The following is a 136,460-nucleotide window of genomic DNA, read 5'->3' on the forward strand; positions in this document are numbered from 1 at the left end:
GTTATAGTCTGTTATAGACTGGGCCTGTTATAGTCTGTTATAGACTGGGCCAGTTATAGTCTGTTATAGACTGGGCCAGTTATAGACTGGCCCTGTTATAGTCTGTTATAGACTGGGCCTGTTATAGTCTGTTATAGACGGGGCCTGTTATAGTCTGTTATAGACGGGGCCTGTTATAGTCCGTTATAGTCTGGGCCTGTTATAGTCCGTTATAGACTGGGCCTGTTATAGTCCGTTATAGACTGGGCCTGTTATAGTCCGTTATAGTCTGGGCCTGTTATAGTCCGTTATAGTCTGGGCCTGTTATAGTCCGTTATAGTCTGGGCCTGTTATAGTCCGTTATAGACTGGGCATGCTATAGTCTGTTATAGACAGGGCCTGCTATAGTCTGTTACAGACTGGGCCTGCTATAGTCTGTTACAGACTGGGCCTGCTATAGTCTGTTACAGACTGGGCCTGCTATAGTCTGTTACAGACTGGGCCTGCTATAGTCTGTTATAGACTGGGCCTGCTATAGTCTCTTATAGACTGGGCCTGCTATAGTCTGTTATAGACTGGGCCTGTTATAGTCTGTTATAGACTGGGACTGTTATAGTCTGTTATAGACTGGGCCTGTTATAGTCTGTTATAGACTGGGCCTGTTATAGTCTGTTATAGACTGGGCCTGTAATAGTCTGTTATAGACTGGGCCTGTTATAGTCTGTTACAGACTGGGCCTGTTATAGTCTGTTACAGACTGGGCCTGTTATAGTCTGTTATAGACTGGGCCTGTTATAGTCTGTTATAGACGGGGCCTGTTATAGACGGGGCCTGTTATAGTCTGTTATAGACTGGGACTGTTATAGTCTGTTATAGACTGGGACTGTTATAGTCTGTTATAGACTGGGCCTGTTATAGTATGTTATAGACTGTTATAGACTGGGCCTGTTATAGTCTGTTATAGACGGGGCCTGTTATAGTCTGTTATAGACTGGGCCTGCTATAGTCTGTTATAGTCTGGGCCTGTTATAGTCTGTTATAGACTGGGCCTGTTATAGACTGGGCCTGTTATAGTCTGTTATAGACTGTTATAGACTGGGCCTGTTATAGACTGGGCCTGTTATAGTCTGTTATAGACTGGGCCTGTTATAGTCTGTTATAGACTGGGCCTGTTATAGTCTGTTATAGACTGGGCCTGTTATAGTCTGTTATAGACTGTTATAGACTGGGCCTGTTATAGTCTGTTATAGACGGGGCCTGTTATAGTCTGTTATAGACTGGGCCTGCTATAGTCTGTTATAGTCTGGGCCTGTTATAGTCTGTTATAGACTGGGCCTGTTATAGACTGGGCCTGTTATAGTCTGTTATAGACTGTTATAGACTGGGCCTGTTATAGACTGGGCCTGTTATAGTCTGTTATAGACTGGGCCTGTTATAGTCTGTTATAGACTGGGCCTGTTATAGTCTGTTATAGACTGGGCCTGTTATAGTCTGTTATAGACGGGGCCTGTTATAGTCTGTTATAGACTGGGCCTGTTATAGTCTGTTATAGACTGGGCCTGTTATAGTCTGTTATAGACGGGGCCTGTTATAGTCTGTTATAGACTGGGCCTGTTATAGTCTGTTATAGACTGGGCCTGTTATAGTCTGTTATAGACTGGGCCTGTTATAGTCTGTTACAGACTGGGCCTGTTATAGTCTGTTATAGACTGGGCCTGTTATAGTCTGTTATAGACGGGGCCTGTTATAGACGGGGCCTGTTATAGTCTGTTATAGACGGGGCCTGCTATAGTCCGTTATAGTCTGGGCCTGTTATAGTCCGTTATAGTCTGGGCCTGCTATAGTCCGTTATAGACTGGGCCTGCTATAGTCTGTTACAGACTGGGCCTGCTATAGTCCGTTACAGACTGGGCCTGCTATAGTCTGTTACAGACTGGGCCTGCTATAGTCTGTTACAGACTGGGCCTGCTATAGTCTGTAACAGACTGGGCCTGCTATAGTCTGTTATAGACTGGGCCTGCTATATCTGTTATAGACTGGGCCTGTTATAGTCTGTTATAGACTGGGCCTGTTATAGTCTGTTATAGTCTGGGCCTGTTATAGTCTGTTATAGTCTGGGCCTGTTATAGACTGTTATAGACTGGGCCTGTTATAGACTGTTATAGACTGGGCCTGTTATAGTCTGTTATAGATTGGGCCAGTTATAGTCTGTTATAGACTGGGCCTGTTATATCTGTTATAGACTCGGCCTGTTATAGTCTGTTATAGACTGGGCCTGTTATAGTCTGTTATAGACTGGGCCTGTTATAGACTGTTATAGACTGGGCATGCTAAAGTCCGTTATAGACTGGGCCGGCTATAGTCTGTTACAGACTGGGCCTGCTATAGTCTGTTACAGACTGGGCCTGCTATAGTCTGTTACAGACTGGGCCTGCTATAGTCTGTTACAGACTGGGCCTGCTATAGTCTGTTACAGACTGGGCCTGCTATAGTCTGTTACAGACTGGGCCTGCTATAGTCTGTTATAGACTGGGCCTGTTATAGTCTGTTATAGACTGGGCCTGTTATAGTCTGTTATAGACTGGGCCTGTTATAGTCTGTTACAGACTGGGCCTGTTATAGTCTGTTATAGACTGGGCCTGTTATAGTCTGTTATAGACGGGGCCTGTTATAGACGGGGCCTGTTATAGTCTGTTATAGACGGGGCCTGCTATAGTCTGTTATAGTCTGGGCCTGTTATAGTCTGTTATAGAATGGGCCTGTTATAGTCTGTTATAGTCTGGGCCTGTTATAGTCTGTTATAGACTGGGCCTGTTATAGACTGTTATAGACTGGGCCTGTTATAGTCTGTTATAGACTGTTATAGACTGGGCCTGTTATAGTCTGTTATAGTCTGGGCCTGTTATAGTCTGTTATAGTCTGGGCCTGCTATAGTCTGTTATAGTCGGGGCCTGCTATAGTCTGTTATAGACGGGGCCTGCTATAGTCTGTTATAGACTGGGCCTGCTATAGTCTGTTATAGACTGGGCCTGTTATAGTCTGTTATAGACTGGGCCTGTTATAGACTGTTATAGACTGGGCATGCTAAAGTCCGTTATAGACTGGGCCGGCTATAGTCTGTTACAGACTGGGCCTGCTATAGTCTGTTACAGACTGGGCCTGCTATAGTCTGTTACAGACTGGGCCTGCTATAGTCTGTTACAGACTGGGCCTGCTATAGTCTGTTACAGACTGGGCCTGCTATAGTCTGTTATAGACTGGGCCTGCTATATCTGTTATAGACTGGGCCTGCTATAGTCTGTTATAGACTGGGCCTGTTATAGTCTGTTACAGACTGGGCCTGTTATAGTCTGTTATAGACTGGGCCTGTTATAGTCTGTTATAGACGGGGCCTGTTATAGACGGGGCCTGTTATAGTCTGTTATAGACGGGGCCTGCTATAGTCTGTTATAGTCTGGGCCTGTTATAGTCTGTTATAGAATGGGCCTGTTATAGTCTGTTATAGTCTGGGTCTGTTATAGTCTGTTATAGACTGGGCCTGTTATAGACTGTTATAGACTGGGCCTGTTATAGTCTGTTATAGACTGTTATAGACTGGGCCTGTTATAGTCTGTTATAGTCTGGGCCTGTTATAGTCTGTTATAGTCTGGGCCTGCTATAGTCTGTTATATTCTGGGCCTGCTATAGTCTGTTATAGTCTGGGCCTGCTATAGTCTGTTATAGACGGGGCCTGCTATAGTCTGTTATAGACTGGGCCTGCTATAGTCTGTTATAGACTGGGCCTGCTATAGTCTGTTATAGACTGGGACTGTTATAGTCTGTTATAGACTGGGACTGTTATAGTCTGTTATAGACTGGGCCTGTTATAGTCTGTTATAGACGGGGCCTGTTATAGTCTGTTATAGACTGGGCCTGTTATAGTCTGTTATAGACTGGGCCTGTTATAGTCTGTTATAGACGGGGCCTGTTATAGTCTGTTATAGACTGGGCCTGTTATAGTCTGTTATAGACTGGGCCTGTTATAGTCTGTTATAGACTGGGCCTGTTATAGTCTGTTACAGACTGGGCCTGTTATAGTCTGTTATAGACTGGGCCTGTTATAGTCTGTTATAGACGGGGCCTGTTATAGACGGGGCCTGTTATAGTCTGTTATAGACGGGGCCTGCTATAGTCCGTTATAGTCTGGGCCTGTTATAGTCCGTTATAGTCTGGGCCTGCTATAGTCCGTTATAGACTGGGCCTGCTATAGTCTGTTACAGACTGGGCCTGCTATAGTCCGTTACAGACTGGGCCTGCTATAGTCTGTTACAGACTGGGCCTGCTATAGTCTGTTACAGACTGGGCCTGCTATAGTCTGTAACAGACTGGGCCTGCTATAGTCTGTTATAGACTGGGCCTGCTATATCTGTTATAGACTGGGCCTGTTATAGTCTGTTATAGACTGGGCCTGTTATAGTCTGTTATAGTCTGGGCCTGTTATAGTCTGTTATAGTCTGGGCCTGTTATAGTCTGTTATAGACTGGGCCTGTTATAGACTGTTATAGACTGGGCCTGTTATAGTCTGTTATAGATTGGGCCAGTTATAGTCTGTTATAGACTGGGCCTGTTATATCTGTTATAGACTCGGCCTGTTATAGTCTGTTATAGACTGGGCCTGTTATAGTCTGTTATAGACTGGGCCTGTTATAGACTGTTATAGACTGGGCATGCTAAAGTCCGTTATAGACTGGGCCGGCTATAGTCTGTTACAGACTGGGCCTGCTATAGTCTGTTACAGACTGGGCCTGCTATAGTCTGTTACAGACTGGGCCTGCTATAGTCTGTTACAGACTGGGCCTGCTATAGTCTGTTACAGACTGGGCCTGCTATAGTCTGTTATAGACTGGGCCTGTTATAGTCTGTTATAGACTGGGCCTGTTATAGTCTGTTATAGACTGGGCCTGTTATAGTCTGTTACAGACTGGGCCTGTTATAGTCTGTTATAGACTGGGCCTGTTATAGTCTGTTATAGACGGGGCCTGTTATAGACGGGGCCTGTTATAGTCTGTTATAGACGGGGCCTGCTATAGTCTGTTATAGTCTGGGCCTGTTATAGTCTGTTATAGAATGGGCCTGTTATAGTCTGTTATAGTCTGGGCCTGTTATAGTCTGTTATAGACTGGGCCTGTTATAGACTGTTATAGACTGGGCCTGTTATAGTCTGTTATAGACTGTTATAGACTGGGCCTGTTATAGTCTGTTATAGTCTGGGCCTGTTATAGTCTGTTATAGTCTGGGCCTGCTATAGTCTGTTATAGTCTGGGCCTGCTATAGTCTGTTATAGACGGGGCCTGCTATAGTCTGTTATAGACTGGGCCTGCTATAGTCTGTTATAGACTGGGCCTGTTATAGTCTGTTATAGACTGGGCCTGTTATAGACTGTTATAGACTGGGCATGCTAAAGTCCGTTATAGACTGGGCCGGCTATAGTCTGTTACAGACTGGGCCTGCTATAGTCTGTTACAGACTGGGCCTGCTATAGTCTGTTACAGACTGGGCCTGCTATAGTCTGTTACAGACTGGGCCTGCTATAGTCTGTTACAGACTGGGCCTGCTATAGTCTGTTATAGACTGGGCCTGCTATATCTGTTATAGACTGGGCCTGCTATAGTCTGTTATAGACTGGGCCTGTTATAGTCTGTTACAGACTGGGCCTGTTATAGTCTGTTATAGACTGGGCCTGTTATAGTCTGTTATAGACGGGGCCTGTTATAGACGGGGCCTGTTATAGTCTGTTATAGACGGGGCCTGCTATAGTCTGTTATAGTCTGGGCCTGTTATAGTCTGTTATAGAATGGGCCTGTTATAGTCTGTTATAGTCTGGGTCTGTTATAGTCTGTTATAGACTGGGCCTGTTATAGACTGTTATAGACTGGGCCTGTTATAGTCTGTTATAGACTGTTATAGACTGGGCCTGTTATAGTCTGTTATAGTCTGGGCCTGTTATAGTCTGTTATAGTCTGGGCCTGCTATAGTCTGTTATATTCTGGGCCTGCTATAGTCTGTTATAGTCTGGGCCTGCTATAGTCTGTTATAGACGGGGCCTGCTATAGTCTGTTATAGACTGGGCCTGCTATAGTCTGTTATAGACTGGGCCTGCTATAGTCTGTTATAGACTGGGACTGTTATAGTCTGTTATAGACTGGGACTGTTATAGTCTGTTATAGACTGGGCCTGTTATAGTCTGTTATAGACTGGGCCTGTTATAGTCTGTTATAGACTGTTATAGACTGGGCCTGTTATAGTCTGTTATAGACTGGGCCTGTTATAGTCTGGGCCTGTTATAGTCTGTTATAGACTGGGCCTGTTATAGTCTGTTATAGACTGGGCCTGTTATAGTCTGTTATAGACTGGGCCTGTTATAGTCTGGGCCTGTTATAGTCTGTTATAGACTGGGCCTGTTATAGTCTGGGCCTGTTATAGTCTGTTATAGACTGGGCCTGTTATAGTCTGTTATAGTCTGGGCCTGTTATAGACTGGGCCTGTTATAGTCTGATATAGTCTGGGCCTGTTATAGTCTGGGCCTGTTATAGTCTGTTATAGTCTGGGCCTGTTATAGTCTGTTATAGACGTGGCCTGTTATAGTCTGTTATAGACGTGGCCTGTTATAGTCTGTTATAGACTGGGCCTGTTATAGTCTGTTATAGACTGGGCCTGTTATAGTCTGTTATAGACTGGGCCTGTTATAGTCTGTTATAGACTGGGCCTGTTATAGTCTGTTATAGACTGGGCCTGTTATAGACTGGGCCTGTTATAGTCTGTTACAGACTGGGCCTGCTATAGTCTGTTAAAAACTGGGCCTGCTATAGTCTGTTATAGACTGGGCCTGTTATAGTCTGTTATAGACTGGGCCTGTTATAGTCTGTTATAGACTGGGCCTGTTATAGTCTGTTACAGACTGGGCCTGTTATAGTCTGTTATAGACTGGGCCTGTTATAGTCTGTTATAGACGGGGCCTGTTATAGAAGGGGCCTGTTATAGTCTGTTATAGACGGGGCCTGCTATAGTCTGTTATAGTCTGGGCCTGTTATAGTCTGTTATAGAATGGGCCTGTTATAGTCTGTTATAGTCTGGGCCTGTTATAGTCTGTTATAGACTGGGCCTGTTATAGACTGTTATAGACTGGGCCTGTTATAGTCTGTTATAGACTGTTATAGACTGGGCCTGTTATAGTCTGTTATAGTCTGGGCCTGTTATAGTCTGTTATAGTCTGGGCCTGCTATAGTCTGTTATAGTCTGGGCCTGCTATAGTCTGTTATAGACGGGGCCTGCTATAGTCTGTTATAGACTGGGCCTGCTATAGTCTGTTATAGACTGGGCCTGTTATAGTCTGTTATAGACTGGGCCTGTTATAGACTGTTATAGACTGGGCATGCTAAAGTCCGTTATAGACTGGGCCGGCTATAGTCCGTTACAGACTGGGCCTGCTATAGTCTGTTACAGACTGGGCCTGCTATAGTCTGTTACAGACTGGGCCTGCTATAGTCTGTTACAGACTGGGCCTGCTATAGTCTGTTACAGACTGGGCCTGCTATAGTCTGTTACAGACTGGGCCTGCTATAGTCTGTTATAGACTGGGCCTGCTATATCTGTTATAGACTGGGCCTGTTATAGTCTGTTATAGACTGGGCCTGTTATAGTCTGTTACAGACTGGGCCTGTTATAGTCTGTTATAGACTGGGCCTGTTATAGTCTGTTATAGACGGGGCCTGTTATAGACGGGGCCTGTTATAGTCTGTTATAGACGGGGCCTGCTATAGTCTGTTATAGTCTGGGCCTGTTATAGTCTGTTATAGAATGGGCCTGTTATAGTCTGTTATAGTCTGGGCCTGTTATAGTCTGTTATAGACTGGGCCTGTTATAGACTGTTATAGACTGGGCCTGTTATAGTCTGTTATAGACTGTTATAGACTGGGCCTGTTATAGTCTGTTATAGTCTGGGCCTGTTATAGTCTGTTATAGTCTGGGCCTGCTATAGTCTGTTATATTCTGGGCCTGCTATAGTCTGTTATAGTCTGGGCCTGCTATAGTCTGTTATAGACGGGGCCTGCTATAGTCTGTTATAGACTGGGCCTGCTATAGTCTGTTATAGACTGGGCCTGCTATAGTCTGTTATAGACTGGGACTGTTATAGTCTGTTATAGACTGGGACTGTTATAGTCTGTTATAGACTGGGCCTGTTATAGTCTGTTATAGACTGGGCCTGTTATAGTCTGTTATAGACTGTTATAGACTGGGCCTGTTATAGTCTGTTATAGACTGGGCCTGTTATAGTCTGGGCCTGTTATAGTCTGTTATAGACTGGGCCTGTTATAGTCTGTTATAGACTGGGCCTGTTATAGTCTGTTATAGACTGGGCCTGTTATAGTCTGGGCCTGTTATAGTCTGTTATAGACTGGGCCTGTTATAGTCTGTTATAGTCTGGGCCTGTTATAGACTGGGCCTGTTATAGTCTGATATAGTCTGGGCCTGTTATAGTCTGGGCCTGTTATAGTCTGTTATAGACTGGGCCTGTTATAGTCTGTTATAGTCTGGGCCTGTTATAGTCTGTTATAGACGTGGCCTGTTATAGTCTGTTATAGACGTGGCCTGTTATAGTCTGTTATAGACTGGGCCTGTTATAGTCTGTTATAGACTGGGCCTGTTATAGTCTGTTATAGACTGGGCCTGTTATAGACTGGGCCTGTTATAGTCTGTTATAGACTGGGCCTGTTATAGTCTGTTATAGACTGGGCCTGTTATAGTCTGTTATAGACTGGGCCTGTTATAGTCTGTTATAGACTGGGCCTGTTATAGTCTGTTATAGACTCGGCCTGTTATAGTCTGTTATAGACTGGGCCTGTTATAGTCTGTTATAGACTGGGCCTGTTATAGTCTGTTATAGACTGGGCCTGTTATAGTCTGTTATAGTCTGTTATAGTCTGGGCCTGTTATAGTCTGTTATAGACTGGGCCTGTTATAGTCTGTTATAGACTCGGCCTGTTATAGTCTGTTATAGACTGGGCCTGTTATAGTCTGTTATAGACTGGGCCTGTTATAGTCTGTTATAGACTGGGCCTGTTATAGTCTGTTATAGTCTGTTATAGTCTGGGCCTGTTATAGTCTGTTATAGACTTGGCCTGTTATAGTCTGTTATAGACTGGGCCTGCTATAGTCTGTTATAGACTGGGCCTGTTATAGTCTGTTATAGTCTGGGCCTGTTATAGTCTGTTGTAGACGTGGCCTGTTATAGTCTGTTATAGACTGGGCCTGTTATAGTCTGTTATAGACTGGGCCTGTTATAGTCTGTTATAGACTGGGCCTGTTATAGACTGGGCCTGTTATAGTCTGTTATAGACTGGGCCTGTTATAGTCTGTTATAGTCTGTTATAGTCTGGGCCTGTTATAGTCTGTTATAGACTTGGCCTGTTATAGTCTGTTATAGACTGGGCCAGTTATAGACTGGGCCTGTTATAGTCTGTTATAGACTGGGCCTGTTATAGTCTGTTATAGACTGGGCCTGTTATAGTCTGTTATAGACTGGGCCTGTTATAGTCTGTTATAGACGTGGCCTGTTATAGTCTGTTATAGACTGGGCCTGTTATAGTCTGTTATAGACTGGGCCTGTTATAGTCTGTTATAGACTGGGCCTGTTATAGTCTGTTATAGACTGGGCCTGTTATAGACTGGGCCTGTTATAGTCTGTTATAGACTGGGCCTGTTATAGTCTGTTATAGACTGGGCCTGTTATAGTCTGTTATAGACGGGGCCTGTTATAGTCTGTTATAGACGGGGCCTGTTATAGTCTGTTATAGACTGGGCCTGTTATAGTCTGTTATAGACTGGGCCTGTTATAGTCTGTTATAGACTGGGCCTGTTATAGTCTGTTATAGACTGGGCCAGTTATAGTCTGTTATAGACTGGGCCAGTTATAGACTGGCCCTGTTATAGTCTGTTATAGACTGGGCCTGTTATAGTCTGTTATAGACGGGGCCTGTTATAGTCTGTTATAGACGGGGCCTGTTATAGTCCGTTATAGTCTGGGCCTGTTATAGTCCGTTATAGACTGGGCCTGTTATAGTCCGTTATAGACTGGGCCTGTTATAGTCCGTTATAGTCTGGGCCTGTTATAGTCCGTTATAGTCTGGGCCTGTTATAGTCCGTTATAGTCTGGGCCTGTTATAGTCCGTTATAGACTGGGCATGCTATAGTCTGTTATAGACAGGGCCTGCTATAGTCTGTTACAGACTGGGCCTGCTATAGTCTGTTACAGACTGGGCCTGCTATAGTCTGTTACAGACTGGGCCTGCTATAGTCTGTTACAGACTGGGCCTGCTATAGTCTGTTATAGACTGGGCCTGCTATAGTCTGTTATAGACTGGGCCTGCTATAGTCTGTTATAGACTGGGCCTGTTATAGTCTGTTATAGACTGGGACTGTTATAGTCTGTTATAGACTGGGCCTGTTATAGTCTGTTATAGACTGGGCCTGTTATAGTCTGTTATAGACTGGGCCTGTAATAGTCTGTTATAGACTGGGCCTGTTATAGTCTGTTATAGTCTGGGCCTGTTATAGTCTGTTACAGACTGGGCCTGTTATAGTCTGTTATAGACTGGGCCTGTTATAGTCTGTTATAGACGGGGCCTGTTATAGACGGGGCCTGTTATAGTCTGTTATAGACTGGGACTGTTATAGTCTGTTATAGACTGGGACTGTTATAGTCTGTTATAGACTGGGCCTGTTATAGTATGTTATAGACTGTTATAGACTGGGCCTGTTATAGTCTGTTATAGACGGGGCCTGTTATAGTCTGTTATAGACTGGGCCTGCTATAGTCTGTTATAGTCTGGGCCTGTTATAGTCTGTTATAGACTGGGCCTGTTATAGACTGGGCCTGTTATAGTCTGTTATAGACTGTTATAGACTGGGCCTGTTATAGACTGGGCCTGTTATAGTCTGTTATAGACTGGGCCTGTTATAGTCTGTTATAGACTGGGCCTGTTATAGTCTGTTATAGACTGGGCCTGTTATAGTCTGTTATAGACTGGGCCTGTTATAGTCTGTTATAGACTGGGCCTGTTATAGTCTGTTATAGACTGTTATAGTCTGTTATAGTCCGTTATAGTCTGGGCCTGTTATAGTCCGTTATAGTCTGGGCATGCTATAGTCCGTTATAGACTGGGCCTGCTATAGCCTGTTACAGACTGGGCCTGCTATAGTCTGTTACAGACTGGGCCTGCTATAGTCTGTTACAGACTGGGCCTGGTATAGTCTGTTACAGACTGGGCCTGCTATAGTCTGTTACAGACTGGGCCTGCTATAGTCTGTTATAGACTGGGCCTGTTATAGACTGGGCCTGCTATAGTCTGTTATAGACTGGGCCTGTTATAGACTGGGCCAGTTATAGACTGGGCCTGTTATAGTCTGTTATAGACTGGGCCTTTTATAGTTTGTTATAGACTGGGCCTGTTATAGTCTGTTATAGTCTGTTATAGTCTGGGCCTGTTATAGTCTGTTATAGACTTGGCCTGTTATAGTCTGTTATAGACTGGGCCTGCTATAGTCTGTTATAGACTGGGCCTGCTATAGTCTGTTATAGACTGGGCCTGTTATAGACTGGGCCTGTTATAGTCTGTTATAGACTGGGCCTGTTATAGACTGGGCCTGTTATAGTCTGGGCCTGTTATAGTCTGTTATAGACTGGGCCTGTTATAGTCTGGGCCTGTTTTAGTCTGTTATAGAGTGGGCCTGTTATAGTCTGTTATAGTCTGGGCCTGTTATAGACTGGGCCTGTTATAGTCTGTTACAGTCTGGGCCTGTTATAGACTGGGCCTGTTATAGTCTGTTATAGACTGGGCCTGTTATAGACTGGGCCTGTTATAGTCTGTTATAGACTGGGCCTGTTATAGTCTGTTATAGACTGGGCCTGTTATAGTCTGTTATAGACTGGGCCTGTTATAGTCTGTTATAGACTGGGCCTGTTATAGTCTGTTATAGACTGGGCCTGTTATAGTCTGTTATAGACTGGGCCTGTTATAGTCTGTTATAGACTGGGCCTGTTATAGTCTGTTATAGACTGGGCCTGTTATAGACTGGGCCTGTTATAGTCTGTTATAGACTGGGCCTGCTATAGTCTGTTATAGACTGGGCCTGCTATAGTCTGTTATAGACTGGGCCTGTTATAGTCTGTTATAGTCTGGGCCTGTTATAGTCTGTTATAGACTGGGCCTGTTATAGTCTGTTATAGACTGGGCCTGTTATAGTCTGTTATAGACTGGGCCTGTTATAGACTGGGCCTGTTATAGTCTGTTATAGACGGGGCCTGTTATAGTCTGTTATAGACGGGGCCTGTTATAGTCTGTTATAGACTGGCCCTGTTATAGTCTGTTATAGACTGGGCCTGTTATAGTCTGTTATAGACTGGGCCTGTTATAGTCTGTTATAGACTGGGCCAGTTATAGACTGGCCCTGTTATAGTCTGTTATAGACTGGGCCTGTTATAGTCTGTTATAGACTGGGCCTGTTATAGTCTGTTATAGTCTGTTATAGTCTGGGCCTGTCATAGTCTGTTATAGACTTGGCCTGTTATAGTCTGTTATAGACTGGGCCTGTTATAGTCTGTTATAGAGTGGGCCTGTTATAGTCTGTTATAGTCTGGGCCTGTTATAGACTGGGCCTGTTATAGTCTGTTATAGACTGGGCCTGTTATAGACTGGGCCTGTTATAGTCTGTTATAGACTGGGCCTGTTATAGTCTGTTATAGACTGGGCCTGTTATAGTCTGTTATAGACTGGGCCTGTTATAGTCTGTTATAGACTGGGCCTGTTATAGTCTGTTATAGACTGGGCCTGTTATAGACTGGGCCTGTTATAGTCTGTTATAGACTGGGCCTGTTATAGTCTGTTATAGACTGGGCCTGTTATAGTCTGTTATAGACTGGGCCTGTTATAGTCTGTTATAGACTGGGCCTGTTATAGTCTGTTATAGACTGGGCCTGTTATAGACTGGGCCTGTTATAGTCTGTTATAGACTGGGCCTGTTATAGTCTGTTATAGACTGGGCCTGTTATAGTCTGTTATAGACTGGGCCTGCTATAGTCTGTTATAGACTGGGCCTGTTATAGTCTGTTATAGTCTGGGCCTGTTATAGTCTGTTGTAGACGTGGCCTGTTATAGTCTGTTATAGACTGGGCCTGTTATAGTCTGTTATAGACTGGGCCTGTTATAGTCTGTTATAGACTGGGCCTGTTATAGACTGGGCCTGTTATAGTCTGTTATAGACGGGGCCTGTTATAGTCTGTTATAGACGGGGCCTGTTATAGTCTGTTATAGACTGGGCCTGTTATAGTCTGTTATAGACTGGCCCTGTTATAGTCTGTTATAGACTGGGCCTGTTATAGTCTGTTATAGACTGGGCCAGTTATAGACTGGCCCTGTTATAGTCTGTTATAGACTGGGCCTGTTATAGTCTGTTATAGACTGGGCCTGTTATAGTCTGTTATAGTCTGTTATAGTCTGGGCCTGTTATAGTCTGTTATAGACTGGGCCTGTTATAGTCTGTTATAGACTGGGCCTGCTATAGTCTGTTATAGACTGGGCCTGCTATAGTCTGTTATAGACTGGGCCTGCTATAGTCTGTTATAGACTGGGCCTGCTATAGACTGGGCCAGTTATAGACTGGGCCTGTTATAGTCTGTTATAGACTGGGCCTGTTATAGTCTGTTATAGACTGGGCCTGTTATAGTCTGTTATAGTCTGTTATAGTCTGGGCCTGTTATAGTCTGTTATAGACTGGGCCTGTTATAGTCTGTTATAGACTGGGCCTGCTATAGTCTGTTATAGACTGGGCCTGCTATAGTCTGTTATAGACTGGGCCTGTTATAGTCTGTTATAGTCTGTTATAGACTGGGCCTGTTATAGTCTGGGCCTGTTATAGTCTGTTATAGACTGGGCCTGTTATAGCCTGTTATAGACTGGGCCTGTTATAGTCTGTTATAGACTGGGCCTGTTATAGTCTGTTATAGACTGGGCCTGTTATAGACTGGGCCTGTTATAGTCTGTTATAGACTGGGCCTGTTATAGTCTGTTATAGACTGGGCCTGTTATAGTCTGTTATAGACTGGGCCTGTTATAGCCTGTTATAGACTGGGCCTGTTATAGTCTGTTATAGACTGGGCCTGTTATAGTCTGTTATAGACGGGGCCTGTTATAGACTGGGCCTGTTATAGTCTGTTATAGACTGGGCCTGTTATAGTCTGTTATAGTCTGGGCCTGTTATAGACTGGGCCTGTTATAGCCTGTTATAGACTGGGCCTGTTATAGCCTGTTATAGACTGGGCCTGTTATAGCCTGTTATAGACTGGGCCTGTTATAGCCTGTTATAGACGGGGCCTGTTATAGACTGGGCCTGTTATAGTCTGTTATAGTCTGTTATAGACTGGGCCTGTTATAGTCTGTTATAGACTGGGCCTGTTATAGCCTGTTATAGACTGGGCCTGTTATAGCCTGTTATAGACTGGGCCTGTTATAGCCTGTTATAGACTGGGCCTGTTATAGCCTGTTATAGACTGGGCCTGTTATAGCCTGTTATAGACTGGGCCTGTTATAGATCTGGGCCTGTTATAGTCTGTTATAGACTGGGCCTGTTATAGCCTGTTATAGACTGGGCCTGTTATAGCCTGTTATAGACTGGGCCTGTTATAGACTGGGCCTGTTATAGACTGGGCCTGTTATAGCCTGTTATAGACTGGGCCTGTTATAGCCTGTTATAGACTGGGCCTGTTATAGCCTGTTATAGACTGGGCCTGTTATAGCCTGTTATAGACTGGGCCTGTTATAGACTGGGCCTGTTATAGTCTGTTATAGTCTGGGCCTGTTATAGTCTGTTATAGACTGGGCCTGTTATAGTCTGTTATAGACTGGGCCTGTTATAGTCTGTTATAGACTGGGCCTGTTATAGTCTGTTATAGACTGGGGCCTGTTATAGTCTGGGCCTGTTATAGTCTGTTATAGACTGGGCCTGTTATAGCCTGTTATAGACTGGGCCTGTTATAGTCTGTTATAGACTGTTATAGTCTGGGCCTGTTATAGTCTGTTATAGACTGGGCCTGTTATAGCCTGTTATAGACTGGGCCTGTTATAGCCTGTTATAGACTGGGCCTGTTATAGCCTGTTATAGACTGGGCCTGTTATAGCCTGTTATAGACTGGGCCTGTTATAGCCTGTTATAGACTGGGCCTGTTATAGCCTGTTATAGACGGGCCTGTTATAGCCGTTATAGACTGGGCCTGTTATAGCCTGTTATAGACTGGGCCTGTTATAGCCTGTTATAGACTGGGCCTGTTATAGCCTGTTATAGACTGGGCCTGTTATAGCCTGTTATAGACTGGGCCTGTTATAGCCTGTTATAGACTGGGCCTGTTATAGCCTGTTATACGACTGGGCCTGTTATAGCCTGTTATAGTCTGGGCCTGTTATAGTCTGTTATAGACTGGGCCTGTTATAGTCTGTTATAGACTGGGCCTGTTATAGCCTGTTATAGACTGGGCCTGTTATAGTCTGTTATAGACTGGGCCTGTTATAGTCTGTTATAGACTGGGCCTGTTATAGCCTGTTATAGTCTGGGCCTGTTATAGCCTGTTATAGACTGGGCCTGTTATAGTCTGTTATAGTCTGGGCCTGTTATAGTCTGTTATAGACTGGGCCTGTTATAGTCTGTTATAGACTGGGCCTGTTATAGTCTGTTATAGTCTGGGCCTGTTATAGCCTGTTATAGTCTGGGCCTGTTATAGTCTGTTATAGTCTGGGCCTGTTATAGCCTGTTATAGACTGGGCCTGTTATAGTCTGTTATAGTCTGGGCCTGTTATAGCCTGTTATAGACTGGGCCTGTTATAGTCTGTTATAGTCTGGGCCTGTTATAGTCTGTTATAGACTGGGCCTGTTATAGTCTGTTATAGTCTGGGCCTGTTATAGTCTGTTATAGACTGGGCCTGTTATAGTCTGTTATAGTCTGTTATAGACTGGGCCTGTTATAGTCTGTTATAGTCTGGGCCTGTTATAGACTGTTATAGCCTGTTATAGTCTGTTATAGTCTGTTATAGACTGGGCCTGTTATAGTCTGTTATAGACTGGGCCTGTTATAGCCTGTTATAGCTCTGTTATAGTCTGGGCCTGTTATAGCCTGTTATAGACTGGGCCTGTTATAGTCTGTTATAGACTGGGCCTGTTATAGCCTGTTATAGACTGGGCTGTTATAGCCTGTTATAGCTGTTATAGACTGGGCCTGTTATAGTCTGTTATAGACTGGGCCTGTTATAGTCTGTTATAGACTGGGCCTGTTATACGGGCCTGTTATAGCCTGTTATAGACTGGGCCTGTTATAGACTGGGCCTGTTATAGCCTGTTATAGACTGGGCCTGTTATAGCCTGTTATAGGCCTGTTATAGACTGGGCCTGTTATAGACTGGGCCTGTTATAGCCTGTTATAGACTGGGCCTGTTATAGACTGGGCCTGTTATAGACTGGGCCTGTTATAGACTGGGCCTGTTATAGACTGGGCCTGTTATAGCCTGTTATAGACTGGGCCTGTTATAGACTGGGCCTGTTATAGACTGGGCCTGTTATAGACTGTTATAGACTGGGCCTGTTATAGCCTGTTATAGACTGGGCCTGTTATAGACTGTTATAGCCTGTTATAGACTGGGCCTGTTATAGCCTGTTATAGACTGGGCCTGTTATAGCCTGTTATAGACTGGGCCTGTTATAGCCTGTTATAGACTGGGCCTGTTATAGCCTGTTATAGTCTGTTATAGCCTGTTATAGCCTGTTATAGTGTTGATGTGTTTTGTATTTGGTAGCGGTTTGGTTGCTACTGTGTAATATTGTTCTTTATTTTGACGTTCTGCAGAACGTCATGTTTGCCTCAATTTGGACCAATTGGTTTAAATATCCACCTACACTATGTTCACCAGAGTGCAGTTGTAGATAAAACCTTCATGTTGTTGTACTCTATTTGGCCCTAACAGTTAGGCTTACACACTAATGCCAGATAAACACAATGAAAGAAAAAACTGTATGTAGCCTATAGATATGCAAACTAGTAAGACATTTATGGATTTTTTGATGCAATGTTTTCCCTTTATTCAACCCGCACGCCACCCACCCGCCCTTCATCCACACAATATTTCATGGCCCTGAACCCCCCCGCCCACAGTGTCCGCAGGGACTGCAGTCAACCAGTACATCACTCCCACTGTGTGCAGAGCAATACTGCCCCCTGCAGGTCACTGCAGGTAGCATCACACACACACACAATCTCTGAGGAGACAAATGAGTATTACCTGAAAGCCAGCTCAAACACAGAGCCACCACTGTCGTTGCACACTGCCAGCGTAGGGTCATCAGTGAACTGAGAGAGAGAGAGAGGGACAACAGAGGAGCTCAATAGAGACCATCTGAGCAGAAGACACATTTCCATTCAAGTTGACTTTTACTGCCAGACTACCTTGACATGTAAGACGGCGGTGCCGGGTGGGTGAGCGTCCGTAATGCTTCGCAGAAGCTTCCCATTGGCCAGATCCCACATGGTGATATGTCCCTTGGCGAAGCCACAGAGCAGGCGGGTGCAGTGGTGGTTGATGCTGAGGGCGGAGACGGCTCCATACTCCGCCCCTGTCGCCGTGCTTCCCAAGCACAAACGGAGAGCCTGGTTCAGATCTGAAATAAACCGCATTACCCATCAGGCAACACACTGTGGAGCCAAGCACTATGGGAGAGGCCACTCTTAACTCTTGTACTGTCATAGAACAACAGCAGTGACACTGGGACAGTCAGTCTTTAGAAAACATATGGAGATTTGTCAAAACACATTTTCTGCTTACAGCATAAATCAAACCAAAAACACGCTCCACACAGTAGTGAATGACAACCACACTAAATACAACAACACATGTCTGAACCAGCCAGATGAATGACAACCACACTAAATACAACAACACATGTCTGAACCAGCCGGATGAATGACAACCACACTAAATACAACAACACATGTCTGAACCAGCCAGATGAATGACAACCACACTAAATACAACAACACATGTCTGAACCAACCGGATGAATGACAACCACACTAAATACAACAACACATGTCTGAACCAGCCAGATGAATGACAACCACACTAAATACAACAACACATGTCTGAACCAGCCGGATGAATGACAACCACACTAAATACAACAACACATGTCTGAACCAGCCAGATGAATGACAACCACACTAAATACAACAACACATGTCTGAACCAACCGGATGAATGACAACCACACTAAATACAACAACACATGTCTGAACCAACCGGATGAATGACAACCACACTAAATACAACAACACATGTCTGAACCAGCCAGATGAATGACAACCACACTAAATACAACAACACAGGTCTGAACCAACCGGATGAATGACAACCACACTAAATACAACAACACATGTCTGAACCAGCCGGATGAATGACAACCACACTAAATACAACAACACATGTCTGAACCAGCCGGATGAATGACAACCACACTAAATACAACAACACATGTCTGAACCAGCCAGATGAATGACAACCACACTAAATACAACAACACATGTCTGAACCAGCCAGATGAATGACAACCACACTAAATACAACAACACATGTCTGAACCAACCGGATGAATGACAACCACACTAAATACAACAACACATGTCTGAACCAGCCGGATGAATGACAACCACACTAAATACAACAACACATGTCTGAACCAGCCGGATGAATGACAACCACACTAAATACAACAACACATGTCTGAACCAGCCGGATGAATGACAACCACACTAAATACAACAACACATGTCTGAACCAGCCGGATGAATGACAACCACACTAAATACAACAACACATGTCTGAACCAGCCAGATGAATGACAACCACACTAAATACAACAACACATGTCTGAACCAACCGGATGAATGACAACCACACTAAATACAACAACACATGTCTGAACCAGCCGGATGAATGACAACCACACTAAATACAACAACACATGTCTGAACCAGCCAGATGAATGACAACCACACTAAATACAACAACACATGTCTGAACCAGCCGGATGAATGACAACCACACTAAATACAACAACACATGTCTGAACCAACCGGATGAATGACAACCACACTAAATACAACAACACATGTCTGAACCAACCGGATGAATGACACACAGACAAACAACCTTATTCAAAAACCAGTTGGAGAAATTAAATAGCATGTGCAGACAATATGTTAACATGCTGATGTTGAGACCAATGTGTACAATATGACTGTACAGAGAGACCAATGTCTACAATATGACTGTACAGAGAGACGGCAATGTCTACAATATGACTGTACAGAGTAGAGGTCGACCGATTATGATTTTTCAACGCTGATACCGATACTGGTTATTGGAGGACCAAAAAAAGCCGATACCGATTAATCGGCCGATTTTTTTATTTGTAATAATGATAATTACAACATCACTGAATGAACACTTATTTTAACTTAATATAATACATAAATACTATCAATTTAGCCTCAAATAAATAATGAAACATGTTCAATTTGGTTTAAATAATGCAAAAACAAAGTGTTGGAGAAGAAAGTAAAAGTGCAATATGTGCCATGTAAAAAAGCTAACGTTTAAGTTCCTTGTTCAGAACATGAGAACATATGAAAGCTGGTGGTTCCTTTTAACATGAGTCTTCAATATTCCCAGGTAAGAAGTTTTAGGTTGTAGTTATTATAGGAATTATAGGACTTTTTCTCTCTATACGATTTGTATTTCATATACCTTTGACTATTGGATGTTCTTACACTGGCAATACTAAAGTGCCTGTAACAGTATAGCTTCCGTCCCTCTCCTCGCTCCTACCTGGGCTCGAACCAGGAACACATCGACAACAGCCACCCTCGAAGCAGCGTTACCCACGTAGAGGAAGGGGAACAACTACTCCAAGTCTCAGAGCGAGTGACGTTTGAAACGCTATTAGCGCGCACACGGCTAACTAGCTAGCCATTTCACATCGGTTACACCAGCCTAATCTCGGGAGTTGACAGGCTTGAAGTCATAAACAGCGCAATGCTTGAAGCACAGCAAAGAGCTGCTGGCAAAACGCACGAAAGTGCTGTTTGAATGAATGCTTACGAGCATGCTGGTGCCTACCACCGCTCAGTCAGACTGCTCTATCAAATCATAGACTTAATTATAACATAATAACACACAGGAATACGAGCCTTAGGTCATTAATATGGTCAAATCTGGAAACAATAATTTCGAAAACAAAACGTTTATTTTTTCTGTGAAATACGGAACCGTTCCGTATTTTATCTAACAGGTCTAAATATTGCTGTTACATTGCACAACCTTCAATGGTATGTCATAATTATGTACAATTCTGGCAAATTAATTACAGCCTTTGTTAGGAATAAATGGACTTCACACAGTTCGCAACGAGCCAGGCGGCCCAAACAGCTGTATATACCCTGACTGCTTGTACGGAACGCAAGAGAAGTGACACAACTCCCCTAGTTATAAGAAATTCATGTTAGCAGGCAATATTAACTAAATATGCAGGTTTAAAAATATATACGTGTGTATTGATTTTAAAGAAAGGCATTGATGTTTATGGTTAGGTACATTGGTGCAACGACAGTGCTTTTTTCGCGAATGCGCTTGTTTAATCATCACCCGTTTGTCGAAGTAGGCTGTGATTCAATGAGAAATGAACAGGCACCACATCGATTATATGCAATGCAGGACAAGCTAGTTAAACTAGTAATATCATCATCCATGTGTAGTTAACTAGTGATTATGTTAAGATTTATCTTATAAAAAACGATCACTTTAATACTAGCTAGCAACTTACCTTGGCTTCTTGCTGCCCTCGCGTAACAGGTAGTCAGCCTGCCACGCAGGCTCCTCGTGGAGTGCAATGTAAGGCAGGTGGTTAGAGCGTTGGACTAGTAACCGGAAGGTTGCAAAAACGAATCCCCGAGGTGACAAGGTAAAAATCTGTTGTTCTGCCCCTGAACAAGGCAGTTAACCCCCGTTCCTAGGCCGTCATTGAAAATAAGAATGTGTTCTTAATCTGACTTGCCTATTTAAAACAACGTGTAAAAAATAAATAAAATTTGTATAAAATTTTAGTTCGTTTTTTTTTTAATCGGCATCCAAAAATACAGATTACCGATTGTTATGAAAACTTGAAATCGGCCCTAATTAATCGGCCATTCCGATTAATCGGTCGACCTCTAGTACAGGGAGACAGAGAGCACAATGTTTACAATATGACTGTACAGAGAGACAGAGAAAGAGAGAGAGACAGAGACAGAGACAGACAGAGAGAGAGAGACAGAGAGAGAGAGACAGAGAGAGAGACAGAGAGAGAAAGACAGACAGAGAGAGAAAGACAGAGAGAACTATTGGCGGAATGTACCTTTTCCTGTCCATTCAGAGTTAGCCCAGACAGACAGAGAGAAAACAACCAACTAAATATATAACAATCTTCAGTTGAATTCATAGTTCACACAACCTCAACTTAGTTAGTTACTACCTTGTCCTTAACCATGCATTGCACTGGATCATGTCAATGACTATATGACTGTAGTACTAATCACTGATATGTTAAGGACTTACCAAACACTAGAGCCAGGCCATGAGACGTTCCCACTACGATCACACCGGAGACAGTCTAGAAACAGAGAGAAGATATTTAACTATAGAACAGGACCAGTCTAGAAACAGAGAGAACAGGACCAGTCTAGAAACAGAGAGAACAGGACCAGTCTAGAAACAGAGAGAACAGGACCAGTCTAGAAACAGAGAGAACAGGACCAGTCTAGAAACAGAGAGAACAGGACCAGTCTAGAAACAGAGAGAACAGGACCAGTCTAGAAACAGAGAGAACAGGACCAGTCTAGAAACAGAGAGAACAGGACCAGTCTAGAAACAGAGAGAACAGGACCAGTCTAGAAACAGAGAGAAGACATTTAACTAGAGAACAGTCTAGAAAGGGTGAAAGCAGCACTGCAGTATAGTATGTGATAATGATACTTACTACTGCAGTTGGCAGTCCAGCATCTACTTTGTCCTGAAGAACAAGGAAGGAAAAAGTACATTTCAGTGATGCATGACAAAATGTACAAATTGAAAGCTGTGTTTGTGGTGTTGGTTGTGCGTGGTGGTGTTGGTTGTGCGTGGTGGTGTTGGTTGTGCGTGTTGGTTGTGCGTGTTGGTTGTGCGTGGTGGTGTTGGTTGTGCGTGGTGGTGTTGGTTGTGCGTGGTGGTGTTGGTTGTGCGTGGTGGGTGTTGGTTGTGCGTGGTGGTGTTGGTTGTGCGTGGTGGTGTTGGTTGTGCGTGGTGGTGTTGGTTGTGCGTGGTGGTGTTGGTTGTGCGTGGTGGTGTTGGTTGTGCGTGGTGGTGTTGGTTGTGCGTGGTGGTGTTGGTTGTGCGTACTGTTGGTTGTGTATGTGTGTGGTGTTGTGTTGTGTTGGTTGTGCGTGGTGGTGTTGGTTGTGCGTGTGTTGGTTGTGCGTGGTGGTGTTGGTTGTGCGTGGTGGTTGTGCGTGGTGGTGTTGGTTGTGCGTGGTGGTTGTGCGTGGTGGTGTTGGTTGTGCGTGGTGGTGTTGGTTGTGCGTGGTGGTGTTGGTTGTGCGTGGTGGTGTTGGTTGTGCGTGGTGGTTGTGCGTGGTGGTTGTGCGTGGTGGTTGTGCGTGGTGGTGTTGGTTGTGCGTGGTGGTGTTGGTTGTGCGTGGTGGTGTTGGTTGTGCGTGGTGGTGTTGGTTGTGCGTGGTGGTGTTGGTTGTGCGTGGTGGTGTTGGTTGTGCGTGGTGGTGGTTGTGTTGTGTGTGGTGTTGTGTTGTGTTGGTTGTGCGTGGTGGTGTTGGTTGTGCGTGGTGGTGTTGGTTGTGCGTGGTGGTTGTGCGTGGTGGTGTTGCGTGGTGGTGTTGGTTGTGCGTGGTGGTGTTGGTTGTGCGTGGTGGTGTTGGTTGTGCGTGTTGGTTGTGCGTGTTGGTTGTGCGTGGTGGTGTTGGTTGTGCGTGGTGGTGTTGGTTGTGCGTGCTGTTGGTTGTGTATGTGTGTGGTGTTGTGTTGGTTGTGCGTGGTGGTGTTGGTTGTGCGTGTTGGTTGTGCGTGGTGGTGTTGGTTGTGCGTGGTGGTGTTGGTTGTGCGTGGTGGTGTTGGTTGTGCGTGGTGGTGTTGGTTGTGCGTGGTGGTGTTGGTTGTGCGTGGTGGTGTTGGTTGTGCGTGGTGGTGTTGGTTGTGCGTGGTGGTGTTGGTTGTGCGTGGTGGTGTTGGTTGTGCGTGGTGGTGTTGGTTGTGCGTGGTGGTGTTGGTTGTGCGTACTGTTGGTTGTGTATGTGTGTGGTGTTGTGTTGTGTTGGTTGTGCGTGGTGGTGTTGGTTGTGCGTGGTGGTGTTGGTTGTGCGTGGTGGTGTTGGTTGTGCGTGGTGGTGTTGGTTGTGCGTGGTGGTGTTGGTTGTGCGTGTTGGTTGTGCGTGTTGGTTGTGCGTGGTGGTGTTGGTTGTGCGTACTGTTGGTTGGTATGTGTGTGGTGTTGTGTTGTGCGTGGTGGTGTTGGTTGTGCGTGGTGGTGTTGGTTGTGCGTGGTGGTGTTGGTTGTGCGTGTGGTGTTGGTTGTGCGTGGTGGTGTTGGTTGTGCGTGGTGGTGTTGGTTGTGCGTGGTGGTGTTGGTTGTGCGTGGTGGTGTTGGTTGTGCGTGGTGGTGTTGGTTGTGCGTGGTGGTTGGTTGTGTATGTGTGTGGTGTTGTGTTGGTTGTGCGTGGTGGTGTTGGTTGTGCGTGTTGGTTGTGCGTGGTGGTGTTGGTTGTGCGTGTTGGTTGTGCGTGGTGGTGTTGGTTGTGCGTGTGGTTGTGCGTGGTGGTGTTGGTTGTGCGTGGTGGTGTTGGTTGTGTGTGGTGTTGTGTTGGTTGTGCTGTGGTGTTGTGTTGTGTTGGTTGTGCGTGGTGGTGTTGGTTGTGCGTGGTGGTGTTGGTTGTGCGTGGTGGTGTTGGTTGTGCGTGTTGGTTGTGCGTGGTGGTGTTGGTTGTGCGTGGTGGTGTTGGTTGTGCGTGGTGGTGTTGGTTGTGCGTGGTGGTGTTGGTTGTGCGTGGTGGTGTTGGTTGTGCGTGTTGGTTGTGCGTGTTGGTTGTGCGTGGTGGTTGTGCGTGGTGGTGTTGGTTGTGCGTGGTGGTGTTGGTTGTGCGTGGTGGTGTTGGTTGTGCGTGGTGGTGTTGGTTGTGCGTGGTGGTGTTGGTTGTGCGTGGTGGTGTTGGTTGTGCGTGGTGGTTGTGCGTGTTGGTTGTGCGTGGTGGTGGTGGTTGTGCGTGGTGGTGTTGGTTGTGCGTGGTGGTGTTGGTTGTGCGTGGTGGTGTTGGTTGTGCGTGTTGGTTGTGCGTGGTGGTGTTGGTTGTGCGTGGTGGTGTTGGTTGTGCGTGGTGGTGTTGGTTGTGCGTGGTGGTTGTGCGTGTTGGTTGTGCGTGGTGGTGTTGGTTGTGCGTGGTGGTGTTGGTTGTGCGTACTGTTGGTTGTGTAGTGTGTGGTGTTGTGTTGTGTTGGTTGTGCGTGGTGGTGTTGGTTGTGCGTGTTGGTTGTGCGTGTGTGGTGTTGGTTGTGCGTGGTGGTGTTGGTTGTGCGTGGTGGTGTTGGTTGTGCGTGGTGGTGTTGGTTGTGCGTGGTGGTGTTGGTTGTGCGTGGTGGTGTTGGTTGTGCGTGGTGGTGTTGGTTGTGCGTGGTGGTGTTGGTTGTGCGTACTGTTGGTTGTGTTGTGTGTGGTGTTGTGTTGTGTTGGTTGTGCGTGGTGGTGTTGGTTGTGCGTGGTGGTGTGGTTGTGCGTGGTGGTTGTGCGTGGTGGTGTTGGTTGTGCGTGTTGGTTGTGCGTGGTGGTGTTGGTTGTGCGTGGTGGTGTTGGTTGTGCGTGGTGGTGTTGGTTGTGCGTGGTGGTGTTGGTTGTGCGTGGTGGTGTTGGTTGTGCGTGGTGGTGTTGGTTGTGCGTGTTGGTTGTGCGTGTTGGTTGTGCGTGGTGGTTGTGCGTGGTGGTGTTGGTTGTGCGTGGTGGTGTTGGTTGTGCGTGGTGGTGTTGGTTGTGCGTGGTGGTGTTGGTTGTGCGTGGTGGTGTTGGTTGTGCGTGGTGGTGTTGGTTGTGCGTGGTGGTTGTGCGTGTTGGTTGTGCGTGTTGGTTGTGCGTGTTGGTTGTGCGTGGTGGTGTTGGTTGTGCGTGGTGGTGTTGGTTGTGCGTGGTGGTGTTGGTTGTGCGTGGTGGTTGTGCGTGGTGGTGTTGGTTGTGCGTGGTGGTGTTGGTTGTGCGTGGTGGTGTTGGTTGTGCGTACTGTTGGTTGTGTATGTGTGTGGTGTTGTGTTGGTTGTGCGTGGTGGTGTTGGTTGTGCGTGTTGGTTGTGCGTGGTGGTGTTGGTTGTGCGTGTTGGTTGTGCGTGGTGGTGTTGGTTGTGCGTGGTGGTGTTGGTTGTGCGTGGTGGTGTTGGTTGTGCGTGGTGGTGTTGGTTGTGCGTGGTGGTGTTGGTTGTGCGTGGTGGTGTTGGTTGTGCGTGGTGGTGTTGGTTGTGCGTACTGTTGGTTGTGTATGTGTGTGGTGTTGTGTTGTGTGTGGTGGTTGTGCGTGGTGGTGTTGGTTGTGCGTGGTGGTGTGTGGTGTGTGTCGTGGTGGTTGTGCGTGGTGGTGTTGGTTGTGCGTGGTGGTTGTGCGTGGTGGTGTTGGTTGTGCGTGGTGGTGTTGGTTGTGCGTGGTGGTGTTGGTTGTGCGTGGTGGTGTTGGTTGTGCGTGGTGGTGTTGGTTGTGCGTGGTGGTGTTGGTTGTGCGTGGTGGTGTTGGTTGTGCGTGTTGGTTGTGCGTGGTGGTGTTGGTTGTGCGTGGTGGTTGTGCGTGGTGGTGTTGGTTGTGCGTGGTGGTGTTGGTTGTGCGTGGTGGTGTTGTGTTGTGCGTGGTGGTGTTGTGTTGTGCGTGGTGGTGTTGGTTGTGCGTGGTGGTGTTGGTTGTGCGTGGTGGTGTTGGTTGTGCGTGGTGGTGTTGGTTGTGCGTGGTGGTGTTGGTTGTGCGTGGTGGTGTTGTGTTGTGCGTGGTGGTGTTGGTTGTGCGTGGTGGTGTTGGTTGTGCGTACTGTTGGTTGTGTATGTGTGTGGTGTTGTGTTGGTTGTGCGTGGTGGTGGTGTGCGTGTGTGCGTGTTGGTTGTGCGTGGTGGTGTTGGTTGTGCGTGGTGGTGTTGGTTGTGCGTGGTGGTGTTGGTTGTGCGTGGTGGTGTTGGTTGTGCGTGGTGGTGTTGGTTGTGCGTGGTGGTGTTGGTTGTGCGTGGTGGTGTTGGTTGTGCGTGGTGGTGTTGGTTGTGCGTGTTGGTTGTGCTGTGTGTGGTGTTGGTTGTGCGTGGTGGTGTTGGTTGTGCGTGGTGGTGTTGGTTGTGCGTGGTGTTGGTTGTGTTGTGCGTGGTGGTGTTGGTTGTGCGTGGTGGTGTTGGTGTGGTGTGTGTTGGTTGTGCGTGGTGGTGTTGGTTGTGCGTGTTGGTTGTGCGTGGTGGTGTTGGTTGTGCGTGGTGGTGTTGGTTGTGCGTGGTGGTGTTGGTTGTGCGTGGTGGTGTTGGTTGTGCGTGGTGGTGTTGGTTGTGCGTGGTGGTGTTGGTTGTGCGTGGTGGTGTTGGTTGTGCGTGGTGGTGTTGGTTGTGCGTGGTGGTGTTGGTTGTGCGTGGTGGTGTTGGTTGTGCGTGGTGGTGTTGGTTGTGCGTGGTGGTGTTGGTTGTGCGTGGTGGTGTTGGTTGTGCGTGGTGGTGTTGGTTGTGCGTCTGGTGGTTGGTTGTGTGTGGTGTTGGTTGTGCGTGGTGGTGTTGGTTGTGCGTGGTGGTGTTGGTTGTGCGTGGTGGTGTTGGTTGTGCGTGGTGGTGTTGGTTGTGCGTGGTGGTGTTGGTTGTGCGTGGTGGTGTTGGTTGTGCGTGGTGGTGTTGGTTGTGCGTGTTGGTTGTGCGTGTTGGTTGTGCGTGTTGGTTGTGCGTGGTGGTTGTGCGTGGTGGTGTTGGTTGTGCGTGGTGGTGTTGGTTGTGCGTACTGTTGGTTGGTTGTGTGTGGTGTGTGTTGGTTGTGCGTGGTGGTGTTGGTTGTGCGTGTTGGTTGTGCGTGGTGGTGTTGGTTGTGCGTGGTGGTGTTGGTTGTGCGTGGTGGTGTTGGTTGTGCGTGGTGGTGTTGGTTGTGCGTGGTGGTGTTGGTTGTGCGTGGTGGTGTTGGTTGTGCGTGGTGGTGTTGGTTGTGCGTGTTGGTTGTGCGTGTTGGTTGTGCGTGGTGGTGTTGGTTGTGCGTGGTGGTGTTGGTTGTGCGTGGTGGTGTTGGTTGTGCGTGGTGGTGTTGGTTGTGCGTGGTGGTGTTGGTTGTGCGTGTGGTGTGTTGTGTGTGTGGTGTTGGTTGTGTTGGTGTGTTGGTTGTGCGTGGTGGTGTTGGTTGTGCGTGTTGGTGTGTTGTGTGTGTGGTGTGTGTGTGTTGGTTGTGTCTGTGTGTGGTGTTGTGTTGTGTTGCTTGTGTGTGTGTGGTTGGTTGTGTGCGTGGTGTTGTGTTGGTTGGTGTGGTGTGTGTGTGTTGGTTGTGCGTGGTGGTGTTGGTTGTGCGTGGTGGTGTTGGTTGTGCGTGGTGGTGTTGGTTGTGCGTGTGGTGTTGGTTGTGCGTGTTGGTTGTGCGTGGTGGTGTTGGTTGTGCGTGGTGGTGTTGGTTGTGCGTGGTGGTGTTGGTTGTGCGTGGTGGTGTTGGTTGTGCGTGGTGGTGTTGGTTGTGCGTGGTGGTGTTGGTTGTGCGTGGTGGTGTTGGTTGTGCGTGGTGGTGTTGGTTGTGCGTGGTGGTGTTGGTTGTGCGTGTGTGGTTGTGCGTGGTGGTGTTGGTTGTGCGTGGTGGTGTTGGTTGTGCGTGGTGGTGTTGGTTGTGCGTGTTGGTTGTGCGTGGTGGTGTTGGTTGTGCGTGGTGGTGTTGGTTGTGCGTGGTGGTGTTGGTTGTGCGTGGTGGTGTTGGTTGTGCGTGGTGGTTGTGCGTGGTGGTGTTGGTTGTGCGTGGTGGTGTTGGTTGTGCGTACTGTTGGTTGTGTATGTGTGTGGTGTTGTGTTGGTTGTGCGTGGTGGTGTTGGTTGTGCGTGTTGGTTGTGCGTGGTGGTGTTGGTTGTGCGTGGTGGTGTTGGTTGTGCGTGGTGGTGTTGGTTGTGCGTGGTGGTGTTGGTTGTGCGTGGTGGTGTTGGTTGTGCGTGGTGGTGTTGGTTGTGCGTGGTGGTGTTGGTTGTGCGTGGTGGTGTTGGTTGTGCGTGGTGGTGTTGGTTGTGCGTGGTGGTGTTGGTTGTGCGTGGTGGTGTTGGTTGTGCGTGGTGGTGTTGGTTGTGCGTGGTGGTGTTGGTTGTGCGTGGTGGTGTTGGTTGTGCGTGTTGGTTGTGCGTGTTGGTTGTGCGTGGTGGTGTTGGTTGTGCGTGCTGTTGGTTGTGTGTGGTGGTGTTGGTTGTGCGTGGTGGTGTTGGTTGTGCGTGGTGGTGTTGGTTGTGCGTGGTGGTGTTGGTTGTGCGTGGTGGTGTTGGTTGTGCGTGGTGGTGTTGGTTGTGCGTGTTGGTTGTGCGTGTGGTGTGGTGTTGGTTGTGCGTGGTGGTTGTGCGTGGTGGTGTTGGTTGTGCGTGGTGGTGTTGGTTGTGCGTGGTGGTGTTGGTTGTGCGTGGTGGTGTTGGTTGTGCGTGGTGGTGTTGGTTGTGCGTGGTGGTGTTGGTTGTGCGTGGTGGTGTTGGTTGTGCGTGGTGGGTTGGTGGGTGTGGTGTGGTTGTGCGTGGTGGTGTTGGTTGTGCGTGGTGGTGTTGGTTGTGCGTGGTGGTGTTGGTTGTGCGTGGTGGTGTTGGTTGTGCGTGGTGGTGTTGGTTGTGCGTGGTGGTGTTGGTTGTGCGTGGTGGTGTTGGTTGTGCGTGGTGGTGTTGGTTGTGCGTACTGTTGGTTGTGTATGTGTGTGGTGTTGTGTTGTGTTGGTTGTGCGTGGTGGTGTTGGTTGTGCGTACTGTTGGTTGTGTATGTGTGTGGTGTTGTGTTGTGTTGGTTGTGCGTACTGTTGGTTGTGTATGTGTGTGGTGTTGTGTTGTGTTGGTTGTGCGTACTGTTGGTTGTGTATGTGTGTGGTGTTGTGTTGTGTTGGTTGTGCGTGGTGGTGTTGGTTGTGCGTGGTGGTGTTGGTTGTGCGTGGTGGTGTTGGTTGTGCGTGGTGGTGTGGTGTTGGTTGTGCGTGGTGGTGTTGGTTGTGCGTGGTGGTGTTGGTTGTGCGTGGTGGTGTTGGTTGTGCGTGGTGGTGTTGGTTGTGCGTGGTGGTGTTGGTTGTGCGTGGTGGTGTTGGTTGTGCGTGGTGGTGTTGGTTGTGCGTGGTGGTGTTGGTGTTGTTGGTTGTGCGTGGTGGTGTTGGTTGTGCGTGGTGGTTGTGCGTGGTGGTGTTGGTTGTGCGTGGTGGTGTTGGTTGTGCGTGGTGGTGTTGGTTGTGCGTGGTGGTGTTGGTTGTGCGTGGTGGTGTTGGTTGTGCGTGGTGGTGTTGGTTGTGCGTGGTGGTTGTGCGTGGTGGTGTTGGTTGTGCGTGGTGGTGTTGTGTTGTGCGTGGTGGTGTTGGTTGTGCGTGGTGGTGTTGGTTGTGCGTGGTGGTGTTGGTTGTGCGTGGTGGTGTTGGTTGTGCGTACTGTTGGTTGTGTATGTGTGTGGTGTTGTGTTGTGTTGGTTGTGTGTGGTGTTGGTTGTGTATGTGTGTGTGGTGTTGTGTTGTGTTGGTTGTGTATGTGTGTGTGGTGTTGTGTTGTGTTGGTTGTGTGTGGTGTTGTGTTGTGTTGGTTGTGTGTGGTGTTGTGTTGTGTTGGTTGTGTGTGGTGTTGGTTGTGTATGTGTGTGTGGTGTTGTGTTGTGTCGGTTGTGTATGTGTGTGTGGTGTTGGTTGTGTTGGTTGTGTGTGGTGTTGTGTTGTGTTGGTTGTGTGTGGTGTTGTGTTGTGTTGTGTTGTGTTGGTTGTGTGTGGTGTTGGTTGGTGTGCGTACTGTTGGTTGTGTATGTGTGTGTGGTGTTGTGTTGGTTGTGTGTGGTGTTGGTTGTGTATGTGTGTGAGGTGTTGTGTTGTGTTGGTTGTGTGTGGTGTTGGTTGTGTGTGTGTGTTACTCACAGCGGCTGAGACTATCTGAGCAGAGATGCCTTTCAGGATGCTGTGTCGGAGCACAGAGCCATGGACTGTAGTGCTGAGCTCCACTGTCTTCCGCTTCCTACACACACACACACACACACACACACACACACACACACACACACACACACACACACACACACACACACACACACACACACACACACACACACACACACACACACACACACACACACACACACACACACACACACACACACACACACACACACACACACACACACACACACACACACACACAGTTAGGTTTGAATCTCAGTTGTGACGACAAATGTCAGAGTGAACTGTACCTGTAATGCATAATGTAACCTGCTGAATACAGCACATCACAGAAGGGTCTCACAACATGCCCATTAGGAGTTAGGTTAAGGTTACATTTAGTGTTAGGGAAAAAATGATTTTGGATTGGGAATCAATTCTTTGGTCCCCACAAGGATAGCAATACAAAACTGTGTGTGTGTGTGTGTGTGTACACATTTTACCATACTTGTGAGTACCAGAAGTCCTCACAATAATAGTAAACCAACTAAAATTCAGAGAAGTGAGGACATTTTGCCGGTCCTCACTTGTAAAAAGGCTATTTTAGGCTTAGGTATAAGGTTAGGCTTAGGTATAAGGTTAGGCTTAAGTATAAGGTTAGGCTTAGGTATAAGGTTAGGCTTAGGGAAAATTATATTTTCAATGGGAATCAATTGTTGGTTCCCAAAAAGTCCTCACAAGTATAGTAAGACATAGCTGAGAGTGTGTGTGTGTGTGTGTTGGCTACCGTTTGAGGTGTGTGCGGTCTCCGCTGTCGGAGCTGGCCAATGAGGAGGTCTCACAGGAGTGGGCATCGATGTTCTCTGTGTTCAGCAGACACGTGTCCTCCAGGATGAAGGGCTCCTCCTCATCCTCAGGCTAAAACAGGAGACGGAAGAATCACAACTGTTAGCCCAGATATGATGTAGGGCTGGCTACCCCGCTGTGTTGACTTCCTAACAGAACATTGTGTTGTTCTGTAAGAAGTCAGGGAGCTAGAAGCTGTCAGATTCCTGCAGCATGTGAAACAGAATAGGTATAGTTACTGAAAGATGAGAGTTACCTCATTCAGGATGCTCTCCAGGGTAGGCGGGGTGTCAACTTGGGGAATGTCAAACTCTTTATCATCGATCTGAGGAGAATAGATAAGGTATGCAATATGTGTTCAGCACAATGAAGTCTATCTCGCCATAGACATCTCATTATATTACTATTCTACCTAAGTCTATGGTTCTAGCGATCTTTAATGGGAGCAGAGACATGGCAGTGCTAGGCTAAAGGACAACAAAGTTACCCACTAGCAAGCTATACATTTGACAACCAGTAAAATAATACTAATGCTAGCTACAACTTGCACAAACAAACTCTCATATTTAGTGCATCTATCCCCCAAAAAATGCTAGGTTTAGCTATCTAATCGCTACCACCTCCACCAAGTCTATCAAGAAAACCAGAAACTGTTGAGAAACAGCCATAAGCGCGACAGTCCCACTCACCGTATCTATTTCCATTAAATTGAGCTGGGATGACGCAGAAACCAAACTGCGTGTATCTGGTGATCCTGACATTGTAACAGGTCAAATATATTCATGTAGATACACAGCGAAACAATAGCTACATTATTAGCTAGCTAGCGGTATCACATCTCTTCGATTCTACTCTTCCTTGTTGTACCGGAAGAACGGTGTGTCACGTGCTACGTCACGACTGAAGGGGTGTATTCAGTGTTCGGAACGTTTGGCAAGGTTCGGACGCATTTTGTCTTGAGCGAAAAATACCAACAAAAAGTGTGGATTTTGTATAATAGTTCACACTCTTTTAGAGTGAAATGAATGAGTTCAGTATTGCCAGCTAGCTTCCCATCTCTATTTCCCAGAAATGTTTCACTCTCTCTGGTATTCCAGGAGTCCTCGGCCAGTATTCATAATCTCAGATCTAGGATCAGGTCAAAACTGATCCTCGACCAGCACTCCGAATCTGAAACCATTTAGGAATATGGGCTCTTTGGAAGAGGTTGATGTGCGGTGGAGGGATGAAGATTCTGTGAAATGTAATTGTAGCTTTTAACCAGCAGGGGGAGTCCAAAACACAGCCTACTTCGGCCTACTAACTACAACATGGTGTTGAAATGATCAAGAGTAGCTAAATGCTGCCTCCTTGTGTCCTATTTCAGAAATACAGGCGAAAGTGATGAGTGTGACCAATCTTTTGAGTGTGATCCCAAATAAAAGTCTGTGGTTTGAACAAGATTTTCCTAGATAAAAAACATCTTATCATCTTGAAAGGTTTAGAAGTAGACAGCAAAGTAATGACATACTCATTGTTGTTGACAGAGTTGGGGAGTAACTGATTACAAAAAAACTGTAACTGTAATCAGTTACGTAACCAGCTAAAATATTGTAATGAGATTACAGATACTGTTTTCTCAAGGTCATTAAATTCAGCATTGAAAAAAGGAGCAAGTTTAAGTTTGTTCCACCTGAGTGAGTCTGGCAAGTGATGACACACCAAATGATGACCACCAATCAGAGACCACTATGATGACACACCAAATGATGACCACCAATCAGAGACCACTATGATGACACACCAAATGATGACCACCAATCAGAGACCACTATGATGACACACCAAATGATGACCACCAATCAGAGACCACTATGATGACATACCAAATGCGTTTGATGGATCTTTTTAGTCTTCTTCTAATGGTGAAATGAATCCAAAAGTATCTGAAAGTAATCAGATTACATTACTGAGTTTGGGTAATCCAAAAGTTACATGACTAATTACAGTGTTGGATAGGTGACTAGTAACTGTAATAAATTACATGTAGAAAGTAACCTACACAACCCTGGTTGTTGATTCCTGTGTCTTATCCACTGATGAAGGTCTGACGACCGAATGCTCAGCCTAAATAAATAGAAAGTTGTGCATTGATCCTGAGTGTGCGGAGACTCCTTTTCATTTAAATGTGTCTTTTGCGCAAATCAATGACAGGCCCCTGCTAATAATGTTGTGTTTGACTCTAAATGTCTACAACAACTACATATAAGCCTAACCTTATGTATTTCCAAAACACTGATTTCCCGAAAATCGTTTTGGTAGGGAAACCAAAAATGCAAGTAAGCGTTTCATTGGATGGTGTATACCATGTGTATCCTGTACAGATGACTCATAAAACTTGGAATTGAAAGGCTTTACTTGAAACATCTAATGAGGCTGTCACAGAGGTCAGTCAGACACATAGATACAACAGCAGATTTGGTCTGGTAGGCCGAAGCTATACTGGTACATCTCTGTTCCTCACAATCCTGGATGCAGGCTGGATTTTACGCTTTACTTTCACAGATCCAGCTTTAAGCTTCTTGTTCTTGCTGCTTTTCTCAGTCTTTTGCACATCGGGCACAGACTCAGGATTCCGAACTGACTCTATGGGATGCTTTGGATCCATCACACACCTTGAGGTGTATATCTGTCTGGACAGGCTCTGTTTCGATAAACTGTGTGTCTGTGTCTGCATCGACTTCTGTCTGGACAGTTCTGGTGGTGAGAGCAGAACACTGATCTTGCTGGACCCCAGGATCGGCTGTTCGAAGCACCAGCCACAGCACCAGCTGAATATGACAGCTAGAGTCAGGGTGATGACGATGGTGCAGAAGATGAATACTACGAGAAAGCCACCAATGCTCCACATGTCGTGGAAGCCCTCATCGGACAGCTTGGAGAAGAGCCTCTCATAGAGGTAGGACCAGTCCTTGGAGATGTTTCTTGCCATGGCTGCCATCTTGGCTCTGGCTCCAGTGTCTTCATTCACCTGTACGGTCATTGAGGTCAATGTCAATTCTCTAATAACCATAGCAATGTGGAAGATACCATTCTGTAAAACATAAATGACACTTACCTCTTGATCACCAGCTATTACTCTGATAGTATAGGAGAACTGTGTTCTTCTCTATGTGTGAAGCTTCTGGACTACTACATCATTGATGTCCATTTCAGATCCACTTTATCTGTATTCATTCAGAAATAAGAAGATATAGTTGCACGGACATGTAATCTTTGAATGAACAGTATTTCTTTATCATTTCCATCCAGAAAACGAATAATAGTTTCCATCATAACAAAGTTAAGTGCCACTGTCAGTGCCAATGAACAAACTGGCCAGAGGCCCCCAGCTAGCTAGCTTGTTAGCTATTACTGTCAAGTTGCAATAATTGAGCCATGACGAAGTGTGTTAACTTAGGGAACTTTCATTATCATAAAATTCCTTCGTGAAAGCGTTACTTCAACTTACCAAAATTGTTAGTAGGACGTTGGCAAACTATATGGCTTTTATTTGAACGGGAGGATCACTGGTCCAGTCGGAAATTCTTGGTAACCATGGTAACATCGTCATCAACGTTTGCCACGTGTTACATTAATTAGTTGCAAGCCAAGCGCCTAGGAATTCTGTACAGAGCATGTATCTTTTTCCTAATATTAGCTAGCCTACTTTACAACTATTCGTTGAGTTACTTTATAATATGCATGAGGAATTTCGAGATGGTAGACCTACAGGCTTGTGGTAGATATATAGAGGAGAGCAAGTGAAATAGTTTTCTAACTAACTGAAAAGTTATCCAATATTTATTTGCTCTAGCCTAAGCTCATATTCAGTTGCCTCAAGGAAAAGGAGTAGATGAAAACTTAGTACTGTAATTATGGTTACTACATAAACAATTATAATGCTTTTCACAAGTGAAGAGGCCTGATCACTGTATCATTCATGTGCTCTTTTTCTACCAATCCTGGTCATTAGGCCCTGGCTGCAAGCTAGTGTTTCATGCTAGGCGCTGTGATACCAGCCACACTAATTGGCAGAGATGGAATTCCTCAGGGGCCTGATTCATCTCCTAGTTCCCAGCACGGAGAGGGGCTTATGTAGGGGTCATACAGACGAGTGCTGTGTGCACACACGCACAGATGCGCTCACACACAGAGGCAGGCACACAGACACGCACACACACACACACACACAGGCAAAATGCTACTGTACTACTGTTGTCTTATACTGCATCAATTTCCTTCACATAGGCCTCTAAGTACAGTACAGTATAGTCTGGGTAATCTAGGATATTGTGCCTGCCAGCCTGTCACTTCTCTAGACTTAAGCCCCACTGTAAGACAAGACATCAGACAGAAAACAGCAGTCTCTCTAGCAGTGTAAGCTTTACTGAGAGGATGTACAGTGTGTGTGTGTGTGTGTGTGTGTGTGTGTGTGTGTGTGTGTGTGTGTGTGTGTGTGTGTGTGTGTGTGTGTGTGTGTGTGTGTGTGTGTGTGTGTGTGTGTGTGTGTGTGTGTGTGTGTGTGTGTGTGTGTGTTTGTTTTAGCTGGGGATCTACAGGAAATATGGGATAATCCCCTTTTTAAGATAACTTTCTTTGAGAATGTGATGTGTTTCTTTCTCTAAAGCCCCAATTGTACCACAGTATCCTCAGAAATATACACATGAACCACGCATCAGTGGGGGAGAGAGAGAGAGATTCAGCATTCAGCACCACAGACAGCTCAGAGAGAGAAAGTGAGATGACACATTAGTCAGACATTGATAAAAATGACATTGTTTACAAACAATGGAGTAAAACAAGCTTATATTTTGGGTTCCAATGGGGTACGACAGTTGAACTACGCTCAATTAAAAGTCAATGGGTATATAATATATAATTAATTTAGAAGTCTAAAAATGTAGGTACCAATCACAGATTTCCCCTTTAAAAGTCCTTGTTTTTATTATCATAAAGATGGAGATACTGACAGGCTACATTCCAGTAGGTGAGGGACACTCATATTCCATCACAGGGCAGGATGTCACACTGACAGTAGCCTACACCCTGAGGTCAGATTGTGTGATGTAACAATGACTTATGTAATATGACAGATAACATTAACAATGAATGCCATGACCCTCACACCTCACTGGCCATTGCAAGCAGTGTCAAACAGTATTGATAAAGAATCATAATTGCTCTGCATAGTCGAGAGAGAGAGTGAGAGAGTGAGAGAGAAGAGAGAGAAAGAGAGAGATGAGAGAGAAATCGAGACAGAGAGAAAGAGAGAGACAGTGAGAGAGAGAGTGAGAGAGAAGAGAGAGAGAGATTAGAGAGAGAAATCGAGACAGAGAGAGAGAGAAACAAAGAGAGAGTGAGAGAGAGAGATGAGAGAACACGGGCGATTAAGAGAAGTTTCTTCAACAGTGTAAATTGTTTGGGGGTTAATGTTAGTGGTGGTGGGAAGTCCTACAACAGTGTAAATTGTTTGGGGGTTAATGCTAGTGGAAGTCCTACAACAGTGTAAATTGTTTGGGGGTTAATTCTAGTGGTGGTGGGAAGTCCTACAACAGTGTAAATTGTTTGGGGGTTAATGCTAGTGGTGGTGGAAGTCCTACAACAGTGTAAATTGTTTGGGGGTTAATTCTAGTGGTGGTGGGAAGTCCTACAACAGTGTAAATTGTTTGGGGGTTAATGCTAGTGGTAAGTCCTACAACAGTGTAAATTGTTTGGGGGTTAATGCTAGTGGTGGTGGGAAGTCCTACAACAGTGTAAATTGTTTGGGGGTTAATGCTAGTGGTAAGTCCTACAACAGTGTAAATTGTTTGGGGGTTAATGCTAGTGGAAGTCCTACAACAGTGTAAATTGTTTGGGGGTTAATGCTAGTGGAAGTCCTACAACAGTGTAAATTGTTTGGGGGTTAATGCTAGTGGAAGTCCTACAACAGTGTAAATTGTTTGGGGGTTAATGCCTAGTAGAAGTCCTACAACAGTGTAAATTGTTTGGGGGTTAATGCTAGTGGTGGTGGGAAGTCCTACAACAGTGTAAATTGTTTGGGGGTTAATGCTAGTGGAAGTCCTACAACAGTGTAAATTGTTTGGGGGTTAATGCTAGTGGTAAGTCCTACAACAGTGTAAATTGTTTGGGGGTTAATGCTAGTGGAAGTCCTACAACAGTGTAAATTGTTTGGGGGTTAATGCTAGTGGAAGTCCTACAACAGTGTAAATTGTTTGGGGGTTAATGCTAGTGGAAGTCCTACAACAGTATAAATTGTTTGGGGGTTAATGCTAGTGGAAGTCCTACAACAGTGTAAATTGTTTGAGGGTTAATGCTAGTGGAAGTCCTACAACAGTGTAAATTGTTTGGGGGTTAATGCTAGTGGTGGTGGGAAGTCCTACAACAGTGTAAATTGTTTGGGGGTTAATGCTAGTGGAAGTCCTACAACAGTGTAAATTGTTTGGGGGTTAATGCTAGTGGAAGTCCTACAACAGTGTGACATATTTCCCTGGGCCTGGGGGAAACTGCAGCAGTGAGTGGGCCACTCCTCTGATTGCATCCCAAATGGCACCTTTTCCTTATATAGCTCATAGGGCTCTGGTCAAAAGTAGTGCACTATGTAGGGAATTAGGGTGTCATTTGGGCCACACTCACTCAGACTGGCTCACTTGTCTCTTCAGACGCATGTTGAAGAGAGAGGAAATGGAGAGAATTCAGCTCACTCTTCTTGTATCTGGATTTGTGTGTGTGTGTGTGTGTGTGTGTGTGTGTGTGTGTGTGTGTGTGTGTGTGTGTGTGTGTGTGTGTGGTGTGTGTGTGTGTGTGTGTGTGTGTGTGTGTGTGTGTGTGTGTGTGTGTGTGTGTGTGCTGTAGCTTACTGCCAGGGTTCAGCAGGTTCAGGGAAGGCTGTAGTGTGGCACTAGGCAGACCAGAATATATAAATACCTATTGTATAGGGGGTAGTCTACTGTGCATTATTCAACAGCCACAGCCCATATAGCATCATAAGGCACCTCCAATTTAGACCTATATGTCAACTTTTTTATTTATTTAAGCAGCTTGTTTGCTAAATGTGAACAGCCAACGTTCCCCAATCAATTATTATTTTTTAGATATATAATTTTAGTTGTTGGACATAAAAGACTGTAAAATCACCAGAAAATCATCTCAAAGTATTTTTTATTTATTTATGAAATCTGTTCCCAAGTCTTCCCACGCGTAAATAGAGGGATGTGTGATCGTATCCCAATGTAATCAAGGTTTGACATGATTCTGTTTTTGTCAAATACTTTTTCTGTTTGTGATTCCTGCTGAATCTATTATTTCATCTCATTCATCCCAGATGTTATCTTGCTGCTATCCGAGATGAGACGAGCCAGCCCATGCTCGCCCCCTTCCTTGCATCACGCTGGTGTTCCAGACGGGCCCGCGCCTGGGAGCTGTCCCATCCTTAATGGTGCTGAACCCGCGGCGAGAAGAGAACCATCGAGTCGAACGGATTTCAAAAGCACAGAGACAACGGCCACATCAACCACCTCTCTCCGGTTTCGCTGCTCCTGTCGACCCAAAGACATGACACCAACGTTTCGGGGTGAATTAAAGCACTGTTATGTCGTTAAAATATGTGGATTACCCGCTTGTAAAGAGGATGCTCCGTGTGAGAGAAAATGACGGTAGGAGGCTAGGCTCAGTGGAAGCGAAGCCCAGGGCATGTTCGTGACATCCCTAAATTATCTTCTAGGCTTTTGTTGTGGGAATAGCCTCAACCTTATCAGACAGACCGTTGAATTGACAGGCGACGAACGCAAACTACCGTGGAAACTATATTAGACTGCAGCCGAGGACATAACCTTTCTAGCATCCATCAGGATGAGTATAGAGAAAGGATGATTTAAACAGGGCTCGACTGGTCAACGGGTGGGGGGTGGCGGTTATACCAAGGAGCAGTGGCCACATAGCGAATGTTATTACAACATGTAACGGGACATTGTTGGTAGAAGGCCCGTAAAGAAACAAAGCTGTTGGATTAATGGAACATGATAGGATCGATAAAGGGCAACGGGAGAGCAGGCTAGACAAGAATGAAAAGATCGCAATACTATAGTCTTGTTCCCAGGATCCGGTTTGTGATGCCATTGGAATGAAATGGGAAGATGCTCAGCTATGTGCCTGCCCATTTTATCTAAGGTATATGAGACATGTAAGTCTATTTGTTTGATATATAGTCAGGGTTTTCCTGTAACCTGAGCAATTACTTAGTTACAGGCATAAGCGAGCTCCAAGGCTAGTGCACGATAGGGTTATCTGACAAGGCTGAGAAATGATGTGGGGTGGTGCGCGCACACCAACTCATTCGATTTATTCTGGCTGATTCGATTTTAGAATTCAGAGCTAAATTGAAAATAGCTGTTGAGAGAAAGAATGTCATTCAGCCCAACTGGAAAAGTCACAACAGAGAAAACTCCTCTTTCGGATCATCCTCAACGAAATAACAGTAAGCGTTTCCTTTTCTCTTCCTGTGCTCTGCACATTTCTGAATATGAATCTCCACCTGTATGCTCATATAGAAACAGACACATGTTGTTGTCTCTCGGGGCGGTTGTATGGTGCTGGGGATTGTTGAGCCGGAGACCGACGCTGCTCCGCCGCCAGGGCATGTCCAAAGGCCGCTGTTGCGTTTTGTTCAGTGACCTGAAGGTTTTCTTACTCAGACCGCCGGTCCCGGCTCCGCCACCGGCGATTATCCCCATGAACGGACAATACACGGACAGCAATGGGTCCGGCACCGGCATTGATGTTGCCGCCGACAACAGCAACTCTGCAGCGAGTGCACCTCCACCAGAGGCGGATGGTTATGCTGCCCCTGGCCCGCCGACAGGAGAGCCTCATTCTGCCGGGACAAACGAGCCTAAAGCGACAGAGGAATGGCAGCATGCTACGGGACAGACTGGACCCCTGGACTATGGCAGCTCCGAGGAGGACTGCTCCAAAGCGAAGTGTGAGGAGAGATTCTCCCTGAACAGTCGCACAGACAGTGGTGTTAGGACTCCCCAGTGCAGGATATGTTTCCAAGGTCCAGAACAGGTGAGTGGCCTTACAGGTAGTCAATAGATGATAGACATATAGGTAGACCTATAGTCAGACATTGACTGTATATGACTAATTGTTGCTAACAAGGATGTTTTTCAAAGTGTTTCAAAAACAATGGAGCTGTCCATGGAGCTGAAGGGCTGAGAAATTCTCTCTCTCTCTCTCTCTGTCTCTCTTTCTTTCTCCCTCCCTCTCAACACTGTGCATGTTGTGGATCCCAAGCACGCAGGAGCAATTATATGCTTGAGAACAGAAATAATGATTTTCTAACTTACTCACTTCCCATGGCCATGTAAAAGGTAGGAGTACTAGAATTCACAGAGGAAGCCCTGTCTTGGACAGAAGAGATAGGAACAGAACATGACAGAGGAAGCCCTGTCTTGGACAGAAGAGATAGGAACAGAACATGACAGAGGAAGCCCTGTCTCAGACAGAAGAGATAGGAACAGAACATGACAGAGGAAGCCCTGTCTTGGACAGAAGAGATAGGAACAGAACATGACAGAGGAAGCCCTGTCTTGGACAGAAGAGATAGGAACAGAACATGACAGAGGAAGCCCTGTCTTAGACAGAAGAGATAGGAACAGAACATGACAGAGGAAGCCCTGTCTCAGACAGAAGAGATAGGAACAGAACATGACAGAGGAAGCCCTGTCTTAGACAGAAGAGATAGGAACAGAACATGACAGAGGAAGCCCTGTCTTAGACAGAAGAGATAGGAACAGAACATGACAGAGGAAGCCCTGTCTTGGACAGAAGAGATAGGAACAGAACATGACAGAGCAAGCCCTGTCTCAGACAGAAGAGATACAGAAGAGATAGGAACAGAACATGACAGAGCAAGCCCTGTCTCAGACAGAAGAGATAGGAACAGAACATGACAGAGCAAGCCCTGTCTCAGACAGAAGAGATAGGAACAGAACATGACAGAGCAAGCCCTGTCTCAGACAGAAGAGATAGGAACAGAACATGACAGGGGAAGAGCAGGGGAGGTAGTGGATTCAGGAGGAGGATTGGGAGGAGGAGCAGGAAGAGGAGGGGGAGGAGGGGGAGGAGGGGGAGGAGCAGGAAGAGGAGGGGGAGGAGGGGGAGGAGCAGGAGGAGGAGGAGCAGGAAGAGGAGGGGGAGGAGTAGGAGGAGGAGCCGGAGGAGGGGGAGGCGCCTCCTCCTGCGCCTCCCCCTCCTGCTCCTCCTCCTTTAATTTGTGGCCTAGTCCTGTGCATCAACTAGCCCAGGGGTATTCAACCCAGGGTCCGTGGTATTGCAGGGGGTCCGTGAAAATATATTTAAAAAAAAAGGGGATTTACATTAACTATTTAATCGTTTGCATGAATATTAAACAAGATAAACCCCTTTTGAATGACATACCTACAGTAGAAAAGATGAGAATATAATATAATATAATGATGTCAAATTTATTTCTCAACTCATAATACTGAGCAAATGACATTCACTGAAGTATCAACCAATGGTCGCACTCCCCTGCTCAGACTTTGCATGCATCAACCAATGGCTGCGTGTCACGTCATCGACAGTGCTGTAGGGCACATGATTGCTGTAACATATGATGCGATTAGCTGATAGTTAAATATCTATCCAGGCGGTGTAAGAGCCGACATGCGTCTGCACCGCCTGGGCAGAGCAATGCGCCATAAGCTTTGAAAAAGCACTGTGAGCCGCTGGCTGCTGGTCAACTTTCTTGACAGATTTTGACCAACACATGGCTCACCTTTGTTTAACCAGCGAAACAGCTGCTATTGGCTATTAGTGTTTCGAGTGACCTGTCTAGCTAACAGGTCATGTTAGAGTTCCACTTCCTCTTCCTGTTATAATGTGGGAGGTCAAAATAATATAAAACCATCTACCAAATCTATTCATTTAAAAATGTTGATGACTTAACCTTCACCTGATGATAAGACAAGACGTGAACAGCTTTTTATGCTAATATACGATGGGGGTGCTGGGTCACCGGTTTGCCTGGGCGGGGGTCCCTGGGTCACCGGTTTGCCTGGGCGGGGGTCCCTGGGTCACCGGTTTGCCTGGGCGGGGGTCCCTGGGTCACCGGTTTGCCTGGGCGGGGGTCCATGGTTCACCAGTTTGCCTGGGCGGGGGTCCCTGGGTCACCTGTATGCCTGGGCGGGGGTCCATGATTCACCGGTTTGCCTGGGCGGGGGTCCCTGGGTCACCCGTATGCCTGGGCGGGAGTCCCTGGGTCACCTGTATGCCTGGGCGGGGGTCCCTGGGTCACCTGTATGCCTGGGCGGGGGTCCTTGGGTCACCTGTATGCCTGGGCGGGGGTCCTTGGGTAACAAAAAGTTGAAGACCCCTGAATTTGCCCCATCTTCACCCAGTCTCTTTCAGTGGTGAAGGCAAATCCTCATGGTCTGTCCCTGTGTTGACATTTAGGGAGACTCTAGTCTAGTGTCTGGTGATGCCCCCTGGAGAACACTGGAGAGCATCTCTCTCTCTGCTCTAAATGACATCACATTATGTAACACTACTGCCTGGAGTGGTAGTTGCAGTCAGCCTGTCTCTGGGTGGCAGGCTACTGAAAGCTTTTTGGCTCTGAGGATAAATTAATATGTGTCCCAAATGGCACCCTAGTTCCTATCTAGTGCACTACTTTAGACCAGGGTCCGAGTCCCTATCTAGTGCACTACTTTAGACCAGGGCCCATAAGGTGGCCTCTAGGGTGCCATTTGAGCTGCATCCTCAGTATAAAGAGAGTCTGTGTTAAAGCTTTGGCTCAGTCTGGGAGCAGGAGGAGGAAATAAAACACATTCAGGAGAACCAGTGTTGTTAATGCTGCCTGATGCTGCCTGTCAATCTGAAAGGTCCCCTATTCATTCATACTCTCTCTCTCTCTCCCCCACCTCTCTCCTCCCCCTCTCTCCCCCACCTCTCTCTCTCTCTCCCACTTCTCTCCTCCCCCACCCCTCTCTCTCTCCCCCACCTCTCTCTCTCTCTCAGCCTAGTGTAATATGTAAACCCTGTTTGACACTTATTGAATGTACTCTGCTACTCTGCTACTCTGACTCCTGTCACAGACAGTACAGGACAGTTGGTTCCCAGGGCGGTTTAGGTTGAATTAGGTTGGATAACCAACGTACCAGTTCAGACCTCTTTTAAACCCATGTTGTTGTAGCCTAACTACCAGACAGCAGGCTGCACTGGGTACACATCCATTTATCTGCCAGCCAGGGACAGCTTTTCTATGTCTTTATTGTGTAGTATCCACCTGTTTGTATTACATAGATGGTGTGACATTGAGTGTAGATAATTGCCTGTCTCTCTCTGAAGAAAGGAACAGGAGAGATGTCATTATAGATGTTTGGCTTTAGAAAAGTGCTCTTCTGGGTGTTTGTGTTAACAACTGAAACATGAAAGCAAGAGAATGACCTTCTTGAAAGGCTGTTTCCTCTCTCTCTGTGTCTCTCTGTGTCTCTCTCTCTCTGTGTCTCTCTCTCTCTCTCTCTGTGTCTCTCTCTCTCTGTGTCTCTCTGTGTCTCTCTCTCTCTGTGTCTCTCTGTGTCTCTCTCTCTCTCTGTGTGTCTCTCTCTCTGTGTCTCTCTGTGTCTCTCTGTGTCTCTCTCTCTCTGTGTGTCTCTCTCTCTGTCTCTCTGTGTCTCTCTGTGTCTCTCTCTCTCTGTGTCTCTCTCTCTCTGTGTCTCTCTCTCTCTGTGTCTCTCTCTCTTTGTGTCTCTCTCTCTCTCTGTGTCTCTCTCTCTGCGTCTCTCTCTCTCTGTCTCTCTCTCTCTCTCTCTGTGTCTCTCTCTCTCTGTGTCTCTCTCTGTGTCTCTCTCTCTGTGTCTCTCTCTCTGTGTCTCTCTGTGTCTCTCTCTCTGTGTCTCTCTGTGTCTCTCTCTCTCTGTGTCTCTCTCTCTCTGTGTCTCTCTGTGTCTCTCTCTCTCTGTGTCTCTCTCTCTCTGTGTCTCTCTCTCTCTGTGTCTCTCTCTCTTTGTGTCTCTCTCTCTCTCTGTGTCTCTCTCTCTCTGTGTCTCTCTCTCTCTGTGTCTCTCTCTCTCTCTGTGTCTCTCTCTCTCTGTGTCTCTCTCTGTGTCTCTCTCTCTGTGTCTCTCTCTCTGTGTCTCTCTCTCTGTGTGTCTCTCTCTGTGTCTCTCTCTGTGTCTCTCTCTCTGTGTCTCTCTCTCTGTGTCTCTCTCTCTGTGTCTCTCTCTGTGTCTCTCTCTCTGTGTCTCTCTCTCTCTGTGTCTCTCTCTCTGTGTCTCTCTCTGTGTCTCTCTCTGTGTCTCTCTCTCTGTGTCTCTCTCTCTGTGTCTCTCTCTCTGTGTCTCTCTCTGTGTCTCTCTCTGTGTCTCTCTCTGTGTCTCTCTCTCTGTGTCTCTCTCTCTGTGTCTCTCTCTCTGTGTGTGTGTCTCTCTGTGTCTCTCTCTGTGTGTGTCTCTCTCTGTGTGTGTGTGTCTCTCTGTGTCTCTCTCTGTGTCTCTCTCTGTGTGTGTGTCTCTCTCTGTGTGTGTGTCTCTCTCTGTCTCTCTCTGTGTCTCTCTCTCTGTGTCTCTCTGTGTGTGTGTGTGTGTCTCTCTCTGTGTCTCTCTGTGTGTCTCTCTGTGTGTGTGTCTCTCTCTGTGTGTGTGTGTCTCTCTGTGTGTCTCTCTCTGTGTGTGTGTCTCTCTCTGTGTGTGTGTCTCTCTCTGTCTCTCTCTGTCTCTCTCTCTCTCTGTGTCTCTCTCTCTCTCTGTGTCTCTCTCTCTCTGTGTGTCTCTCTCTGTGTGTGTGTCTCTCTCTGTCTCTCTCTGTGTCTCTCTCTCTGTGTCTCTCTGTGTGTGTGTGTGTGTGTGTGTGTGTGTGTGTGTGTGTGTGTGTGTGTGTGTGTGTGTGTGTGTGTCTCTCTCTGTGTCTCTCTCTGTGTCTCTCTCTAATAAAAGTGGTTGCATGGTTCTTAGGAAAAATAACATTTGAGCCTGGATACGGTATGCCTGGCAGATTCAAGGCATCATCACTGCTGGATTCATCTGACCAGAGCACTAACCAGAGAGGATGTGGCCTGGTCATGATACCATGGTAGCTGTGAGATGTCTGGAACCAGAGAGGATGTGGCCTGGTCATGATACCATGGTAGCTGTGAGATGTCTGGAACCAGAGAGGATGTGGCCTGGTCATGATACCATGGTAGCTGTGAGATGTCTGGAACCAGAGAGGATGTGGCCTGGTCATGATACCATGGTAGCTGTGAGATGTCTGGAACCAGAGAGGATGTGGCCTGGTCATGATACCATGGTACCTGTGAGATGTCTGGAACCAGAGAGGATGTGGCCTGGTCATGATACCATGGTACCTGTGAGATGTCTGGAACCAGAGAGGATGTGGCCTGGTCATGATACCATGGTAGCTGTGAGATGTCTGGAACCAGAGAGGATGTGGCCTGGTCATGATACCATGGTAGCTGTGAGATGTCTGGAACCAGAGAGGATGTGGCCTGGTCATGATACCATGGTACCTGTGAGATGTCTGTAACCAGAGAGGATGTGGCCTGGTCATGATACCATGGTAGCTGTGAGATGTCTGGAACCAGAGAGGATGTGGCCTGGTCATGATACCATGGTAGCTGTGAGATGTCTGGAACCAGAGAGGATGTGGCCTGGTCATGATACCATGGTACCTGTGAGATGTCTGGAACCAGAGAGGATGTGGCCTGGTCATGATACCATGGTAGCTGTGAGATGTCTGGAACCAGAATAAATACATTATATTGGTAATACTGATGATAAAAATACGCTTTTTAATGAGTGTCACACACTAATGTGTCATCTCACTTTCTCTCACTGAGCTGATAAATCTCTATCACTCTCTGAGAGGATTATAAATGACAAGTTCACGGTAGAACGCACTGATGTGAGAATCACACACGCTCACACACACGCACTACACACACAAACTTTCACACATAACAAGATAAGAGTGTTAAGGATTCATCTCTGAGGAGGTCTCTGTTGAAAGCAGAAACCACAGAGCTGTCTATGTGTCTGGAGGAAACACGCTGTAGAATCCACACTCTGACAGATACACAGAGTCAGTGAGGACATGTAGGTGCAGAGCTGAAGGGCACGTTACTGGTAACTCTAGAGACAAGGCTTCAGATCCACTGTTCTCCAGAGCTGTGGGTGCATAGGACATGTAGAGAGAATGTGGGCTTGGTCCAAAATGGCTCCCTATTCCCTACATTTTGCACTACTCCTGCTCTGGCTAAAAGTGATGCACCATATAGAGAATAGGGTGCCAGATTAACCCTGTGGCAGCACCAATTATGTATATAAACCCTGGATTGCTGATGCTATGTATTGGCCAATGAGAGGCTTTGAAGCCATGTGTCGGCCATATTGGTACTCCCCATAGGAATGAATGGAATTCTACAGTATTTCAATGAAATGTTTCAAGGACAAAATTACATGTATTTAAGTATTTTTTGTTTTAGTGTGGACAGTAACATTAGTAATGTAAAAAATATATACTTTAAGGAAAATGTTTTTATATAAAAAAAAATTGTTTAGCTTACATAATAACATTTAAAAGTATGCATTAAGGTGTCTGTAATAGAATAAACGTGGCAAAAACCAAAACAAATGTAGACATTAATAAATGCATTTCTTTAGCTTCCAAAATATTTTTGACACCGGTGTAGGAGTGTCAAGATGGAGGGGCGATGGCTTCAACACAGCGCCCCCTATCAGTCATCCAGCGTATATATAAATCATTGGTCAGCACCCTGGCCGACACTCAGCTGGCTCACTGTAAGACAAACCAATAGCAGCATTTTCCTTTGTGTCCCACAGGGGGAGCTGCTGAGCCCGTGTCGCTGCAGTGGGTCGGTCCGCTGTACCCATGAGCCCTGCCTCATCAAGTGGATCAGTGAGAGGGGCTCCTGGAGCTGTGAGCTCTGCTACTACAAGTACCACGTGGTAGCCATCAGCACCAATAACCCACTCCAGGTAGGGACAGCTGTGATGGGACTCACCAGCTCTTGGACTTGAGTGAAGGGGGAGGGTTTTAGGGGATGAAGAGGAGAGCTCTAACTGGGTGCATATCACACAGCACTGCAGAGAGAGAGAGGGGTTAATACTAGTGTATAGTGTGTATGAATAGTATGGGATGATGATGTACTCTCTCTCTCTCCCCCCAGTGGCAGGCCATCTCTCTGACCGTGATAGAGAAGGTCCAGATCGCTGCGGCCGTGCTGGGCAGCCTGTTCCTCATGTCCTCTATCTCCTGGCTGGTGTGGTCCTCCCTCAGCCCCTCGGCCAAGTGGCAGCGCCAGGACCTGCTCTTCCAGATCTGCTACGCCATGTACGGATTCATGGACCTCGTCTGCATCGGTGAGGCCGGCACACAGAGGAACTCCTCCTACTCTTCTTCTTCTTCTTTCTTCCTTGATTGATTTATTGGGGGGGAAAAGATACACAACCCAGGGGATAACACGATAAAGCAATTCTACTTGTTTGCAACGTAGTCCCCTATGGAATACACCTCCCTCCTCCCCTCTTCCTGTCCTCCATTCCCTCTTCTCCAATCAGGACACTTGAGGAGGGACATATGACTCCACAGACAGAGCTCTGGAGGACTCCCTGTGTGATCTATGAACATTACCAACGCATGTTGGATTCAGGATGTATTCATGTGTAACTGACAACCTCCCCCTCTTCTTCTCTCGTTCAAGCGCTGATCGTCCATGAAGGCCCCTCAGTGTTCAGGATCTTTAACCGCTGGCAGGCAGTGAACCAGCAGTGGAAGGTGCTCAACTACGACAAGATCAAAGACACTGAGGACCACCACAGATCCAGGCTCACGCCCAGGCACTTGGCCCTGCCCAACCCCAGGACGAGTGCTCCTCCCGGGGCAGAGCCGGGGGATGACTTGGTCTCCCCCTCCACCTCCTCCCTCATGGCCGCGGTGGCCGCCTCCGCACCTGGCTACACCGTGGCCACGACCACAACCGCCAGCCTGACGACGGTGACGACACAAGACTCAATGTCGGAGCAGAGCAACGGGGGGCCACCATCCCTGCCGGACCACCACTGTGCATACAACATCCTCCACCTGCTCACCCAGCACCTCTGGACAACGCAGCAGGGGCCCCGGCCCACTCAAGTCCAACCCCAGCCTCCACAGCCCAGCAACAGTAGCCGGGAGCTGGTCATGAGAGTCACTACGGTCTGAGGCTTCAACTGAGGCCTAACTTTGTTACGTTACAACAACGAGAGAGACAGACATGAGAGAGAGAGAGAGAGGTGTGTGGCCTCGTTTTGGGAGTTTGAATGGAGGACTGGAAGATGTTACTGCTGCTTCACAGAGATTTACATGAAGTTACTCAATGCTGCCTGGGACAGAAAGATGAAGGAGCGAGAGGGAGAGTGTGGGTGAGGGGGGGAGAGGATGAACAGGGGGTGAGGATGGAGAGGCGGAGGGCAGAGAGAGAGAGAGAGATTTGCCAGTTTCCTGTGTTTTGACAGCCTTGATGTAATAAAAGGAGATTTCCAGATCTGTGTGTTGTGGTCTGATGTAGCAGGAAGGATGTGTGAGGCAGAGCCATTTCTCTCCATATATAGGACTCTGCTTGGAGGGGGCTGTGATAGATGGCACTGATCTGATGTGATCTACTGTCTAGCCTGGAGCAACACTCCTGTCAGGAAGCTGCAGTCCTCAGTCAGGATAAATAGACCTTTCTAATTACTATGATGACAGGCAGGAGCACAGTTCAGTACAGTGACAGTCCCTAACACTAATACCTTCTTCCATTAGCTGTTCACAATGACAATTCAGTCTACATCCCAAATGGCACCCTATTCCCTACATGGTGCACTACTTTTGACCAGAACCCGATGGGACCTGGTCAAATCTAGTGGACTGTACAGGGAACAGGTTACTATTTGGGATGCAGCCTGAGATGAAGTTTCAATACAAAACACAAGCAGTCTCCTTCTGAAGAGCTTGAATAGTACGCCACTGACCCGAGGTTAGTTTGGAGTAGCCTAAAGTATGTGGTAACGCATTAACCGTTGAATTATTCATATTGGAATATGATTCCTTCCTGTCAACTATGAGACATGGCAGAGGCATCACAGACAGCTTTACGTCTTCCCAGAGTAATTTATATACAGCTTTACGTCTCCCCAGAGTAATTTATATACAGCTTTACGTCTCCCCAGAGTAATTTATATACAGCTTTACGTCTCCCCAGAGTAATTTATATACAGCTTTACGTCTCCCCAGAGTAATTTATATATAGCTTTACGTCTCCCCAGAGTAATTTATATACAGCTTTACGTCTCCCCAGAGTAATTTATATACAGCTTTACGTCTCCCCAGAGTAATTTATATACAGCTTTACGTCTCCCCAGAGTAATTTATATACAGCTTTACGTCTCCCCAGAGTAATTTATATATAGCTTTACGTCTCTCCCAGAGTAATTTATATACAGCTTTACGTCTCCCCAGAGTAATTTATATACAGCTTTACGTCTCCCCAGAGTAATTTATATACAGCTTTACGTCTCCCAGAGTAATTTATATACAGCTTTACGTCTCCCCAGAGTAATTTATATACAGCTTTACGTCTCCCCAGAGTAATTTATATACAGCTTTACGTCTCCCCAGAGTAATTTATATACAGCTTTACGTCTCCCCAGAGTAATTTATATATAGCTTTACGTCTCCCCAGAGTAATTTATATACAGCTTTACGTCTTCCCAGAGTAATTTATATACAGCTTTACGTCTCCCCAGAGTAATTTATATACAGCTTTACGTCTCCCCAGAGTAATTTATATACAGCTTTACGTCTCCCCAGAGTAATTTATATACAGCTTTACGTCTCCCCAGAGTAATTTATATACAGCTTTACGTCTCCCAGAGTAATTTATATACAGCTTTACGTCTCCCCAGAGTAATTTATATACAGCTTTACGTCTCCCCAGAGTAATTTATATACAGCTTTACGTCTCCCCAGAGTAATTTATATACAGCTTTACGTCTCCCCAGAGTAATTTATATACAGCTTTACGTCTCCCCAGAGTAATTTATATACAGCTTTACGTCTCCCCAGAGTAATTTATATACAGCTTTACGTCTCCCCAGAGTAATTTATATACAGCTTTACGTCTCCCCAGAGTAATTTATATACAGCTTTACGTCTCCCCAGAGTAATTTATATACAGCTTTACGTCTCCCCAGAGTAATTTATATACAGCTTTACGTCTCCCCAGAGTAATTTATATATAGCTTTACGTCTCCCCAGAGTAATTTATATACAGCTTTACGTCTCCCCAGAGTAATTTATATACAGCTTTACGTCTCCCCAGAGTAATTTATATACAGCTTTACGTCTCCCCAGAGTAATTTATATATAGCTTTACGTCTCCCCAGAGTAATTTATATATAGCTTTACGTCTCCCCAGAGTAATTTATATACAGCTTTACGTCTCCCCAGAGTAATTTATATACAGCGTTACGTCTTCCCAGAGTAATTTATATACAGCTTTACGTCTCCCCAGAGTAATTTATATACAGCTTTACGTCTCCCCAGAGTAATTTATATATAGCTTTACGTCTCCCCAGAGTAATTTATATATAGCTTTACGTCTCCCCAGAGTAATTTATATATAGCTTTACGTCTCCCCAGAGTAATTTATATATAGCTTTACGTCTCCCCAGAGTAATTTATATATAGCTTTACGTCTCCCCAGAGTAATTTATATACAGCTTTATGTCTCCCCAGAGTAATTTATATATAGCTTTACATCTCCCCAGAGTAATTTATATATAGCTTTACGTCTCCCCAGAGTAATTTATATATAGCTTTACGTCTCCCCAGAGTAATTTATATACAGCTTTACGTCTCCCCAGAGTAATTTATATACAGCTTTACGTCTCCCCAGAGTAATTTATATACAGCTTTACGTCTCCCCAGAGTAATTTATATACAGCTTTACGTCTCCCCAGAGTAATTTATATATAGCTTTACGTCTCCCCAGAGTAATTTATATATAGCTTTACGTCTCCCCAGAGTAATTTATATACAGCTTTACGTCTCCCCAGAGTAATTTATATACAGCTTTACGTCTCCCCAGAGTAATTTATATACAGCTTTACGTCTTCCCAGAGTAATTTATATATAGCTTTACGTCTCCCCAGAGTAATTTATATACAGCTTTACGTCTTCCCAGAGTAATTTATATACAGCTTTACGTCTCCCCAGAGTAATTTATATACAGCTTTACATCTTCCCAGCATAAGAAACACAAAGGTTAAATCATGATGTGTCTCTAGTAGAACACAGTGAGCCGGTTGAAATGGATTTAACTCAAAACCTGTCTCTTCTGTCAGGTCCATCCATCTTAGTACAGGTTGAAATGGATTTAACTCAAAACCTGTCTCTTCTGTCAGGTCCATCCATCTTAGTACAGGTTGAAATGGATTTAACTCAAAACCTGTCTCTTCTGTCAGGTCCATCCATCTTAGTACAGGTTGGCATCTCTATGAGAAGTGAATCCATATGATCTTTGATAACACCACCGATGGCAGTAAAAGGGTTTCATGTGTGACATGGACTGCAGCAAGTAGCCTGAGTGAAAACTGAAGAGCAGCAGAGGGTGTTGTTTGAGTGAAAACTGAAGAGCAGCAGAGGGTGTTGTTTGAGTGAAAACTGAAGAGCAGCAGAGGGTGTTGTTTGAGTGAAAACTGAAGAGCAGCAGAGGGTGTTGTTTGAGTGAAAACTGAAGAGCAGCAGAGGGTGTTGTTTGAGTGAAAACTGAAGAGCAGCAGAGGGTGTTGTTTGAGTGAAAACTGAAGAGCAGCAGAGGGTGTTGTTTGAGTGAAAACTGAAGAGCAGCAGAGGGTGTTGTTTGAGTGAAAACTGAAGAGCAGCAGAGGGTGTTGTTTGAGTGAAAACTGAAGAGTCCCTACAGTACGTCCAGCCCCTCTACCAGTCCCTACAGTATTTAAAGAGTAACTTTCAAGACAAAAAACAGGATGTTTTAGGCTTAGTTATAGTGAAACACGTCAATCCTGGTCTTCATTTTGACAGTTTGTTGCAAAAGTGATATATTCAGGTGTTTTAGTATTAAATCTAGCTCCTTGTCCCTAGTGGTTCAACCCTACCTTTGAATTGGTGATGTAGAGGCCCCCCTACGTCATCAAAGGGAGGGGTTCAGTATGAAATCCACTCCCTTCTAGATGCAGGTTGTGGAGTGTGCCAATATATTTAGCATGATGCTTCCTTGAACACTGACGTTACACAACATACAAAAGGCAGTAAAGGCACATACCCGCATATGACCAAATTCAACATTTTATCTTACCGTTTCATACACATCAATCTGGTTTACCAAGAAAAAATAACAATTATACGTGTATACAGTTGAAGTCAGAAGTTTACACACACTGAGGTTGGAGTCATTAAAACTAGTTTTTCAACCACTACACACATTTCTTATTAACCAACTATAGTTTTGGCAAGTCTGTTAGGACATCTGCATTGTGCATGACACAAGTAATTTTTCCAACAATTGTTTACAGACAGATTATTTCACTTACAATTCACTGTATCACAATTCCAGTGGGTCAGAAGTTTACATACACTAAATTGACTGTGCCTTTAAACAGCTTGGAAAATTCCACAAAATGATGTCATGGCCAAGACCTCAGAAAAAAAAATTGTAGACCTCCACAAGTCTGGTTCATCTTTGGGACCAATTTCCAAACACCTGAAGGTACCACGTTCATCTGTACAAACAATAGTACGCAAGTACAAACACCATGGGACCACACAGCCGTCATACCGCTCAGGAAGGAGACGCGTTCTGTCTCCTAGAGATGAACGTACTTTGGTGCGAAAAGTGCAAATCAATCCTAGAACTACAGCAAAGGACCTTGTAAAGATGCTGGAGGAAACAGGTACAAAAATATTTATTTCCACAGTAAAACGAGTCCTATATTGACATAACCTGAAAGGCCGCTCAGGAAGGAAGAAGCCACTGCTCCAAAACCTGCATAAAAAAGCCAGACTACGGTTTGCAACTGCACATGGGGACAAAGATTGTACTTTTCGGAGAAATGTCCTCTGGTCTGATCAAACAAAAATAGAACTGTTTGGCCATAATGAGCATTGTTATGTTTGGAGGAAAAAGGGGGAGGCTTGCAAGCCGAAGAACACCATCCCAACCGTGAAGCACGGGGCTGGCAGCATCATGTTGTGGGGGTGTTTTGCTGCAGGAGGGACTGGTGCAATTCACAAAATGGATGGCATCATGAGGGAGGAAAATTATGTGGATATATTGAAGCAACATCTTCAGACATCAGTCAGGAAGTTAAAGCTTGGTTGCAAATGGGTCTTCCAAATGGACAATGACCCCAAGCAAACTTCCAAAGTTGTGGCAAAATGGCTTAAGGACAACAAAGTCAAGGTATTGGAGTGGCCATCACAAAGCCCTGACCTCAATCCAATAGAAAATTTGTGGGCAGAACTGAAAAAGCTTGTGCGAGCAAGGAGGCCTACAAACCTGACTCAGTTACACCAGCTCTGTCAGGAGGAATGGGCCAAAATTCACCCAACTTATTGTGGGAAGCTTGTGGACGGCTACCTGAAGCGTTTGACCCAAGTTAAACAATTTAAAGGCAATGCTACCAAATACTAATTAAGTGTATGTAAACTTCTGACCCACTGGGAATGTGATGAAAGAAATAAAAGCTGAAATAAATAATTCTCTCTACTATTATTCTGACATCTCACATTCTTAAAATAAATTGGTGATCCTAACTGACCTAAAACAGGGAATTTTTACTAGGATTAAATGTCAAGAATTGTGAAAAACTGAGTTATAATGTATTTGGCTAAGGTGTATGTAAACTTCCCACTTGAACTGTATTCGTAGCTACATCCATCGTAACAAGAAATAGATGACAGTGGTCATGTTAACTTGACTGATTGGTGGTGCAGTCTGCTACAGTCGGCTCATAGTTTAATGGTTGGGAGTTCTAATCCCAACTGGGGAAGATCGATTTATTCTTCAAATCCTTTATTTCCTATATTCATCACGTGACCACACACACACTTCTAATTCTGAAAAGTGAAAGCATAGCTGTGAGAGGGGTCGCCCTGGTAGTAGTTGTAGGTTTTCATACAGTACCCAAGACCAGTCTGTGAGTTCATTTGACCATTGGAAAAAGAGATACTGCGTAAATACTGCAATGAGGTTTGGATTGAGTTGAGCCCCTTCATTTACAAGGTGATGATTTCTCTTTCCTCCCAACACAATACCGCAGTAAATATGAGTCCACGTTTCAAATATTCCCCCCCCATAAGGGATTCTAACTTACACTGCAAGTGGCAATAGATGTCAGGAAGTCAGCACATAACAACTGTGAGCTAACTTTCCAGAGCCGTATTTGCTCGCGATGCACATCATTTTATTATCAGAGCGTGCCAGTGGACTTCTGGTAAGTATACTTCAGTGAGAGAGTGTTGGGATGAGGTACAACTACATTTACCCACCCCCAAAATGAATATTTATGAGCAAGTCCCCCCATCCACTTCTCACCTGAATGCATGTTTTTCTTTACAATGTCAAGGGGTTGGACAAAGGCTGAAATTGGGGTTGAGAGATATCCTTTAAAAAGGCAAACACAACTCCAGCCAAGGGAGTAGTGTTATACTTATAACCAGGTTTCTACACTCTGATACACAAGTGTTTCATTACAGTGAAATGTGAGGCGCTAGCCTGGTCCCAGATGTCCTGGCAAGATGGCACAAACAGATCTGAGACCAGGCTAGTGAGGAAGTACATTACACATGATTAGTGGCATGTTGCTAAGTGATATATACAGTATTCATCATATTTAACAGGACAATCCTCCTTTCAGAGGCTGAAGGCACTAAAACAGGTCCACAGCGTCCATCTTGTTTTTTAGTTTTTGTGTGGAAAATTCCTAGAACGAGTGAATCCCAGAAGCCAATACTGGAGAGAGTAGCCTACTAGTACCACAGGAAGACCAAAACACCAGAACAAAACAACAAGGACAGACTGGGGAACCGTCCATCTAGTCTACTAGTATCCTGTTCATTCCTTTGTCCCAGAATTCCTTCAACCTGACTTGGAAGCCAATCCCTGGCGAGCGAGGTCAGAGGTGGGAGGGCAGAGGGCAGAGGTTAGAGGTCGTAGGTTAGATCCTACTCTAGTTGGACCAGAAGGTCTCCCTCTCCAACCGTCTCTCCTGCTTTACAGTGGACACTCTTCACCTGGGAGGGAACAACAGAAAGGTCAGTTGTCGTAGAAACTAGCCGTCTGACTGGTGATGTGTAGAAAAAAGTAATTCAGTGTGTGTGGTAATGTAGTAATGTGTGTGATAATGTAGTAGTGTGTGGTAATGTAGCGGTGTGTGTAGTAATGAGTAGTAATGTAGTAGTGTGTGTAGTAATGTAGTAGTGTGTGTAGTAATGTAGTAGTGTGTGTAGTAATGTAGTAGTGTGTGTAGTAATGTAGTAGTGTGTGTGGTAATGTAGTAGTGTGTGTAGTAATGTAGTAGTGTGTGTGTAGTAATGTAGAAGTGTGTGTGATAATGTAGTACTGTGTAATAATGTAGTGGTGTGTGTGGTAATGTAGTAGAGTGTGTAGTAATGTAGTAGTGTGTGTAGTAATGTAGTGTGTGTGGTAATGTAGTAGTGTGTAGTATATTTAGTGGTGTGTGTGTGGTAATGTAGTAGTGTGTGTGTAGTAGTGTGTGTAGTAATGTAGTAGTGTGTAGTAATGTAGTGGTGTGTGTAGTAGTGTGTGTGTAGTAATGTAGTAGTATGTGTGATAATGTAGTAGTGTGTAGTAATGTAGTGGTGTGTGTGGTAATGTAGTAGTGTGTGTGTGTAGTAGTGTGTGTGGTAATGTAGTAGTGTGTAGTGTGTGTGGTAATGTAGTAGATTGTAGTAATGTAGTAGTGTGTAGTAATGTAGTGGTGTGTGAGATAATGTAGTAGTGTGTAGTAATGTAGTGGTGTGTGTGGTAATGTAGTAGTATGTAGTAATGTAGTGGTGTGTGTGATAATGTAGTAGTGTGTAGTAATGTAGTGGTGTGTGTGGTAATGTAGTAGTGTGTGTGTAGTAGTGTGTGTAGTAATGTAGTAGTGTGTAGTAATGTAGTGGTGTGTGTTTAGTAGTGTGTGTGTAGTAATGTAGTAGTGTGTGTGATAATGTAGTAGTGTAGTGGTGTGTGTGGTAATGTAGTAGTGTGCGTGTAGTAGTGTGTGTGGTAATGTAGTATAGTGTGTAGTAATGTAGTAGTGTGTAGTAATGAAGTGGTGTGTGTGATAATGTAGTAGTGTGTAGTAATGTAGTGGTGTGTGTGGTAATGTAGTAGTGTGTAGTAATGTAGTAGTGTGTGTAGTAATGTAGTAGTGTGTGTAGTAATGTAGTAGTGTGTGGTAATGTAGTAGTGTGTAGTAATGTAGTAGTGTGTAGTAATGTAGTAGTGTGTAGTAATGTAGTGTGTGTGGTAATGTAGTAGTGTGTGGTAATGTAGTGTGTGTGGTAATGTAGTAGTTTGTAGTAATGTAGTAGTGTGTAGTAATGTAGTAGTGTGTGTGGTAATGTAGTAGTGTGTAGTAATGTAGTAGTGTGTAGTAATGTAGTAGTGTGTAGTAATGTAGTGGTGTGTGTGGTTAATGTAGTAGTGTGTAGTAATGTAGTGGTGTGTAGTAATGTAGTAGTGTGTAGTGATGTAGTGGTGTGTAGTATGTAGTAGTGTGTAGTAATGTAGTGGTTGTGTAGTAATGTAATAGTGTGTAGTAATGTAGTAGTGTGTAGTAATGTAGTAGTGTGTAGTAATGTAGTAGTGTGTAGTAATGTAGTAGTGTGTAGTAATGTAGTAGTGTGTAGTAATGTAATAGTGTGTAGTAATGTAGTAGTGTGGTGGTAATGTAGTGTGTGTGGTAATGTAGTAGTGTGTAGTAATGTAGTAGTGTGTAGTAATGTAGTAGTGTGTAGTAATGTAGTAGTGTGTAGTAATGTAGTAGTGTGTAGTAATGTAGTAGTGTGTAGTAATGTAGTAGTGTGTAGTAATGTAGTGTGTGTGGTAATGTAGTAGTGTGTAGTAATGTAGTAGTGTGTAGTAATGTAGTAGTGTGTAGTAATGTAGTAGTGTGTAGTAATGTAGTAGTGTGTAGTAATGTAGTAGTGTGTGGTAATGTAGTGTGTGTGGTAATGTAGTAATGTGTAGTAATGTAGTAGTGTGTAGTAATGTAGTAGTGTGTAGTAATGTAGTGTGTGTGGTAATGTAGTAGTGTGTAGTAATGTAGTAGTGTGTAGTAATGTAGTAGTGTGTAGTAATGTAGTAGTGTGTGGAGTAGAGGGTGGTAGTAGTGTGTGTGGTAATGTAGTAGTGTGTGGTAATGTAGTAGTGTGTAGTAATGTAGTGTGTGTGGTAATGTAGTGGTGTGTTTTATTGTTTTTATCCTTATTTAACCAGGGAAGTTCACTGAGAACACTGTAATTTACAGCAACAACCTGGGGAATAGTTACATGGGAGAGGAGGGCTGTGTAATGTAGTGTGTGTGTGGTAATGTGTTGTAGTGGAGGTTAGTGTAATGGGTGTGTGTTCATTGGTCTTACCTTGGCAGCTTTAGCAGCAATCAAGCTGTTCTGCATCTTCATGGCCTCAATCACACAGATCTCCTGGCCTTCAGCCACCTGGGGAACAACAACAACAGATCATTACAGCATACAATAATGTAGTCTATAGCAGGCATGACTCACGACAGACAGACAGACGTATGTATCAGACAGACAGACAGACAGACAGACAGACAGACAGACAGACAGACAGACAGACAGACAGACAGACAGACAGACAGACAGACAGACAGACACATTAACTGGCGCCAGATGCCACATGCAATATTGATAAACCAGCATTCCATCTCCATCATTGAGTGCTGATTCACAAGGTTAAATCATTGATGGATGAGGTGGTGAAACTAGTATCCAGCAACAACATGTATGTAACAACTAGTATCCAGCAACAACATGTATGTAACAACTAATGTCCAGCAACAACATGTATGTAACAACTAATGTCCAGCAACAACATGTAACAATTAATGTCCAGCAACAACATGTATGTAAAAACTAATGTCCAGCAACAACATGTATGTAACAACTAATGTCCAGCAACAACATGTATGTAACAACTAGTATCCAGCAACAACATGTATGTAACAACTAATGTCCAGCAACAACATGTATGTAACAACTAATGTCCAGCAACAACATGTATGTAAAAACTAATGTCCAGCAACAACATGTATGTAACAACTAATGTCCAGCAACAACATGTATGTAACAACTAATGTCCAGCAACAACATGTAACAACTAATGTCCAGCAACAACATGTATGTAACAACTAATGTCCAGCAACAACATGTAACAACTAATGTCCAGCAACAACATGCATGTAACAACTAATGTCCAGCAACAACATGCATGTAACAACTAATGTCCAGCAACAACATGCATGTAACAACTAATGTCCAGCAACAACATGTATGTAACAACTAATGTCCAGCAACAACATGTATGTAACAACTAATGTCCAGCAACAACATGTATGTAACAACTAATGTCCAGCAACAACATGTATGTAACAACTAATGTCCAGCAACAACATGTATGTAACAACTAATGTCCAGCAACAACATGTATGTAACAACTAATGTCCAGCAACAACATGTATGTAACAACTAATGTCCAGCAACAACATGTATGTAACATGCAACATGTCCTTACCACATTATCTCCAGGCATGACGCTACTGCTCTGTTCAGGATGCTCTATGTACCAGGCATGACGCTACTGCTCTGTTCAGGATGCTCTATGTACCAGGCATGACGCTACTGCTCTGTTCAGGATGCTCTATGTACCAGGCATGACGCTACTGCTCTGTTCAGGAGCTGCTCTATGTACCAGGCATGACGCTACTGCTCTGTTCAGGATGCTCTATGTACCAGGCATGACGCTACTGCTCTGTTCAGGATGCTCTATGTACCAGGCATGACGCTACTGCTCTGTTCAGGATGCTCTATGTACCAGGCATGACGCTACTGCTCTGTTCAGGATGCTCTATCGTACCAGGCATGACTGCTACTGCTCTGTTCAGGATGCTCTATGTACCAGGCATGACGCTACTGCTCTGTTCAGGATGCTCTATCGTACCAGGCATGACGTCTACTGCTCTGTTCAGGATGCTCTATGTACCAGGCATGACGCTACTGCTCTGTTCAGGATGCTCTATGTACCAGGCATGACTGCTACTGCTCTGTTCAGGATGCTCTATGTACCAGGCATGATGCTACTGCTCTGTTCAGGATGCTCTATGTACCAGGCATGATGCTACTGCTCTGTTCAGGATGCTCTATGTACCAGGCATGATGCTACTGCTCTGTTCAGGATGCTCTATGTACCAGGCATGATGCTACTGCTCTGTTCAGGATGCTCTATGTACCAGGCATGACGCTACTGCTCTGTTCAGGATGCTCTATGTACCAGGCATGATGCTACTGCTCTGTTCAGGATGCTCTATGTACCAGGCATGATGCTACTGCTCTGTTCAGGATGCTCTATGTACCAGGCATGATGCTACTGCTCTGTTCAGGATGCTCTATGTACCAGGCATGATGCTACTGCTCTGTTCAGGATGCTCTATGTACCAGGCATGATGCTACTGCTCTGTTCAGGATGCTCTATGTACCAGGCATGATGCTACTGCTCTGTTCAGGATGCTCTATGTACCAGGCATGACGCTACTGCTCTGTTCAGGATGCTCTATGTACCAGTGTCTCGGATCTATGTGGATTCTCTGTAACATGTCTGTTCTTACCACGTCTCCAGGTTTGACAGACACGGCGACCACGGAGCCAGGCATGGGAGAACGCAGGATGCTGCTGGTGTCTTCTGGAACCTTCTCAGGCATGTGAGCGCTCAGCGTGGATACCAGCTGACTGAGAACACGGACCTTAAACTGAACACACAAGAGACGGAGGTCAGGGGTCAAATCACAGTTATCAATTCATTACATATACAAGTCCACAAAGTAGACCCGTGTTGTAAAACTAATGAAAGAAAAATAAAGATGAACAACACATTTATTATTCTGAAACTCCTATTCTGTTGATGCTGTTCTCCTTGGGTCCACCGGGTGGCAGCACCCAACATCATTCGTGTCAGTCTATATCCCCGTCCCTGGCTGAGTGAATCAATACTACAGCTACTACTGCATTACAGCCAGTGGGTTCATTCATCAGGCTGTTTCATGCCAATCCTTTAATTAGCTCATTAGGCTCATTTATGTCTTACACATAGCTAACACTGAGTGGCTGGTTTCTCCCTCGTTAAGAGTTGAAACTTCATGAAGCAGCAGGCCTAATAAATATAACAGCCAACGGTCGCTTGGCGCCGGGCAACAAGGTGAGACCGGAGAGTGAGATGAGGAGGGAGGGAGAGGTACAATACATATCTGCTGGTAGATATCTGTTGTGTGGTGCAATTCAATGAGCAGCTGGATACTGAAGTTGGATAACAGCTGGATAACAAAATACCTTCCTAACTCAGTCCTTTTATACTGAACAACAATATAAATGTAACATGTCCCATGTTTCAGAAGCTGAAATAAAAGATCCCAGAACTGTTGCCAGTGTTCATTTCTTTACCATAAGCCGCCTCCAACGTCATTTTAGAGAACTTGGCAGTACATTGTACATTTTTTACTTTTGAGTAATTTAGCAGATGGTGTTATCCAGAGCGACTTACAGTGAGTGCATACATTTCCATAGTTTTTTTCTCCGTTCTGATTCTCCGTGAGAATGGAACCCACAACCCTGGGGTTGCAAGCATCATGCTCTACCTACTGAGACACAAGGATCTGTACACAATTCCTGGAAGCTGAAAATGTCCCAGGATTGTCCTGGCTTAACACTGGTCCAGGCTAGGGGGGGCATTGTCCTGGCTTAACACTGGTCCAGGCTAGGGGGGCATTGTCCTGGCTTAACACTGGTCCAGGCTAGGGGGGCATTGTCCTGGCTTAACACTGGTCTAGGCTAGGGGGAGCATTGTCCTGGCTTAACACTGGTCCAGGCTAGGGGGGCATTGTCCTGGCTTAACACTGGTCTAGGCTAGGGGGAGCATTGTCCTGGCTTAACACTGGTCTAGGCTAGGGGGGCATTGTCCTGGCTTAACACTGGTCTAGGCTAGGGGGAGCATTGTCCTGGCTTAACACTGGTCTAGGCTAGGGGGAGCATTGTCCTGGCTTAACACTGGTCCAGGCTAGGGGGGCATTGTCCTGGCTTAACACTGGTCCAGGCTAGGGGGAGCATTGTCCTGGCTTAACCCTGGTCCAGGCTAGGGGGAGCATTGTCCTGGCTTAACACTGGTCCAGGCTAGAGGGATCATTGTCCTGGCTTAACCCTGGTCCAGGCTAGAGGGATCATTGTCCTGGCTTAACACTGGTCCAGGCTAGAGGGATCATTGTCCTGGCTTAACCCTGGTCCAGGCTAGAGGGATCATTGTCCTGGCTTAACCCTGGTCCAGGCTAGGGGAGCATTGTCCTGGCTTAACCCTGGTCCAGGCTAGGGGAGCATTGTCCTGGCTTAACCCTGGTCCAGGCTAGAGGGATCATTGTCCTGGCTTAACCCTGGTCCAGGCTAGGGGAGCATTGTCCTGGCTTAACCCTGGTCCAGGCTAGAGGGATCATTGTCCTGGCTTAACCCTGGTCCAGGCTAGGGGGATCATTGTCCTGGCTTAACCCTGGTCCAGGCTAGAGGGATCATTGTCCTGGCTTAACCCTGGTCCAGGCTAGGGGGATCATTGTCCTGGCTTAACACTGGTCTAGGCTAGGGGGAGCATTGTCCTGGCTTAACACTGGTCCAGGCTAGAGGGATCATTGTCCTGGCTTAACACTGGTCCAGGCTAGGGGGAGCATTGTCCTGGCTTAACACTGGTCCAGGCTAGGGGGGGCATTGTCCTGGCTTAACACTGGTCTAGGCTAGAGGGATCATTGTCCTGGCTTAACCCTGGTCCAGGCTAGGGGGAGCATTGTCCTGGCTTAACCCTGGTCCAGGCTAGAGGGATCATTGTCCTGGCTTAACCCTGGTCCAGGCTAGAGGGATCATTGTCCTGGCTTAACCCTGGTCCAGGCTAGAGGGATCATTGTCCTGGCTTAACCCTGGTCCAGGCTAGAGGGATCATTGTCCTGGCTTAACCCTGGTCCAGGCTAGAGGGATCATTGTCCTGGCTTAACCCTGGTCCAGGCTAGGGGAGCATTGTCCTGGCTTAACCCTGGTCCAGGCTAGGGGAGCATTGTCCTGGCTTAACCCTGGTCCAGGCTAGAGGGATCATTGTCCTGGCTTAACACTGGTCCAGGCTAGGGGGATCATTGTCCTGGCTTAACCCTGGTCCAGGCTAGAGGGATCATTGTCCTGGCTTAACCCTGGTCCAGGCTAGGGGGATCATTGTCCTGGCTTAACCCTGGTCCAGGCTAGGGGGATCATTGTCCTGGCTTAACCCTGGTCCAGGCTAGGGGGATCATTGTCCTGGCTTAACCCTGGTCCAGGCTAGGGGGATCATTGTCCTGGCTTAACCCTGGTCCAGGCTAGGGGGATCATTGTCCTGGCTTAACCCTGGTCCAGGCTAGGGGGATCATTGTCCTGGCTTAACCCTGGTCCAGGCTAGGGGGATCATTGTCCTGGCTTAACCCTGGTCCAGGCTAGGGGGATCATTGTCCTGGCTTAACCCTGGTCCAGGCTAGGGGGATCATTGTCCTGGCTTAACCCTGGTCCAGGCTAGAGGGATCATTGTCCTGGTTGACTTGGTAGGTCTCAGTAACACTACTAGTAACTGACCTGTATATGAAGGTCACAGTACAATAACATTAGGAAGCCACCCAGCATGTTAATGACCGCATGCATCCTTGTTTGTTTGTTTACCTGTATTTACACACACACACACACACACACACACACACACACACACACACACACACACACACACACAAGGTCATCCTCTTCACAACACCATCATAGTGACTAAAATAACCCCTGGCCGGGATACCCCCATAGGATACCCCCATAGGATACCCCCATAGGATACCCCCATAGGATACCCCAAACAAACAGTCATTGATTCCCAAGGCCGACAATCCCTTGTAGGAAAACCAGGAGCGGGGAGGGAAACCAAGCTGGACTCGTAAATCAGGCTGTAATCCGGAGCGTCAGGAGTGTGGGGAATAGGAGCGTTGGGATGGCCTGGGGAAATGCAGGCTTCGACAGGATTTCTTCCCAGGAAACAACAGTAACTAACAGCCCTCATATTGGCCCTGCTGACTGTCACCCCAGTTCAGATACAGGTCAACCAACCAGGTTAACTAGGTGTTGTTCTGTAACCAGCTGTACTAAAGGTCTATTCAACTCCAGCCTGTTAACTAGGTGTTGTTCTGTCCAGCGACCAGCTCCCGGTGAGCGCTAGCAACCGGATGGCTGACTGCTCCCGGAGAGCTGCCAGCCCCGGTGAGCTGCTAGACTCCCAGGATGAGCTGACTAGCTCCCGGTGGCTGCTGCATACCCGGCGAGCTAGACTAGAACATACCCAGGATGAGCTAGACCAGAACATACCCAGGATGAGCTAGACTAGAACATACCCAGGATGAGCTAGACTAGAACATACCCAGGATGAGCTAGACTAGAACATACCCAGGATGAGCTAGACTAGAACATACCCAGGATGAGCTAGACTAGAACATACCCAGGATGAGCTAGACTAGAACATACCCAGGATGAGCTAGACTAGAACATACCCAGGATGAGCTAGACTAGAACATACCCAGGATGAGCTAGACTAGAACATACCCAGGATGAGCTAGACTAGAACATACCCAGGATGAGCTAGACCAGAACATACCCAGGATGAGCTAGACTAGAACATACCCAGGATGAGCTAGACCAGAACATACCCAGGATGAGCTAGACTAGAACATACCCAGGATGAGCTAGACCAGAACATACCCAGGATGAGCTAGACTAGAACATACCCAGGATGAGCTAGACTAGAACATACCCAGGGAGCTGCCAGCTCCCGGAGAGCTGCAGAACATACCCAGGATGGCAGCTAGCACCCCTGCCAGAACATACCCAGGATGAGCTAGACTAGAACATACCCTGGACGAGCTAGACTAGAACATACCCAGGATGAGCTAGACCAGAACATACCCAGGATGAGCTAGACTAGAACATACCCAGGATGAGCTAGACTAGAACATACCCAGGATGAGCTAGACCTAGAACATACCCAGGACTGAGCTAGACTCAGAACATACCCAGGATGAGCTAGACTAGAACATACCCAGGATGAGCTAGACCAGAACATACCCAGGATGAGCTAGACTAGAACATACCCAGGATGAGCTAGACTAGAACATACCCAGGATGAGCTAGACTAGAACATACCCAGGATGAGCTAGACCAGAACATACCCAGGATGAGCTAGACTAGAACATACCCAGGATGAGCTAGACTAGAACATACCCAGGATGAGCTAGACTAGAACATACCCTGGATGAGTGAGAGCTAAGGGATACAGTGGTCTTCCATGTCCTCAGGAGAGGAAGCCTGGAAGCAGCTCAGCAGGGTGATGCAGTAGGGGACAGGGCAGAGGTACTTACTGAGCCACTCATCAACCTCCTCCCAACCCCCCATGACCTAACAGACCCCCACGGCCCAGCCACAGGACCCTAAAGGAGGAAAGGGAAGTGATGTCGCCCCGTGACAAGTTCCTGTGGAGCCTGCATTCAAAGCCCCCCAGGGTGTGAGCAGCACTGAGCTGTTTATAGCTGGCTCCCTTCAAAGCCTCTGATACATAACGGATGGTCTTCTCTTCCTGACATTCTGTGTAGTGTGGGGGTCTGGGGGGTATTGGGGGTCTGGGACTAGGCTGGATGGGGATGTGTAGGCGGGGAACTGACACCGACTTGGCCCGACAGATAAGAGGAACGTTACTAAATGTGTGTACATACAGGAAAACATACACACAACCACTAAGACACACAACTCACACATTCACCAGAATGAAGGAGAGGGGACTCACCTGTGTGCCCAGGTACTGTAGAGTGATGTCTCCTCCTGCATCTCTAGACAGACACTGTAGAACCCTGGGGGTTCTGTTGATGGTGACAGGCAGCAGGGCTGAGGCCAGGTTCCACTCTCCACTAACCTCCACCTTAACTCCATCCACCTCCACCTGCCAGGGGGATCAGAGGAACAGTCATTTCATTACTACACTCTACTTATTATTCTGATACAAGCCATTTGCTTCCCATGTGGAGAGATGGCAGTTTGATATGCAGGAAGAGACAGCCTGCAGCCTGACAGCAGGAGGAGCAGCTATGTTGAACCACTTGGGAAAATAACAGCATCAAAGATAGTACTGTTGGGCAGAGGAAATACCCAGTATCCACTACTAGAGGACCAGGGAAAGACCCAGTATCCACTACTAGAGGACCAGGGAAAGACCCAGTATCCACTACTAGAGGACCAGGGAAAGACCCAGTATCCACTACTAGAGGACCAGGGAAAGACCCAGTATCCACTACTAGAGGACCAGGGAAATACCCAGTATCCACTACTAGAGGACCAGGGAAATACCCAGTATCCACTACTAGAGGAGAGGACCAGGGAAATACCCAGTATCCACTACTAGAGGACCAGGGAAAGACCCAGTATCCACTACTAGAGGACCAGGGAAAGACCCAGTATCCACTACTAGAGGAGAGGACCAGGGAAATACCCAGTATCCACTACTAGAGGACCAGGGAAAGACCCAGTATCCACTACTAGAGGACCAGGGAAAGACCCAGTATCCACTACTAGAGGACCAGGGAAAGACCCAGTATCCACTACTAGAGGACCAGGGAAATACCCAGTATCCACTACTAGAGGACCAGGGAAAGACCCAGTATCCACTACTAGAGGAGAGGACCAGGGAAATACCCAGTATCCACTACTAGAGGACCAGGGAAAGACCCAGTATCCACTACTAGAGGACCAGGGAAAGACCCAGTATCCACTACTAGAGGACCAGGGAAAGACCCAGTATCCACTACTAGAGGAGAGGACCAGGGAAATACCCAGTATCCACTACTAGAGGACCAGGGAAAGACCCAGTATCCACTACTAGAGGACCAGGGAAAGACCCAGTATCCACTACTAGAGGAGAGGACCAGGGAAATACCCAGTATCCACTACTAGAGGACCAGGGAAAGACCCAGTATCCACTACTAGAGGACCAGGGAAAGACCCAGTATCCACTACTAGAGGACCAGGGAAATACCCAGTATCCACTACTAGAGGAGCGGACCAGGGAAATACCCAGTATCCACTACTAGAGGAGAGGACCAGGGAAATACCCAGTATCCACTACTAGAGGACCAGGGAAAGACCCAGTATCCACTACTAGAGGACCAGGGAAAGACCCAGTATCCACTACTAGAGGACCAGGGAAATACCCAGTATCCACTACTAGAGGAGCGGACCAGGGAAATACCCAGTATCCACTACTAGAGGACCAGGGAAAGACCCAGTATCCACTACTAGAGGACCAGGGAAAGACCCAGTATCCACTACTAGAGGACCAGGGAAAGACCCAGTATCCACTACTAGAGGACCAGGGAAATACCCAGTATCCACTACTAGAGGACCAGGGAAAGACCCAGTATCCACTACTAGAGGACCAGGGAAATACCCAGTATCCACTACTAGAGGAGAGGACCAGGGAAATACCCAGTATCCACTACTAGAGGACCAGGGAAAGACCCAGTATCCACTACTAGAGGACCAGGGAAATACCCAGTATCCACTACTAGAGGACCAGGGAAATACCCAGTATCCACTACTAGAGGACCAGGGAAAGACCCAGTATCCACTACTAGAGGACCAGGGAAATACCCAGTATCCACTACTAGAGGACCAGGGAAATACCCAGTATCCACTACTAGAGGACCAGGGAAATACCCAGTATCCACTACTAGAGGACCAGGGAAATACCCAGTATCCACTACTAGAGGAGAGGACCAGGGAAATACCCAGTATCCACTACTAGAGGACCAGGGAAATACCCAGTATCCACTACTAGAGAAGAGGACCAGGGAAATACCCAGTATCCACTACTAGAGGACCAGGGAAAGACCCAGTATCCACTACTAGAGGACCAGGGAAAGACCCAGTATCCACTACTAGAGGACCAGGGAAAGACCCAGTATCCACTACTAGAGGACCAGGGAAAGACCCAGTATCCACTACTAGAGGACCAGGGAAATACCCAGTATCCACTACTAGAGGACCAGGGAAATACCCAGTATCCACTACTAGAGGAGAGGACCAGGGAAAGACCCAGTATCCACTACTAGAGGACCAGGGAAATACCCAGTATCCACTACTAGAGGACCAGGGAAATACCCAGTATCCACTACTAGAGGAGAGGACCAGGGAAAGACCCAGTATCCACTACTAGAGGACCAGGGAAAGACCCAGTATCCACTACTAGAGGACCAGGGAAAGACCCAGTATCCACTACTAGAGGACCAGGGAAAGACCCAGTATCCACTACTAGAGGACCAGGGAAATAACCAGTATCCACTACTAGAGGAGAGGACCAGGGAAATACCCAGTATCCACTACTAGAGGACCAGGGAAAGACCCAGTATCCACTACTAGAGGACCAGGGAAATACCCAGTATCCACTACTAGAGGACCAGGGAAATACCCAGTATCCACTACTAGAGGACCAGGGAAATACCCAGTATCCACTACTAGAGGACCAGGGAAAGACCCAGTATCCACTACTAGAGGACCAGGGAAAGACCCAGTATCCACTACTAGAGGACCAGGGAAAGACCCAGTATCCACTACTAGAGGACCAGGGAAATACCCAGTATCCACTACTAGAGGAGAGGACCAGGAAAGACCCAGTATCCACTACTAGACAGGAGAGGACCAGGGAAAGACCCAGTATCCACTACTAGAGGACCAGGGAAAGACCCAGTATCCACTACTAGACAGGAGAGGACAGGGAAAGACCCAGTATCCACTACTAGAGGACCAGGGAAAGACCCAGTATCCACTACTAGAGGACCAGGAAAGACCCAGTATCCACTACTAGACAGGAGAGGACCAGGGAAAACCCAGTATCCACTACTAGAGGACCAGGGAAAGACCCAGTATCCACTACTAGACAGGAGAGGACCAGGGAAAGACCAGTATCCACTACTAGAGGACCAGGGAAATACCCAGTATCCACTACTAGACAGGAGAGGACCAGGGAAAGACCCAGTATCCACTACTAGAGGACCAGGGAAAGACCCAGTATCCACTACTAGACAGGAGAGGACCAGGGAAAGGACACAGTACCCAGCACCAGTCGTTCCTCTCCTGGGGGTACTGGCCCCTAGTTTGATGTGTGGTTCAGTGGTTCTGGGTGACCAGGAGAGGCTGATTAGGAGCATATGTTATCATGGTTCAAGGAAAACAGCCCACCAGACCAGGGACTGCAGGTGTCTAAACACCCAGCCACCGAGTGATGTCTGTCGGCCAGGACAACCCCTCCTCCCCCCCACCACCTGGACCTCAGCTCCATTCAAGCCCCCTCACAGAGAGAAGGGCCTACTGCCTTCATTCACTTTACCAAACCACAGGGATACCTTCAGGCTCTGATCAGGCTCTGATCAGTCCCTACACCCGGACCTGAAACCCGGACCTGAAACCCGGACCTGAAACCCGGATCCTACACCCGGACCTGAAACCCGGACCCTACACCCGGACCTGAAACCCGGATCTGAAACCCGGACCTGAAACCCGGATCCTACACCCGGACCTGAAACCCGGACCTGAAACCCGGACCTGAAACCCGGATCCTACACCCGGACCTGAAACCCGGACCTGAAACCCGGATCCTACACCCGGACCTGAAACCCGGACCTGAAACCCGGATCCTACACCCGGACCTGAAACCCGGACCTGAAACCCGCACCCTACACCCGGACCTGAAACCCGCACCCTACACCCGGACCTGAAACCCGGACCTGAAACCCGGATCCTACACCCGGACCTGAAACCCGGACCTGAAACCCGGATCCTACACCCGGACCTGAAACCCGGACCTGAAACCCGCACCCTACACCCGGACCTGAAACCCGCACCCTACACCCGGACCTGAAACCCGGACCTGAAACCCGGATCCTACACCCGGACCCTACACCCGGACCCTACACCCGATGAAAACCTGTGGTTTGAGTTGAAGAGAGCAGTTGATAAGCCCAGATGAAGGATATCAAAGATCTGGAAGGATTCTGTGTGGAGAAATGGTCCAAGATCCCAATGTGTTGACCAACTCACAAAACATTTAAGAGAAAGGCTCAGTGCCCTTGTCCTTGCAAGGTGAAGTATTGAAAGGTATTAAAAACAGGGTATTAAAAATCATTTTGATCCCTACCTTTGAGAGAAACAAACATAACTTGTTAAACAAAATAACAAAATAATATAATTTCCCTTTTTGTTGCATAAAATAGATCTCACTATCTAAATGATTTACCTTATACAGTTTTTTGCTCATCTTTATCAAGGGTGTCAATAATTTCGGACCCCACTGTGTGTGTGTGTGTGTGTGTGTGTGTGTGTGTGTGTGTGTGTGTGTGTGTGTGTGTGTGTGTGTGTGTGTGTGTGTGTGTGTGTGTGCGCGCGCGCGTCACTCACAGTGAACGTGGATCCAGAGCGTGACACAGCGACCGCGTGGCTTCCCTTCTCCAACTCCACACACAGCTCCCACTGCCTCCTCTCCTGTGGGGTGGTGGACACCCTGAAACACACACACACACACACACCCCTTTCCCATTAGTATCAGTCTCAGAGAGGAAGCTGAATAAACAGTCAGCTCTTCCACTAACTGACAGCTACTCCCTCTCTCTCCCTACACCAGAGAACAGTCTGCTGGTCTGTTACCTCTCAGCCAACCTTCCTAACACAACTTTCATTAAGAAAGACACTTGAAATGAGCATGGTATAGATGAACATAATCAACAGCACCAACACACGTTTAGCTTTGGAACCAGAAATTCAAGAGATAGAAATGTTTCTAAAATGTTGATGGCTAACTATAGTGTTGAGGCTTTAATGATCATGTTCTCTGGAATACTCCACTGTAGAAGGATCTGTCTGGTTTATCCCTGCTCTGAGGGGGGAGGGGGGAGGGGGGAGGGAGGAGAGAGGAGGAGTGAGAGGAGAGAGGAGGGGGGAGGGAGGAGGAGTGAGAGGAGAGAGGAGGAGAGAGGAGAGAGGAGGGGGGAGGGAGGAGGAGTGAGAGGAGAGAGGAGGAGAGAGGAGAGAGGAGGAGTGAGAGGAGAGAGGAGGAGTGAGAGGAGAGAGGAGGAGTGAGAGGAGAGAGGAGGGGTGAGGGAGGAGAGAGGCAGAGAGGAGACAGGAGGGGTGAGGGAGGAGAGAGGAGGGGGGGGAGGAGAGAGGAGGAGTGAGAGGAGAGGGGAGGGAGGAGAGAGGAGGAGTGAGAGGAGAGAGGAGGGGGAGGGAGGAGTGAGAGGAGAGAGGAGGGGGGAGGGGTGAGGGAGGAGAGAGGAGGAGTGAAGGAGAGAGGAGGGGGGAGGGGTGAGGGAGGAGAGAGGAGGAGTGAGAGGAGAGAGGAGGGGGGAGGGGTGAGGGAGGAGAGAGGAGGAGTGAGAGGAGAGAGGAGGGGGGAGGGAGGAGGGAGGAGAGAGGAGGAGTGAGAGGAGAGAGGAGGGGGAGGGAAGAAAGGAGGGGGAGGGAGGGCTGAGGGGGAGGGAGGGAGTGAGAGAGGCAGAGAGGAGACAGGAGGGGTGAGGGAGGAGAGAGAAGGAGTGAGAGGAGAGAGGAGGGGGGAGGGGGGAGAGAGGAGGAGTGAGAGGAGAGAGGAGGGGGAGGGAGGGAGAGGAGAGAGGAGGGGGAGGGAGGGAGAGGAGAGAGGAGGGGGAGGGAGGGAGGGAGGGAGGGAGGGAGGGAGGGAGGGAGGGAGGGAGGGGGAGTGAGAGGAGAGAGGAGGGGAGGGAGGGAGGGAGGGAGGGAGGGAGGGAGGGAGAGAGAGGGAGGGAGGGAGGGAGGGAGGGGAGAGAGGAGGGGAGGGAGGGAGGGAGTGAGAGGAGAGAGGGAGGGAGGGAGGGAGGGAGGGAGGGAGGGAGGGAGGGAGTGAGAGGAGAGAGGGAGGGAGGGAGGGAGGGAGTGAGAGGAGAGAGGGAGGGAGGGAGGGAGGGAGTGAGAGGAGAGAGGAGGGGGAGGGAGGGAGGGAGGGAGGGGGAGGGAGGGAGGGAGGGAGGGGGAGTGAGAGGAGAGAGGAGGGGGAGGGAGGGAGGGAGGGAGGGAGGGGGGAGTGAGAGGAGAGAGGAGGGGGAGGGAGGGAGGGAGGGAGGGAGGGAGGGAGGGAGGGAGGGAGGGAGGGAGGGAGGGAGGGAGGGAGGGAGGGAGGGAGGGAGGGAGAGGGGGAGTGAGAGGAGAGAGGAGGGGGAGGGAGGGAGGGAGGGAGGGAGGGAGGGATCTACCACTGACTGCAACTACAAAGACCGACCCCCGGTGGTTCATGAACAACAAAGGAAACGATCCGAACAAGAAAGAAGAAAACGTGGCCAGATGTTGAGACAGATGGCAGAGCTGACAGAGAGAATCAAGTCTAACAGTTTGACCAGCAGACTGCTACACCACGCTAGGATACAGCTCTGTTAACTGGTGACATATTGCAGAACTGAGCCGGTGCTACAAGCAATGGAACATGTAAAACACTGGTTTAAACACACAACACAATAATAAACTCAGTAAAAACAGACAATGGACATTCAGATACAGTGAAACAGCACAATAATTAACACATGGGGAACAATGAGAGCTCTAGCTCTTTCTGATGTCAACTAGAACCTCTTGGTGTTTTTACCTCCTCTCTGTTTGATTTAACCAGGTAAGTCATTGAGAACACATCGATTACAATATCAACCTGACCAAGACGGTGCTTTATCTAAATGATATTCCAGTACCAATTCATACAAGAATTTCCCTCAGTTATTTTAATTGATTTAATTTACCTGAGATTACCCAGGAACCTCTGGGAGCGGAGCTGTGCCGAGACGTAGAGAGCGGCTGCGGTGGCGACGAGCTCCCTGCGACCCTCGGAGGTCAGCTGGTGACCTTTGAACCCCTCTGGGTATTCCTCTGGCAGGAAGTTAGTGGTGATGTCACCAGAGATGAAGCGAGGGTGGGTGATGATCTCCCTGAGCAGGGGGATGTTGTGGGTCACACCTGGACAGTCACACAGGAACAACAGTCAGAGACAGGTAGAGATCAGACCCCTGGACAGTCACACACACAGGAACAACAGTCAGAGACAGGTAGAGATCAGACCCCTGGACAGTCACACACACAGGAACAACAGTCAGAGACAGGTAGAGATCAGACCACTGGACAGTCACACACACAGGAACAACAGTCAGAGACAGGTAGAGATCAGAACCCTGGACAGTCACACACACAGGAACAACAGTCAGAGACAGGTAGAGATCAGACCCCTGGACAGTCACACACACAGGAACAACAGTCAGAGACAGGTAGAGATCAGACCCCTGGACAGTCACACACACAGGAACAACAGTCAGAGACAGGTAGAGATCAGAACCCTGGACAGTCACACACACAGGAACAACAGTCAGAGACAGGTAGAGATCAGACCCCTGGACAGTCACACAGGAACAACAGTCAGAGACAGGTAGAGATCAGACCCCTGGACAGTCACACACACAGGAACAACAGTCAGAGACAGGTAGAGATCAGACCCCTGGACAGTCACACACACAGGAACAACAGTCAGAGACAGGTAGAGATCAGACCCCTGGACAGTCACACACACAGGAACAACAGTCAGAGACAGGTAGAGATCAGACCACTGGACAGTCACACACACAGGAACAACAGTCAGAGACAGGTAGAGATCAGAACCCTGGACAGTCACACACACAGGAACAACAGTCAGAGACAGGTAGAGATCAGAACCCTGGACAGTCACACACAGGAACAACAGTCAGAGACAGGTAGAGATCAGAACCTCTACATGTGTGTAGCTCTACAGAAAATGTCAGAGTCTTGAGGTACTGAAGATGCTTCCAGAAAGATATAACACCCAACAGTGTGTGTGTGTTTGTGTGTGTGTCTTACCTCTGATGACATAGTTATCCAGAGCGTCCTCCATCCTCTGCAGGGCTTCAGCGCGCGTGGCGCCATAGGTCACCAGCTACGGCGAGCACAAAGGGACATTCACATTATAGATCAGTAAAACATATTGGAAAGGGCAATGTGATTGTGTTGGGCAGTTTGAGGGAGAACACAGCAGCTAACCTTGGAGATCATTGGGTCATAGTAGATACTGATGTCACTTCCTTCTTGGATGCCACTGTCCACACGCACCTGACAGAGGAGACTACATGTCAGTATGAATACATGTCAGTATGACTACATGTCAGTATGACTACATGTCAGTATGACTACACTGTCACCTGACAGAGGAGACTACATGTCAGTATGAATACATGTCAGTATGACTACATGTCAGTATGACTACATGTCAGTATGACTACATGTCAGTATGAATACACTGTCACCTGACAGAGGAGACTACATGTCAGTATGACTACATGTCAGTATGAATACACATGTCAGTATGACTACATGTCAGTATGAATACATGTCAGTATGACTACATGTCAGTATGACTACATGTCAGTATGAATACACTGTCACCTGACAGAGGAGACTACATGTCAGTATGAATACATGTCAGTATGACTACATGTCAGTATGAATACATGTCAGTATGAATACACTGTCACCTGACAGAGGAGACTACATGTCAGTATGAATACATGTCAGTATGAATACACATGTCAGTATGACTACATGTCAGTATGAATACACTGTCACCTGACAGAGGAGACTACATGTCAGTATGAATACATGTCAGTATGAATACACATGTCAGTATGAATACATGTCAGTATGAATACACATGTCAGTATGACTACATGTCAGTATGACTACATGTCAGTATGACTACATGTCAGTATGACTACATGTCAGTATGAATACACTGTCACCTGACAGAGGAGACTACATGTCAGTATGAATACATGTCAGTATGAATACACATGTCAGTATGACTACATGTCAGTATGACTACATGTCAGTATGAATACACTGTCACCTGACAGAGGAGACTACATGTCAGTATGAATACATGTCAGTATGACTACATGTCAGTATGACTACATGTCAGTATGAATACACTGTCACCTGACAGAGGAGACTACATGTCAGTATGAATACATGTCAGTATGACTACATGTCAGTATGAATACATGTCAGTATGACTACACTGTCACCTGACAGAGGAGACTACATGTCAGTATGAATACATGTCAGTATGACTACATGTCAGTATGACTACATGTCAGTATGAATACACTGTCACCTGACAGAGGAGACTACATGTCAGTATGAATACATGTCAGTATGACTACATGTCAGTATGACTACATGTCAGTATGAATACACTGTCACCTGACAGAGAAGACTACATGTCAGTATGACTACATGTCAGTATGAATACACATGTCAGTATGACTACATGTCAGTATGAATACACTGTCACCTGACAGAGGAGACTACATGTCAGTATGAATACATGTCAGTATGAATACACATGTCAGTATGACTACATGTCAGTATGACTACATGTCAGTATGACTACATGTCAGTATGACTACATGTCAGTATGAATACACTGTCACCTGACAGAGGAGACTACATGTCAGTATGAATACATGTCAGTATGAATACACATGTCAGTATGACTACATGTCAGTATGACTACATGTCAGTATGACTACATGTCAGTATGACTACATGTCAGTATGAATACACTGTCACCTGACAGAGGAGACTACATGTCAGTATGAATACATGTCAGTATGAATACACATGTCAGTATGACTACATGTCAGTATGACTACATGTCAGTATGAATACACTGTCACCTGACAGAGGAGACTACATGTCAGTATGACTACATGTCAGTATGACTACATGTCAGTATGAATACACTGTCACTTGACAGAGGAGACTACATGTCAGTATGACTACATGTCAGTATGACAGAGAGGTCAACACATCACGTCTTCAGCAGAAATAACAGAGAGGTCAACACATCACGTCTTCAGCAGAAATAACAGAGAGGTCAACACATCACGTCTTCAGCAGAAATAACAGAGAGGTCAACACATCACGTCTTCAGCAGAAATAACAGAGAGGTCAACACATCACGTCTTCAGCAGAAATAACAGAGAGGTCAACACATCACGTCTTCAGCAGAAATAACAGAGAGGTCAACACATCACGTCTTCAGCAGAAATAACAGAGAGGTTAACACATCACGTCTTCAGCAGAAATAACAGAGAGGTCAACACATCACGTCTTCAGCAGAAATAACAGAGAGGTCAACACAGAACAAAGTGTGCATGTGACTCACTTTTGGGAGGTTGATGGGTTCCTGGTACTGTGACAGGCGTCCAATGGAGGGCAGACCAAAGGACTTATAGGGGTCCTGGAGAAGGAGAAATATCACCTATGCTTTATAACTGGTTATAACTGCCTAATAAACTCAACCTCTATAACACACAGGAAGTGTCCAGAAGACAGTGGGGACCCAGAAACAGTTTTGTAGAGAGAAGTGACACATTCACTAGCCAGCAGAAGGGCCATGGTTCACCTTATTCACTTTAAGGTACAAAGCAGAACAAGTGTTCAGTGTGCCCACCTCAGCATAGACTCTGCTCTCTATAGCCCAGCCGTTGATGGGGATGTCTTCCTGTTTGTGTAGCAGAGGGAAACCCTTGGCCACCCGGATCATCTGCTGCACCAGGTCCAGACCAGTGATACACTCTGTGATTGGATGCTCCACCTGAACGGGGAAAAGGTCAGCGGTCAGTCAACCACTCAGAGGGGAGGACTGGGTTGATTACAGGAAGTCACTTGGCAAGTGTCTGACTGTCGTGTACAGAAAAACACACAAAGACAAAACTACAGCTTTCTTCCCATCGCCCCACCTGAAGGCGAGTGTTCATCTCCAGGAAGTAGAAGTTCTTGTTGGAATCCACCAAGAACTCTACGGTCCCGGCAGAGGAGTACTGGACTGCTTTAGCCAGCTGTACTGCTTGCTCCCCCATCGCACGACGTGTGTCTGGGTCCAGAAACGTACTGCAGAGAGGACAGAAAACAGAAAACTTAGAGCCCAAGACATTTCTTTTTTTAAATGTAACCTTTATTTAACTAGGCAAGTCAGTTGAGAACAAACCCTAACTCTTATTTACAATGACGGCCTACACCGGCCAAACCCGGACGACGCTGGGTCAATTGTGCGACGCCCTATGGGACTCCCAATCACGGCAGGATGTGACGCAGCCTGGATTTGAACCAGGGACTGCAGTGACGCCTCTTACACTGAGATGCAGTGCCTTAAAGCGCTGCGCCACTCGGCAGCCCACTTGGCAGCCCACTCGGCAGCCCACTCGGGACATACACCAATGGATAAGTTAAAGGTGAAAACATTGACCCCTGACCTTGGAGCCTCCTCCACCACCTTCTGGTTCCTCCTCTGGATAGAACACTCCCTCTCGTTCAGCCACAGAGCATTACCATGCTTATCAGCCAGGACCTGGATCTCAATGTGTCTGGGGTTGTCTACGAACTTCTCTATCAGCAGACGGTCGTCTCCGAAACTAGATGCAGCCTCCTGTGAGGACAAACGAAAACCTTCCCTGGGAAAGACAGAAGGGAAACGGTTTATAAGCCTCATTAAATATCTAAAGTCTATAAATATCTTATTGCCATTTACTACACAGCGTAGAGACGTATAACTAATTGTATAATTAAAATGCTTTTATTATATTTTAATTGCATTTATTACAGCAATAACAAATCTCACCTGGTCTCGTCATCGTTCCAGGCGATCCTCATGCCTTTCCCCCCTCCTCCTGCTGAGGCCTTGATCATCACCGGGTAGCCTGATCAACAACACAATATGACCCGGGTAGCCTGATCAACAACCCAATATGACCCGGGTAGCCTGATCAACAACCCAATATGACCCGGGTAGCCTGATCAACAACCCAATATGACCCGGTAGCCTGATCAACAACCCAATATGACCCGGGTAGCCTGATCAACAACCCAATATGACCCGGTAGCCTGATCAACAACACAATATGACCCGGGTACCCTGATCAACAACACAATATGACCCGGGTACCCTGATCAACAACACAATATGACCCGGTAGCCTGATCAACAACACAATATGACCCGGTAGCCTGATCAACAACACAATATGACCCGGTAGCCTGATCAACAACACAACATGACCGGGTAGCCTGATCAACAACACAACATGACCGGGTAGCCTGATCAACAACCCAACATGACCCGGTAGCCTGATCAACAACACAACATGACCGGGTAGCCTGATCAACAACACAATATGACCGGGTAGCCTGATCAACAACACAACATGACCGGGTAGCCTGATCAACAACACAATATGACCGGGTAGCCTGATCAACAACACAATATGACCGGGTAGCCTGATCAACAACACAATATGACCGGGAAGCCTGATCAACAACACAACATGACCGGGTAGCCTGATCAACAACACAACATGACCGGGTAGCCTGATCAACAACACAATATGATCGGGTAGCCTGATCAACAACACAATATGATCGGGTAGCCTGATCAACAACACAATATGATCGGGTAGCCTGATCAACAACACAATATGACTGGGTAGCCTGATCAACAACACAATATGACCCGGGTAGCCTGATCAACAACACAATATGACCCGGGTAGCCTGATCAACAACACAATATGATCGGGTAGCCTGATCAACAACACACTATGAAAATTCTGCATGGAGGCCAAGCAAATCTTTTTTTAATTAATGAATGGAATTCTGATTCACTTACCGATCTCTCCTGCAATCTTCACAGCGTCCTCCACGTTCTGAGACAGGAGACAGAGTTGTAAGTTCCACCAACCACAAGCAGAGGGGGGGATTTCCCTCATCTCCTTAACCATCCCTTTGTTTCTCTGCGTCTCCCCGTCTGTCTGCGTCTGCCTGCCTGTCTCTCTGCCTGCCTGTCTCCCTGCCTGCCTGCCTGTTTCCCTGCCTGCCTGTCTGCCTGTTTCCCTGCCTGCCTGTCTGCCTGTTTCCCTGCCTGCCTGTCTGCCTGTTTCCCTGCCTGCCTGTCTGCCTGTTTCCCTGCCTGCCTGTCTGCCTGTTTCCCTGCCTGCCTGTCTGCCTGTTTCCCTGCCTGCCTGTCTGTCTCTCTGCCTGCCGGTCTGTCTCTCTGCCTGCCGGTCTGTCTCTCTGCCTGCCGGTCTGTCTCTCTGCCTGCCGGTCTGTCTCTCTGCCTGCCGGTCTGTCTCTCTGCCTGCCGGTCTGTCTCTCTGCCTGCCGGTCTGTCTCTCTGCCTGCCGGTCTGTCTCTCTGCCTGCCGGTCTGTCTCTCTGCCTGCCGGTCTGTCTCTCTGCCTGCCGGTCTGTCTCTCTGCCTGCCGGTCTGTCTCTCTCCCTGCCGGTCTGTCTCTCTCCCTGCCGGTCTGTCTCCCTGCCTGCCGGTCTGTCTCCCTGCCGGTCTGTCTGTCTACCCCATCAATCATGCCCAGGGGCAGCAAAGGTAGAAGAGATCACCCATCAGAGGTGTTGTTGCCCCCCTGGCCTGTGACAGCTATGTGACAACAACCATCTTTATCTATTTATCTACTAGCCATCAGCAGGCGAAGTGTTAAACATGGCCCACACAGCTCTATTAGGACCATCAATGTATACAGAGGAGAGGGGAAGAGCAGGAGAGGAGAGAGAGGGGAGAAAGAAGGGAAGATTGAGTGAGAGAGACAGAGAGAGAGATAGGCTGAGGAAAGAGAGGGGGGAGACGAGAGAGATGGGAGAGGAGAGAAGAAGAGAAGGAGGAGAGAAGAGGGGGTAGAAAGAGGGGGAGAGGAGAGTGGAAGAGCAGGAGGAGAGGGGGAAAGGAGAGAAAGAAGGGAAGATTGAGAAAGAGAAAGGCAAAAGGCTGAGGAGAGAGGGGGTAGAGGAGAGAGAGATGGGGAGAAGAGAGATGGAGATAGAGTGAGGGAAAGAGAGAGGGGGTAGAGGAGAGAGAGAGATGAGAAGAGAGATGGAGATAGAGTGAAGGAAGGAGAGAGCGGGAGATGAGAAGAGAGATGGAGATAGAGTGAAGGAAGGAGAGAGGGGGTAGAGGAGATGGAGGAAAACAAATGCCAGTGTGTAGAATGAGGGATAATGAAGAAGACCAGATCTGAGTGATATTGTTAAATGCAGATCAAGTTTGATTTGTTGCCAGGATGATCATATGCTTGCAGAAAGTTGTTGCCAGGACAACCATGTTGACGGTATAGCTCACCTCGACGACCCCGTCGAACCCGGGGATGACGTTGACATTGGCTGCCTTGGCAAGGAGCTTGCTCTCGATCTTGTCGCCCATGGCATGGATGGCGTGGGTGTCCGGTCCTATGAACACCACGTCTTCTGCAGCCTGCAGGAGACCAACAACATCACCACCACATCAGAGAACAACCTACACTGGAACCATCCAGACAGACAATCACACCTGCTACCTATACCAACCTACACTGGAACCATTCAGACAGACAATCACACCTGCTACCTATACCAACCTACATAATGAACAGACCTGAGTCAGTATAGAGCTGCTACCTCTACCAACCTACATAATGAACAGACCTGGGTCAGTATAGAGCTGCTACCTCTACCAACCTACACTGGAACCATTCAGACAGACAATCACACCTGCTACCTATACCAACCTACATAATGAACAGACCTGGTCAGTATAGAGCTGCTACCTATACCAACCTACATAATGAACAGACCTGGGTCAGTATAGAGCTGCTACCTATACCAACCTACATAATGAACAGACCTGGGTCAGTATAGAGCTGCTACCTCTACCAACCTACATAATGAACAGACCTGAGTCAGTATAGAGCTGCTACCTCTACCAACCTACACTGGAACCATTCAGACAGACAATCACACCTGCTACCTATACCAACCTACATAATGAACAGACCTGGGTCAGTATAGAGCTGCTACCTCTACCAACCTACATAATGAACAGACCTGAGTCAGTATAGAGCTGCTACCTATACCAACCTACATAATGAACAGACCTGGTCAGTATAGAGCTGCTACCTCTACCAACCTACATAATGAACAGACCTGGGTCAGTATAGAGCTGCTACCTATACCAACCTACATAATGAACAGACCTGGGTCAGTATAGAGCTACTACCTATACCAACCTACATAATGAACAGACCTGAGTCAGTATAGAGCTGCTACCTATACCAACCTACATAATGAACAGACCTGAGTCAGTATAGAGCTGCTACCTCTACCAACCTACACTGGAACCATTCAGACAGACAATCACACCTGCTACCTCTACCAACCTACATAATGAACAGACCTGGGTCAGTATAGAGCTGCTACCTATACCAACCTACATAATGAACAGACCTGGGTCAGTATAGAGCCGCTACCTATACCAACCTACATAATGAACAGACCTGGGTCAGTATAGAGCTGCTACCTATACCAACCTACATAATGAACAGACCTGGGTCAGTATAGAGCCGCTACCTATACCAACCTACATAATGAACAGACCTGGGTCAGTATAGAACCGCTACCTATACCAACCTACATAATGAACAGACCTGAGTCAGTATAGAACTGCTGGTACCTATACCAACCTACATAATGAACAGACCTGGGTCAGTATAGAGCTGCTGGTACCTATACCAACCTACATAATGAACAGACCTGAGTCAGTATAGAGCTGCTACCTATACCAACCTACATAATGAACAGACCTGAGTCAGTATAGAGCTGCTACCTCTACCAACCTACACTGGAACCATTCAGACAGACAATCACACCTGCTACCTCTACCAACCTACATAATGAACAGACCTGAGTCAGTATAGAACCGCTACCTATACCAACCTACATAATGAACAGACCTGGTCAGTATAGAGCTGCTACCTCTACCAACCTACATAATGAACAGACCTGAGTCAGTATAGAGCTGCTACCTATACCAACCTACATAATGAACAGACCTGGTCAGTATAGAGCTGCTACCTCTACCAACCTACATAATGAACAGACCTGGGTCAGTATAGAGCTGCTACCTATACCAACCTACATAATGAACAGACCTGGGTCAGTATAGAGCTACTACCTATACCAACCTACATAATGAACAGACCTGAGTCAGTATAGAGCTGCTACCTATACCAACCTACATAATGAACAGACCTGAGTCAGTATAGAGCTGCTACCTCTACCAACCTACACTGGAACCATTCAGACAGACAATCACACCTGCTACCTCTACCAACCTACATAATGAACAGACCTGGGTCAGTATAGAGCTGCTACCTATACCAACCTACATAATGAACAGACCTGGGTCAGTATAGAGCCGCTACCTATACCAACCTACATAATGAACAGACCTGGGTCAGTATAGAGCTGCTACCTATACCAACCTACATAATGAACAGACCTGGGTCAGTATAGAGCCGCTACCTATACCAACCTACATAATGAACAGACCTGGGTCAGTATAGAACCGCTACCTATACCAACCTACATAATGAACAGACCTGAGTCAGTATAGAACTGCTGGTACCTATACCAACCTACATAATGAACAGACCTGGGTCAGTATAGAGCTGCTACCTATACCAACCTACATAATGAACAGACCTGGGTCAGTATAGAGCCGCTACCTATACCAACCTACATAATGAACAGACCTGGGTCAGTATAGAACCGCTACCTATACCAACCTACATAATGAACAGACCTGGGTCAGTATAGAGCTGCTACCTATACCAACCTACATAATGAACAGACCTGGGTCAGTATAGAGCTGCTGGTACCTATACCAACCTACATAATGAACAGACCTGGGTCAGTATAGAGCTGCTGGTACCTATACCAACCTACATAATGAACAGACCTGGGTCAGTATAGAGCTGCTGGTACCTATACCAACCTACATAATGAACAGACCTGGGTCAGTATAGAGCTGCTACCTATACCAACCTACATAATGAACAGACCTGGGTCAGTATAGAGCTGCTACCTATACCAACCTACATAATGAACAGACCTGGGTCAGTATAGAGCTGCTACCTATACCAACCTACATAATGAACAGACCTGGGTCAGTATAGAGCTGCTACCTATACCAACCTATATAATGAACAGACCTGGGTCAGTATAGAGCTGCTACCTATACCAACCTACATAATGAACAGACCTGGTCAGTATAGAACTGCTACCTATACCAACCTACATAATGAACAGACCTGAGTCAGTATAGAACTGCTACCTATACCAACCTACATAATGAACAGACCTGGGTCAGTATAGAGCTGCTACCTATACCAACCTACATAATGAACAGACCTGGGTCAGTATAGAGCTGCTACCTATACCAACCTATATAATGAACAGACCTGGGTCAGTATAGAGCTGCTACCTATACCAACCTACATAATGAACAGACCTGGGTCAGTATAGAACTGCTGGTACCTATACCAACCTACATAATGAACAGACCTGGTCAGTATAGAGCTGCTGCTACCTCTACCAACCTACATAATGAACAGACCTGGGTCAGTATAGAACTGCTACCTATACCAACCTACATAATGAACAGACCTGGGTCAGTATAGAGCTGCTACCTATACCAACCTACATAATGAACAGACCTGGGTCAGTATAGAACTGCTACCTATACCAACCTACATAATGAACAGACCTGGTCAGTATAGAGCTGCTACCTATACCAACCTACATAATGAACAGACCTGGGTCAGTATAGAGCTGCTACCTATACCAACCTACATAATGAACAGACCTGGGTCAGTATAGAGCTGCTACCTATACCAACCTACATAATGAACAGACCTGGGTCAGTATAGAGCTGCTACCTCTACCAACCTACATAATGAACAGACCTGGTCAGTATAGAGCTGCTACCTATACCAACCTACATAATGAACAGACCTGGTCAGTATAGAGCTGCTACCTATACCAACCTATATAATGAACAGACCTGGGTCAGTATAGAGCTGCTACCTATACCAACCTACATAATGAACAGACCTGGGTCAGTATAGAGCTGCTACCTATACCAACCTACATAATGAACAGACCTGGGTCAGTATAGAGCTGCTACCTATACCAACCTACATAATGAACAGACCTGGTCAGTATAGAGCTGCTGCTACCTATACCAACCTACATAATGAACAGACCTGGGTCAGTATAGAACTGCTACCTATACCAACCTACATAATGAACAGACCTGGGTCAGTATAGAACTGCTACCTATACCAACCTACATAATGAACAGACCTGGGTCAGTATAGAGCTGCTACCTATACCAACCTACATAATGAACAGACCTGGGTCAGTATAGAACTGCTACCTATACCAACCTACATAATGAACAGACCTGGTCAGTATAGAGCTGCTACCTCTACCAACCTACATAATGAACAGACCTGGTCAGTATAGAGCTGCTACCTCTACCAACCTACATAATGAACAGACCTGGGTCAGTATAGAACTGCTACCTATACCAACCTACATAATGAACAGACCTGGGTCAGTATAGAGCTGCTACCTCTACCAACCTACATAATGAACAGACCTGGGTCAGTATAGAGCTGCTACCTATACCAACCTACATAATGAACAGACCTGAGTCAGTATAGAGCTGCTACCTCTACCAACCTATATAATGAACAGACCTGGGTCAGTATAGAACTGCTGGTACCTATACCAACCTACATAATGAACAGACCTGGGTCAGTATAGAGCTGCTACCTATACCAACCTACATAATGAACAGACCTGGGTCAGTATAGAGCTGCTGGTACCTATACCAACCTACATAATGAACAGACCTGGGTCAGTATAGAACTGCTACCTCTACCAACCTACATAATGAACAGACCTGGGTCAGTATAGAGCTGCTACCTATACCAACCTACATAATGAACAGACCTGGTCAGTATAGAGCTGCTACCTATACCAACCTACATAATGAACAGACCTGGTCAGTATAGAGCTGCTGGTACCTATACCAACCTACATAATGAACAGACCTGGGTCAGTATAGAACTGCTACCTCTACCAACCTACATAATGAACAGACCTGGGTCAGTATAGAGCTGCTACCTATACCAACCTACATAATGAACAGACCTGGGTCAGTATAGAGCTGCTGGTACCTATACCAACCTACATAATGAACAGACCTGGTCAGTATAGAGCTGCTACCTATACCAACCTACATAATGAACAGACCTGGTCAGTATAGAGCTGCTGGTACCTATACCAACCTACATAATGAACAGACCTGGGTCAGTATAGAGCTGCTGGTACCTATACCAACCTACATAATGAACAGACCTGGGTCAGTATAGAACTGCTGGTACCTATACCAACCTACATAATGAACAGACCTGGGTCAGTATAGAACTGCTGGTACCTATACCAACCTACATAATGAACAGACCTGGGTCAGTATAGAACTGCTGGTACCTATACCAACCTACATAATGAACAGACCTGGGTCAGTATAGAACCGCTACCTATACCAACCTACATAATGAACAGACCTGGGTCAGTATAGAGCCGCTACCTATACCAACCTACATAATGAACAGACCTGGGTCAGTATAGAGCTGCTACCTATACCAACCTACATAATGAACAGACCTGGGTCAGTATAGAACTGCTACCTATACCAACCTACATAATGAACAGACCTGGGTCAGTATAGAGCTGCTACCTATACCAACCTACATAATGAACAGACCTGGGTCAGTATAGAGCTGCTACCTATACCAACCTACATAATGAACAGACCTGGTCAGTATAGAGCTGCTGGTACCTATACCAACCTACATAATGAACAGACCTGGGTCAGTATAGAACTGCTGGTACCTATACCAACCTACATAATGAACAGACCTGGGTCAGTATAGAACTGCTGGTACCTATACCAACCTACATAATGAACAGACCTGGGTCAGTATAGAACTGCTGGTACCTATACCAACCTACATAATGAACAGACCTGGGTCAGTATAGAACTGCTGGTACCTATACCAACCTACATAATGAACAGACCTGGGTCAGTATAGAACTGCTGGTACCTATACCAACCTACATAATGAACAGACCTGGGTCAGTATAGAACTGCTGGTACCTATACCAACCTACATAATGAACAGACCTGGGTCAGTATAGAGCCGCTACCTATACCAACCTACATAATGAACAGACCTGGGTCAGTATAGAGCCGCTACCTATACCAACCTACATAATGAACAGACCTGGGTCAGTATAGAGCTGCTACCTATACCAACCTACATAATGAACAGACCTGGGTCAGTATAGAGCTGCTACCTATACCAACCTACATAATGAACAGACCTGGGTCAGTATAGAACTGCTGGTACCTATACCAACCTACATAATGAACAGACCTGGGTCAGTATAGAACTGCTGGTACCTATACCAACCTACATAATGAACAGACCTGGGTCAGTATAGAACTGCTGGTACCTATACCAACCTACATAATGAACAGACCTGGGTCAGTATAGAACTGCTGGTACCTATACCAACCTACATAATGAACAGACCTGGGTCAGTATAGAACTGCTGGTACCTATACCAACCTACATAATGAACAGACCTGGGTCAGTATAGAACTGCTGGTACCTATACCAACCTACATAATGAACAGACCTGGGTCAGTATAGAACTGCTGGTACCTATACCAACCTACATAATGAACAGACCTGGGTCAGTATAGAACTGCTGGTACCTATACCAACCTACATAATGAACAGACCTGGGTCAGTATAGAACTGCTGGTACCTATACCAACCTACATAATGAACAGACCTGGGTCAGTATAGAACTGCTGGTACCTATACCAACCTACATAATGAACAGACCTGGGTCAGTATAGAACTGCTGGTACCTATACCAACCTACATAATGAACAGACCTGGGTCAGTATAGAACTGCTGGTACCTATACCAACCTACATAATGAACAGACCTGGGACAGTATAGAACTGCTGGTACCTACACCAACCTACATAATGAACAGACCTGGGTCAGTATAGAACTGCTGGTACCTATACCAACCTACATAATGAACAGACCTGGGTCAGTATAGAACTGCTGGTACCTATACCAACCTACATAATGAACAGACCTGGGTCAGTATAGAGCTGCTACCTATACCAACCTACATAATGAACAGACCTGGGTCAGTATAGAGCTGCTACCTATACCAACCTACATAATGAACAGACCTGGGTCAGTATAGAGCTGCTACCTATACCAACCTACATAATGAACAGACCTGGGTCAGTATAGAGCTGCTACCTATACCAACCTACATAATGAACAGACCTGGGTCAGTATAGAACTGCTGGTACCTATACCAACCTACATAATGAACAGACCTGGGTCAGTATAGAGCCGCTACCTATACCAACCTACATAATGAACAGACCTGGGTCAGTATAGAGCCGCTACCTATACCAACCTACATAATGAACAGACCTGGGTCAGTATAGAGCCGCTACCTATACCAACCTACATAATGAACAGACCTGGGTCAGTATAGAGCCGCTACCTATACCAACCTACATAATGAACAGACCTGGGTCAGTATAGAACCGCTACCTATACCAACCTACATAATGAACAGACCTGGGTCAGTATAGAACTGCTGGTACCTATACCAACCTACATAATGAACAGACCTGGGTCAGTATAGAACTGCTGGTACCTATACCAACCTACATAATGAACAGACCTGGGTCAGTATAGAACTGCTGGTACCTATACCAACCTACATAATGAACAAACCTGGGTCAGTATAGAACTGCTGGTACCTATACCAACCTACATAATGAACAGACCTGGGTCAGTATAGAACTGCTGGTACCTATACCAACCTACATAATGAACAGACCTGGGTCAGTATAGAACTGCTGGTACCTATACCAACCTACATAATGAACAGAGCTGGGTCAGTATAGAGCTGCTACCTATACCAACCTACATAATGAACAGACCTGGGTCAGTATAGAGCTGCTACCTATACCAACCTACATAATGAACAGACCTGGGTCAGTATAGAGCTGCTACCTATACCAACCTACATAATGAACAGACCTGGGTCAGTATAGAGCTGCTACCTATACCAACCTACATAATGAACAGACCTGGGTCAGTATAGAGCTGCTACCTATACCAACCTACATAATGAACAGACCTGGGTCAGTATAGAGCTGCTACCTATACCAACCTACATAATGAACAGACCTGGGTCAGTATAGAGCTGCTACCTATACCAACCTACATAATGAACAGACCTGGGTCAGTATAGAGCTGCTACCTATACCAACCTACATAATGAACAGACCTGGGTCAGTATAGAGCTGCTACCTATACCAACCTACATAATGAACAGACCTGGGTCAGTATAGAGCTGCTACCTATACCAACCTACATAATGAACAGACCTGGGTCAGTATAGAGCTGCTACCTATACCAACCTACATAATGAACAGACCTGGGTCAGTATAGAGCTGCTACCTATACCAACCTACATAATGAACAGACCTGGGTCAGTATAGAGCTGCTACCTATACCAACCTACATAATGAACAGACCTGGGTCAGTATAGAGCTGCTACCTATACCAACCTACATAATGAACAGACCTGGGTCAGTATAGAGCTGCTACCTATACCAACCTACATAATGAACAGACCTGGGTCAGTATAGAGCTGCTACCTATACCAACCTACATAATGAACAGACCTGGGTCAGTATAGAGCTGCTACCTATACCAACCTACATAATGAACAGACCTGGGTCAGTATAGAGCTGCTACCTATACCAACCTACATAATGAACAGACCTGGGTCAGTATAGAGCTGCTACCTATACCAACCTACATAATGAACAGACCTGGGTCAGTATAGAGCTGCTACCTATACCAACCTACATAATGAACAGACCTGGGTCAGTATAGAGCTGCTACCTATACCAACCTACATAATGAACAGACCTGGGTCAGTATAGAGCTGCTACCTATACCAACCTACATAATGAACAGACCTGGGTCAGTATAGAGCTACTACCTATACCAACCTACATAATGAACAGACCTGGGTCAGTATAGAACTGCTACCTATACCAACCTACATAATGAACAGACCTGGGTCAGTATAGAGCTGCTACCTATACCAACCTACATAATGAACAGACCTGGGTCAGTATAGAGCTGCTACCTATACCAACCTATATAATGAACAGACCTGGGTCAGTATAGAACTGCTACCTATACCAACCTACATAATGAACAGACCTGGGTCAGTATAGAGCTGCTACCTATACCAACCTATATAATGAACAGACCTGGGTCAGTATAGAACTGCTACCTATACCAACCTACATAATGAACAGACCTGGTCAGTATAGAGCTGCTACCTATACCAACCTACATAATGAACAGACCTGGGTCAGTATAGAGCTGCTACCTATACCAACCTATATAATGAATAGACCTGGGTCAGTATAGAACTGCTGGAATTTGCGCTTTTTGAACTATAGTGGTTGCATTGGTTCCATTGTACCAGGCATAGCTCAAGAATAGAAACGTGATCGACTTATTTCACCAATTTCAGTATATTCACAAATGTACATTTACATTTGAGTCATTTAGCAGACTCTTATCCAGAGCGACAGTTAGTGTATTGCCTTTAATATAGCTAGGTGGGACAACCACATCTCAGTAAGTACATTTTTCTTCAGTAAAGCAGCTATCAGCAAAGTCAAAGCTAGTAAGAACAAAATTAAGTCAATTGTGAAATACGTAAATGATACAGGACGAACATACCCGACTCCCATCACAGCCATTTATTTTCAGTCAAAGCAGTGCTGTCTTGGGAACTCAACACAAACCCCTTCAGGCTGTAATAGATGAGGCCAAGTCTCCTGATGTCACATCTACCCCTTCTACATTACCCACTACCCCTGGAAACATGACAGTACTTAGGGCATATAAACAGGGAAAGAAAGAGGGACGGGAAGAGGGGCGCTTGTTCTCTCTCTCTCTCCCGTTGTCTTTGTGTTGTATAGAGCCCGTTGGATATTGCTTCCTGCCTGACACACAGTGGCAGAGCCTCAGGGCCCATCGTCAGGCCTACAGCAGGGCAGTAAGGCTATGGCCCAAATGGCAACCTATTCCCAATGAAGTGCATCACCTTTGACTGGGCTCTGGTCTAAAGTAGTGCACTATATAGGGAATTGGGTTCCATTTGGGTCGTAGCCTAAGGGCCTGTTATTAGTATGGAGATTCACCCTCAATGACTCCCAATTCAGCACCATTAAAGTGAATAGGCCCTGGTTCCCATAGCATGACACACAGGACAAAGGCAGAGAAGGAGAAGAGGAGGACTCGACCCAGAGATAATTCTGCTGTTTGTAAATAATAAGCTTAGCTGAGAAGGACAAAGAGAAGAGTGGTGAAGAGAGAAAACAGATGAACAAAACCCCTACTTTAGGGAAATGATTTAGGTTTTACACAAAAGGTACCTTCATTCTCATTTCATCAGTAGGATTCCTTGTTAGACTTTGACTTGGTTGTAGAGATCACTGTTTGAACAATATTTACAACTCCTCCATCTTGGTTCCAGATAACTGTTTGAACAATATATACAGCGCCTTCGGAAAGTATTCATACCCCTCTGCATGTTGTTGTGTTACAGCCTGAATTCAAAATTGATTAACACATCTACACACAATATCCTGTAATGACAAAGTGAAAACATGTTTTCAAATGTTTTGCTAATTTATTGAAATACAAAACACACAAGTCAATAAGTCAATTTATTGAAAGACTCACACACCTGAGTCAATACTTTGTAGAAGCACCTTTGGCAGTGATTACAGCGTCTTTCTGGGTAAGTCTATAAGACCAGTAAATTCTTCAAGCTCTGCCAAATTGATTGCTGATCATTGCTAGGCAGCCATTTTCAAGTCTTGCCATAGATTTTCAAGCTGACTGAAGGGGTGTGAGTCAGGAACAGTCAATGTCTTCTTGGTAAGCAACTCCAGTGTATATTTGGACTTGTGTTTTAGGTTATTGTCCTGCTGAAAGGTGAATTCGTCTCCCAGTGTCTGGTGGAAAGCAGACTGAACCAGGTTTTCCTCTAGTAGTGTGACTGTGCTTAGCTGTATTCCGTGTATTTTTATCACCCAAAAAAACCTCTATAGTCCTTGCCGATGACAAGCTTACCCATAAAATGATGCAGCATCCACCATGCTTGAAAGTATGAAGAGTGGCACTCAGTAATGTATTGGATTTGTCCCAAACATAATTTGTATTCATTTTTTGCTGTTTTACCTTAGTGCCTTATTGCAAACAGTTTCAGAATATGTATTTTGTACAGGTTCCCTTCTTTTCACTCTGTCATTTAGGTTAATATTGTAGAGTATACAATGTTGATCCATCCTCAGTTCTCCTATCACAACCATTAAACTCTGTTTTAAAGTCACCATTGGCCTCATAGTGAAATCCCTGAGCAGTTTCCTTCCTCTCCGGCAACTGAGTTAGGAGGGATGCCTGAATCTTTGTAGTGACACCCTCCATAGTGTAATTAATAACTTCACCATGCTGAAAGGGATATTTAATGTCTTTTTTTTTTTTTACCCATCTACCAATAGGTGCCCTTCTTTGTGAGGCATTGGAAAACCTCCCTGGTCTTTGTGGTTGAATCTGTGTTTGAAATTCTTTGCTCGACTGAAGGGACCTTACAGATAATTGTATGAGTTGGGTACAGAGATGAGGTACACACTATTATTGCACACAGAGTCCATGCAACTTATTATGGGACTGGTTAAGCACATTGTTACTCCAGTACATATTTAGGCTTGCCATAACAAAGGGGTTGATTACTTATTGAGTCAAGACATTTAATCTTAATTTTTAATGAATGAAAAACAATCTACTTTGACATTATGGGGTATTGTGTGAAGGCCAGTGACACAGTTTCAATGTAATCTATTTTAAATTCAGGCTGGAAAAACAAAATGTGGAAAAAGTCAAGGGGTGTGAATAATTTCTGAAGGCACTAAGTATTCACACCTGAGTCAATACTTTGTAGAAGCACCTTTGGTGGGGATTACAGCTTTGAGTCGTCTTGGGGATGACTGGATCAGCTTTGAGTCGTCTTGGGGATGACTGGATCAGCTTTGAGTCGTCTTGGGGATGACTGGATCAGCTTTGAGTCGTCTTAGGGATGTCTGGATCAGCTTTGAGTCGTCTTGGGGAAGTCTGGATCAGCTTTGAGTCGTCTTGGGGAAGTCTGGATCAGCTTTGCACATCTGGATTTGGGGATTTTCTCCCATTTTTCCTTGCAGATTTTCTCAAGCTTTGTTAAGTTAGATGGGGAGCGCCGGGGAACAGCAATCTTCAAGTCTTTCCACAGATTTTCAATGGGATTTAAGTCTGGGCTTCTGCTGGGCCACTCAAGGACTTTCACATTCTTGTTCTGAAGCCATTTCAGTGTTGGAACTCTGTAGTTCTGTCAGAGTGGTCATTGGGTTCTTGGTTACCTCCCAGACCAAGGTCTTTCTTGCCCGGTTGCTCAGTTTGGTCAGACGACCAGCTCTAGGCAGAGTCTGGGTAGTTCCATCATTTTTCAATTTCCCAATGATGGAGACCACGGTGCTCTTGGAAACTCTCAACACTCTAGAACTTGTTTTATACCCTTCCACAGATAGAATTGTGATGAGACATATCTTGGAGCTCTACGGACAGTTCCCTGGACTTCAGGGTATAGTTCCTGCTCTTACATGCACTGTCAACTGTGGGACCTTATATAGACAGGTGTGCTTATTTCTAAATCATGTTCAAACTGGTGAAAACAGGTGGACTCCAGTCAAGTTGTAGTGACATCTCAAGGATGATCAAAGGATTTGGATGCACCTGAGCTTTGGAATGTCATAGCAAAGGGGTGTGAATACTTATGTCAATGAATATCTGCATTTAATTTTCAATACATTTGCAAAAATGTCTAAAAACATGTTTTCACTGTCATTATGGGGTATTGTGATGTCATTATGGGGTATTGTGATGTCATTATGGGGTATTGTGTGCAGATGGGCGAGAAAAAAACATTACTTAATCCATTTTGAATTCAGGCTGTAACAACAAAATGTGGAATAAGTCAAGGGGTATGAATACTTTCTGAAGGCACTGATACAACTCCATCTTTCTAAAGTATTTGGCAGACAATGACAAACACACAAGCTATCCATCCTTACAATGGTAATGACAAAGACAAACACCCAACCTATCATCCTTTAGACGAGGACACACAATGACAAACACACAACCTATTTGTATTTATTATGAATCCTTATTAGCTGCTGCCAAGGGGTCCTGTGGTCAAGCAAAATTAAGGCAGTTTATACAATTTTTAAAACATTCACAACACACTGTGTGCCCTTAGGCCCCTACTCCACCACTACCCCATATCTACAGTACTAAATCCATTTGTGTGTGTATGTTATCGTGTGTGTGCATGTGTCTGTGCCTATGTTTGTGTTGCTTCACAGTTCTGCTGTTCCATAAGGTGTATTTTTATTTGGTTTTTAAATCTAATTTTACTGCTTGCATCAGTTACTTGATGTGGAATAGAGTTTCATGTAGTCATGGCTCTATGTAGTACTGTGCACCTCCCATAGTCTGTTCTGGACTTGGGGACTGTGAAGAGACCTCGTGGCATGTCTTGTAGGGTATGCATCGGTGTCCGAGCTGTGCGCCAGTAGTTTAGACAGACAGCTCGGTGTATTCAACATGTCAATACTGCTCAAATACAAGCAGTGATGAAGTCAATCTCTCCTCCACTTTGAGCCAGAAGAGATTGACATGCATATTATTAATATTAGCTCTCTGTGTAAGTCCAAGGGTCAGCCGTGCTGCCCTGTTCTGAGCCAATTTCAATTTTCCTAATTCCTTTTTTGTGGCACCTGACCACACGACTGAACAGTAGTCAAGTTGCGACAAAACTAGGGCCTGTAGGACCTGCCTTTTTGATAGTGTTGTTATGAAGGCAGAGCATCACTTTATTATGGACAGACTTCTCCCCATCTTAGTTAGTACTGTATCAATATGTTTTGACCATGAGAGTTTACAATCTAGGGTTACTCCAAGCAGTTTAGTCATCTCAACTTGTTCAATTTCAACATTATTTATTACAAGATTTAGTTGAGATTTAGGCTTTACTGAATGCTTTGTCCCAAATATACTGCTCAAAAAAATAAAGGGAACAATTAAACAACACAATGTAACTCCAAGTCAATCACACTTCTGTGAAATCAAACTGTCCACTTAGGAAGCAACACTGATTGACAATAAATTCCACATGCTGTTGTGCAAATGGAATAGACAACAGGTGGAAATTATAGGCAATTAGCAAGACACCCCCAATAAAGGAGTGGTTCTGCAGGTGGGGACCACAGACCACTTCTCCGTTCCTATGCTTCCTGGCTGATGTTTTGGTCACTTTTGAATGCTGGCGGTGCTTTCACTCTAGTGGTAGCATGAGACGGAGTCTACAACCCACACAAGTGGCTCAGGTAGTGCAGCTCATCCAGGATGGCACATCAATGCGAGCTGTGGCAAGAAGGTTTGCTGTGTCTGTCAGCGTAGTGTCCAGAGCATGGAGGCGCTACCAGGAGACAGGCCAGTACATCAGGAGACGTGGAGGAGGCCGTAGGAGGGCAACAACCCAGCAGCAGGACCTCTACCTCCGCCTTTGTGCAAGGAGGAGCAGGAGGAGCACTGCAAAATGACCTCCAGCAGGCCACAAATGTGCATGTGTCTGCTCAAACGGTCAGAAACAGACTCCATGAGGGTGGTATGAGGGCCTGACGTCCACAGGTGGGGGTTGTGCTTACAGCCCAACACTGTGTAGGACGTTTGGCATTTGCCAGAGAACACCAAGATTGGCAAATTCGCCACTGGCGCCCTGTGCTCTTCACAGATGAAAGCAGGTTCACACTGAGCACGTGACAGACGTGACAGAGTCTGGAGACGCCGTGGAGAACGTTCTGCTGCCTGCAACATCCTCCAGCATGACCGGTTTGGCGGTGGGTCAGTCGGTGTGGGGTGGCATTTCTTTGAGGGGCCGCACAGCCCTCCATGTGCTCGCCAGAGGTAGCCTCACTGCCATTAGGTACCGAGATGAGATCCTCAGACCCCTTGTGAGACCATATGCTGGTGCGGTTGGCCCTGGGTTCCTCCTAATGCAAGACAATGCTAGACCTCGTGTGGCTGGAGTGTGTCAGCAGTTCCTGCAAGAGGAAGGCATTGATGCTATGGACTGGCCCGCCCGTTCCCCAGACCTGAATCCAATTGAGCACATCTGGGACATCATGTCTCGCTCCATCCACCAACGCCACGTTGCACCACAGACTGTCCAGGAGTTGGCGGATGCTTTAGTCCAGGTCTGGGAGGAGATCCCTCAGGAGACCATCCGCCACCTCATCAGGAGCATGCCCTGGCGTTGTAGGGAGGTCATACAGGCACGTGGAGGCCACACACACTACTGAGCCTCATTTTGACTTGTTTTAAGGACATTACATCAAAGTTGGATCAGCCTGTAGTGTGGTTTTCCACTTTAATTTTGAGTGTGACTCCAGACCTCCATGGGTTGATAAATTGGATTTCCATTGATTATTTTTGTGTGATTTTGTTGTCAGCACATTCAACTATGTAAAGAAAAAAGTATTTAATAAGATTATTTATTTCATTCAGATCTAGGATGTGCTGTTTAAGTGTTCCCTTTATTTTTTTGAGCAGTATATATAAAATAAAAAAACACTGTCAGATTTTAAACCAAGGTTTTTAGTTTAGGTTTCAGCGTTCAACAGCGTTTAACAACAACAAACATCTGTCCTGTAGACGAGGACAATGAAAAACACAACCTATCATCCTCTAAATCCGTGTTTCCCCAACTCAGTCCTGGGGCCCCTCCCCCAGGTGCATGTTTTGGTTTGACGCTGATTCCAATAACCAAGTCAACATCAAGCTTTGATTATTACCAAACAGACCCGGGGTGGGCAGGACCGAGCTGCTCTAAATGTAGACACACAATGACAAACATCTATCCTCCCTCCCTCCTCTGGTACCATCTCACTATTTAAATCACAATCAACCTGGCTGAGCCTTTTCAGAACTCCCTCATCCTCTCACGTCCAAACGGCTGTTCTTAACACACTAGTGAGCAGAGCACCGCACGCCATTCTGCCAGGCGCAAACAAATGAGTCTCCACCAATAAGAGGTGTAATCGGACCGGAGTTAAGTAGGTGCATGTGTCCTAGAGTGCTCAACACAAGTGTGAAATGCTTGTGTTCATCTGCAGAGTCCAAAAATAATTACACATTTATTTTGAAATGGGGGGGGGATCCACCGACGCATTGAGGGACAATACATTATACTATACTCCATCCATCCCCCGTATCCCTTCAGCTCTATTCAGCCTGAGGTTCTTTCTCATGCTAACAGCACCTTTACCCTAATCTCTCCCCCCGGCTTTACCCCGAGCCCAGAGGCATACGGACCTTACCCCCCCCCCCTCACACCCAGAGCGTTTTGCAATGCGGAAATCTGGCACTAACTCTTCACCCACTGTTACAGGAGGGGGAGGCCCATTGAGTTGCTAATGTCATGACATCTCCATTTCCACAGCAGGCTCCCATAAGGCAGTGGACGGCCTAGTGGACGGCCTAGCGGACGGCCTAGCGGACGGCCTAGTGGACGGCCTAGTGGACGGCCTAGCGGACGGCCTAGTGGACGGCCCACTCACATACAGAGCAAGAGCCTTGTTCCAGGGCAACACATGAGGAATGGGGGATACTGGGCATTGGGGTTGATTCAAATCATGGGAGTGGGTACGAAATGTTTTAGTTCCAATGAAGGAAAATATGCCATTTAGCTGTGGGATTAGCTTGAATGTACTATGGCCCACCTTCAGGTGGTGCCACCGTCGGGTGCCACCGTCGGGTGCCTTGCATGATACGGCACAACGGAAAGGAAGAAGGGCTACACCTAGTAAGTTGTTCAACTGAATGCATTCAATGGGAGGGAGAGATGTCAGGGTTGTTGTAGGACATTGAATGATGGTGGGAGAGGTACTTGGTTAACCATGAGGTAAATTTGTGGGTTATTTTCCTGTGGAACTAGGTGAGTTTTAGATTTGCCGTACTAACACAGCCTTGCATAACGGCATGGTTCGATGTGTGTCATCAGCTAAACTTCACAGGGGACTTTTATTTATTTCACCTTTATTTATGTTGTCAAGTCTTGTCTGTCTACAGGACGTTGAAGCCATGTAATGTGGAGGTATAACTGCCAAAACATTTTTCTTTAAGTACATTACTTAAAATCATTTGAAAGATGTTACATGTTCTTATCATGAAGTGAGCCTTTTGGCGTCTGTGTGTTAAGTTTTCATATCAGGTTTTGACCCGGAGAATCACGCCCTTAATAAATTTAACTTCCAGGGGTCCTGAAGCTGTTGATAAGGGAAACAGAGGGTATATAGAGAGAGGTGTGTGTGTTCCCAACAGTTGGAAATCCCAGCACTACTCACCAGTCTCTTGGCAAACTCTTTATTTTCAGACAGAAAGCCGTAGCCTGGATGCACCTTCGGAGACAGAAGAGAAAAGAAAGGTTTCAAAACACATCAGCAAACACAACCGTGTGTGTGTTCAAATGTTGGTGTGTGTGTGTTCAAATGTTGGTGTGTGTGTGTGTTCAAATGTTGGTGTTTGTGTGTGTTCAAATGTTGGTGTGTGTGTGTTCAAATGTTGGTGTGTGTTTTATGTGTGTGTGGTAAATCTCACGGCCTGGGATCCAGTCTTCCTGATGGCGTCCATGATGGCGTCCATGTTGAGGTAGCTCTTGTTGGTGGGGGCGGGGCCTACACACACTGCCTCGTCAGCCATCTTCACATGGACCTGAGGTGGCACAGAGAGAAACAAGTATTTATTCATCTTCACATGGACCTGAGGTGGTACAGAGAGAAACAAGTATTTATTCATCTTCACATGGACCTGAGGTGGTACAGAGAGAAACAAGTATTTATTCATCTTCACATGGACCTGAGGTGGTACAGAGAGAAACAAGTATTTATTCATCTTCACATGGACCTGAGGTGGCACAGAGAGAAACAAGTATTTATTCATCTTCACATGGACCTGAGGTGGCAGAGAGAGAAACAAGTATTTATTCATCTTCACATGGACCTGAGGTGGCACAGAGAGAAACAAGTATTTATTCATCTTCACATGGACCTGAGGTGGCAGAGAGAGAAACAAGTATTTATTCATCTTCACATGGACCTGAGGTGGCACAGAGAGAAACAAGTATTTATTCATCTTCACATGGACCTGAGGTGGTACAGAGAGAAACAAGTATTTATTCATCTTCACATGGACCTGAGGTGGCACAGAGAGAAACAAGTATTTATTCATCTTCACATGGACCTGAGGTGGTACAGAGAGAAACAAGTATTTATTCATCTTCACATGGACCTGAGGTGGTACAGAGAGAAACAAGTATTTATTCATCTTCACATGGACCTGAGGTGGTACAGAGAGAAACAAGTATTTATTCATCTTCACATGGACCTGAGGTGGTACAGAGAGAAACAAGTATTTATTCATCTTCACATGGACCTGAGGTGGCAGAGAGAGAAACAAGTATTTATTCATCTTCACATGGACCTGAGGTGGCACAGAGAGAAACAAGTATTTATTCATCTTCACATGGACCTGAGGTGGCACAGAGAGAAACAAGTATTTATTCATCTTCACATGGACCTGAGGTGGCACAGAGAGAAACAAGTATTTATTCATCTTCACATGGACCTGAGGTGGCACAGAGAGAAACAAGTATTTATTCATCTTCACATGGACCTGAGGTGGCACAGAGAGAAACAAGTATTTATTCATCTTCACATGGACCTGAGGTGGCACAGAGAGAAACAAGTATTTATTCATCTTCACATGGACCTGAGGTGGTACAGAGAGAAACAAGTATTTATTCATCTTCACATGGACCTGAGGTGGCACAGAGAGAAACAAGTATTTATTCATTTTCACATGGACCTGAGGTGGCACAGAGAGAAACAAGTATTTATTCATCTTCACATGGACCTGAGGTGGTACAGAGAGAAACAAGTATTTATTCATCTTCACATGGACCTGAGGTGGTACAGAGAGAAACAAGTATTTATTCATCTTCACATGGACCTGAGGTGGTACAGAGAGAAACAAGTATTTATTCATCTTCACATGGACCTGAGGTGGTACAGAGAGAAACAAGTATTTATTCATTTTCACATGGACCTGAGGTGGCACAGAGAGAAACAAGTATTTATTCATCTTCACATGGACCTGAGGTGGTACAGAGAGAAACAAGTATTTATTCATCTTCACATGGACCTGAGGTGGTACAGAGAGAAACAAGTATTTATTCATTTTCACATGGACCTGAGGTGGCACAGAGAGAAACAAGTATTTATTCATCTTCACATGGACCTGAGGTGGTACAGAGAGAAACAAGTATTTATTCATCTTCACATGGACCTGAGGTGGTACAGAGAGAAACAAGTATTTATTCAAATGCGGCCAAAGCGGCAAGCCTCAATCATATGGTACACACGCTACTACAGACAGACACCGGCACTACTACAGAGACAGACAGACAGACACCGGCGCTACTACAGAGACAGACAGACAGACACCGGCGCTACTACAGAGACAGACAGACAGACACCGGCGCTACTACAGACAGACAGACAGACAGACAGACACCGGCGCTACTAGACAGACAGACAGACAGACACCGGCGCTACTAGACAGACAGACAGACAGACACCGGCGCTACTAGACAGACAGACAGACAGACAGACAGACACCGGCGCTACTAGACAGACAGACAGACAGACAGACACCGGCGCTACTAGACAGACAGACAGACAGACACCGGCGCTACTAGACAGACAGACACCGGCGCTGCTACAGACAGACAGTCAGGCACCGGCGCTGCTACAGACAGACAGTCAGACACCGGCGCTGCTACAGACAGACAGTCAGACACCGGCGCTGCTACAGACAGACAGTCAGACACCGGCGCTGCTACAGACAGACAGTCAGACACCGGCGCTGCCACAGACAGACAGACAGACACCGGCGCTGCCACAGACAGACACCGGCGCTGCCACAGACAGACACCGGCGCTGCCACAGACAGACACCGGCGCTGCCACAGACAGACACCGGCGCTGCCACAGACAGGCACCGGCGCTACAGACAGGCACCGGCGCTACAGACAGGCACCGGCGCTACAGACACCACAGACAGAACGGGATCTTAAGCACAGATTTTTTTTGGCAGGACCCAACGTATCACACGAAATGAATGACGTTTTGGCTCGAGCGCTACTTTCAAAACTACTGGCTGAAATGATAGAAAATCTATGTAGCACCATTTTAAATAACTAAATATTCAAGAGGACAAACTAGCCAAAGCATCAACTGTGGTCCATTCATCTGACAGCTATTTTCTGTTAAATTAAACAGGTTGTAAAACAAGGAAGAAATGATTCATTGGGTGAGAGTGGTATTTTGAAAACACAACATCAAGGCCAGGCAGCCATATCATCTTCTAAATCTCACATCACCAGCCCCCATCCCCGTCCCTGTCCCCCCCCCATGGAGCCAGACCCTCAGCAGATTGAGTGACAGACACTGTCACCACCAGGACACATTCCACGGGATTAACATCAACATCTGGATCAACAAGGTGGCAGAAGGAGAGGTGTGTGTGTGTGTGTGTGTGTGTGTGTGTGTGTGTGTGTGTGTATCGGGGGGTGGGAAGGGGGTTATAGGCCAGTTGGTTCCCTGCGTCTCTTAACAAAGAAGTGCTAAGGGAGGCATCATGTCTGCTCCACAGCTAAGCTCCACAGTTAAACGCCACTTCAAAACCTGTCCAACACATCCACGTCAATGGGACTTCACTATTACCTGCTCCATCTTACAGGCCGTCCTCCGTCCCATACATCTGGTCCATCTTACAGGCCGTCCTTCATCCCTTTCATTGACATACATCTGGTCCATCTTACGGGCCGTCCTTCATCCCTTTCATTGACATACATCTGGTCCATCTTACAGGCCGTCCTCCGTCCCTTACATTGACATACATCTGGTCCATCTTACAGGCCGTCCTTCGTCCCTTACATTGACATACATCTGGTCCATCTTACAGGCCGTCCTTCGTCCCTTACATTGACATACATCTGCTCCATCTTACAGGCCGTCCTCCGTCCCTTACATTGACATACATCTGGTCCATCTTACAGGCCGTCCTTCATCCCTTACATTGACATACATCTGGTCCATCTTACAGGCCGTCCTTCATCCCTTACATTGACATACATCTGGTCCATCTTACAGGCCGTCCTTCATCCCTTACATTGACATACATCTGGTCCATCTTACGGGCCGTCCTTCATCCCTTACATTGACATACATCTGGTCCATCTTACGGGCCGTCCTTCATCCCTTACATCTGGTCCATCTTACGGGCCGTCCTTCATCCCTTACATTGACATACATCTGGTCCATCGTCCCTTACATTGACATACATCTGGTCCATCTTACGGGCCGTCCTTCATCCCTTACATTGACATACATCTGGTCCATCTTACAGGCCGTCCTCCGTCCCTTACATTGACATACATCTGGTCCATCGTCCCTTACATTGACATACATCTGGTCCTTCGTCCCTTACATTGACATACATCTGGTCCATCTTACAGGCCGTCCTCCGTCCCTTACATTGACATACATCTGGTCCATCTTACAGGCCGTCCTCCGTCCCTTACATTGACATACATCTGGTCCATCTTACAGGCCGTCCTCCGTCCCTTACATTGACATACATCTGGTCCATCTTATTCTTATAGCTTTTAGCCGTACCCTCATACTCATTCTTCTCTGCTCCTCTGGGGATGTAGAGGTGAATCCAGGCCCTGCAATGCCTGGCTCCACTCCTACTCCCCAGGCGCTCTCTTTTGATGACTTCTGTAACCGTAATAGCCTTGGTTTCATGCATGTTAACATTAGAAGCCTCCTCCCTAAGTTTGTTTTATTCACTGCTTTAGCACACTCTGCCAACCCGGATGTCCTAGCTGTGTCTGAATCTTGGCTTAGGAAGTCCACCAAAAACCCTGAAATCTTCATCCCTAACTACAACGTTTTCAGACAAGATAGAACGACCAAAGGGGGCGGTGTTGCAATCTACTGCAGAGATAGCCTGCAGAGCTCTGTCCTGCTATCCAGGTCTGTACCCAAACAATTTGAACTTCTACTTTTAAAAATCCACCTCTCCAAAAACAAGTCTCTCACCGTCGCCGCCTGCTATAGACCCCCTCGGCCCCTAGCTGTGCTCTGGACACCATATGTGAACTGATTGCCCCCCATCTATCTTCTGAGCTCGTGCTACTAGGTGACCTAAACTGGGACATGCTTAACACCCCAGCCATCCTACAATCCAAGCTTGATGCCCTCAATCTCACACAAATTATTAATGAACCCACCAGGTACAACCCCAAAGCCGCAAACACTGGCACCCTCATAGATATCATCCTAACCAACGTGCCCTCTAAATACACCTCTGCTGTTTTCAACCAAGATCTCAGCGATCACTGCCTCATTGCCTGCACCCGTAATGGTTCAGCGGTCAAACGACCTCCACTCATCACTGTCAAACGCTCCCTGAAACATTTCAACGAGCAAGCCTTTCTAATCGACCTGGCCCTGGTATCCTGGAAGGATATTGACCTCATCCCGTCAGTAGAGGATGCCTGGTTATTTTTTTTAAATGCCTTCCTCACCATCTTAAATAAGCATGCCCCTTTCAAGAAATGTAGAACCAGGAACAGATATAGCCCTTGGTTCTCCCCAGACCTGACTGCCCTTAACCAACACAAAAATATCCGGTGGCGTTCTGCATTAGCATCAAACTGCCCCCGCGATATGCAACTTTTCAGAGAAGTTAGAAACCAATACACACAGGCAGTTAGAAACGCCAAGGCTAGCTTTTTCAAACAGAAATTCGCTTCCTGCAACTCAAACTCTAAAAAGTTCTGGGACATTGTAAAGTCCATGGAGAATAAGAACACCTCCTCCCAACTGCCCACTGCACTGAGAATAGGAAACTCTGTCACCACCGATAAGCCCACTATAATTGAGAATTTCAATAAGCATTTTTCTACGGCTGGCCATGCTTTCCACCTAACTACCCCTACTGCATTCAACAGCACTGCACCCCCCACAGCTACTCGCCCAAGCCTCCCCCATTTCTCCTTCTCCCAAATCCATTCAGCTGATGTTCTGAAAGAGCTGCAAAATCTGGACCCCTACAAATCAGCTGGGCTTGACAATCTGGACCCTTTCTTTCTAAAATTATCTGCCGAAATTATTGCAACCCCTATTACTAGACTGTTCAACCTCTCTTTCGTGTCGTCTGAGATTCCCATAGATTGGAAAGCAGCTGCTGTCATCCCCCTCTTCAAAGGAGGTGACACTTGACCCAAATTGCTACAGACCTATATCCATCCTACCCTGCCTTTCTAAGGTCTTCGAAAGCCAAGTCAACAAACAGATTACCGACCATTTCGAATCCCACCGCACCTTCTCCGCTATGCAATCTGGTTTCAGAGCTGGTCATGGGTGCACCTCAGCCACGCTCAAGGTCCTAAACGACATCGTAACCGCCATCGATAAGAAACAATACTGTGCTGCCGTATTCATTGACCTGGCCAAGGCTTTCAACTGTCAATCACCACATCCTCATCGGCAGACTCAGTAGCCTTGGTTTCTCAAACGATTGCGTCGCCTGGTTCACCAACTACTTCTCTGATAGAGTTCAGTGTGTCAAATCGGAGGGCCTGCTGTCCGGACCTCTGGCAGTCTCTATGGGGGTAGCACAGGGTTCAATTCTTGGGCCAACTCTTTTCTCTGTATACATCAATGATGTCGCTCTTGCTGCTGGTGAATCTCTGATCCACCTCTACGCAGATGACACCATTCTGTATACGTCTGGCCCTTCTTTGGACACTGTGTTAACAACCCTCCAGACGAGCTTCAATGCAATACAACTCTCCTTCCGTGGTCTCCAACTGCTCTTAAATACAAGTAAAACTAAATGCATGCTCTTCAACCGATCGCTGCTCACACCTGCCCGCCTGTCCAGCATCACTTCTCTGGACGGTTCTGACTTAGAATTTGTGGACAACTACAAATATCTAGGTGTCTGGTTAGACTGTAAACTCTCCTTCCAGACTCACATCAATCATCTCCAATCCAAAGTTAAATCTAGAATTGGCTTACTATTTCGCAACAAAGCATCCTTCACTCATGCTGCCAAACATACCCTCATAAAACTGACCATCCTACCGATCCTCGACTTTGGCGATGTCATTTACAAAATAGCCTCCAATACCCTACTCAACAAATTGGATGCAGTCTATCACAGTGCCATCCGTTTTGTCACCAAAGCCCCATATACTACCCACCACTGCGACCTGTACGCTCTCGTTGGCTGGCCTTCGCTTCATAATCGTCGCCAAACACATTCGCTCCAGGTCATCTACAAGACCCTGCTAGGTAAAGTCCCCCCTTATCTCCGCTCACTGGTCACCATAGCAGCACCCACCTGTAGCACGCGCTCCAGCAGGTATATCTCTCTGGTCACCCCTAAAGCCAACTCCTCCTTTGGTCGTCTCTCCTTCCAGTTCTCTGCTGCCAATGACTGGAACGAACTACAAAAATCTCTGAAACTGGAAACACTTATCTCCCTCACTAGCTTTAAGCACCAGCTGTCAGAGCAGCTCACAGATCACTGCACCTGTACATAGCCCATCTATAATTTAGCCCAAACTACTACCTCTTCCCCTACTGTATATTTATTTATTTATTATTTTGCTCCTTTGCACCATATTATTTATATTTTAACTTTCTTCTAATTATAAGTCTACCATTCCAGTGTTTTACGTGCTATACTTTATTTACTTTGCCACCATGGCCTTTTTTTGCCTTTACCTCCCTTATCTCACATCATTTGCTCATATTGTATATAGTCTTATTTTTGTCTACTGTATCATTGATTGTATGTTGTTTTACTCCATGTGTAACTCTGTGTTTTTTGTATGTTGTCGAACTGCTTTGCTTTATCTTGGCCAGGTCGCAATTGTAAATGAGAACTTGTTCTCAACTTGCCTACCTGGTTAAATAAAGGTGAAATAAATAAAATAAATAAATCTTACGGGCCGTCCTTCGTCCCTTACATTGACATACATCTGGTCCATCTTACGACCCGTCCTTCGTCCCTTACATTGACATACATCTGGTCCATCTTACGACCCGTCCTTCGTCCCTTACATTGACATACATCTGGTCCATCGTCCCTTACATTGACATACATCTGGTCCATCGTCCCTTACATTGACATACATCTGGTCCATCGTCCCTTACATTGACATACATCTGGTCCATCGTCCCTTACAATGACATACATCTGGTCCTTCGTCCCTTACATTGACATACATCTGGTCCATCTTACAGGCCGTCCTCCGTCCCTTACATTGACATACATCTGGTCCATCTTACAGGCCGTCCTCCGTCCCTTACATTGACATACATCTGGTCCATCTTACAGGCCGTCCTCCGTCCCTTACATTGACATACATCTGGTCCATCTTACGGGCCGTACTTGGTCCATTACATCTGGTCCATTGACATACAACAATATTAACATACACCGTAGAGACTCCGGAGCACGTTATGGTGGGTACTCAACAGTCCCCCATCTACCCCCTGTGTCCTGGTCAATGTTATGGTGGGTACTCAACAGTCCCCCATCTACCCCCTGTGTCCTGGTCAATGTTATGGTGGGTACTCAACAGTCCCCCATCTACCCCCTGTGTCCTGGTCAATGTTAACGTTTTGGAATGTTAGTCACCTTGGCAACTAGAGAAGCCCAATAAACAATCATGTCTACCCACCCTTCTGGCCAATAGAGGAGCATCCCCTACACACACCAACTCTACAGACCAGACAGACTGGTATCAACATCCCCTACTCACACCAACTCTACAGACCAGACAGACTGGTATCAACATCCCCTACTCACACCAACTCTACAGACCAGACAGACTGGTATCAACATCCCCTACACACACCAACTCTACAGACCAGACAGACTGGTATCAACATCCCCTACACACACCAACTCTACAGACCAGACAGACTTACCGCGCTGGCGTCGACATCACTGTGCACCGCCACTGTTTTGATTCCCATCTTCTTACATGTTTTCATCACCTGCCAGAGGCAAAGACGACGTGTTATCAACTTTTATTTAATACATCAATAATAATCGTCTCTAATGTTTACTAGCTGCTATAGAGCTGCTATAGGGCTGCTATAGAGCTGCTATAGGCGCAGTAGAAAGATGTGACAGGGTATAGATCAGGAGGGCTTTCATCCTGTCTCTGGCTTTTAACCTGAGAACCAGTGATGCTTAGTTAACATAGCACACAGTCTTACCCTGCAGGCGATCTCTCCTCTGTTTGCAATAAGGATCTTATCAAAGGTCTAGTAGGGTGAAAGGGAAGAAAGACATTAGTTTGGGAACTCGTTGTCACAACAAATCATTTGCTCCTGTGTGTGTGTGTGTGTGTGTACCAGTAAAGACGTAGAAACACAGTAAGTGAAAGCGTCTGGTTCTGTCAGTCTTTCCATTCCTCTGGTCTGAACACCTTATTAAATGGAGTGTCTTTCCTCTGTCCCCTCTTACCCCCCTACTCACAGCTCAACCCCCTGCCAGTCCTACTGCTAAACACTATGGCCAGAGGCAAGGTTGGCATGGCGGTTTGAAGATCAAAGAACAAAGCTAGGAGGATGTGACGTTTATATTGGGGACAGAGGGAAATGAAGGTTTCCCCTTGTAACATTTAGAGAGAGAAAAGATAATACTCTGCAAGCAACAAATAAAATACATTCTGTGTTACTCAGGTTCATGTTGACAAACCTCCGCAAGTCATGACAAAGTAGTGTTTTTAAATCAGACGTCTGTCAACACAAAGTACTGTATTTAATTAGAGGTCTGTCAACACAAAGTACTGTATTTAATTAGAGGTCTGTCAACACAAAGTACTGTATTTAAATCAGAGGTCTGTCAACACAAAGTACTGTATTTAATTAGAGGTCTGTCAACACAAAGTACTGTATTTAAATCAGAGGTCTGTCAACACAAAGTACTGTATTTAATTAGAGGTCTGTCAACACAAAGTACTGTATTTAATTAGAGGTCTGTCAACACAAAGTACTGTATTTAAATCAGAGGTCTGTCAACACAAAGTACTGTATTTAATTTCAATACAGAACTACTCCTATCCTTCCTTGCATCATGTGACAACCCTGCACCCAGTGAGCCATACTACTTCTATCCAATGTTCCCTCTATACTGCACCTCCTCCAGGCGCAGAAGAAATGCCGCGCGATGCAAGAGACTGAACTTCACTGAGTTCACCCCATTAGTTTGCACTACAGTGCCTTCGGAAATTATTCAGACCCCTTGACTTTTTCCACATTTTGTTACGTTACAGCCTTATTCTAAAATGGATTAAATAAGATTTCAAAAATACTCAGCATCTACACACAATGCCCCATAATGACACAGTGAAAAAAGGTTTTTTGAAATGTTTGCAAATTTATAAAAAATAAAAAACAAATAACTTAAAAGTATTCAGACCCTTTACTATGAGACTGTAAATTGAGCTCAGGTGCATCCTGTTTACATTGATCATCCTTGAGATGTTTCTACAACTTGATTGGAGTCCACCTGTGGTAAATTCAATTGATTGGACATGATTTGGAAAGACACACACCTGTCTATATAAGGTCCCACAGTTGACAATGCATGTCAGAGCAAAAACCAAGCCATGAGGTCGAAGGAATTGTCCGTAAAGCTCCGAGACAGGATTGTGTCGAGGCACAGATCTGGGGAAGGGTACCAAAACATTTCTGCAGCATTGAAGGTCCCCAAGAACATAGAGGCCTCCATCATTCTTAAAATGGAAGATGTTTGGACCCTCCAAGACTCTTCCTAGATCTGGCCACCCGGCCAAACTGATCAATCGGGGGAGAAGGGCCTTGGTCAGGGTGGTGACTAAGAACCCGATGGTCACTCTGACAGAGCTCTAGAGTTCCTCTGTGGAGATGGGAGAACCTTCTGGAAGGACAACCATCTTTGCAGCACTCTACCAATCAGGCCTTTATGGTAGAGTGGCCAGACAGAAGCTACTCCTCAGTAAAAGGCACACGACAGCCCGCTTGGAGTTTAACAAAAGGCACCTAAAGACTTTCAGACCATGAGAAAGAAGATTCTCTGGTCTGATGAAACCAAGATTGAACTCTTTGGCCTGATTGTCAAGCATCACTTCTGGAGGAGACCTGGCACCATTCCAACGGTGAAGCATGGTGGTGGCAGCATCATGCTGTGGGGATGTTTTTCAGTGGCAGGGACTGAGAGATTCTTCAAATAGCCAACCTTTGCCTCGATGACAATACCACCCATACTTGTCACAACATAACTGACTGGCTCAAACGCATTAAGGAAAGAAATTCCACAAATTAACTTTTAAGAAGGCAAACCTGTTCATTGAAATGCATTCCAGGTGACTACCTCATGAACCTGGTTGAGAGAATGCCAAGAGTGTGCAAAGCTGTCATCAAGGCAAAGGGTGGCTACTTTTAAGAATCTCATATAAAATATTTATTTAACACTTTTTTTGATTACTACATGATTACATGTGTTATTTCATAGTTTGTGTCTTCAATATTATTCTACAATGTAGATAATTGTCAAAAATAAAGAAAACCCTTGAATGAGGTGGTGTAAAACGTTTGACCAGTAGTGTATGTATGTAAATGTGATTTCACTTTTTTTATATTCTAAAATTCTAAAAACCTGTTTTTGCTTTGTCATTATGGGGTAGTGTGTGTATATTGATGAGAGGGGGACGATTTAATCAATTTACAATACTTATGTAATGTAACAAAATGTGGGAAAAGTCAAGGGGTCTCAATACTTTCCAAAGGAAAAAGCTTTTTCTGTAATCGAATCAACATTATATCAGCCCCTTTTCAATGCAACAAGCCAAAACAAATCTAACTTTGCAAGACTGAGTCTGTGATGTTGTAGGCAGAGCCAGAGCACAACAGAGTAGAATTCTATTGGCGGGAGAGTAGCCCACGAGCTGTCTTTCAATCCCCTGTAGACTATATTTCAAAAGCTATTTGCATGTTTAAATGTTATGGGATTTGCTCCATTGGTTTTGTTGGTAGGCCTACATTATGCTCCAATAGCCTATCAGTGTAAAAGTGTAAGGGTACAGCCTCTGTTCACTGTAAACGCTCGCCGGAAGTTGCACAACATTCTCACAACTTTCAAGTTTCCACTCACATGACCTGAAATGTGCTCAGTGCCCCCCAAAAATTGAGGGAAAATTGCTCCCATCCTTCCATGCATCATTGTGACAGCCCTGCACCCTGTGAATCATATGTTACCTTCTCATTGGAATCATAAACAGTGGAGTACTGTACTCGACTGGACACCACACAGCATCTGGACTGGAAAGAGGCATGCTGCAGGGAAACATTTCAGAAACATGAACGTTATAGTACCACACGCAAACATCAGAAACACCACTCTTCGCTATTCTTTATAATGGGCACATGCCGAACATCACAAAGAGGTGAAGGTTAAACGTGATGGCAGCTGTGTTTCTATTACACCAACAGCGCCCAGAATTGCTGAGTTGGAAAGAAGGCATATCCCGATATACGATAGCTGTTCAGGTCACAACGTTACATTCAAGGACGGTTTTTCATTCAAAGACGGTTACATTTAGTCATGTGGTGAAGGTTAAACCAGTTCAGGATTGTGTTATGAAGTGTAACAACTTATTAGCAAGATGCTAACGGTTTGGACGCTTTGACATTGACAGAGGAGGAATGGACGAAGCTGTATATTCTCTAATACGAATATAACTTAAACATTTATACCGCAAAATACAACATTTAAATGTCAGAGTAGAGAATGCGTACATCTTACAAACGTCAAAAGAAGAGAGACGGCTGGAGAGAAGGTGTGTGAGTGACAGACGGACTTGCTAGCTAGGCAGGCTAGCGAACATATGTCCGATTGTGTGGTGCTAGAAACTTGCATTAAAAGCATCGATTTTCGGGTGTTTCGGTTCTGAAAGAGCTCTTCGTGAATTTGAAATAACTAGCTACAAGATTAAGGTTGCAATAACTGACAGCTCACCTTAGCAACAAGCACAACTCTTTGCAGGGTTGAAGTGACCATGTACGCCGCCATGTCTGTCCGGGTGAGGGGAGCGTCGTAGTGACGTATAACAGGGGCGTATGCTCAGTCTTCCAATCACATGGAGTCACCGGACGTAGAAGGACGTCGGTAGAGCTCGAGGGGTTTCAATGGATTTCCATTTAATGGATCATACAGTAACCTAGTTTTATAACGCAAGTCTCGTCTTACTTATTTGTCCATCTGTTTTCTCATCTTCTCACCTGTTTTCTTACCTTTTCAAATGATATGAACAACAACGATGTTAAGTATTATCAACATAGTAGGCATTTCGAGTGACATTTGGAATTTGTGGACTTTTACAGAGATAAGCCTAGAAGAAATCCATTATTCCTATATTTTCAAAATGTCATTTTAGTGTCATACAGTAGAATACAGTCATGTACAATATCAATGTATCTTCATTATTCTCTGGAAATGGGGAAAAATCTATAAAAACTGAAATGATGGAATTAGGTCTATATCCGGGTTTATTTGGGTTAGCCTATAGGCTTCTTTCCCCGACTCTTTTACCGTCCTTTCCTGCTGTATGGTCTCTCGTTATTGTCCAGTGCAATGACAGGAATAAAAACAGAGTACAGCAGGCCGTGTAAACTCCAACCTGTAAGAAATGACTGGAGCTGTGTTAGAATACTAATACTAATCACACTATTTGCGACGTAAATTGAGTCTGTAGTAGACGGTATGTTAGCATGGGTATTCGAACACAGCTCCAGACTTTGTTCTCCTCGCGGATTTTACTCGTGTTGTTTGTTTTTAAAATGGTCGAATTAATAAACTAAAGTGGTCTCATTTCAATGACCATTTTGTTTAAAAACGAACAAACATGAAATAACAAAACAAGTTGTATTTCTCATAAACAATAGTTGGTGGTGATCAATCCAAGTTGTCCAGCCATATTAAGGATTAAGTCATTACTTTAAAAACCCTATTGGAGCTCCACATAAATAATGAATCATTGAATTGATGATTCTGAACAGAAGACCCATGATAATTTATGCAAACATGTAATTTATTATCTTACCTATCAGTAGGGTACATATACAATTTAGACTTGTATAAATTCCATATCATACTTGTTGGTGCAGGGAACCGTTTTAATGCAAAACATTTACAGAGAGACACGAATTAAAAAAGGATTTAAGACAGGCATTTTAAACATCAGATTCATTTTATTAACACGTTACGAAACATAATGGACTTACAGCAAAACAACACAGCAACTTTCTTTTTATATAAATTATGTCTCAACTGGGCATCTCAAGAGGTCGTTCATGGAGGACAACGCATATTCAACCTGTTCAACTTCAACAAAAACTTGTTTCCAATAAAAAATGTGCACAATTAAACTAAGGTTAACTTTGGCACTTATTTAAAATATTTTTAAATATTTAATATTCAGTCTCAAACTCCAAATCAACTATAAAAATAAGCGATCTCAAAATGACAGCGAAAGACTGATATGAGAATCATAATACTGATAATTAAACAACCATCGAAAGAAAGATAACGTTTGTTATTTTACATAAGACATTTTCTTCTTTGGCTTCCAATGTTTTAGTGCAACGTTCTTGATTCATATTTCAATCGCGCGTAAAGCGTCCATTTAGGCCAGTCAGATGCTCATTGTATTTTTTGCCTGTTTTTCCTTCATTTTTTGCCATCGTTTTCCCGTTAGTCTTGAGTGTGGTCCTCAGACATACCACTCACTGAAGTTGGACGAGAGGTTGCTGTGTCCGCTACCGAGGACCGCAGAGTCCGGGGACATGTTGCTCTGTGTCTCCGAGGCAGGGGACACTAAACTCGGGGGCGTCGATGACTCATACCCGCTGCTGGCTCCGGGCGAAGTGTCTGCTACTGACGAAGAATCATGCACCTAAAATAAATAAAAACAAATCTGTCAAAACACTCTCAGATGACCACAATTTCGGCACAAAAGTCTCTTTTGTCACAGAACAAAGGTGTCCAGGAGAAGGATATTTTGGCAGAGAAAACTGACCTTCATATGTTTTCTCAGAGAGCTGGGGTGTGTGTAGGACTTGACACACTTCTTGCACAGATAGGGCTTGTCAGACGTGTGAACGTGCAGGTGTTTCTTGCGGTCACTGCTGTTGGCGAAGCGTCTGTCGCAGCCGAAGAAATCACACATGAACGGTTTCTCCCCTGGAAGAGAACAGAATGAGGAGATTAGTTTAAATGTGTTTGTTTGTTTAAATACAGTCACAGTTGTTTTCAAAAGTACACCAGCCTGGGGACATTTACCTATAAACTTTCTAAACAACCTCACTCCATATAAAACTCAAATCAGATATCTAAAACTGACGTTTATATCCATGAGATATTCAACCTGCAGACATCAAATCAAACTGTATTTGTCACATACAACAAATGTAGACTTTACCGTGAAATGCTGAATACAACAAGTGTAGACCTTACCGTGAAATGCTCACTTATAATCCCTTAACCAACAGTGCAGTTCAAGAAGAGTTAAGAAAATATTTACCAAATAAACTAAAGTAAAAAAATATATAAAAAGTAACACAACATAACAATAATGAGTCTATATTTCGTTTTAAATTACCTGTGTGCGTTCTCTTGTGTATCTTTAAGTTCTCAGAGCGTGCAAAGACCTTGCTGCACGCGGGGAACGGGCACGCGAAAGGCTTCTCTCCAGTGTGCACCCGAATATGATTCACCAGCTTGTATTTGGCCTTGAACGATTTGTTCTCGCGCGGGCACTCTTCCCAGAAGCAAGTGTGGCTACTCTGCTCTGGCCCACCGACGTGCTCCAAGGAGACGTGCGTAACCAGCTCGTGCATGGTGCCGTAGGTCTTGCCACAGCACCGGCTCGCCCCGCCGGGCTGGTCCGGATCTATCCACTTGCAGATCAACTCTTGTTTGATGCACTGCTGCCGCATGAAGCGGAAGAACGCGGCTGGGTGATGATGGTGGTGAGCTGCCATGCCCATGTTGTGACCCATGGCCCCATATTGGCCGTATGGGTCGCTCCTTGGACCGGAAACATGGTGATACTGGTCCGCTCTCCCGAATACCTCCCCTGGTAGTCCCAACCGGCCGCCCAGCACGTTAGCAGAGCCGTGGTGCTGGTCGTGCATTCCAGGAAAGAGGAGGTGTCCATGCCCGTGGCCCTGGCCCTCTACGTGTGACTGATGGAGAGACCCAGCCATAGTTCTGAGGAGAGAGTGCTGATCGCTGGCAGGGGAAGAGTCTCCGAATCCCCGGTTGCGCAGGATAAAGTCCCGTGTGGAGTTCGCATAGGATGGGCCATACCCGGGTCCCTGGGTGGCGATGTGGACCGACTCCATAAAGCTGGGGTCTCTTTCCTGCATCTCGACTGGTGAATGCGCTGAGTGGTGCCTTTGGAACGCGCTCGCACTGACCCCTGTGCCTGATTGCTGGTGACCTCCCTCCAACAGCATCACAGCACGAGCCTGGGCTGAATGGAACGATGCGCAAAGTAAATATTTAAACTGTAGGCGCGCGTAGAAAGCGTTTGAAGAAGTGTCCAAAAGCTCTAAATAAAAATATGTTTCTTTCTCAAATGAGGACTCAATATCTTGCTGCAAAAAATATTCCAGATAATTCCTAAGCACCCCAAGGAGAAAGAACTTCCCCAAGCTGTGAATGGATTGTTTAGCAGGAGTCTCGACAGGAATGTGCCAGATAATTAATAAAGATATTGTGGTGTATCTCCAGAATGCTGTTTGTATGTATGACTGTTCACTACAACGTGAAAATGCTTATCCCAGGGTCTTCAATGGGCACTTCTGACCTCCCCTTTTTACAGAAGCCCGGGTGTTCACCAAACGCACTCTAATTGGCCACTGCAGCTCATCCCGATCCCAGCCATTCCACCAATTACAGGCAAGCCTCTCGTGACTAATCGATGCTTGCTCCGCCCATGTTTTATTACTATGGAAAGTCTTAACGGGAAAATTACAAATGTTGGTGAAATCTTGAAAGTGAAACTAGTCACTTCCTTTACGTTGCTTGAATGCTGAATAGTGATGGGGGAAAATATGCATTCAGTTGTGTGGAAAGTATATATTTTCACTCACACAACACACACACACACACGAGCGTTTAATACATTTTGCAAGCTAACCATATGTTATGGCAGCTCAAAGCTCAAATCTGTTTTAACTGATGCACCTCAGCCATCCAATTTCGTTAGGCCTAAATAAAAACCCCAAGGATATTTATGTTTAAAGTGAATAAGATGGACTTACAGCAAGGAGAAGAATGACCCTGAAAAAAGTTCCATCGCTCCATGGTTACAGTTACGCACGGCCCTACCTCTTTTGTCCCGCTGGCCACACCACAGGAGTGAGTCGAGTTCAAAGGCAGCCCTGCAGCTCTGGGGTTGGAGGGAAAAAACAACCTTTCAGTGTCTCTGTGGAAACAGAAAACATTAACCCTGTCCTGTTAGATGCTCAGAGGAAAGAAAACAGTTAGAGGACCAAAATAACATTGGAAATGTTTGAAATCCGATTCCAAATTATCAGCAGAATCTTCAAGACGTTTAATTTTGGAACATACCATGGCATCCCATGTTCCTCACTATCCACTGAATGTGTTAAACCATATATAGAATGAAAAGTGGATATTCTGCAAATGAAATATTTGATATTGTACTGTCAATTCAATTATGCGACAAATGCCCAAGGAAAAGTTTTATTTCTTACAATTCCACGTTTTACATGTTGTAAATATATGGTTGTGGCCACAACTATCACATTATTTAGATAGAAAGGATATAGTTTATAACAAAACCAAACGTGGGAAAAGAAAACCACGTTTATTTTTGCTAATCTGGGGAGAAAAAACCCCATCAGCCAACATTGATTAAATTTGAAGTAAGCCTGGCTTCTCGTGGTAGACTATAGAGGGCATTGACATTATGTATATGTGGGCCCGGCCTATAGATGCCACAGATGTTCACTTGGCGAGCGTCCTCGTGCTTACCACTGGGGGCGCATCTCAATAATTACGAGTATATTCTCATCTCCTTTCCTTCGACTCCACTGATCTGAAAAGACTGGAGTGAGGAAATAAATCACCTTCATCCGCCATATTGCTTTCTTGTGTTTTTCAGATCAGTGCCCCCTGAGCTGAGGAAGAGGTGATGAAGAGAGGACGCCATTTTACACCATTGGGATACAGTCATAGATCTGCCAGTTTTTCTTACAACTATGTGGGGACGGACCACCTGGTTCTAACCGGGTTTACGGACAATTTACAGAATATGCCTCATGCTCCTCGGTAGTCCAAAACCTGGGCGGACCGCGTTCAGATCAACGTGGTTTCCCCAAATCAGCGCCGTTTCCATCTGCAGCTGCAGGAAGCATAAAGGACAGAGAAAGGCAAGACAGCCAGCTCGAGGCCCGTCTTTACTACCATGCAGCGGCCGGGTGGTCGCCATCGCCACAATGGCCACTCTCTGCTCCGCAATAACAATTCCATGATCTCATACATCGCTTCTCCTCCACCGCGCGCTTCCTCCACCGGCGCCTATGCGGAATACTCCACCAACAACAACAGGCCGATAAAGCCCGAGCTGGTCTGCAAATGGACGGACCACGAGCACCGTGACCGAACTTCAAAACAAAGGATATGCGACCAAACTTTCAGCTCCATGCACGAGCTGGTGGACCACGTAAGCACAGAGCACGTCGCTGGGCTCGAGCCCCTGAGCCATGTTTGTATGTGGGAAGAATGCCTGAGAGAAGGAAAGGCGTTTAAAGCCAAATATAAACTGATTAACCACATCAGGGTACACACTGGGGAGAAACCGTTCTCCTGCACTTTCCCAGACTGCGGGAAAGTGTTCGCTCGGTCAGAAAACCTCAAGATTCACACGCGCACGCATACAGGTATGTAGATTATGTTCCATAAAGGACACTGGGAATGCCAAGAGCCTACCCTTTCGTCTCCTTCATTCCATAGTGAAAGGTCATGTTATTCTACATGGCGTCATTGGGCCTGTACTAAAACTAAAGAATGGGACAACATTTCTGATTTATATACAGTAGGTTAGTCACTGCTTGTCAGACAGACAGAACACGTCATTATGTTTACATGTTCCACACACAGTCCTATTCAGGAAGTAGCCTGTTTGTGGAGTAGTAGACTACACTGTGTGGTGGGGTTTGGCCATTGACAAGAAGTGAAGGACCTTTTAAAGGGACGGTCCAGGGAAGCAAGCTGTAGAAAAGGGACACTGTTTGACATATTTAACGCAGCTACATCAACTCAAGGCTGACAGATGGAACATGGTCTACACAGTAGGGTGGAGCTTGTATGTTGTGTTGAAGATGTTTAGTCCTGTGACTGATATCATGTGACATTCTGTTTCCTCCCCATAACATCTTTCACCTCTTTCTAGGTGAGAAGCCATTTCAGTGTGAGTTCCCCGGCTGCCTGCGGAAATTTGCCAACAGCAGTGACCGTAAGAAGCACTCGCAGGTCCACACCAGCGCCAAACCGTACGACTGCAAGTCCCACGGCTGCTTCAAGTCCTACACACACCCCAGCTCCCTCAGAAAACACATGAAGATCCACCTCAACGCACTCAAGTCCTCTCCTACCTCCGAACCCATAGACCTGTCATTCACAGGGATTCTTGGGAAACGTAGTTCCCAGGATTACGTAGCTTCACGGACTAACTGCTCCTCCTCCAGGCTCTCGCTGCCTCCCGCGGTGTCCAACATGAAGGAGTGGTACGTGTGCACCAGGACCACAGGTCAGGGACAGAACTACCTCCAACTCACAGCAGACCAGATCAAGTCAGAACCGTGTAGTGGTGATGAGGACTATTATAACACCACGTAGTCGCAGCAGAACGCTGTGCATTATGGGCTGTGTCGACTACAATGAATCCTAAAAACATGGATAGAAGCTGTAAGAACATAACATGCGTATCAGTATGGCGATGTGATTATTTAAAACACTTATTATTATTTTTTTAACATTTATTTAACTAGGCTAGTCAGTTAAGGACAAACTCTTATTTACAATGACGGCGTCCCCCGGCCAAACCCAGACAACGCTGGGCCAATTGTGCGCCACCCTATGGGACTCCCAATCACGGCCGGATGTGATACAGCCTGGATTCGAACCAAGGACTGTAGTGACGCAACTCTTGCACTGAGATGCATTGCCTTAGACCGCTGCGCCACTCTGAAGCGATGATCATAACATACCTACCCTGTCAATATGGAGATTGACAGATGTAATGGAGACTTACTGTATGTGTGAATGTCTGGGCCAGTGTTCATAAAGCGTCATGTCAGAGTGCTGATCTGGGGTCAGTTTAACCGTTTAGATAATAATGAAAACTAGAGAGGACCAGATCCTAGTGCTGATCTGGGATCAGTTTAGCCTTTTAGATAATAATGAATACAAGAGAGGACCAGATCCTAGTGCTGATCTGGGATCAGGTTAGCCTTTTTAAATCATATTGAAAAAGATTGCATTAGACAAGGAGGACCTGATCCTGGATCAGCACTCTGAGACGCTTTATGAGTACAGGCCCTGATGTCAGTGTATTATCTAATGAGAAGCAGTAGCCATGAAATGTATTGCCATAAGAGATTAAAGACAACATCCCTCTGACACCCAGGGGCCCGTATTCACAAAGCGTCTCAGAGAAGGACAGCTGATCCAGGATTTAAAAGACAAAACTGCTTTGTAAATACGGGGCCTGATCAGAGTTAGATTCTTAAAGATAGTTGAGCTGCGCTTGATTTACCTTTTTGGAGTTGGCACTTTTCTGATTAGTCCATAGGTTCCTGTGTACCAGGTAAACTAAATCAAGCGCATCTCAAGTATTTAACAAATGTAATGGACTCATGTCTGGTTGTATAGCTACGCATACTAAAGCAGAGTGTTCCGGTGCAGTAATGTAAACATAAAGGTACCTCTGAGACGGATTGCTTCCTTCAATAACTGTCAGATAGAATCTCTAAAGACTACTTCCAATGGAAGAAATGGTTCCCGTTCCCCATTCCAGCAGCTATAGAAGCCATGATATGATGTAGTTAATGACGGGTGCAAACCGTGATGGTTTAGTTGAACTCTGAATGTGAGAAATGTTGCCACAACCTCATGATGAGTCAGACTCTGTTTACATGTGACTGTACTGATCAGTGTGGTGGTCGCTGCTGTGTTGATTTACAGTGACGAGGTTTATTAGATTATCTGGAACATGTTATTATTGTGTTTAAATCTATTTTCTCAGCCTTTCATAGTGCCTCATTAAACCCTATTCCCACATTGATATACGTCTATTGTTTAGCTGTTAATTACCACACAACAGATTCATCCTATATCTATACTAATAACAGCTTATTTCAGTCAGACAAATATGTTTTCTATGTGGTCAAAGTGAATAGAATCTGTGTGTATAAATAATAATAAATACTCATAATTTCCCCCAGAAGTAACAAGTTGTCATTGCTTGTTTTAAAGCAGAATTGACAAAAGAATCATATTGACTATGTAAGGGGCTCATCATTTGTTCTGGGAAGCACTATGAATGGTCTTTCTCTGTTTCTATTCACTTTGAAAGTTGAAAATTATACTTTCTCGTTTGCATTATATACAGGAAGTGCCTTTGTGAATGGTAGGAATCAACCGGATAAAGAGACTTGAGTAAAGTAGTCAAACCTAACAGATAAACACCAATCGGTTGTAAGGCGCGTGTGGACCACAAGGCAGCTGTCAGTGAAGGAGTAAGAGGGGGCTTTTAAAGTGGAACCTACCGGGGGAATACCGTTCTGTTGTCCTAACAACACTGCTGAGCTGAGTAGACTTGTCTTATGTGGCTGATTTGGACGCTGACTGCAAATAAAGTGACATTCTTAGACTGGGTGATGCCACTCTGTCTCAGTAGACATAGTCTGGATCCTAAATCACACCTTCTTCCCTATACAGCCCATAGGAGTGGTCGAAAGTAGTGTACTATATAGGGGGCCATCTGAGATGAGCCTACAAAGTGTGAAAGAGAAAATGGCATGGCCTTTAGTCCCCTATCCATTCTCCATCAAATAGCATGGCCTTTAGTCCCCTATCCATTCTCCATCAAATAGCATGACCTTTAGTCCCCTATCCATTCTCCATCAAATAGCATGGCCTTTAGTCCCCTATCCATTCTCCATCAAATAGCATGGCCTTTAGTCCCCTATCCATTCTCCATCAAATAGCATGGCCTTTAGTCCCCTATCCATTCTCCATCAAATAGCATGGCCTTTAGTCCCCTATCCATTCTCCATCAAATAGCATGGCCTTTAGTCCCCTATCCATTCTCCATCAAATAGCATGACCTTTAGTCCCCTATCCATTCTCCATCAAATAGCATGGCCTTTAGTCCCCTATCCATTCTCCATCAAATAGCATGGCCTTTAGTCCCCTATCCATTCTCCATCAAATAGCATGGCCTTTAGTCCCCTATCCATTCTCCATCAAATAGCATGGCCTTTAGTCCCCTATCCATTCTCCATCAAATAGCATGGCCTTTAGTCCCCTATCCATTCTCCATCAAATAGCATGGCCTTTAGTCCCCTATCCATTCTCCATCAAATAGCATGGCCTTTAGTCCCCTATCCATTCTCCATCAAATAGCATGGCCTTTAGTCCCCTATCCATTCTCCATCAAATAGCATGGCCTTTAGTCCCCTATCCATTCTCCATCAAATAGCATGGCCTTTAGTCCCCTATCCATTCTCCATCTGATTCAAGGAGGACAACAACTGACTATGAGAAGGAAAGAACAGACCAGATAGATACTCCGGACTGCCTGTTACCATAGATGCTCCTGTTACCATAGATGCTCCTGTTACCATAGATACTCCTGTTACCATAGATACTCCAGACTGTCTGTTACCATAGATACTCCGGACTGCCTGTTACCATAGATACTCCTGTTACCATAGATACTCCTGTTACCATAGAGCCTAAGATACTCCTGTTACCATGGGGCCTCAGATGCTCCTGTTACCATAGATACTCCTGTTACCATGGGACGTCAGATACTCCTGTTACCATAGATACTCCTCTTACCATAGGGTCTCAGATACTCCTGTTACCATAGATAATCCTGTTACCATAGATACTCCTATTACCATAGGGCCTCAGATACTCCTGTTACCATAGATACTCCTATTACCATAGATACTCCTATTACCATAGATACTCCTATTACCATAGGGTCTCATATACTCCTGTTACCATAGATACTCCTATTACCATAGGGTCTCATATACTCCTGTTACCATAGATTCTCCTATTACCATAGGGTCTCATATACTCCTGTTACCATAGATACTCCTATTACCATAGGGTCTCATATACTCCTGTTACCATAGATACTCCTATTACCATAGGGTCTCATATACTCCTGTTACAATAGGGTCTCATATACTCCTGTTACAATAGGGTCTCATATACTCCTGTTACCATAGATACTCCTGTTACCATAGGGTCCCATATACTCCTGTTACCATAGATACTCCTGTTACCATAGATACTCCTGTTACCATAGATACTTCTGTTACCATAGGGCCTAAGATACTCCTGTTACCATAGATACTCCTGTTACAATAGGGTCTCATATACTCTTGTTACCATAGATACTCCTGTTACCATAGGGTCTTAGATACTCCTGTTACCATATATACTCCTGTTACCATAGGGTCTCAGATACTCCTGTTACCATAGCTACTCCTGTGACCATAGGGTCCCATATACTCCTGTTACCATAGATAATCCTGTTACCATAGATACTCCTGTTACCATAGATACTTCTGTTACCATAGGGCCTAAGATACTCCTGTTACCATAGATACTCCTGTTACAATAGGGTCTCATATACTCCTGTTACCATAGATACTCCTGTTACCATAGATACTCCTATTACCATAGGGTCTCAGATACTCCTGTTACCATAGATAGTCCTGTTACCATAGGGTCTCAGATACTCCTGTTACCATAGATACTCCGGTTACCATAGGGCCTAAGATACTCCTGTTACCATAGATACTCCTGCTACCATAGATACTCCTGTTACCATAGGGTCTCAGATACTCCTGTTACCAAAGATACTCATTTTACCATAGGGCCTAAGATACTGCTGTTACCATAGATACTCCTGTTACCGTAGGGCCTCAGATACTCCTGTTACCATAGATACTCCTATTACCATAGGGCCTAAGATACTCCGGTTACCATAGATACTCCTGTTACCATAGATACTCCTGTTACCATAGGGTCTTATATACTCCTGTTACCATAGATACTCCTGTTACCGTAGGGCCTCAGATACTCCTGTTACCATAGATACTCCTATTACCATAGGGCCTATACTCCTGTTACTATAGATACTACTGTTACCATAGATACTCCTGTTACCATAGGGTCTCAGATACTCCTGTTACCATAGATACTCATTTTACCATAGGGCCTAAGATACTGCTGTTACCATAGATATTCCTGTTACCATATATTCTTCTGTTACCATAGGGTCTCAGATACTCCTGTTACCATAGATACTCCTGTTACCATAGGGTCTCATATACTCCTGTTACCATAGATACTCCTATTACCATAGGGCCTAAGATACTCCTGTTACTATAGATACTCCTGTTACCATAGATACTCCTGTTACCATAGGGTCTCATATACTCCTGTTACCATAGATACTCCTGTTACCATAGGGTCTCATATACTCCTGTTACCATAGATACTCATTTTACCATAGGGCCTAAGATACTGCTGTTACCATAGATACTCCTGTTACCATAGATACTCCTGTTACCATAGATACTTCTGTTACCATAGGGCCTAAGATACTCCTGTTACTATAGATACTCCTGTTACAATAGGGTCTCATATAATCCTGTTACAATAGGGTCTCATATACTCCTGTTACCAGAGCTACTCCTGTTACCATAGGGTCCCATATACTCCTGTTACCATAGATAATCCTGTTACCATAGATACTCCTGTTACCATAGATACTTCTGTTACCATAGGGCCTAAGATACTCCTGTTACCATAGATACTCCTGTTACAATAGGGTCTCATATACTCCTGTTACCATAGATACTCCTGTTACCATAGATACTCCAGACTGTCTGTTACCATAGATACTCCGGACTGCCTGTTACCATAGATACTCCTGTTACCATAGATACTCCTGTTACCATAGAGCCTAAGATACTCCTGTTACCATGGGGCCTCAGATGCTCCTGTTACCATAGATACTCCTGTTACCATGGGACGTCAGATACTCCTGTTACCATAGATACTCCTCTTACCATAGGGTCTCAGATACTCCTGTTACCATAGATAATCCTGTTACCATAGATACTCCTATTACCATAGGGCCTCAGATACTCCTGTTACCATAGATACTCCTATTACCATAGATACTCCTATTACCATAGATACTCCTATTACCATAGGGTCTCATATACTCCTGTTACCATAGATACTCCTATTACCATAGGGTCTCATATACTCCTGTTACCATAGATTCTCCTATTACCATAGGGTCTCATATACTCCTGTTACCATAGATACTCCTATTACCATAGGGTCTCATATACTCCTGTTACCATAGATACTCCTATTACCATAGGGTCTCATATACTCCTGTTACAATAGGGTCTCATATACTCCTGTTACAATAGGGTCTCATATACTCCTGTTACCATAGATACTCCTGTTACCATAGGGTCCCATATACTCCTGTTACCATAGATACTCCTGTTACCATAGATACTCCTGTTACCATAGATACTTCTGTTACCATAGGGCCTAAGATACTCCTGTTACCATAGATACTCCTGTTACAATAGGGTCTCATATACTCTTGTTACCATAGATACTCCTGTTACCATAGGGTCTTAGATACTCCTGTTACCATATATACTCCTGTTACCATAGGGTCTCAGATACTCCTGTTACCATAGCTACTCCTGTGACCATAGGGTCCCATATACTCCTGTTACCATAGATAATCCTGTTACCATAGATACTCCTGTTACCATAGATACTTCTGTTACCATAGGGCCTAAGATACTCCTGTTACCATAGATACTCCTGTTACAATAGGGTCTCATATACTCCTGTTACCATAGATACTCCTGTTACCATAGATACTCCTGTTACCATAGATACTCCTGTTACCATAGGGTCTCAGATACTCCTGTTACCATAGATACTCCTGTTACCATAGGGCCTAAGATACTCCTGTTACCATAGATAATCCTGCTACCATAGATACTCCTGTTACCATAGGGTCTCAGATACTCCTGTTACCAAAGATACTCATTTTACCATAGGGCCTAAGATACTGCTGTTACCATAGATACTCCTGTTACCGTAGGGCCTCAGATACTCCTGTTACTATAGATACTCCTATTACCATAGGGCCTAAGATACTCCTGTTACCATAGATACTCCTGTTACCATAGATACTCCTGTTACCATAGGGTCTCATATACTCCTGTTACCATAGATACTCATTTTACCATAGGGCCTAAGATACTCCTGTTACCATAGAAACTCCTGTTACCATAGATACTTCTGTTACCATAGGGCCTAAGATACTCCTGTTACCATAGATACTCCTGTTACAATAGTGTCTCATATACTCCTGTTACAATAGGGTCTCATATACTCCTGTTACTATAGATACTCCTATTACCATAGGGCCTAAGATACTCCTGTTACCATAGATACTCCTGTTACCATAGATACTCCTGTTACCATAGGGTCTCATATACTCCTGTTACCATAGATACTCATTTTACCATAGGGTCCCATATACTCCTGTTACCATAGATACTCCTGTTACCATAGATACTCCTATTACCATAGGGCCTAAAATACTCCTGTTACCATAGATACTCCTGTTACCATAGATACTCCTGTTACCATAGGGTCTCATATACTCCTGTTACCATAGATACTCCTGTTACCGTAGGGCATCAGATACTCCTGTCACCATAGATACTCCTATTACCATAGGGCCTAAGATACCCCTGTTACTATAGATACTACTGTTACCATAGATACTCCTGTTACCATAGGGTCTCAGATACTCCTGTTACCATAGATACTAATTTTACCATAGGGCCTAAGATACTGCTGTTACCATAGATACTCCTGTTACCATATATTCTCCTGTTACCATAGGGCCTCATATACTCCTGTTACCATAGATACTCCTATTACCATAAGGCCTAAGATACTCCTGTTACTATAGATACTCCTATTACCATAGATACTCCTGTTACCATAGGGTCTCATATACTCCTGTTACCATAGATACTCCTGTTACCATAGGGTCTCATATACTCCTGTTACCATAGATACTCATTTTACCATAGGGCCTAAGATACTGCTGTTACCATAGATACTCCTGTTACCATAGATACTCCTGTTACCATAGATACTTCTGTTACCATAGGGCCTAAGATACTCCTGTTACCATAGATACTCCTGTTACAATAGGGTCTCATATAATCCTGTTACAATAGGGTCTCATATACTCCTGTTACCATAGCTACTCCTGTTACCATAGGGTCCCATATACTCCTGTTACCATAGATAATCCTGTTACCATAGATACTCCTGTTACCATAGATACTTCTGTTACCATAGGGCCTAAGATACTCCTGTTACCATAGATACTCCTGTTACAATAGGGTCTCATATACTCCTGTTACCATATATACTCCTGTTACCATAGATACTCCTGTTACCATAGGGTCTCAGATACTCCTGTTACCATAGGGCCTAAGATACTCCTGTTACCATAGATAATCCTGCTACCATAGATACTCCTGTTACCATAGGGTCTCATATACTCCTGTTACCATAGATACTCCTGTTACCATAGGGTCTCATATACTCCTGTTACCATAGATACTAATTTTACCATAGGGCCTAAGATACTGCTGTTACCATAGATACTCCTGTTACCATATATTCTCCTGTTACCATAGGGTCTCAGATACTCCTGTTACCATAGATACTCATTTTACCATAGGGCCTAAGATACTCCTGTTACCGTAGGGCCTCAGATACTCCTGTTACCATAGATACTCCTGTTACCATAGGGCCTAAGATACTGTTGTTACCATAGATACTCCTGTTACCGTAGGACCTCAGATACTCCTGTTACCATAGATACTCCTATTACCATAGGGCCTAAGATACTCCTGTTACTATAGATACTTACCATAGATACTCCTGTTACCATAGATACTCCTGTTACCATAGATACTTCTGTTACCATAGGGCCTAAGATACTCCTGTTACCATAGATACTCCTGTTACAATAGTGTCTCATATACTCCTGTTACAATAGGGTCTCATATACTCCTGTTACCATAGATACTCCTGTTACCATAGGGTCCCATATACTCCTGTTACCATAGATACTCCTGTTACCATAGGGCCTCAGATACTCCTGTTACCATAGATACTCCTATTACCATAGGGCCTAAGATACTCCTGTTACCATAGATACTCCTGTTACCATAGATACTCCTGTTACCATAGGGTCTCATATACTCCTGTTACCATAGATACTCCTGTTACCATAGATACTCCTGTTACCATAGGGCCTAAGATACTCCTGTTACTATAGATACTACTGTTACCATAGATACTCCTGTTACCATAGGGTCTCAGATACTCCTGTTACCATAGATACTCATTTTACCATAGGGCCTAAGATACTGCTGTTACCATAGATACTCCTGTTACCATAGGGCCTCAGATACTCCTGTTACCATAGATACTCCTATTACCATAGGGCCTAAGATACTCCTGTTACCATAGATACTCCTGTTACCATAGATACTCCTGTTACCATAGGGTCTCATATACTCCTGTTACCATAGATACTCCTGTTACCGTAGGGCCTCAGATACTCCTGTTACCATAGATACTCCTATTACCATAGGGCCTAAGATACTGCTGTTACCATAGATACTCCTGTTACCATATATTCTCCTGTTACCATATGGTCTCAGATACTCCTGTTACCATAGATACTCATTTTACCATAGGGCCTAAGATACTCCTGTTACTATAGATACTCCTGTTACCATAGATACTCCTGTTTCCATAGGGTCTCATGTACTCCTGTTACCATAGGGTCTCATATACTCCTGTTACCATAGATATTCATTTTACCATAGGGCCTAAGATACTGCTGTTACCATAGATACTCCTGTTACCATAGATACTCCTGTTACCATAGATACTTCTGTTACCATAGGGCCTAAGATACTCCTGTTACCATTGATAGTCCTGTTACAATAGGGTCTCTTATAATCCTGTTACAATAGGGTCTCATATACTCCTGTTACCATAGATTCTCCTATTACCGTAGGGTCTCATATACTCCTGTTACCATAGATACTCCTATTACCATAGGGTCTCATATACTCCTGTTACAATAGGGTCTCTTATAATCCTGTTACAATAGGGTCTCATATACTCCTGTTACCATAGATACTCCTGTTACCATAGATACTCCTGTTACCATAGATACTTCTGTTACCATAGGGCCTAAGATACTCCTGTTACCATAGATACTCCTGTTACAATAGGGTCTCATATACTCCTGTTACCATAGATACTCCTGTTACCACAGATACTCCTGTTACCATAGATACTCCTGTTACCATAGGGTCTCAGATACTCCTGTTACCATAGATACTCCTGTTACCATAGGGCCTAAGATACTCCTGTTACCATAGATAATCCTGCTACCATAGATACTCCTGTTACCATAGGGGCTCAGATACTCCTGTTACCAAAGATACTCATTTTACCATAGGGCCTAAGATACTGCTGTTACCATAGATACTCCTGTTACCGTAGGGCCTCAGATACTCCTGTTACTATAGATACTCCTATTACCATAGGGCCTAAGATACTCCTGTTACCATAGATACTCCTGTTACCATAGGGTCTCATATACTCCTGTTACCATAGATACTCCTGTTACCATAGATACTCACTTTACCATAGGGCCTAAGATACTGCTGTTACCATAGATACTCCTGTTACCATATATTCTCCTGTTACCATAGGGTCTCAGATACTCCTGTTACCATAGATACTCATTTTACCATAGGGCCTAATATACTCCTGTTACCATAGATACTCCTGTTACCATAGGGCCTAAGATACTGTTGTTACCATAGATACTCCTGTTACCGTAGGACCTCAGATACTCCTGTTACCATAGATACTCCTATTACCATAGGGCCTAAGATACTCCTGTTACTATAGATACTTACCATAGATACTCCTGTTACCATAGATACTCCTGTTACCATAGATACTTCTGTTACCATAGGGCCTAAGATACTCCTGTTACCATAGATACTCCTGTTACAATAGGGTCTCATATACTCCTGTTACCATAGATACTCCTGTTACCATAGATACTCCTGTTACCATAGGGTCTCAGATACTCCTGTTACCATAGATTCTCCTGTTACCATAGGGTCTCAGATACTCCTGTTACCATAGATACTCCTGTTACCATAGATACTCATTTTACCATAGGGCCTAAGATACTCCTGTTACCATAGATACTCCTGCTACCATAGATACTCCTGTTACCATAGGGTCTCAGATACTCCTGTTACCATAGATACTCATTTTACCATAGGGCCTAAGATACTGCTGTTACCATAGATACTCCTGTTACCGTAGGGCCTCAGATACTCCTGTTACCATAGATACTCATATTACCATAGGGCCTAAGATACTCCTGTTACCATAGATACTCCTGTTACCATAGGGTCTCAGATACTCCTGTTACCATAGATACTCCTGTTACCATAGGGTCTCAGATACTCCTGTTACCATAGATACTCCTGTTACCATAGATACTCATATTACCATAGGGCCTAAGATACTCCTGTTACCATAGATACTCCTGTTACCATAGGGTCTCAGATACTCCTGTTACCATAGATACTCCTGTTACCATAGGGTCTCATATACTCCTGTTACCATAGATACTCCTATTACCATAGGGCCTAAGATACTCCTGTTACTATAGATACTCCTGTTTCCATAGATACTCCTGTTACCATAGGGTCTCATATACTCCTGTTACCATAGATACTCCTATTACCATAGGGCCTAAGATACTCCTGTTACCATAAATACTCCTATTACCATAGGGCCTAAGATACTCCTGTTACCATAGATACTCCTGTTACATAGATACTCCTCTTACCATAGGGTCTCATATACTCCTGTTACAATAGATACTCCTGTTACCATAGATACTCCTATTACCATAGGGCCTATGATACTCCTGTTACCATAGATACTCCTGTTACATAGATACTCCTCTTACCATAGGGTCCCATATACTCCTGTTACCATAGATACTCCTGTTACCATAGATACTCCTGTTACCATAGGGTCTCATATACTCCTGTTACCATAGATACTCCTGTTACCATAGATACTCCTGTTACCATAGGGTCTCATATACTCCTGTTACCATAGGGTCTCAGATACCCCTGTTGCCATAGATACTCCTGTTACCATATTGTCTCAGATACTCCTGTTACCATAGGGTCTCAGATACTCCTGTTACCATAGATACTCCTGTTACAATAGGGTCTCATATACTCCTGTTACCATAGATACTCCTGTTACCATAGATATTCCTGTTACGATGGGGCCTCAGATACTCCTGTTACCATAGATACAACTGTTACAATGGGGCCTCAGATACTCCTGTTACCATAGATACTCCTGTTACCATAGATACTTTGTTACCATGGGGCCTCAGATATTCCGGATCGGTGGAGTTAAATACCTTTCAATATGTGCTGCTGGGTACCTCTGATCCGACCTGGGATTTAATTACATCGCAAAGGTTCATAAAAAAATATTACCAAGAAAGCACATAAATCAAAAAAAAAATCCATGTTGAGTGTATCTAACTTGCTAAGATCGTGTGTGTCAGAGAGAGACGTTTCATGCTCTGTCACAGTATTTGGTGTGCGTGTGTGTGATTTTCTCAGTAAGAATTTGGAGAATGAGGGGTGTGTTGGAGGTTGACTAATGCTCATTATCAGTCAATAAGCCCTTCAGTAAAACAAGAGAGAGAGCGAGAGACAGAGACACAGAAAGAGAGAGAGCCACACAGAGAGACACAGAGAGAGAGAGACACAGAGAGAGAGAGAGAGAGAGACAGAGGAGAATGAAAGACTTTGAGGTTGAGGTGAACAGGAGAGCTCCTCCATTAAAGTCAAGCCAACCATGACACCCCTCTCCAGAGAGAGAGAGATGGAGAGAAGAGGATAACAAATAAAGAGGGGTTAACAATGGTGGGAACAATCCCAGTTGACCCCTCAACTCTCTTATTCTTTAAAGGAGACATCAGGAACACTTGTAATCCACAGGTCAGCTTTCGTGTCTTCATTTGGGATGATCCAAAACCTTTAAGATAATGTGATAAAGACACCCCAGAAACAAATAAACACCAGACATGACAACGGAAGTTGGTAGGAATTGGGCCAGGCGCGGACTGGCCATCGGGCAGTTGTGGGCCTGTCTAAATGGTATTTTTTTGTGCAGAATGACTAGGACCTGTGTGTTAGAAATATCTGGGCTGATTTCTGTTCCCAGTCAGACCCTGGATTGGGCTGTCTCATTGAATCTGCATCTGAGTGTGTAAGACAGAAACGTTACCGCCTCTCTAGCGGTAATGAATGTTGTTAAGAAATACCTCTCCCTAATGGCTTCCACGTTTCTCCTATAAAACACCAGCATCAGAAGGCTGTGGCGAACACACACACACACACACACACACACACACACACACACACACACACACACACACACACACACACACACACACACACACACACACACACACACCTTCCTCCTTCCCCGTCACAAGGCTCCCAGTCAGACACATACCTCCCAGAGGACTTTGCTATTCCACATAAACAGCTATAAAACATCAGTGAAACAATAAGAGCCTTGCTAAAGCAGCTTCCTGGAGCAGCAGCAGGCTTTGATGAACTCCAGTATAATCAGGGAAACAGAGAGGCTGTGTTACAACTGCACACTGATGTGAAACACAGTCAGGGATCTGTTTAGGGAGGTAGTTAGTCAGGGCTCACAGGGATCTGTTTAGGGAGGTAGTTAGTCAGGTCTCACAGGGATCTGTTTAGGGAGGTAGTTAGTCAGGTCTCACAGGGATCTCTGTGTGTTTAGGGAGGAAGTTAGTCAGGTCTCACAGGGATCTCTGTGTGTTTAGGGAGGAAGTTAGTCAGGTCTCACAGGGATCTCTGTGTGTTTAGGGAGGAAGTTAGTCAGGTCTCACAGGGATCTCTGTGTGTTTAGGGAGATAGTTAGTCAGGTCTCACAGGGACCTCTGTGTGTTCAGAGAGGTAGTTAGTTACACCGATCTGAGGTTGCTTGCATCTGAGTTGTTCCACGAAATGAGTGCCTTTTGCGTCCCTTTGACATGTTAAGTCAAAAGTGTATTTATTCTACAAGCCTGTTATATTAAATGAAGAGCCCTTTACTGACGACCACCCTGAAGACATGTTGACCCACCTCACCCCACACTGTCTCCAGGTGTTCTCCATCATGGTAAAGCCCTGAAGACATGTTGACCCACCTCACCCCACACTGTCTCCAGGTGTTCTCCATCATGGTAAAGCCCTGAAGACATGTTGACCCACCTCACCCCACACTGTCTCCAGGTGTTCTCCATCATGGTAAAGCCCTGAAGACATGTTGACCCACCTCACCCCACACTGTCTCCAGGTGTTCTCCATCATGGTAAAGCCCTGAAGACATGTTGACCCACCTCACCCCACACTGTCTCCAGGTGTTCTCCATCATGGTAAAGCCCTGAAGACATGTTGACCCACCTCACCCCACACTGTCTCCAGGTGTTCTCCATCATGGTAAAGCCCTGAAGACATGTTGACCCACCTCACCCCACACTGTCTCCAGGTGTTCTCCATCATGGTAAAGCCCTGAAGACATGTTGACCCACCTCACCCCACACTGTCTCCAGGTGTTCTCCATCATGGTAAAGCCCTGAAGACATGTTGACCCACCTCACCCCACACTGTCTCCAGGTGTTCTCCATCATGGTAAAGCCCTGAAGACATGTTGACCCACCTCACCCCACACTGTCTCCAGGTGTTCTCCATCATGGTAAAGCCCTGAAGACATGTTGACCCACCTCACCCCACACTGTCTCCAGGTGTTCTCCATCATGGTAAAGCCCTGAAGACATGTTGACCCACCTCACCCCACACTGTCTCCAGGTGTTCTCCATCATGGTAAAGCCCTGAAGACATGTTGACCCACCTCACCCCACACTGTCTCCAGGTGTTCTCCATCATGGTAAAGCCCTGAAGACATGTTGACCCACCTCACCCCACACTGTCTCCAGGTGTTCTCCATCATGGTAAAGCCCTGAAGACATGTTGACCCACCTCACCCCACACTGTCTCCAGGTGTTCTCCATCATGGTAAAGCCCTGAAGACATGTTGACCCACCTCACCCCACACTGTCTCCAGGTGTTCTCCATCATGGTAAAGCCCTGAAGACATGTTGACCCACCTCACCCCACACTGTCTCCAGGTGTTCTCCATCATGGTAAAGCCCTGAAGACATGTTGACCCACCTCACCCCACACTGTCTCCAGGTGTTCTCCATCATGGTAAAGCCCTGAAGACATGTTGACCCACCTCACCCCACACTGTCTCCAGGTGTTCTCCATCATGGTAAAGCCCTGAAGACATGTTGACCCACCTCACCCCACACTGTCTCCAGGTGTTCTCCATCATGGTAAAGCCCTGAAGACATGTTGACCCACCTCACCCCACACTGTCTCCAGGTGTTCTCCATCATGGTAAAGCCCTGAAGACATGTTGACCCACCTCACCCCACACTGTCTCCAGGTGTTCTCCATCATGGTAAAGCCCTGAAGACATGTTGACCCACCTCACCCCACACTGTCTCCAGGTGTTCTCCATCATGGTAAAGCCTTGGTTATGATGTTGCTTTGACAAAGTCCTTTCTGGAGATCAGGATTTACTTCATGTGATTCATTCTAAAGAGAAAGAAAAAACGGTGTACCTCATTTAAAGGTCAACCGTGTTACGTGAACTGAACCCTTGTTTTAGTAAAATGAAATTAGTCCTTTAAAAAAATTTAAAACATTGTTCTAGGCAAAGCCAGGTGTAGAAGCAGGTGAGCTGGTTCTACGGGCCGAGCAGAACACCCCAACCCTGTTACCCATTACTTTGGACCTGCTCTAAATACAATGGCAGGGTGACATTTTCAGACTAAAGTGTTAATCTGGAATAGGAGATTAACCCGGATTAATGACCTCTAGGAGCCCGATCCTAATTCCTAATCTGTGCTTTGATGTGTCATTGTTTGGTACTTACTTCCCAACAAACACACAAACACACTACACCATTATTAACAAGAGGATATTATATCACACTACACCATTATTAACAAGAGGTTATTATAACACTACACCATTATTAACAAGAGGATATTATATCACACTACACCATTATTAACAAGAGGTTATTATAACACTACACCATTATTAACAAAAGGTTATTATAACACACTACACCATTATTAACAAGAGGTTATTATATCACTACACCATTATTAACAAGAGGTTATTATAACACTACACCATTATTAACAAGAGGTTATTATATCACATTACACCATTATTAACAAGAGGTTATTATAACACTACACCATTATTAACAAGAGGTTATTATAACACTACACCATTATTAACAAGAGGTTATTATATCACACTACACCATTATTAACAAGATGTTATTATATCACACTACACCATTATTAACAAGAGGTTATTATAACACTACACCATTATTAACAAGAGGTTATTATAACACTACACCATTATTAACAATTGGTTATTATATCACATTACACCATTATTAACAAGAGGTTATTATAACACTACACCATTATTAACAAGAGGTTATTATATCACACTACACCATTATTAACAAGAGGTTATTATAACACTACACCATTATTAACAAGAGGTTATTATAACACTACACAATTATTATTGAGAAGAGGTTATTATAACACTACATCATTATTAACAAGAGGTTATTATATCACTACACCATTATTAACAAGAGGTTATTATAACACTACACCATTATTAACAAGAGGTTATTATAACACTACACCATTATTAACAAGAGGTTATTATAACACTACACCATTATTAACACGAGGTTATTATAACACACTACACCATTATTAACAAGAGGTTATTATATCACATTACACCATTATTAGCAGGAGGTTATTATATCACACTACACCATTATTAACAAGAGGTTATTATAACACTACACCATTATTAACAAGAGGTTATTATATCACATTACACCATTATTAACAAGAGGTTATTATAACACTACACCATTATTAACAAGAGGTTATTATATCACATTACACCATTATTAACAAGAGGTTATTATAACACTACACCATTATTAACAAGATGTTATTATAACACACTACACCATTATTAACAAGAGGTTATTATAACACATTACACCATTATTAACAAGAGGTTATTATAACACTACACCATTATTAACAAGATGTTATTATATCACACTACACCATTATTAACAAGAGGTTATTATATCACACTACACCATTATTAACAAGATGTTATTATAACACACTACACCATTATTAACAAGAGGTTATTATAACACTACACCATTATTAACAAGAGGTTATTATAACACACTACACCATTATTAACAAGAGGTTATTATAACACACTACACCATTATTAACAAGAGGTTATTATAACACTACACCATTATTAACAAGAGGCTATTATAACACTACACCATTATTAACAAGAGGTTATTATAACACACTACACCATTGTTAACAAGATGTTATTATATCACACTACACCATTATTAACAAGAGGTTATTAACACACTACACCATTATTAACAATAGGTTATTATAACACTACACCATTATTAACAAGAGGTTATTATATCACACTACACCATTATTAACAAGAGGTTATTATATCACATTACACCATTATTAACAAGAGGTTATTATAACACACTACACCATTATTAACAAGAGGTTATTATAACACTACACCATTATTAACAAGAGGTTATTATATCACATTACACCATTATTAACAAGAGGTTATTATAACACTACACTATTATTAACAAGAGGTTATTATAACACACTACACCATTATTAACAAGAGGTTATTATAACACTACACCATTATTAACAAGAGGTTATTATAACAAACTACACCATTATTAACAAGAGGTTATTATAACACTACACCATTATTAACAAGAGCTTATTATAACACTACACCATTATTAACAAGAGGTTATTATAACACACTACACCATTATTAACAAGAGGTTATTATAACACTACACCATTATTAACAAGAGGTTATTATAACACACTACACCATTATTAACAAGAGGTTATTATAACACTACACCATTATTAACAAGAGGTTATTATAACACTACACACTTATTAACACGAGGTTATTATATCACACTACACCATTATTAACAAGAGGTTATTATAACACTACACCATTATTAACAAGAGGTTATTATAACACTACACCATTATTAACACGAGGTTATTATAACACACTACACCATTATTAACAAGAGGTTATTATATCACATTACACCATTATTAGCAGGAGGTTATTATATCACACTACACCATTATTAACAAGAGGTTATTATAACACTACACCATTATTAACAAGAGGTTATTATATCACATTACACCATTATTAACAAGAGGTTATTATAACACTACACCATTATTAACAAGAGGTTATTATATCACATTACACCATTATTAACAAGAGGTTATTATAACACTACACCATTATTAACAAGATGTTATTATAACACACTACACCATTATTAACAAGAGGTTATTATAACACATTACACCATTATTAACAAGAGGTTATTATAACACTACACCATTATTAACAAGATGTTATTATATCACACTACACCATTATTAACAAGAGGTTATTATAGCACACTACACCATTATTAACAAGATGTTATTATAACACACTACACCATTATTAACAAGAGGTTATTATAACACTACACCATTATTAACAAGAGGTTATTATAACACACTACACCATTATTAACAAGAGGTTATTATAACACACTACACCATTATTAACAAGAGGTTATTATAACACTACACCATTATTAACAAGAGGCTATTATAACACTACACCATTATTAACAAGAGGTTATTATAACACACTACACCATTGTTAACAAGATGTTATTATATCACACTACACCATTATTAACAAGAGGTTATTAACACACTACACCATTATTAACAATAGGTTATTATAACACTACACCATTATTAACAAGAGGTTATTATATCACACTACACCATTATTAACAAGAGGTTATTATATCACATTACACCATTATTAACAAGAGGTTATTATAACACACTACACCATTATTAACAAGAGGTTATTATAACACTACACCATTATTAACAAGAGGTTATTATATCACATTACACCATTATTAACAAGAGGTTATTATAACACTACACTATTATTAACAAGAGGTTATTATAACACACTACACCATTATTAACAAGAGGTTATTATAACACTACACCATTATTAACAAGAGGTTATTATAACAAACTACACCATTATTAACAAGAGGTCATTATAACACTACACCATTATTAACAAGAGCTTATTATAACACTACACCATTATTAACAAGAGGTTATTATAACACACTACACCATTATTAACAAGAGGTTATTATAACACTACACCATTATTAACAAGAGGTTATTATAACACACTACACCATTATTAACAAGAGGTTATTATAACACTACACCATTATTAACAAGAGGTTATTATAACACTACACACTTATTAACACGAGGTTATTATATCACACTACACCATTATTAACAAGAGGTTATTATAACACTACACCATTATTAACAAGAGGTTATTATAACACATTACACCATTATTAACAAGAGGTTATTATAACACTACACCATTATTAACAAGAGGTTATTATATCACATTACACCATTATTAACAATAGGTTATTATAACACACTACACCATTATTAACAAGAGGTTATTATAACACTACACCATTATTAACAAGAGGTTATTATATCACACTACACCATTATTAACAAGATGTTATTATATCACACTACACCATTATTAACAAGAGGTTATTATAACACTACACCATTATTAACAAGAGGT

General features: G+C 45.1%; 5 protein-coding genes and 1 long non-coding RNA gene across 13 annotated transcripts in view; 2 read left to right on the top strand and 4 right to left on the bottom strand.

Annotated features, from left to right (window-relative positions):
* vps8 (VPS8 subunit of CORVET complex) overlaps nt 1-31,954 on the bottom strand; it is a 194,367-nt gene extending 162,413 nt beyond the window's left edge. For 4 of the 6 annotated variants that reach the window (XM_082963732.1, XM_082963730.1, XM_082963731.1 and 1 more), the window contains exons 1-8: nt 31,751-31,954; nt 31,318-31,386; nt 31,003-31,133; nt 30,198-30,294; nt 22,123-22,155; nt 21,702-21,756; nt 17,501-17,712; nt 17,337-17,404 (exon numbers count right to left, since the gene is read on the bottom strand). In XM_082963732.1, coding sequence (XP_082819858.1) covers nt 17,337-17,404; nt 17,501-17,712; nt 21,702-21,756; nt 22,123-22,155; nt 30,198-30,294; nt 31,003-31,133; nt 31,318-31,386; nt 31,751-31,822 — 737 coding nt within the window. In that variant the 5' untranslated portion in view covers nt 31,823-31,954. The remainder of the gene's footprint in view (nt 1-17,336; nt 17,405-17,500; nt 17,713-21,701; nt 21,757-22,122; nt 22,156-30,197; nt 30,295-31,002; nt 31,134-31,317; nt 31,387-31,750) is intronic. The other 2 variants (XM_082963734.1, XM_082963733.1) reach the window with 1 other exon arrangement.
* A 1,502-nt stretch (nt 31,955-33,456) lies between these two features.
* Nucleotides 33,457-34,638, bottom strand: LOC123728202 (uncharacterized). The gene is made up of 3 exons (XR_006760076.2): nt 34,552-34,638; nt 34,159-34,267; nt 33,457-34,071 (listed from the first exon to the last, which is right to left on the bottom strand). It is a non-coding gene; the product is annotated as an uncharacterized LOC123728202 (long non-coding RNA).
* Nucleotides 34,639-38,446: 3,808 nt separating this feature from the next.
* LOC106596293 (E3 ubiquitin-protein ligase MARCHF4) lies at nt 38,447-48,645 on the top strand. Of its 2 annotated transcripts, XM_045699545.2 has the most exons (5): nt 38,447-39,555; nt 39,773-40,145; nt 46,943-47,098; nt 47,290-47,482; nt 47,824-48,645. In XM_045699545.2, exons 2-5 carry the CDS (start codon nt 39,810-39,812, stop codon nt 48,321-48,323), a joined length of 1,185 nt encoding a protein of 394 aa, XP_045555501.1. In that variant the 5' UTR covers nt 38,447-39,555; nt 39,773-39,809; the 3' UTR covers nt 48,324-48,645. The 2 variants fall into 2 exon arrangements, with proteins under 2 accessions (XP_045555501.1, XP_045555500.1); XM_045699544.2 differs by having other exon boundaries at nt 38,447-40,145.
* Nucleotides 48,646-52,435: 3,790 nt separating this feature from the next.
* LOC106574926 (propionyl-CoA carboxylase alpha chain, mitochondrial) lies at nt 52,436-110,055 on the bottom strand. Its single transcript, XM_082963735.1, has 21 exons — nt 109,936-110,055; nt 109,176-109,253; nt 106,152-106,199; nt 105,858-105,926; nt 97,382-97,495; nt 97,129-97,182; nt 79,717-79,848; nt 78,257-78,293; nt 77,215-77,293; nt 76,850-77,047; nt 76,337-76,487; nt 76,048-76,191; nt 75,760-75,834; nt 73,575-73,643; nt 73,395-73,470; nt 72,272-72,485; nt 69,930-70,032; nt 65,272-65,424; nt 60,020-60,160; nt 57,756-57,833; nt 52,436-55,397 (listed from the first exon to the last, which is right to left on the bottom strand). Exons 1-21 carry the CDS (start codon nt 109,987-109,989, stop codon nt 55,329-55,331), a joined length of 2,136 nt encoding a protein of 711 aa, XP_082819861.1. The 5' UTR covers nt 109,990-110,055; the 3' UTR covers nt 52,436-55,328.
* A 1,092-nt stretch (nt 110,056-111,147) lies between these two features.
* Nucleotides 111,148-114,229, bottom strand: LOC106574928 (zinc finger protein ZIC 2). Its single transcript, XM_014151061.3, has 3 exons — nt 112,577-114,229; nt 111,995-112,158; nt 111,148-111,871 (listed from the first exon to the last, which is right to left on the bottom strand). Exons 1-3 carry the CDS (start codon nt 113,433-113,435, stop codon nt 111,689-111,691), a joined length of 1,206 nt encoding a protein of 401 aa, XP_014006536.1. The 5' UTR covers nt 113,436-114,229; the 3' UTR covers nt 111,148-111,688.
* Nucleotides 114,230-115,074: 845 nt separating this feature from the next.
* Nucleotides 115,075-118,463, top strand: LOC106574929 (uncharacterized). Of its 2 annotated transcripts, none has more exons than XM_014151062.3 (2): nt 115,075-115,889; nt 116,402-118,294. In XM_014151062.3, the coding sequence occupies exons 1-2, from the start codon at nt 115,415-115,417 to the stop codon at nt 116,845-116,847; spliced, it is 921 nt and encodes a 306-aa protein (XP_014006537.1). In that variant the 5' UTR covers nt 115,075-115,414; the 3' UTR covers nt 116,848-118,294. The 2 variants fall into 2 exon arrangements, with proteins under 2 accessions (XP_014006537.1, XP_082819862.1); XM_082963736.1 differs by having other exon boundaries at nt 115,543-115,672; nt 116,402-118,463.
* Nucleotides 118,464-136,460: the final 17,997 nt, after the last annotated feature.

The sequence above is a fragment of the Salmo salar genome, chromosome 17 (genome assembly GCF_965601325.2).
Source record: "Salmo salar chromosome 17, fSalSal1, whole genome shotgun sequence".
Classification (NCBI taxonomy): domain Eukaryota; kingdom Metazoa; phylum Chordata; class Actinopteri; order Salmoniformes; family Salmonidae; genus Salmo; species Salmo salar.

Bases quoted from the DNA above. Each gene is read 5' to 3' on its own strand.
- LOC106574928 (XM_014151061.3), bottom strand. From the start codon at position 113,435: ATGCTGTTGGAGGGAGGTCACCAGCAATCAGGCACAGGGGTCAGTGCG. The intron at 112,159-112,576 runs GTAATTTAAAAC...GTTCTCTTCCAG, and splicing joins ACACAAGAGAACGCACACAG to GGGAGAAACCGTTCATGTGT. The intron at 111,872-111,994 runs GTCAGTTTTCTC...TATTTATTTTAG, and splicing joins CTCTGAGAAAACATATGAAG to GTGCATGATTCTTCGTCAGT.
- LOC106596293 (XM_045699544.2), top strand. From the start codon at position 39,483: ATGTCATTCAGCCCAACTGGAAAAGTCACAACAGAGAAAACTCCTCTT. The intron at 40,146-46,942 runs GTGAGTGGCCTT...TGTGTCCCACAG, and splicing joins GTTTCCAAGGTCCAGAACAG to GGGGAGCTGCTGAGCCCGTG. The intron at 47,483-47,823 runs GTGAGGCCGGCA...CTCTCGTTCAAG, and splicing joins CATGGACCTCGTCTGCATCG to CGCTGATCGTCCATGAAGGC.
- LOC106574926 (XM_082963735.1), bottom strand. From the start codon at position 109,989: ATGGCGGCGTACATGGTCACTTCAACCCTGCAAAGAGTTGTGCTTGTT. The intron at 105,927-106,151 runs GTAAGACTGTGT...TGCCTCTGGCAG, and splicing joins GAGGAGAGATCGCCTGCAGG to GTGATGAAAACATGTAAGAA. The intron at 97,496-105,857 runs GTAAGTCTGTCT...GTGCCACCTCAG, and splicing joins GTGATGTCGACGCCAGCGCG to GTCCATGTGAAGATGGCTGA.
- LOC106574929 (XM_014151062.3), top strand. From the start codon at position 115,415: ATGCAGCGGCCGGGTGGTCGCCATCGCCACAATGGCCACTCTCTGCTC. The intron at 115,890-116,401 runs GTATGTAGATTA...ACCTCTTTCTAG, and splicing joins TCACACGCGCACGCATACAG to GTGAGAAGCCATTTCAGTGT.